Source organism: Peromyscus leucopus, unplaced genomic scaffold, assembly GCF_004664715.2.
Source record: "Peromyscus leucopus breed LL Stock unplaced genomic scaffold, UCI_PerLeu_2.1 scaffold_569, whole genome shotgun sequence".
Classification (NCBI taxonomy): domain Eukaryota; kingdom Metazoa; phylum Chordata; class Mammalia; order Rodentia; family Cricetidae; genus Peromyscus; species Peromyscus leucopus.
The window spans coordinates 89,261-233,439 of NW_023505474.1; the positions used below are offsets into that span (position 1 = coordinate 89,261).

At 43.4% G+C, this 144,179-nt stretch overlaps 1 protein-coding gene and 1 pseudogene across 1 annotated transcript; both read left to right on the forward strand.

The window, feature by feature from the left end:
* The first annotated feature begins 34,461 nt into the window (after positions 1-34,461).
* On the forward strand, positions 34,462-98,135 carry LOC114702706 (annotated as a pseudogene).
* A 9,674-nt stretch (positions 98,136-107,809) lies between these two features.
* On the forward strand, positions 107,810-129,475 carry LOC114702707 (BCL2/adenovirus E1B 19 kDa protein-interacting protein 3-like). The gene is given in 7 exon segments (XM_028883198.2): positions 107,810-107,870; positions 116,719-116,902; positions 122,413-122,485; positions 127,260-127,363; positions 127,485-127,552; positions 127,555-127,633; positions 129,028-129,475. Coding segments are annotated over 6 exon segments (537 nt in total). The 5' UTR covers positions 107,810-107,870; positions 116,719-116,738; the 3' UTR covers positions 129,077-129,475.
* The last annotated feature ends 14,704 nt before the right edge of the window (positions 129,476-144,179 follow it).

A 144,179-nucleotide genomic window follows, 5' to 3' on the forward strand; every position in this document is an offset into this window, starting at 1 on the left:
TTTATTTGAGCTTAACAGTTTCAGAGGGTGAGTCCATGCCCATCATGGTGGTGCAAGTGTGTGTTGATCATGGCAGAAGGCAGACATGGTGCTGGAGCAGTATCTGAGAGCCTACATCGTGAGGTACAACCACAGGGTAGAGAGAGAAAAAGAGTTAACTGTGATTGGCATGGGCTTTCGAAACCTCAAAGCCTGCTGCAGTGGCACACCGCTTCAACAAGTCTAATCTTCCAAAGAGTTCCACCAACAGGGCACCAAGTATTCAAATATAAGAGCCTATGGGGCCCATTTCATTCAAACCGTCACCCCTTTAATTATTTAATTTTTCACATTATATATTCTGCGTGTGTATGTGTGGGGGTGCTGCCCATAGTACAAATGTGGATGTCAGAGGACAACTTGTGGGAGTCAATTCTTTTCTATCAAGTGGATTCTGGGGCTAGGACTCAGTTTTCAGGCTTGGCAGCAACCATCTCTACCCACTGGACTATCTCATCAACCATTTTGTTTATTTGTTTGAGGCAGGGCTCATGTGTCCCAGGGAAGCTGCCTAGTCAGGGTTGATCTTGAACCTTCGATCCACCTGCCTCTACCTCCAAAATTCTGGGATGACAGTTTCTGCAGTGCTGGGGATGGAACCCAGGGCTTGGCATGCTAGGCAAGCACGATACCCACTGAGCTACATATCCCCACCCTGGTTTTATTTCTATTTTTTTAATTTATTTTTGAGGCAGGGTTTCTCTGTGTTGACCTGACTGTCCTGGAACTCCCTCTAAAGACCAGGCTGAGGTTTTTATCTTTGAAATCTTGAGAGTTTCCCTTCACCTCTTACTGTGTCCCTTGGTCCTCTTGAACTTCAGTTTGGGACCAAAAAGGTTTTTCAACTGTGCACTCAGGTGAACTTGAGATGAGGAACAGGGACTGCTGCCTAGCTGGGAGGGAAAGGAAGTCCCCTCTCCTGGAGCCCACATCCACAAAGGATTTGATTGCATCATGAGCAAACCAGATAAAATCTCACCTCTAAAACATATACACTCAGTGTATTACAAATACCTGTCTAGAACTGTTACGCTTTCCTGAGCTGCTGCTGTAGATGTTAAGATAAACAAGTGCTATGTGAGAGAGAGGTCAAGGCATGACTAGTAAATGTAAGTGTTAAAAGGTCCTCAGAGATAAGAGAGTACCGGCTTCACGTACTGGCCTCTAATCCCAACACTCAGGAAGCTGAGGCGTAAGGCCACGGATCAAGATTTGCAGCCAGAACGGCTGTGCAGCAAGACTTGTCTCAAACGTAAAGAAACAGAGCCGGGATGAGCTCAGTTGCAGAGTGCTTGTTCTACCAGGTGTAAAGCCTTGGGTTCCATCTCCCTCCCCAGGAAACCTGATACAGTGGTACTTGTCTGTGATCCCAGACTCTGGAGACGGAAGGAGAAGGATGAAGAGTTTAAGGCATCTTAAGTATGAATTTGAAGCAGCCTGGCTACATAAGGCCAATCTCAAAGAAGAAGAGGAGAAGGAAAAAGATAAACAAATGGGAAATGATATCCAGCACTCAGGAGACAGTGGTGGCGGATCTCTGTGAGTTCCAGGCCAGCATGGTCTATTAGAGCGAGTTCCAGGACAACCAGAGCTGTAACACAAAGAAAATTGTCTTGAAAACCAAATAAATAAATAGATGGGTGAATAAATAAATAATAAATTAGTAAATGAATGAATAAAGCAAGCCAAATTTCTGTGCTACAGGTGTAATCCAGAGGCCTGACACACTAAGCAAGCACTCATCATTTATCCATTCCCCTAGCCTTTGTAAATTGGGAGTTTTATTTTTGTTTTAGGTTTTTGTTTGTTTGTTGTTTGTTTTTGGTTTTTTTTTTTTTTTTTTTTTTTTTTTTTTTTTTTTTTTTGTTTTTTTTTTTTTTTTTTAAGAGATAAAGTCTACTTATGTAGGCCTGGCTGCCTGAAATTCTCAGTAAACTAGACTGCCTTGAACTCATGGGCAATCTTCCTGCCTCTGCTCTCAGGTGCTGGGAATTAGAGGGTGCCGTCATGCTCAGCTATAATTTTTTTTTTTTTTTTTTTTTTTTTGGGTTTTTGAGAACAGGGTTTCTCTGTGTAGCTTTGCGCCTTTCCTGGAACTCACTGGTAGACCAGGCTGGCTTGAACTCACAGAGATCCGCCTGGCTCTGCCTCCCGAGTGCTGGATTAAAGGTGTGCGCACCACTGCCGGCCTCAGCTATAATTTTTAACTAGAAACATTACTATTATATAATACTAAAGAAAAAATAACATTTAAAGACCCCTCCCCGCCTTGGGCTCGCTCCGCTTTTCTGCCCCCCACCCACCTCACGGTACGGGCCATTCCGGCCAGGAAACGCCATGGCACAGCCTTCGGCCTAACTCGAGTCTCGCTGCCTCCGGGAGTGCGTGCGCCGCAGCCGGGCCCAGGCCCCCGTAGCACCTGTGTCAAGGATTCCTCATGTCCGTAACATGTTGGCTGAGGCTTTGTAGCTCACCCCCACTCTTTGAGTGGTCAGTCTCCATTAATTGGACCCCGTGATTTCCACCCTCTGCTGTCTTGGACGTCATGAGCATTGCCATCCCTCTGGGAGTCACCACACCAGATACATCCTACTCAGATATGGCTGCTGGATCAGAAAAGGAAGTGGAAGCCCCTACCTTTCAAGACGAAGTGGCACTACACCAGGATGTGAAAGTCCAGCGAAAGAGACCCAAGGGGCCTAGGGGCAGCACACCCCCAGAAGCCAAGTCTATTCCAGGCAATACCAGGGATTAGGGTCTGGGATGGAAAAATCCTGGTGTTTTGAATATGTTCAGGTCCAGTTCAGACTCTTGATCCCACAGCCACTTCTTGAGTGAGGTGGGTGTTGCTCTAATTCCCGTTTCTCTTGCCATTTTCAGTTCCTGGGAATTCTTTCCCCTTCAGCAAAGCAAAGCAACTGTTTCAGAATTCTGGGTTGAATGGCATCCCTTGTTCATAGTGGTTTCCTTAAAACTGAGGATACTATTAAAGAGCATGTATATTTCTTTATAAAAAAAATAACATTTAAAACTAGTATATACGCTTACAGAAATAGCCACTTCGGACATCTGAAAGTAAGATTAGACATCAAATACATAAACAAATTGTCCTAATCAAAACAGACTGATAACAGTGCTTCATAAGCTATCCAGCCTGCTTTCTTTTTCTGTATATTTTATCTTTACATTTACTTATTTAGTGTGTGTGTGCAAATACTTGTTGTGTAAGTGTGGGCATGTATGGAGGCCAGAGGACAACTTTTAGGACTCCATTCACACCTTGCACTATATGGCTTCCCAGATTGAACTCAGGTTGTCAGGCTTGGTAGCAAGCAGTTCTACCCACTGGGCCACCTCGTCAGCACAACACAATAATTTTTTCAGTTTTTATTTATTTACTTATTTATTTATTTATTTATTTGAGACAAAGTCTCACTATGTAGATCTGGATGGCCTGGAACTCTCTATGCAGACCAGCCTGGCCTTGAACTCAACAGATTCTGCCTTCCAAGAGCTGGGATTAAAATTGTAACCATCACCACAAGAATACTTATTCAGGGGGCTGGAGAGATAGCTCAGTGGTTAAAAGACACTGACTGCTCTTCCAAAGGACCCAGGTTCAATTCCCAGCACCCATACGGCAGCTCACAACTGTCTGTAACTCCAGTTGCAGGGGATTGGACACCATCGTGTAGACATACGTGCAGGCAAAACACGATGTACACAAAATAAAAAAAAATAAATCATTTAAAAATGTTATTATATATTCAGAAACATATAATAACTCTATAATTACCTCCCCTTCATCAGTCTTTGTTCTCAGTGTAATGTCTGTGTAGTTGTAAGTACAAGTATCTTAAAATCTGCCTACTTCTCTGTCAACAGGAAGAAAAATCTGCTCAATTAGGACTCCATGGCATCTAAATTTTACTCCTGGCTCCTTGGATCTTTCTTCGAGTTTGTAAGAAGCACATACCTTTCTGGGCATGAAAACAACAGCCTATTCTGATGCTGGTAATTTTTCCACCAAACCACCCCTTGGGGAATACCCTCCTCCCATCAAACTTGACCACAGCAGGCTGTCTCTCGGAGGCAGCTAGGGAAACAAGGAGTTCCGGGGACCCAGGCACTCCACGGGACAGTCACGCCTATCAGAGAAGGAAAAGCCTGTCGCAGGTTGCCTTTGGGTTTAAGTTTTGCCCTTTAGGCACAAAAGGATCAAAATTCTGTGTGGACTCGTGCATGCCACAGGATGCATGTAGAGGTCAGAGGAAAGCTTGCCGGAGTCTTCTTGGGATTGACCTCTGGTCATCGGGCTCTGCAGCAGGTGCCTTTACCTGCTGAACACTCCCCACCCAACCCCATCCCCCCACTCCCAGCCTCAGCCCCGGGTTTTATCTTGGTTTGGTTTTTTCCAGTGCGTTTTTTTGTCCTCCTCACCAAGATATTCCTAATGTCACAGGTACCTGACGCTGTGACAGGCAGTCATCTGTAGACTAATTCAAGGCGATGAGTAATCTCTGACTCCGATGTTTCCCTCCCCAGCCTCTGGCTCTTAAATGCTACCCTGAGAAAACAAAGCCTTATTTCTCTGGGAAAGAAAATTCTTAGGGCTGTTCTCTTGGAATTTATCCCTATCCAGATCATGCTGACATAGAAGTGATAAACGGTTAAATTTAGAAAGTTCCTTCTCAAACCAAAGAATAACTCAAGCTGAGAGGAAAACAGAGAGCTCATGCTGGCCTGCTCCTTGGTCTCACAGCAAAGGAAAATAGAAGCCTGGGCGAGGTCAAACCGGGCTGTCAAGGCCACATGGGAAAACACGCTGCTTTCTTCACAACTGGCCAGTGAGTGTCTACGATGTGTCAGCACGTCCTGCACCAGGGTGTCAGCAAGAAAGGGCTCCAGCCAGAACGTGAGCTAGGCTTGAATTCAAGCCCTGGACTGTCCTTCCCACTCCATGCAAGTGTGTAAGAGTCTTTCTCTCTCTCTCTCTCTCTCTCTCTCTCTCTCTCTCTCTCTCTTCTCTCTCTTCAGGACCTCTGGCTAGTCTCTTCAGAGAATTAACATTCAGACTGAGAAAAATGAGAGAATTCTCTGGAAAGAGCCTTATTTATCCTTGTTCCTCTGGAGGGAGTGGAAGGACATTTGGGGGAAAGCCAAGGACGTGACTGGTGTCCCTTACTCTCCCAGTGATGATGCCCTGCCCTGTGCCTGTGGAAAATGGATCTTTAACTATGCGGACGGTCCCCCTGTAATCATGTACCAACTGGAGAATCAAGAAGATGCCAGGGGCCTGGACACTATGACCATAGAACAATACCACAAAATCCCAGAAAGACTTGGCCAGCCCACTCAAGGATCCTACTGAGATGTTTTTGTTTGTTGCTGCTGCAGGGAGAGAACCTAAGGAAAGAAGTCATTGCATTCATGCAGTCAGGCTTGGTGCCAAGTGCCTTTACCTCATGAGCAACCTCCCCAGTCTCTCTTTGGGGGCTTTTAAAACATGGCCTCATGCAGCCAAGGCTGGCTCAAACTCACTATGCAGCTAAAAACAGCCTTGAACTCCTGATCCTCCTGCGTCTGCCTCCTGACTGCTGTGATTAGCAGCGTGCCCCACCATCCCCAGCTTCTGTGTTTATTTTAGCTTCATGAACTCACAGGAACACTGTGAAGTCAAATGGCATGAGTCACAAAAACCTTCCTGAAGGAGAAAGACCAGAATGCCAGCCTTGACAGGGGAAAACAAAAACCTCAAAAACATGTAGCTCTGCAGCTGGGAGTGAGTACACATGCCTGTCATCCCAACCAGTACTCGGGGTGTTGAGGCTCGAGGGTCAGAAGTTCAAGTCCAGCTTCTACTGAATCATGAGTTTGAGGCCAGCCTAAGTGACACAAACCCCCACCTTAAAAGGAGGTGTGGGGGGGAGACAAATGGTAAGGAGACGGGTTTTTTTTTTTGTAATATTTTTCCAAAAATTTCCAGTTAATATATATGGGAAATGAGCCTCTATGATCCCCACCAAGGGGCCTCAAATTACATACAGTATGTAGAGCTCTGCTCCAGTGGCCGAAAGGAAAAGCACTGAAGATCTTGTGGGAGCAGCTTGTCTCAGAGTGGAGCAGTAAAGGAGTGACTAAGAACAGTACCTTGCCTCAAAATCAGGACGTCACAGTGTCAAAGGTCAACCTGAGAGAACCTGTTCTTTCCTCCCACTATATGGTTCCTCGGGACTGAGCTCAGGTGGTGAGGCAAGGTGGAAAGCGTGGTTACCTACTGGGCCATCCCACCAGCCCCTGGGCTGGCATATTGCCACCGACGAGGGTTTTAAAGCACCCACGTTCATGTCCAGATCTCGGCTCCCGTGTAAATAAAATCCTCCTGGTTCCTTTCCCCTGTGATAGCCCCCTCCATTCTGGTCTTGCAGTGGTGAGGCAAGAACCTCAAAGAAGGGTCTCAAACCCAAGGGTGGTCCATCCACACTTGAACTCTTCAGCACCGAGTAGGTGAGACAGAAGGGTGGAGAATGAGACAGCCAGTTCAAAGGCAGCCTGGGTTACACACCAACATCCAAATAAATGAAAAATAAAAACAAGGCTTTCACAAAGATGGCTCGGTGGGTGGGTCAAGACACCTGTTGCCAAGCGTGACAACCCGAGCCTGAGGCCTAGGACCTGCACGCTCGGAGGAAGGAGAGAACTGACTCCGCGAGTAGTCCTCTGACCTCCACAGCCCTCCACATCCCCATCTGCACAGGCACAAAAGAAATAAATACAATGTAACAAAAGATTGAAACAACAGCCACAAAAACAAGGCTGCTGCTGTGTGTCAGTGGTAAAAACAAACAAAACAAAACAAAACACCTTGCCTATTGTGTATGAAACCCTGAGTTCAATGCCTAGCATTAAAAAAAAAGAAAAGAAAAGAAAAAACAAAAAAAGAAAATTTAAAAGCCAACTAGAGCCTTGAACTAAATTTGTTGAAATCTTGTTTGGCGTGTAGTTTGACTTTTTGTTTTTGTTTTTGTTTTTCGAGACAGGGTTTCTCTGTGTAGCTTTGCGCCTTTTTCTGGAACTCACTTGGTAGCCCAGGCTGGCCTTGAACTCACAGAGATCCGCCTGGCTCTGCACCCGGGTGCTGGATTAAAGGCATGTGCCACCACCGCCTGGCCCCGCCTTTTTTTTTTTTTTTTTTTTTTTTTTTTTTTTGAGACAAGGTTTCCCTGTGCAGCCTGGCTGTCCTGGAACACTGTGTAGAGCAGGCTGGCCTTGAACTCACAAAAGTCCTCCTGCCTCTACCTCCCAAGTGCTGGGATTAAAGGTGTGCACCACCACCACCACCACCACCACACCACCACACCCCCACCCCCACCCCCGCCCCAGTTTCAAAATAATTTTATGCCCATATTATTAATCTTTACCATGACAAAGTAATCATGAGCTTTTTATAACTAATGTGTCAATAGGGCATTGGGATTTTTTTTAAATAAAAGACAAGTTTTTTTTTTTAACTTTTTAAAATACTGTTGTGAAAAATTCCGGACATAGCAGAATATTATAATGGGCCTTCATTTCCCACCAAAACATTATTTTAACTAGTTTAAGCTAAAGCTGATATATACTGAAATGCACAAATTTTATTTTCTTTTTCTATCTCTGTTTTTTTGTTGTTATTGTTTTGTTTTGTTTCAGTACTTGGAACTCATTCAAGTTAGGTAAGCATTCTACAACTGAGCTACATCCCAATTGACCTTTTTGGGGAGAGGACGTGTGGAGACAGTGTTGCTCTGTGCAGCTCTGGTGGTCCTGGAACTTGCTCTGTAGACCAGATTGGCCTCAAACTCACAGAGATCTGCCTGCTTCTGCTTCCTGGGTGTTTTTGTTGCCTTTTTTTCTTTCTTCTTTAACGTTTCTAAATTTCTAAATTTCCATCTTTGCAGCAGAAGGCTATTGATTTCTTCTTCCCTGATCTGCATCATGCTCCCCTGGATTCAGGGCTTGGCCAAGAGAACAGATGTGAGATCAATGTCTGAGTGCTGTGTCGCTGCTGGCCCACAAAGTACATCCTTGCATGCCACCGTCCAGGCCAGCTCTATTCCACTCCCAGACAGCCCTGAAGCCTCCACCCACATGTTTACTACTAGCTGGTTCATAGGGCCATCCTCCATGCCTTTAATATTACTTCATATAGTCCTACTAAGTGCCAGGAGCTGCCCACACTTGGCCTCTCCTCAGAGAGATCTGAATTTAAAAGACTCGCACTTCCCTTCTTAAGCTGGAAAAGAAAATGTAAGCTTGCCTCCCATCTCGTGGCAGGAGATGAATCAGCACAAAAGGAAATTGTCCTTGCACAAGCTCTCCTGATCCCCTGGGCTGGGTGTGTTCGGTATCGGGTGAGCGATGGGAAGGGAGTTGGTATCTTTTCTGGAACTGCTCTGAGAGGTGAACAATTTGCCGCGCATGCTGACTGGCCTGGGAGGTTAGAACTGTTGACACACACCTTGCCAATGAGAATTGTCACGACTTGTGGGGAAAGCTCGGCAGCTTCCAGATCAGGAACAGGGCAAATAAGGAAACGGCCCATGTCTAGGCGGTGTCAAATGCACAAGGTCAGAGGAGTGTCTAAGTGCAACACTCAAAATGCACTTGAGGGACATACCGGCTGGAACAGAGATCTCACCAGAGGTGGCTTTCAGGGAAGACCTTTGACTATCCCAGAAGCCCTGGCAGTACCAGGGTGTACCTGGGGGCCCAGAGAACCAACCGTGGCAGGTCCCTGACAACCAGGCCAAGCCCACTGAAGTCATCTCAGCTCTAGCCTGGGTGCTGTTCTTAGATAGCAGGATCCTAATCTCTGCAGACCCTCTGTCTTCTCCTCTCCGACAGGGAAGCACTAGACACCATGGGCTCTTCCCCTTCTGAGTCCAGCAGATGAACCACAGACCTCCGTTCTCCTTTTCTTCCATTACTTGCCTGAGACCACAGAGAAGAAAGCTGGTGGATAAATCAGTACTCTAAAATAGCCACCCCCTGGGAATTATGTAGGTGTGTGTGTGTGTGTGTGTGTGTGTGTGTGTGTGAGAGAGAGAGAGAGAGAGAGAGAGAGAGAGAGAGAGAGAGAGGTCTGTGTACTCGTGAACGTGCATGAGTGTGTTGCTGTTAGATGAGGCAAGGACTCTGTCTTTGGTGGGTAGAGAGAGGAAAACATTCAGCCTGCTCTTGATGTTTCTCAGCTTTGCAGGGAAAGAAAAAAAAAAATCCATCCAACCAAGAGAGAGGGGTGAGATTTTTGGATGAGAAGGCAGTGGGGAGGAGCGAAGGAGCCGAGCTCTCAGCACTGAATTAAAAAAGGATGAGGGTGCAGTTAAAAGGGAGGCTGAGAAGGAGCCAAGAAATAAAAATATGCTGGGGATTTTAAACTGGGTGTAGCCACAGCTGGGTAAATCCTACTCTTCCACTCAGACTGGCTTTTCACACTGGCCTGCCCTTCCCCTCCCCCTTCCCAGGCCCATTCTAAATTCTTTCCAGGCTCCCATCCTTTCCACCCCCTCTTCCTCTGAAGAGAAAATTATATAGGAGCCGGGGAGGAAGTGACACGTTCCTGCTTGAATGGAGCCAGCCAATGCAGCAGCCACTTGTCCTTCCTCGGCAATCTTGCTGCAGGAGCTGGGATCCCTGTGTAAGATTCTCCCCTGCCTGAGCTCTGGTGTCCAGCATGCCTTGGCAAGCTCCACGTGAGGCTTAGGGCGTGCTGCATGGCTCCAGTTCCCCCTCAAGTGCACCTTCCAGTCAGCAGTCAGTCATCAAATTCAGAGTATATATCATAGAGCTGGAGTCAGTCTGTTAGTCTGGCTTCTTTGCTCTATGTGTGTGCACTTCGTGTGTGTGTGTGTGTGTGTGTGTGTGTGTGTGTGTGTGTGTGTGTTTAGTTTAAATTATCTGGGAGTGGGGTCTCAGAGGCCAAAAAGAGGGTGTCAGATCATCTCCGGGAGCTGGAGTTTTGGAGTTACAGGCAGGTGTGAGCCATCTGATGTGGGTTCTGGGAGCGGAACTCTGGTCTTTGCAAAGCAACACACACTCATAACTGCTGAGCCATTGCTTCAGCCCCTTTGGTTTTTTAATAAAGACGCCAAGAGCCAGGAAATGCCAGGGTCGGCTAGAAAACAATGGGAACAACTTAATTAATTAATTTATTTATTATTGTCTTGTTTTTTGTTTTTTGAGACAGGGTTTCTCTGTGTAGCCCTGGCTGTCCTGGAACTCGCTCTGTAGCCCAGGCTGGCCTCGAACTCACAGAGATCCTCTTGCCTCTGCCTCCTGAGTGCTGGGATTAAAGGTGCGTGTCACCACCACTCCCCCCCCCCCCCGCTTGCTTTATTTATTTTTAATATTTATTATTTTAATTTTACATGTTTGGGTGCTTTGCCTACATGTATGTTTGTGTTGCACATGCATGCCTGGTGTCTGCGGAGGTCAGAAGAGAGCACTGGATCCCTGGAACTGGAGTCGAGGGGGTCTTGGCTGCCATGTGGGTCCTGTGCAAGAACAACAAGTTCTCTCTCCCCACCCCCTTTACCTAATTTTAATGCTGTGTGTTGTATGTCCTTCCATGACATTCAAATGCTGACATTTTTCCAGTCTGACTCTTCCTCCGTAGCCTTCAGAATCACTAGATGCAATGCTAACAAGATGATAAAACTTAGTGAAATAAAGAATAAGGTTCCGTGCACATGATCAGCACTGAGCAAGCCTGCAGTCCTCTGTTTTTTCTATCCTCTAGCCTGCTTATTGTGGTGTTTGGATTGTGATTATGTTTCTATCGTTTTTTCACTAGAATAGAAACCTTTTTTTTTTTTTAGGTTTATTGTGATTATTTTAGTTGTTTGTTTGTTTGCTTGTTTTTGAGACAGTGTCTCGCTCTGTAGCCCAGCCTTCCCTGGAACTCACTGGGTAGCCCAAGCTGGCCTCAAAAGTTATATCAGTTCCCCTGCCTTAAGCCTCCAGAGGGCTGGGGTTACAGATGGGAGACGCCATGTCTTACTAGAGGGTGGTGGTGGCGGTGGTGGTGGTGGTGGTGGTGGTGGTGCTGCTGCTGCTGCTGCTGCTGCTGCTGCTTCTGTTTCATCCTTTTCCTCTTCTTTTGAGACAGGCTTTCACTGTGTAGCCCTGGCTGTCCTGGAACTCACTATGTAGATCAGGCTGGCCTGGAACTCACAGAGATCCTTCTGCCACAGCCTCCTGAGTGCTAAGATTAAAGGGTTGAGCCATCACACCTGGAACTAGAAGCTTCTTGAAGGTAGATCCAATCCCTCCTTTCTATTTATATCTCCAGAATGTAGCTTCCTGATGTCTATTGAATTACTTGGACCAGTTACTGAACTAGTAAATGTTGGTCTCTTTTGGCCAATGATGGACTTAGTCCCTACAGGCAAAATACTGGGGGCCCGGGAGGCAGCTCATTAGGTAAAAGGCAAACTTTGCAAGCATGAGCATCTGAGTTCAGGTCCCAGCATCCAAGTGAAAGCTGGATATGATTCAGATATAGTTGCATGCTCTTTTAATCCCAACATTTAGGACACAGAGGTAGACAGAGGCAGGCAGATCTCTGTGAGTTTCAGGCCAGCCTGGTCAACCCAGTGAGTTTCAGGCCAGTACTGGGCAGCTGAGACACAAGGATGCCCAGGGTTCATTGGCCAAACAATCTAAACCAATCAGTGAGCTCCAGGTTCAACAGCGTGGGAGCATCACTGAATGTATTAGTCTCCAGACAGAGCTGCACATCCTGTCTCAAAACCAAACAATAGAAACAAACAGAATAAGAAACAATGGAGCTACGGAAATAGCTCAGCTTATAAAGGCTCTTTCTACCAAGCCTAACAACCAGGGTTCCATTCCCAGAACCCACATGGTGGAAGGAAGGAACTGATTCCTGCAAGATGTCCTCTGACCTCCACAAGAGTGACGATACAACATACACACATGCTTTGTTGCACACACACACACACACACACACACACACACACACACACACACGCAAATAAATATAATTTTAAAGAATTAAAATATGCTGGACAGTAGAAGTGCAAGCCTTTGCTCCTAGCACTCAGGAGGCAGAGGCAGAGGCAAGCAGATCTCTGAGTTCAATGCCAGCCTGATCTACAGAGCAAGTTCTAGGACAGCCAGGGCTACACAGAGAAACCCTGTCTTGGAAAAGAGAAAGGGGGAGGGATTAAAACTTTAGAAACAATAAGCCCAATTATATACTTAGTAGAGTTAGTTAGTGGGGAGGACCGGGTAGTTTAATTTTCTTTCTTTCTTTCATTTTGTTTTTCTAAGACAAGATTTCACTGTGTAGCCCTGGCTATTCCAGAACTAGCTATGTAGACCAGGCTGGCTTCGAAACTCACAGAGATCTTCTTGCCTCTGCCTCCGGAGTGCTGGGATTAAAGGCATGTGCTGCCACCGCCCGGACTTGTTGGGTCTTTATACTAGCGTGTTCAGCTATCTTTTGTTCTCTCTCTCTCTCTCTCTCTCTCTCTCTCTCTCTCTCTCTCTCTCTCTCTCTCTCTCTCTCTCTCTGTCCCCGTCCCCCCCGTCCCCCTCCCCTCTCTCTGACAAGTGTAGCCCAGTCTGGCCTTGAACTTGCTGCAAGTTGCTGCAAAGCTAAAGATGCCCTTGAATGTCTGATCCTTCTGCCCTTACCTCTCAGTGCTGGGATGTACAGACCCGAGCCACCACAGTTTAGGCTGTGCTAGGTCTCGTGTGTGCTAAGCAAGCCTTCTACCAACTGAGCTAGATCCAGACTGTTTCAGCCTGGGGTGTTTCACGGCACAGCAGCAATGTAAACAAACTGACAGCTTCGGCGTGCATGTGTCTGAGGCCTTCAGAAACAGGTCCAAGCCCTCTGAGACAGTGAGGTGCTCCATGGCTGTCATCCCTTGTGCTTTATTCACGTCACCACGTGACTTCTGGTGCCAGTGCAGCCAGACAAAATCAATAATGTGACTGAAAGGTCTCCCAGGATATTGTGCTGGGTGGCTGTAAAGGGTGCATGTAGTGGGTAGAGCTATTCCTTCATAATTTCACCAATAGGTGCATCCTTCCACACTACTCCAACAGGGTCCCGGAGAGAGGACTCTAGTGAGTCACTGGCAAAGCAAATGGTGCCCTTCAGCTGGAGAAGGTTCTGGATTTAACCACCAAGTGTTGAAATGCAAAGCTACAGTGGACCCATTTATCTGTTTTTAGGAACTTGCGTAACTGATGGCAGTAAGAGTTATTGTGAATTTGGTCAGAGATTCTATTTCTCTGGAAGGGCCAGATATTTACCACAAAGAACAAAGTCCTTAGAGATCCAGAGCTTCGCAACAAGCTGGGCACAGTAGCACAAGCTCACAGAGTCCCAACACTCCCAAGGCAGAAGCAGGAAGAGTATTACCAGTTTGAGGCCCTGCCTGATCTACACAGAGAGTTCCAGTGTATCCAGTGATGCACGTGTGGAGACTCTTATTTCAAACCCTCCGGAAACAAAGACCAGCCAAAGGAGTGAGGCTCATGCTTAGCATGGCGTTTACTGACGCGCTAATGAGGCAAGAAGAACATACTGTCCTGCAGCCTTTCAGACTTCTACAGAGAGACTCAGGAGGGTCACAAAGGCATGGACAAATCTTCTAAGTAAGCCAGGGTTTGAAGGGTTTGAAGTGATAATAGTGATACAAATTATTTGATAGTCAGTGAGCCTTTCTCTCATCTTGGTGAACTTAACCAGGGAGCTGGAATGATAACCAGGGAGTGATTAATGGCCACCAAGAGAGGTGACGTCTGGTCACTCATCCAGTCTGAGTGGTAACGGGCGACGTGTTTATGACTAGTTCATGATCCACCATGGGTCTTGCCCTTACTTCCTCCAAGGAGCCAACTCCTGTCCCAGTCCTGCTTTTCTTCAGAAGTACGTCTAGGGGGACGAGAAGACGGCTCAGTGGGTAAAGGCACTTGCAGACAAGCCTCACTACCTGCCTGAGTTCAATCCCCGGGACACACCTGATGGAAGGAGAAAAAAATTGTTGTCCTTGACCTCCACATGCTCACAGTGACATGCGTGCAGCTACACTAACACACATTAATTAATTAATTAATTAAATGTAATAAAAAAAAAACCACACAGTTTCTAGAGATGTGGGAATGAGGGGGTCCAGGAGGAGTTTTTTGGTGGGGAGTGAGAGTGGATACAACTGAAATACATTGTATACATATGTGATGTCCTCAGAAGATAAAGAAAAATTAAATATTATATTTAAGAGTTTCTTCCATGGGTGTTTTAAGAGAGAATGTGTGTTCTCAGCAGCAATTTTTAGTGAGCTGAACCCTTCTGTGAGCGAAAGAACCAAAGCTTGTGGCATTGCCCGACTCCAGTCCCCTCTACCATGTAACGGCCATGCTGTCACATTCAGTTATTTTTGACCTGAATTTCCCGCCCGCGGATAATTGGAAGGAGGATGGAAACTGATACTCAATGCCGTCGTCTTCGAGACATTCACTATTCCTTGGCCAGCCTGCCCCCTCTTTTCAGAGTGCTTAGTAGAAGATGAACCCTGGCATCAGAATGTCTGGGTTTGGATCTTAACTCTGATGCGCATTAGAGGAGAGAATTTGCTTGTAACATAAAGGTAACAGGCTGGGTGGCGGTGGCACACACCTTTAATCCCAGCACTCAGGTGGCAGAGCCAAGTGGATCTCTGTGAGTTCGAGGCCAGACTGGTCTACAGAGCGAGATCCAGAACAGGCACCAAAACTACAAGGAGAAACCCTGTCTCGAAAAACAAAAACAAACAAAAAAAACAAAAAAACCCATAGAGGTAACAGTGCATCTACCCAAGAGTTATTGAGAGAGAGGTATGAATGAGTTAATTCAGACGTGGACCACATGACGATTAAAACAGCTGCTAAGTTTCTATCACCTAGTGACAGTGGGGCCTTGACAATATTTGGGCATAACTCCTTACTCATCCAGGAGTTGTGCACTCTTATAATCCCAGCACTCAGGAGGCTGAGGCAGGAGGATCACCAACAGTATGAAACCAGACTGGGCTACATAGTGAGTTCTATGCGAGCCTGCACTACAGAGTGAGACCCTGTCCCAAACAATGAACACAATACCTTCCTCTCTTGTTTGTAGTGATGCAAGACTATTTCCTTGTGCCAATTGTACAGCTCGGGCCAGCAATATGGCTCAGAGTTTAAAAAAAAAAAAAAAAAAACTTGCTGTATATGCCTGATGACCTGAGTTTGATCCCCGGAACCTCCGTACATGTGTTGTGACACGGATGTGTCTGTATTCACACACACACACACACACACAACACACACACACACACACACACACACATAAATAAAAATAAACTTTATGCATCATAGCACATACAGTTACACATAGTATGTAATATTTGATGAGTTTATAAAGGACTATGTAACTGGTCTATTCCTTTGTTATATTTTATCTTTGTTTTAGAATGTACTCCTATTGTTAAACAAATAAAGACAGGGGCTGGAGAGATGGCTCAGAGGTTAAGAGCACTTGCTGCTCTTGCAGAAGATCGGAGTTCAATTCCCAGTACCCACATGGCACTCACAACCAGCTGTAACCACAGTTCTAGAGATCAAACAGGCACACACATGGGGCACACACATATATGCAGGCAAAACAGCCACACACATAAAGTAGAATAAGTATTTTTAAAGTGAATTATTTTTAAATTTAAATGACAGTAAAACAGTATGGCCTTATCCACCTTTCATGTTTACTACATCACTGTGAGCGCACATGTGTGTGTGTTACTGGGGATGGAGACTAGGTCTTCACACATGCTAATCTCTACCACTGAGCTATATCATCAGTCCCTTTTCATATTTTTCACTTTAAGATCAGGTCTCGCTCACTTGCCAAGGTCAGCCTTGAACCTACTCTATTAGCCTTAGGCTTTGAACATAAGATCCTCCTTGTCAGCACCCAGGTGGCTGGGATTACAGGCCTATACCGCCATACCTTGAGGCTGAATCTCTTGATTGCACCCAATCAATTGGTTGATCAGTATCATCGAGGCTTGTCTAAGTGCATTCTGCTATATTGATTGGAGCACAGAAGCACCTCACACTGCCCTTCTCAGAAAGCTCCCCATTATTAATTCACACTCAACTGTGCCTGTCCAGGGTTCAGCTCAGTGCCTGCACTATTAGTGAGTGCAAGGTGGGCGTTCACTGCTGTTAGTGTCGCTGCCGTCATCATGCCCTCCGAAAACCCTGACTCATTTAGCCTCAGAATAGAAACTGGCGAAGCTGGCAGATGCAAAACATCTATGGACAGAAAGGCCCCATGTCTTACAAAACCACGACAGCTCATTGCCAATGGCACTTGTTATGACTCACTTTGCCACTTCCGTGACAAATCCCTGACAGACATCATCTATGGGAGGAAAGTTTTACTTTGGTTCACAGTTTCAAAGGGATTTCAGTCCATCACGATGGGATAGATATGACATGGTGATGATGCTCACGTCAGCAACAGAAGTTTATGTGGGACTAGAAGAAGTGGTTACTTCCTCCACTTTGGCAAGGACCAAATTCCTAAAGTTTCCAAAAACTCCAAAATAGCACACAGTTGGGTGAGGTGGCATATGCCTTTCATCCCTGCAAGAGAAGCTTTGTGAGTTTCAGGCCAGCCAGGGCTATACAGTAAAACTTTGTCTCAGAAGCAAAACAAACAAGACCCAAGAGCACCACAAACTGGAGACTGATCATTCAAAATGTGAGCCTATAGGGCACATTTCCGGTTCAAATGACAAGAGACATTCCAGCTATGAGAACTGATCTCTCAAGGGACCTTACAAGGTCAGTACTATAAGTATATCAAATAAATCATCTCATATTATACCTTTCTTGCCTAAGATTTTGGGTTATGGACACGGACCCCCTTCAAAACTCAGGTGCATACCTTTTGCAGCCAGAAGTTTTCCTGTGTCTCGCAGCTGCTTGGTTCCAAATAAACACACAGAGGATTATTATTAATTACAAACTGTTTGGTCTTCAACTTGGAATAGATGACAGACTACATTTACACACACACACACACACACACACACACACACACACTCGTTGTATGTAATATATTTCACTGACCTCAATTTAAGATTCCCCTGCTTGTAGACATGAGAAAATTAAAAAAAGAAAGTTCTGGAACAGAAGCTTCTTTCCAAAATTCTTCGAGGCTTGTCTCCATGGTGACAGTTTCAAATGCCAAGTTCCAGGGCCACGTCTTCGTATGATGAACTTCGGGATCCAATTATTCTCATTATATTTTTAACTTCTCCTCCTGCAGTATTTCCCTGTCATGGCCCATATACTAGAATCACATGGAGGTTTTTCAAAACTCTCCAGGCCCCAACCACACCCTGATTGACTCTATGAGAATCTCTAGAGGGTGAGAGCAAGCCATCCTCATTTCAAACTATCCTTGGCATTTTGAGCTCCCCAAATGACTTGGACCCCTCTGCAGTTATTATTTTCTCATTGCTGAGACCAAGCACCTGAAAAAGAAGCAACTTCAGGGAGGGGGACGTTATTTTGGCTCATGGTTTGAAAGGGTATAGTCAGTGAGGAAAATTTGTAGGTGTTCACGTGAGATTGGATGAGACTACTCATGTCTTGGATGACCAGGAAACAGAGAACCCTGGCAGAAACCAGGCGGGGTTATTAACCTCTAATCCTTTCTCTTTGACTCTTTATGTACCAGCCAGATCTCTGTATTCATTACTTGTAAAATTGACAAAAGCAATTTAAGGAAGGGAGGGGCTGGAGCTGGAGACATGACTCAGTGGTTAAGAGCACTTAGTGCTTTTGCGAAGGACCTGGGTTCAGTCCCAGCACCCACAGAGTGGCCACAGCTACTTGTAACATTAGTTCTAGGAAAGCTGATGCTTCTTCTGTCCTCCACAGGTTCCTGCATGTATGTGGTGGACATACACTCATGGTGAACATACACTCAGGCACACACACACACACACACACACACACTTTCTCTCTCTCTCTCTTTCTCTCTCCCTCTCCCTCCCCCTCTCCCTCTCTTTCTCTCTCTTTCCAGACAGGGTTTCTCTGTGTAGCCCTGGCTGTCCTGGAACTCACTTTGCAGACCAGGCTGGTCTCGAACTCACAGAGATCAGCCTGACTGCCTCCCAAGTGCTGGGATTAAAGTGTGTGCCATCAACTGGGCGGTGGTGGCGCACACCTTTAATCCTAGCACTCTGGGGGCAGAGCCAGGCAGATATCTGTGAGTTCAAGGCCAGCCTGGTCTACAGAGTAGATCCAGGATAGGCACCAAAACTACACAGAGAAACCCTGTCTGGGGGGGGGGGAGTATGTGTCATCAAGCTCAGCATTTTTCAAAGATGATAATGAAGCCTCTACCTGGGCAATCCAGCCATTTACAATCCCCCATATTCCCTTTCTGACACTTTCCTGTGTGGGTATACCCTAGTCTTCTTTCAGTTAATAATTGGCTTTCACCTCCTGCTATTTACTATGTCGTGAAGAGTGTATTGCTCAACCAGCCCTTCAGAAAACCTTTAACTCAGAAGTTATGATGGAGAGGGACAGAAGCAGAAGCAGGCAGAAGTTATCTTCAGTTATTAAAACCTGTCCAACTGCATGGCTGTGCGATACCAGAAGAGAAAACAGGAGGAGGAAGAGACAGGAAGAAGAGGAGGAGGAGGAAGCAGGGGAGGAGGAGACAGGAGGAGGAGGCAGGAGGAGAAGGAGGAGGTGGAGGAGGAGGCAGGAGGGGGAGGAGGAAGGAGGAGGCAGGGGGAGAAGGAGAAGGAGGAGGCAGGGGGAGGAGGAGGCAGGAGGAGGCAGGGGGAGGAGGAGGCAGGAGGAGGCAGGGGGAGGAGGAAGCGAGGGAAAAGAGGGAGAAGGAGAGAGGGAAGGGAAGGAGCAGAGCAGCAGCTGCATGTTGACTTGGAGTAGTAGAGGACTCAATGAAATCTGCTCAGGAAAGAAGCCCAGAAGAGATCAGGCTGAACATCTAAGGGCAGATGCTCCCTTCTTGACTGGAGGAAGAAAATGAGAATAAAATTAAGAAGTTTTCTCCTGTGGCGACAGTTTCCCAGCTAGAGTAGACCACTGATTTGTCTCTGGTGACTTGTCATTCTTTTACAGGTGAGAAAGCCAGTTTGGTGAGGTCCCTGCTTGGGATCTTGGACCAGGCTTGGCTTAGTGTCTTTTTTTTTTTTCCCCTTTTACTTTTTTTTTCTCTTTTTCCGGAGCTAAGGACCGAACCCAGGGCCTTGCACTTGCTAGGCAAGTGCTCTACCACTGAGCTAAATCCCCAACCCAGCTTGGTGTCTTGAGTGTCCTCTCCCATCCATGTCATCTAAAGGCTTGTCTTTACCTTACTATTGCCAAGACTGGCCTTAAATGCCTTAATTTTTTTTCTGGTTCAACCACCTAGATGTTGGGATTACAGGCATAAGCCACTGTGGCTGGCTTTTCTAGCATCTGTAGGTGTTGTTCTTGTGTTTTCACGTTCAGAAATTTACTTCCGGGATCTTCTGAGGACAGAATGTCTCTTTCCGGGCTCCGAGATAGGGGCAATCCTATTTGAGTCTCTCCACATTGAATTCTTACTATAAATGTTTAGCTGGGAAGCTCCACCTTAGCCCCCTCCTCCCTCTCCAAACTCTGCCCCTAAGAAAGCCCGCCAAGCAGCGGCTCCTCCCCCAGAGCTCCCCAAGACTGTGCGGACAGGTATTTAAGCTCCGGTCTGTAGAACTACCACATGATTTCTCCTCCCCACCCCCCACCCCAAGGTCACCCGGGGGATGCTTTGCTCATTAAACCTGGACTTTTAATTCAACTTGATTTGGCCGAATCAAATACCCACTAACTGGGATTTCAAAATACTTGTCAATAAACTCTTGGGGCATTTTTATTTTATTTTTGAAACAGGGTCTCAATGCAGTCCAGGCTGACCTTGGACTCACTATGTAGCCTAAGATGGCCTTAGCCTTCTGATCCTCCCAATTCCAACTCCCAAGTGCAAGGATTAGAATCATGTGCTATCATGCCCCCAGTTTATGTGGTCCTGGGAAGTGAACCAAGGCTTCACACAAACACCACCAACTAAGCTACACCCCTAGCCCTAACTCTATTTCTACTCACAATCAGGACAAACTGAGAACAAGATACAAAGTTGGAAGACTGGGAGGCAGAGACAGGAGGACTGTAAATTGAAGGCCAGCTTGGGTTGTAGAGATAGATGTATGTAGAGAGACAGAGACAGCAAGAGAACAGGAGACAGTCAGGGTTACCCAAGCACTACTAAATGCATACACAGGATCAGGACTGATGGTTCACACCTTTAATCCCAACATTCAGGAGGCAGAGGCAGGTGGATCTCTGTAAATTCAACGTCAGCCTGGTCTACATGGAGAGTTCTAGGACAGCCAGAGTTACATAGAGAGACCCTGCAATCAAATGAAACAAATAAATAAAGTAAGTAAAATTTATAGACAGTTATCAGTATCCACTGTCCACTCAGCTGCTTCTGCCTTGTTTCAGACTTTCTACAGGCCAGTTGGTTAATCCAGTTATCTGAATTCCCAGAGGCTCACCAACGTGGGCACTTCTCTGTTGGTTGGTCGTTCTCTAAGGCTCTTGCTTATATCCTTTTATTCATACACGAGTCAGGACCTTGGACACAGTCCTCTCTCAAGCCTGTTGTCTTGATTTCTATGACTCTCCCAGGGCAAAGCCCGGGTTCCCCTGTGCGCTTGCTTGAGACCGTGAAGCCTGCGTTGACCAGGGAAGACGCGCCGTGGGGGTGGCACTTGTGCCTGAGCCAAATCCTAGGTTTGGAAAGAGCTCTGCCAGGGACTTCCGAGTGGAAACTTCACAAGCGTCCTCGTGTGACCCTCCAAAGAAGTCACACATTATACTTAGTAGGGGCTTCGACCTTTGATATGTGGAGGAGGTTAAATGGTGGAGGCGGTACTTCAAATAGCGTCTGCAGGTTGTGCCTTGTCTCATTCTCCTTGCTGAAAGCAATCTGAAGTTTCACTTTTTGTTGCAGGTTTATTGTCTTCCAAATTAGAAGTTAGTAATTTAATTTGTTATTGCAGCGCTACCAACATAAGCTGCCATGGCAGAGTTTTTACTTTTTGCTGGTCTATTAAACGTAAGCCGGATTTGACTCATTAAGCTTCTAACTTTCTCTACAGTCATTTTGAAATGTTTGTAGATATCACCTTTCCCCCATGTGACTGGGGAATCTGTTCTAAAGACGAGGCATGAGCCAGGTGGTGGTGGTGGTGGTGCACACCTTTAGTCCAGCACTCGGGAGCAAAGCCAGGTAGATCTCTGTGAGTTCAAAGCCAGCCTGGGCACAAAGTGAGTTCCAGGAAAGGCACAAAGTGATACACAGAAACCTTGTCTCAAAAAAACTAAAAAAAAAAAAAAAAAAAAGAGGCATATGGTAAAGCCATATACCAGGACATGTTTGTGGCTCATAAGTAAGTTTACATGTTTTATTCTCAAGGATCTTTTTTTTTTTTTTTTTTTTTTTGGTTTTTTTCGAGACAGGGTTTCTCTGTGTAGCTTTGCGCCTTTCCTGGAGCTCACTTGGTAGCCCAGGCTGGCCTCGAACTCACAGAGATCCGCCTGCCTCTGCCTCCTGAGTGCTGGGATTAAAGGTGTGCGCCACCACCGCCTGGCTCAAGGATTTTTTTTTTTTTTTTATCCTGGCAGTTATTGATGGATTGTTTTCTTCTTGGTAGTGCTGGAGATTGAATTTAGGGCCTTATGTGTTGCTAGATAAGGATGTACCACAGAGCTCTCTATCCACAGCTCCTTTATTTATTTACTCATGTACCTATTTATTGTTTGTTTGGAGATGGGGTTTCCAGGAACCCAGGTTTAGCCTTGAACTCCCAGTGTAGTTAAGGCTGAGGATGACCTGGAGCTTCTCATCCTCCTGCCTCCACCTCTGGAGTCCTGGGACACAGGTGAGTACCTCCACGTACAGTTTATCTGGTGCTGAATGGGATGCAGGGCTTCATGAATGCTGAGCAAGAACCAGTCCTTGTTTTTCTACCTTGAGACAGGGTCTTGCTAAATTGCCCAATAGTTTTGTTGTTGTTGTTGTTTTTTAATAAATAAAGTAGTTATTTATTTGTTGTAGGTGTGTGTATGTATGTGCACAAAAATGCAGATGCACATATATGGGGTCACTGGACAACTTGAGGGTGTTGGTTCTCTCTTTTTACTCTGTTCTGGAGAGCATCGAACTCAAGTGCCAGCCTTGGTAGCAAGCACCTCAACCATGGAGCCATTTTGCTGGCTCCCACTATTATTTTCAAAATGAGTTTAAGCATGTATCTCCTTGAAGTGCACTGGATCAGAGGGAATACAATGACAAATGCTACAGAAACACACAGCTTGGTAGAATAATAAAGGAAGCTATTGTTGTTGGGGGCCTTTTGCTCTTCTGGGGGGGGCACCACTCAACTCCCAAATAAATTACACACAGAGGCTTATTCTTAATTTTTTTTTTGTTTTCGAGACAGGGTTTTTTCTGTGTAGCTTGCACCTTTCCTGGAACTCACTTGGTAGCCCAGGCTGGCCTCGAACTCACAGAGATCTGCCTGCCTCTGCCTCCCAAGTGCTGGGATTAAAGGCGTGCGCCACCACCGCCCGGCTCTTATTCTTAATTATGAACTGACCAGCCTTAGCTTGGCTTGGTTCTAGACAGCTTTCCTTAGCTTCAATTATCCCAACTACCTTCTACCTCTGGGCTTTTCCTTTCCTTTTTTTTTTTTTTTTTTTTTTTTTTTGTTTGTTTGTTTGGTTGGTTGGTTGGTTTTTTGAGACAGGTTTCTCTGTATAGCTTTTGGAGCCTGTCCTGGAACTGCTCTGTAGCCCAGGCTGGCCTCGAAACTCACAGAGATCCGCCTGGCTCTGCCTCCCGAGTGCTGGGATTAAAGGTGTGCGCCAACACCGCCCCGCCCTTTTCTCTAACTTCTGTAAATATTAATCTTACTCCATGCTGTGTAACTGGGTGGTTGGGCCCCTGGAGCGGTCCTCTTTCTCTGGCTGTTAGATCTTAGATCTCTCCTCCCAGTTTTCTCCTTCTATGTATACTTTCCGCCTGCCAGCCCCGCCTATCTTTTCTCCTGCCTTGCTATTGGCCAGTACTTTATTAAACCATTCAGGCACAGTAACACAGCTTCACAGAGTTAAACAAATACAATATAAACAAAAGTAACACATCCTAAAAATATTCTACTACAGGATGTAGAGCGCTTGCCTAGCAAGCGCAAGGCCCTGGTTCGGTTCTCAGTTCTGGAAAAAAAAAAAAATTCTACTACAGGAAGCACTTGCCTGAGTGGATGGAGGGTCCCAAACAGGTCCTTGCTCAACTAACTAGCTTCTCCTCTAACTAGCTGGGTGACCTCCAGCAAGCTATCCTCACCATGCAACAAATGCCTTAATCTCCTCAGTTTGCTCCTTTCCTTTAGGAAGATTTTTAAGATAACATCCCTGACAAAGTTAATGAGCTATCCAAATGCAGAATATGCTAGCTGGTTTTGTTGTCTGAAATAATCTGATGATCCTTGAACCACGGATTGTGGTAAAAATGGAAATCAGCAGGCTTTGGTTCCCTTGAAATCTCAGAGAGTAGAGAAAGACTGTCTCCTGTACCCTGTGTTCTCTGAGCCAGTGCTAGGGCTCAGTATTGGACCCGGGTTTGTCTTCAGAAGTCCTATTGCTGAGAAATGCTTTGTGAAGTTGTAACCAGAGTCCATGAGCTCCTGGTGCCTGCCACCACAAAGGCTAAGGAGCAGTGAGACAGGACCTGAATCTTTAAAGCTGTGTGGTACTCAGAGAGCCAGTGATCTCAGAAGGCAGCCAATCAGTATCCTACTAAGCCCCCCAAACATGACCTTCCATTTCATCTCTAGTCAGCAAGCTTTGTAGGGAGTGTGGGTGAGGTGGGGACAAAGAGAGACAGTCATTCTGGGGCTCAGTCTTGCCCCTCTGGGCAGGTGGTGATGGTCAGCCACATTTCTGAGACTCAGCGATCAATGTCTTGTGTCTCTCTGGTTCTCATCCCTTGAGTTCTACTCTTATTCTGTGGATGTCTGGACTCAGGTGCTTCTTAAAATGCTGGGTCAAATTTGTTTCTGCCGGTATCTGTATAAGCTGATGACATGACCACCTCATGGTATGTTTAAGGGGATGCTTTTTATTGTAGATATGAGAGAACGGACAGCCAGAGGGCATCTATCTGGAAGAGTCCAGAGCAGAGAGAGGAAGCAGTTGACTGAACATAGCCAGCAGACTAGACCTGACCATGAGAGAAACAGGGACAGAGTCGAGAGATGGGGCAGAAAGAGAGAAAAGTGTGATCAAGCATAACCAAAATAGCAGTGTTATAAGGAGAAGGGGGGGTGCGCTGGAGGGAGTTTTAAGGGAGGGGAGGAGGTGAGAAAGAGCTGGGACTCTGAAGTATGTAGCAGGCACTTGTGATACAAAGAGAGCCTGGAGGCCAGCATGCACTTGTTGTGGTAATGGGCACCTCAGATAGTCATTTGTCCCTTCTGCTGTTTGGAATTTGTGGAAATGGAGTTTCCTTTGACCTGGCTATCAATCTTGTAATACTGAAAGCCACAGGCCACACTGGCTGGGAAGGGTGTTCCACTGAAACCTCCAGCTCACTCCTGCTTGATCTGGAAAAGCCCCATATCTCTCTCTCACCAAACCCTGCCCTCCCAGAGAATCTTCAAAAAAGAAAAGGTGCCCAAACAACCCAGTTCCACATTCTTGGCAGCTCTGGGAGCTTCTCCCCTGAAGATGCCAGTAACCCAAGATCCCGCCTAAAGTGGTCAGCTTTGGCCCATTACTTGGGCACAAACCCCAGCTGTGGAGGATACTGCATCATCCCCTCACCTACAGCATATATGAGCTCCCTGCTTTAGTTTGGCTGCATAGGCAGATGGAACATAGGGGCGGGCTGGAGGGCTCACCTGGGAGTTGACTTGCTCAAATATACCTGTTCTTTCACTTTTTCAAGTCGGCTAATCTGGCTTACTGCCTTGGCAGAGAAACCTATTATCGAGTTACAGAAACCTATTAAAGGGGTTAACTCAGAACAAATAAACCATGAATAACATGTACACATTTAGCTAGTATAAGATATACATGCAAATTCCCGCCAAATAATATGAAGTACAATTCTGTTTTTATAATACAGAGTACAAAGTGTTACCCCTCCTGTCTCCCACAAAAATGTGAGTCAATACCAGTGGCTATTTTCTATTTGAATAAATTGAAAAGCAAACTGTTTATCACTTCTAAACTTTTAGAGTGTAAAGGGACTAGAAGTCTCAAGGATATGGTAGACCAGGATGGAGTCATCAATGTTCAAAGGCTCTTGTCTGTTTGTTTTTATACTTTGAAGATTTGGGTTTTTATTGTGTTGTATCTATGTGGTGCCTGCATGTGTGTATGAGTGTATGTATACCACATGTGTATTGGCACACTCAGAGACCAAAGGTCCGTGGATCCCCGGAACTGGAGTTCCAGGTGGTTGTGAGCTGCCAGATATGGGTGCTGGGAACCAAACTGGGGTCTTCTGGGAAAGTGGTAAGTGCTCTCAACCACTGAACCAGTTCTTCAGCTCTTGTTTTTGTTTTTGTTTTTTTGTTGTTTGTTGCTTTTTTTCGGTTTTTCAAGTCAGGGTTTCTCTGTGTAGTTTTGATGCCTGTCCTGGAACTCCACTCTGTAGACCAGGCTGACCTTGAACTCACAGAAGATCCGCCTGCCTCTGCCTCCCGAGTGCTGGGATTAAAGGTGTGCGCCACCACTGCCTGGCAGCTTCTTGTTTTGTTTTGCATTTTTGAGAATGAGTCTCATGTACCCCAGGTTGGTCTCAAACTTGCTAGGTAGCCAAGGATGACTTTGAACTCCTGATTCTCCTTCCTTCACCTCCCAAGTCCTGCCTGGGATTCTGGTATGCACCAGTATACATGGTTTTATACAATGCTGGGGCTAGAACCCGGGGCTTTGTACATGCTAGGCAAGCACTCTACCAACTGTGGCCACATCCCCAGCCAGATTTTCTGAATTCTTGAGTCCAGAAGACCCAAAAGCTATTGTAAAACAGTTGTAAAAGAAAGTCTAGGAAAAAAAAGCATATCAAGGATCCAGTATTTAGGCTAAATGCCCCATGGCTATGAATGTGGAGAGATAATATCTTAGAACTCACAGAAATATTTTGCTTTGTGAGTGCTTGTCAATCAACCTAATGGGACTGTGAAGAATAAGGGAGGCACTCCAGGCACGGGGAGTTGTTTGCATGGATAGAAGCTACAGAATGCCCCCAAGCTAGATCTGAATGAAAATAGGACCAATGCAGTGAATGTCCAAAAATAGGTCAAACACACAAACAATAGTTAAGTAAGTCCTGCGATGCATTATCAAACACTGGAGCTGAACTGGAGAGTGCCTTTTGGGGAAGATGTGGCCAGCGAGGGCTGTCTCGCAGTCTACATGGAAATAACAAGCAGCAGCCTTCAGCGCATTTAAATTTCTCCTATCACACTCAAGAGATAACCTTTGTCAGGAGCACACCCCTTGTTTTCACGCTGGTTGGTAAAATATTTCCTATCTACTTGTATACTAGCTTGACATCAACAAATAAAAACGCCTCCTATCTAATGTAGAGGTCTACTTTAATACATATTCTAAAAGAGGACTTTTTGAAACTCATTATGTTAGAAAGTGGACACCATAATTGGAAGGTCAACAGAAATATTAGGACTATAAGAATAGGCTCCCTCTCTCTCTTTTTGAAGATCTATTTTTTTATTTTAAAATGTGTGTGTGTGTGTGTGTGTTGTGTGTGATGGTGGTGATGTGTGTTTGTGTGCATGATGTGTGTGTTGTGTGTGAGTGTATGTGTGTGCAGGTGTGTGTGTGCTCATGGTATGATACATGTATGGAGGTCAGTGGTTAACTCACAGGACTTACCTTCTTTTCCACCATGTGTGTCTGAGGGTAGAAGTTAGGTCATCAGGCTAGGTGGCAAGGACCTTTACTACAGGAACCATCTTGTTGTCCTAGAATGAACTTTAAAAATTAAGATCCTTTTTTTTCTCATTGATATATGTTAAATACACATTATTTAGAGAAACCCAACTGGCTAAGGAGGAAATGACCACCCACCATGTCCATGTCTAGAGACATTGTTGTGATCACCGTGGAGAAATTTACTTCCTGTATGGAATCTACAGATTTTTGAGTTGGTTATACATACTGGGGAGTCATGTTGTAGACGAATTCTGTATTCTGAGTCTCAGCAACTTCTTTTTTTAATTTTTTTTTTTTTGTTTTTGTTTTTTTTTTGTTTTTGGTTTTTCGAGGACAGGGTTTCTCTGTGTAGCTTTGCGCCTCTCCTGGAACTCACTTGGTAAGCCCAGGCTGGCCTCGAACTCACAGAGATCCACCTGGCTCTGCCTCCCAAGTGCTGGGATTAAAGGCGTGCGCCACCACCGCCCGGCTTGTTTTGGTATTTTTTTTAAACAAGTATTTGACTACATAATAATCCACCTGATAGATTCACTATTGTTTTTGTTAAACGCTTTTCTGTGTAGAATACCTGTGGTTTTAAAAAAAGTGAATTCTATGTTGGAATCCCTTGGCATGAATCACTGTTTACAGCGGAGACTTCCTAGCTTTGGGAGCTCACCTTCCAGGCCCAGTTTTGTTAGCAAAGACGTGAAAAGTTGATACTGTTTCCTGTAAAGACCTAGCAATTGTTTCAGGCCTTGAAAGCCTAAGTTTGGCTTGGCCAGCATTCTAAGCTTTGTTAATTTGTGCGCCTGTGGAGGGGAGAAGGAGGAGAGAAGGAAGGAAAGAGGAAGGAGGGAAGGAAGGAGGGAACCAGGGAGGGAGACACAATGGAGGCAGGTCAGCACTGAGTATCTTTCTCAGTTGTCCTGCTTTATTTATTTATTTTTTTCCGGAGCTGAGGACCGAACCCAGGGCCTTGTGCTTGCTAGGCAAGCGCTTTATCACTGAGCTAAATCCCCAACCCAACTCTGCTTTATTTTTTGAAGCAGGCTCTCTCACTGAACCTAGACTCACCAGTACAGCTAGACTGCTGCGCCAGTAAGCTTCCGTTTGTATCTAACCTCCCAGTGCCACAGTTAGAGATGCATGCCAGCTGTTGCCATGCCTGGCCTTTGCAAAGGTAGATGCTGGGGATGCTGACTCAGGGTCTCATGCTTGCTTGGCAAACACTTTATCCACTGCGCCGTCTCCCTGGCCCTGGTAATTTCTTCACTCCCCATCTTTTCCCCTTTTCTTTCTTTTCTTTTTATTTTTTGAGACAGGGTTCTCTGTGTAGCTTTGGAACCTGTCCTGGAACTCACTCTGTAGACCAGGCCGGACTCGAACTCACAAAGATTCACCTGGCTCTGCCTCCCATCCCCTTTTCTTTCTTCTCATCCTTCCCTCCCTACCTCTTCCCTATTATTCTTTTCTTTCCTTTACTTCCCTACCCTCTCTTTACATTCATTTTTCCACTAGACAGGATCTCATGTAGTCCAGCCTGTAGTCAAAGATGACTCGAACTTCTGATCTTCCTGCCTCCACCTACCAAGCATTAGGATTACAAGTATGCCCTGCTAGGTTTGGTTTAAAACAGATTAATGTCTTTATTTCCTATCAAAAGATGGAGTCTTCACTTGTTGCTTAGGCTGGTCTGGAGCTCAAGACCTGTTCTAGTAGTTGTCTGGATGTCTGCTCTTATCCTTACATTAATGGTCTTACTTGAAACACTTTATGTAACCTCTGGAGGACAGAGGATGCCAAAGGATACCATTTCTTCTTTGTTTTTTGATATTTCATTTATGTGCATTGGTGTTTTGCCTGCATGTATGTCTGTGTGATAGAGAGTTATGAGCTGCCATGTGGGTGCTGGGAATTGAACCAGGGTCTTCTGGAAGAGCAGCTAGTGCTCTAAATTCCCGAGCCCCACCCCCACTTTTTTTTTTTTTTAAAGAGGAAGGATTTGTATTAATCCCAATCCAAATCTGTTTCATCAGGTAAAGGAATAACTCTTAAATGATTCTCCTCTTGTCATGTGCGCTGTATAGTTTTATGTCAACTTGACACAAGCTAGAGTCATCAGTGAGAAGGGAACCTCAATTGAGAAAATGCTTCAAGGCATTTTCTTAATTAGTACTGATGGGGTGGGTCCAGCCCATTGTGGGCAGCGCCATCCCTGAGCTGGTGGTCCTGAGTCCTATAAGAAAGCAGGCTGAACAAGCCATATGGAGCAAGCTAGCAAGCAGCACCCCTCCATGCCCTCTTTATTAGCCCCTGCCTTCAGGATCCTGCCCTGCTTGGTGTTCTGACTTCCTTTGGTGATGAGCTGTGATGTGGGAAGCTTAAGCCAAATAAACTCTTTTCTCTCCAACTTGCTTTTGAGTCATGGTGTTTTATCACAGCAATTAAAACCCCAACTGAAACAAACTGGTACCAGCAGAGTGGGATATTACAGACCTGACAGTGTTTTGGGGAGGATTGTGGGAGGACTTTGGAACCTGGGGCTAAAAAGGCCATTGTATGTTGAGAGAGGAGCTTGGAAAATAAGAATGTTGAGAGATGTGCAAGATGATGGAGGTCTGACATCAAATTTCAAAGGGAAGCAAAGACTCTATTGGGCTATTTGTGTGAAGAATCTGTGGTTCCGGTTTTTTTGGGGCTGAACAATCAGCTGTGCTTAGCAAGATACAAGAACTACTAAAGCCGGGCGGTGGTGGCAGCACATGCCTTTAATCCCAGCACTCGGGAGGCAGAGGCAGGTGGATCTCTGTGAGTTCGAGGCCAGCCTGGGCTACCAAGTGAGTTCCAGGAAAGGCGCAAAGCTACACAGAGAAACCCTGTCTCGGAAAACAAACAAACAAACAAACAAACAAACAAAAACTACTAAAGTGAAATCTTTGTTTTGTTGGGATACTCTGCTTGTCAGCTGTAGCTGAGAAATTAGCCATGATTAAGTAGAGGCCACAGTCTCTTAAAGGTAGGCATGGTGGCGCATGCTTTTAATTCTAGTACTCCGGAGGCATAGGCAGGTGGATCTTGAGTTCCAGGCCAGCCAGGGCTGTTACACAGAGAAGCCCTGTCTCAAAAAAACAAAAACCAAAAACCAAAGTGAAAAAAAAAAAAAAGACGACGAAAGAAAGAAAAGAAAAGAAAAGACCAGACCAGACCAGCATCGTTCAGGTGAAGTCTTCTGGAAAGTGTTTCCTGAGAGTCAGCACACAGGAGCTTTGTTCTAGACATGGCCAAGATTGTACCTTGTGCTGGCAGCTGCATTTAGTAGTGTAAGAGTCACCCAGGTGATGCTGTTTTTAAAGGTGTGAAGGGTCACGGAGAGTGGCTGAGTGTGGCTCTGTGTGGCAGGGCTGGAGTCCCCGTAGAGAGCCCAGGAGAGGCCGTTGGTGAAAGTGCAGCCCAGTTGCAGCACAAGACCCCAGCGTTTTGGACATGCCAGTGCCATGGGAAGACCACCAGGAAGAGCAGCAGCAGTGGAGTGGAGCCTGCCCGAACTCAGAAGATAAGCTGTGTGTGCTGCAGAAGGCAGAGCTGGAGAGGTGACCCAAGCCCTTTGAGGAACCCAGAAGATTGTGGGTAAATTCTAGTCAGCCATAGAAACCCTAAGACATTATGTAATATATTTTTAAAAGCCACCTAACAGTCACCTAGGGTGAGACTTATTCAGTCAGCCCTAATATGCTCACAATTCTATAACTCTTGTAGTGTTTCTTGACTCAGACTTGAAGCAGAAAAATCCTAAGTTTTCTAGAATTTCACCAGAAAAACTGAGAGAGAGTTTTCCTCTTCTTTTACCCAAATGAGCTCAATTCTGCAAGGCCCTGTCATCATGTGTGTGACCATGTGATCAAGAGTTACATTGAGGCCAAAGGCTCACATGATAAAACGCCTGTAGCCAAGTGTGATCTGCTTGTAATCCTGGAATTTGGGAGGCAAAGGCAGATAGATCACCGAGTTCAAGGGCAGCCTTATCTACAGAGCTCTAGGTCAAGGCTACAGAGTGAGACACCTCACCCCATTTCAAAACAAAACAAAACTCAAAACCAAAACAAACAAAAATTCCAAGTTCATGTATAGATAAGGGAACATTATCCTATTGCACTATCTCGAGTGGTATGTAATCAGGTTTAAAGGTATGTGGGAAGTAGTTAGAGCAAATGCACAGGCAATTTACCTATTTACCAAACTGTTGTTTAGTAAATGTAGGTGAGCCGTGGTGGCGCACACCTTTGATCCCAGCACTCTGGGGGCAGAGCCAGGCAAATCTCTGTGAGTTTGAGGTCAGCCTGTCTACAGAGTGAGATCCAGGACAAGCACCACAACTACACGAAAAGCCTAAATCAATCAATCAATCAATCAATCAATCAATCAATCAAAATGCCTCTTCCTTCCAAAGTTAAGAGTGAGAGATAGCCAGCTGAGGAGCACTTGCTTAGCATTCATTAGACCCTGGGTTTGATTTGCTTCACCATGACAATCAATCAATCAATAATAAATAATAAATAAGCAAATAAATAAATAAAAAGAGTGAGAGTTAGCTCAGCAGTTACGAGTATTTGTTGCTCTTGCAGAGGAACAGGGTTCGATTCCCAGCATTCGCATGATAGTTCACAACTGTCTGTAACTCCAGTTGCAGGGGGTCTGACACTCTTCTGACTTCTGAGGGCACTAGGCATGCCCATGGTGCACAGGCACACATGCAGGCAGAACACGCACACACATAGGATAAAATTAAAACTTAAAAAATTAAAAAAAAAACTGACTGAGTGAAAACACTTAAATATAGTGACCTTAAGGGGCCAACATTGAAATGGTTTTTCTTCCCAAGTCAGAAAGACTTATTTATTCATCCATTAATCCCATGAATTATGTGGCTGGTGATAGGGAGGTGAGTAACATACTTCCTAGCCTCAAAGAATTCAGTGTAATAACAGACACCGACTGAGATCATTTTAATGTGGTTTAAAAAACAGAAAAGTGCCTTATACTTTATGAGACTATTTGTATAACTGACAACATGACCACTTCATAGTACGGTGAAGGGGAGGTTTTATTACAGAGGAGAGAGAGCAGCCAGAGGCATTTGGAAGAGTCCAGGGAAGAAAGAGAAAGAAGTTGACCGGGCATGGCCAGAGAAGGAAGATTGGCAGAGGATAGAGGTTAGAGAAGACACAGTGAGAACAACAGGGTTGTGAGGAGAAGGAGTAGCTGGGTGAGGAAAGCCTGAGAGCTGGAGGGGGTTGAGGGAAGGGGAGGGAGAAGGGCTGGGATGCCAGCATGGACTTTGAAATGTGTAACAGGTACTAGTGATACATACCAGCATGCGCTTTAATATGCTAATTGGCACCACAGGTCGCCATGTGTCCTTTCCACCACAGGTGAGGAAATGACTCTTTTTTTTTTTTATTTTTGGTAAAGGGAACTGACTTCACAAGTTCCTAAGGAATGGTGGGTTTTTGTTTTTTGTTTTTTAAATCTAACTGCTAGAAATCCTCCTATTGTCCAGGTTGAGCTCATTTCTGGATATCTGGACTGCCCTTTGGAGTTTGGGGAATTGGGAGTTTCCTTTGGAGCTGACAGTATTTCTGTGTGCCTTCCCCGCCCTGCCCCCCTCCCGTTCCCCTCTCCCCCTCCCCTCAGAACTAGCTCAGTAGACCAGGCTGGCCTCATACATACTCACAGAGATCTGCCTGCCTCTGCCTCCAGAGCTCTGTGATTAAAGGAGTGTGCCACCGCTATGAAACAAGGACATTCAATCTAGTTAAAGGAGACAAGCAAATGGGGGAAACTGGCAGGGAAGTCTGACTGCAAGAGGCTACATTTAAATAGATTCGGTTTAATTTTTGTGTGTGATGTGTGTATGTGCGGCAGGGTCTCATATAGATAGCCTCAAACTCAATATCTAGTTCAGCTATGCTTGAAATTTGGAGCCTCTTACATTACCTCACAAAGTGCTGTTGAGATTATAGGCGGGTGTCACCACAGCCAGCAGAACACAGCTTCTTATATTTTGGTTGTGAGCCTAGCCTTTCACGGCTGAGCCATCTCTCCAGCCCAGAACACAGCTTCTTAATCATTGATTTTACCACTTTTATTTGAACAGACTTCGGCCACTTTTTGTGCCATTCACAACACATTCAACTTTCTGTCGGGAGCCATTCTTTTTCTTTTTCTTCTTTCTTTCTTTCTTTCTTCTTTCTTTCTTTTCTTTCTTTCTTTCTTTCTTTTCTTCTCTCTCTCTCTCTCTCTCTCTCTCTCTCTCTTCTCTCTCTCTCTTTCTTTCCTTTCTTTCTTTTTTTTTTTTGAGACAGGGTTTCTCTGTGTAGTTTTGATACTTGTCCTGGATCTCGCTCTGTAGACGAGGCTGGCCTTGAACTCACAGAGATCCGCCTGGCTCTGCCTCCGAGTGCTGGGATTAAAGGCGTGTGCCACCGCCTGCCGGGCTATTCTTAAAACTGCTTGCAGTAAGTAGCCAAGAACTCTCATCCATGAGAAGGTAATCTAATTCACCCAGATGGAAGCAGCCCAGTTGTGTCCCTTGGGCTCCGTGAACTCTCACCTTGGCTAGGCAGCGAGTATGCATCACTGTGCCTTTATTTTGGTGTCCCTGGTTGCTCACCCCACAGTGTCATTGGAGCATCAAAAGGGGTGCTCTCCAGTAGACAGATGAGACCATCCAGAGTCCCGGCCCTGGGGCAAGGGCTTGGGACCGTGTGCGGCGCAGAGAGGCCAGCGCGCCCACTTGGGCACCGTGGGCCAACTTGCACAGCCCACAGCCAGAGCAGCTAACCACCGCCCCAGCGCAGCGCAGGGCACTCCGCAGGTCGCAGCGGCGGGGGCGGAGCCAGAGCGCGGCAGGAAGGAGGCGTGACCAGCACGGCGCAGCCCACCCAGGGGCGCTCCGCCCCCTAGAGTGACGTCACGGCCAGCCAGCGGGCGCCATTTTGAAAGTGGAGTCGCCTGCCCCTGCCGCCGCGGCCGCCGTCGCTGTCGTAGCCGCCGCCGCCGCCGCCACCGCCGCCGCTGCTGCCGCCGCCGCGCCGCAGGAGAAGGAGCACGAGAGGGGACGCCCCGAGTGAAAGCCACCATCCTGCCGTCCGCTTTGCCCGGGCCGCTTCCCTTCCGCCCCGGTCCCCGTCCCCTCCCCCCTCAGGTGCCATCCGCCTCCATCCGCGCCCTCGATCCCCTCATCCCCAGGTGAGGGGCTGAGCCCGGCCGCGGAGACCCCGAGGAGCCCGGCAGGGCCATTCATTTGCAGCGCGACATGGCAGGTAAAGGAGAAAACGGCCCTCGGCCGGCTGACAGGGTGCCCGCTTCCTCTAGGCGCTCTCCGTCACCCCCTAGCGACCGTGGCGGCGGGGCCTTGGCCTGGGGCGCTGGCCGAGTGCGGGGCGGGCGGGCGGGCGGGCCTGGCACTTGGGCTGGCTGGGATGGTGGGGCCTGGAGGCTGGGCCCCGGGCCTGGCACCGCACGAACACGGGCACGGGTGGGGTGGGGGCGGGGGACTGCGTGGGTGGGGCGGGTGCCGGAGTGCAGATGGATCTCCCCTCTGCACCCTGCTCCCTCTGCACATACTCATTCCGCTCTTCCCGGTCTGCCGCCCGCCTTCCTGTAGAGACACACTCTGCCCTGATGGAAGGAAGAGCGCTTTGCAAGTTAAAATACAATGGAGTCATATGCCTCTCCCCCTCCCCGCCCCCCCCCCCCCCCAGCAATGCACACACATTATGGGTAGGTCAGGTTTTTTGAGGGTGTAACCCTGAATTTCGTGACGATGGTGCTCCCTTCCGTGACTTCTTACTCGTTGTCACTCACGGTGCTAGGCCTTTAATAGAAGTTGTTAAAGATTGGTGTGTGTTTGTGTGTGTGTTGGAGGGGGGAGGAACAGGTAATATAAACTTTGCATTTTGCACAGGATCATTTGTGCAGATGTCCTTTTCCCAGAAGGGTTTCTCGGAGTTAAATAGTTGTGGAGTTCAGTGATATAAATAGCCAGAGAGAGAGAGAGAGAGAGATTTCATAAAAGCTTGCGGGGGTGAAAAAGCACGGAGAAAACCCGATTGGGAATAATTTAGCAAGGAATAGGTAAAGGAAAAGCGAGGGTTAATGGCCTTTGAGGGTCAGTTATCTCTGTACATTTTGGTCTTGAATCCCTTCAGCTAGTAGAGTAATTCTAGATTGAGATTCGGTTTCTTTTCCAGAAATCCAGGAGTCGTCCTCCCTCCAGCCCCATTTCCTCCTCAGTTCTGGGCAGTGTCTGAGATTAAACCAATTTTCCTTGTCTTTTTCAATGTTTGCATAGATAACAGGACTTTTAAGAAGTTACGTTGGCTGGTTTACAGTTTGCTATACAAACAAGCAGCCCTTTGACCTTGCTGTGAAATGATGATTGGAACTGTCTTGTAGGAGATGAGAAATTAGCAGAGTTGCTCTTTCCGGCCCTCTGGGTTCTCTGGTTAGGTGAAGGGAGGCAGAAGCAGCCTTGGACTATCTTGTCCCAAGCATTCATCGCCACCCCTTTTCCTGTGTCTGCAGCCAGTGATTTGCTCCTAATGAATGCAGTTGGGTGTTGTGTTTGCTGTGTCCATGCTTCGGTGGTAGAGTTCACATGAATCATCCCTCCTCTCGGGCAGTAATGTTCCCGAAGTTTTCTCTTCGTTCTATATTTCATGGTAGTTTAGCCTTATAACTCTTCTGTAGGCCTTTTGTACATTTAAGAAACTAACTTTTGCTATTTACTTTTTTTTCCTGGTAGGTCTTACTTGAAAGGCTCTGACTGTCTTCAAGGGAAGGGGAAGTGGAAATGAGGCTTTGAATATCTGTACGATGATAATGATTGATAGACTGTATGCCTTTGAATATTTCATACCTGCAGTTTTGTTTTGAATGCTCTACCAAGTATTGGAGCCTCATTTGGTTCCAAATCCATGGACTTAGTGGTGGCTGTGTATGTGGGGAGTGTCATGCTAGTCTCAGATACCATCTCCATGTTTATGCGAGTAAACAGAACAGAACTCAGTTTTAATTGCTGTGTTTTCTTCTTCTAGGAGCTGGAGGAGGGAATGATATTCAGTGGTGTTTTTCTCAGGTGAAAGGAGCAGTCGATGATGATGTAGCAGAAGGTAAGAAAGTTTAACAGTGACAACCGATAGTGTCGTGGAAGTCTTGGGTACTGAAGAAACATGAACTAAACTGAGCCTATTACACTTGGAGAGTGTTTTGTGTATGTTGTCCAAAAGTGTAACAATAGGTTTAAAAATCACCTTTCTGAAAAAGTCTTTATCTTTTTATGTCTTGTTTATTTTTTTCATTGAGTTAATGAAGTAAATGGTGAGCAGTAAGTGCTCTGGAGGTTTGTGTAATAAGGTTTCCTTGTTATATAAATTCTACATGCAAATAACTGGACTTTGATGTTTGTGTTTTGTCGTTAGATAATTAAGTAGCAATAGATGCCAGCAACACTTAGCTCAGAAATGTTCCTACAGCATCCTTTACTCTATGGGGAGACTGAGATTCTTTTGAACTTAACTACTTTGGAATTATAGTGTTGGTTAACATGTTTGTTGAAAAAAATGCTGGCTCCAATTCACTTTATCTTGCAGGGATTCATGTGTGGTTAAGATAGATAAGATATAAATCACTTTTCTAGGGGACTTTTCGAGATAGAAAGCTTGCTGATTTATTTCAGAACTTCTCTGAAGTTTTGGAATGTGAAGGTCTTGCACTCATTTTGAGATGATCTTTTGTGGTAGAGACAGATAATCTCTAAAAGGATGGTTACATTATTTCTTAGCTCAGAAATTTTTTTTTTTTGAGCTGAGGATCGAACTCAGGGCCTTGGGCTTGCTAGGCAAGCGCTCTACCACTGAGCTAAATCCCCAACCCGCTCAGAAAAATTTAGTTTGTGGGATTGGGGCGCGCGCGTGTGTGTGTGCACACACACACACACACACACACACAACAATATTCCTGGCTGGCCTTGACGTCAGAGATCTTCCTGCCTCTGTCTGAAAATGTATGACCCTTTCTCTAGCTTGTACCTTTCCCTGTGAGGTTGTGGTTGTCCGTCTGTGTCTCTCCCCCCCCCCCCAATGTGCTGTCCTTGGAGTGCTGTTGTGAGGATTTTTTTTCAGGTGGTGGTAGGGCAAAGACTGTTGACTGGCCAGATGTTTGTGTGGTGACATTTGTCACCGATGTGTACTAAGTGTGGTGAGTCCTATAGAAAGTCACTGGTGTAATTATCATATTTTACAGACACTCCCACCATTGTTTTTTGGTGGTTCTCATCCCTTCTTCAGATGAGAAACCAGAAACTTGGAAGAATTAAAGAATTTGAGAGGGTGACTCAGTGATGGTCACAAAATCAGTGTGTGCTGGTTTTCTCTTGAACTCATTTAAAGAAATAAATACTGTGTTCAAGGGAGGAGTCAAGTATTACTGATTTTGTAACTCTATTACCTGTTGAGTAGCAGGCACTCAGATATTGGATCTTTAGTTCTGTGTTGTGTAATACTCACCACATTATGAAAGTACTCTGTACTTGGAAAACATTCCTTGGTTGCTTTCTGTTTATTCCCCTTATCAAAGGTCTCCTGAATACTGAGAACTGGGGTGTGTGGTGTCCAGAAACATAAGCTGTCTACCCTTAAGAAACTCAGTTTGCTTGTTAATCATGGGGCAGAAGACTTCACTCAATCAGAAATTGATTTTCTAAGCTGAACATCAATCACTTACCTGAAACAAGTGATAGCTTGTGATTGCACACACAAAATATATATGATGGATCAGTTTAGTTCTTGTTTGTTAGTGAAATAGCTTCACTTTGCTCTTGATTCATTAAATAGCTTTCTAGATTACATACTATAGTGACAACACATTCTTTTTTTTCTCTTCTTCTTCGAGACAGGGTTTCTCTGTGTAGCTTTGCGCCTTTCCTGGGACTCGCTTTGTAGACCAGGCTGGCCTCGAACTCACAGAGATCCGCCTGCCTCTGCCTCCCGAGTGCTGGGATTAAAGGTGTGCGCCTCTGCCGCCCGCCTGACAACACATTCTTAACATCTTAAAATGTCAGGACTTGGAGTGTGTGCTTCAGGAAGAACAGGACTTGTTCTAGTATCATGTCTTCATAAGTACATAGATAGCATTGTTTTCAAGTTATTTCTGCTTTGATTGGCAGATTCTTGGAAAACTGTAGTTTGTATATCTTTGTCTATTATGTTCATCAAGGGGAAGTTTTGCTTTTTTTTCTAATGTGGAATATGATTATTATGCATGGCCTATAGATATAGATTACAGTCTTTAAATGGTTGCCTCTAGCTCCACCTTTAGATTGCCTGCTTTCTTTTAAGGATCCTTTGTAATTTCTTTGCTGTCAGTGGCTTGCGATGTGTGACTGTCTCCTTGAAGCCAGCCGGCCAGCCGGCCGCGCCAGGGCATGCTGATGTACTTGTGTAATGCTTTCAGCTTCTGTGCCTGCCTTCCCATTTGTCCACTTTTGATCCAATCTGCTGTCTGCATTGTAGGTTTTTTGTTTTGGCTTGGTTTTTGGTTTTTCAAGATAGGGTTTCTCTTGAGATCAGGTTGTCCTGAAGCTACCTCCATAGACCAGGCTGGCCTTGAACTCAAAGAGCTCCACCTGCTTCCTCACCAGTGCTGAGATTAAAGGTGTGGCTGCCACGCCCTGCTGTAGTTAACTTCTTAAATAAGTCCCATTTTTCTTTCTGTGTTTTACTTCTGAGTTAATTTTAAACAATCCTGATTGTCATTATTCTCGGAATCTTTTTTTTTTTTTTTTTTTTTTTTTTTTGACAGGGTTTCTCTGTAGTTTTGGTGCCTATCCTAGATCTTGCTGTATAGAGCAGGCTGTCTCGAACTCACAGATCATAGAGATCCACCTGGCTTTGCCTCCCTGGAGTGCTGGGATTAAAGGCATGTGCCACCACCGCCCAGCTTTCTTGGAAATCTTTAGTGGATCATTGGATCTATTGGATTAAAAAGCTAAATTTCAGCTGGCCAAGTTTGACATTTATTCAATATGGTTCCTCTTAAGCTAATGAGGCCAACTGAACTGTACAATCAAACCCTATGCACTGTACTTGTGATTTTTGAGGGGGGGAGGTTGAACCAGAGCCTTGTGCATGCTAGGCAATTGCTGTTCACTCAGGTACATCTCCAGCTTGCTGATCCCATACTGGTATGTCTGATATCCTCCTATAATTGTTCTCTTATCAGAATCCTGCTCATCCTCAGTCACACCTATAACCTTTTAATTACCTCTTGTGGAAATCATTTTTAAAATCTCTTTTACAGCACTTTATTAAATAGATACTATATTTAGTGCCTTGAACCTCTACTGTTACACTGTAAGCCTAGTGCCAGACTGATCTTTGTTTCTCTGCAAATGTTCTGTGTAAACTGCTCTGCCTAGAACAGAGCCTGGCACACAGTAGGCATCGAATATCTTGAGTAAAAGTCAGTGTTACTGTTGCTAGGTTTTTGAAAGGGGAAGAAAAGAGGTAGAAGGTAGGATAGTTGGGGTGAACTTCTGGCACTCACATTTGATTTACTTGGCAGCCTTTTATTTCTAGTTTTGCAGCTTTTTAACAGGGAAAGCAGGAGCCCTTGCTCCAACATAAATGAGAGGTTAAAGCCCTTCTGGGTTCCTGTACTTAGACATAAAAATGGCAAGAACTAGATGAAGTGATTTCTGCTGTTTCTTATTTTCTGTTCTTGTAGTTCCCAAAGATGTTAGAAGGAGGTAGCCCCATATTATTACTACGGATATGTTTTACGGTGCTGACTCAGTAGGGGCCTTAATTAATAATAAGTTGTAACTGGACTGACTTCTCAAGGCTCAGGAGTTTTAAGTACAGAAACAAGCTTGACACTTGGCCACAGGCTCTTGCTGTGTTTGGTCCTAAATGGGGCCGAGGTAGAACAACATCCATGCTGCGATACTGTTCTGTCTACATGGGTCTGCAGGCATGCAGCTTTTGTGCTTTACCTTTTGGAACAGCTTCTTGTTTGAGAGGAAGTTGAAGCACTGAAATTTGTCTTCTGATTTTCTCCTAGCATGGAGTTCTCAGAGTCTCTAAGGTCACTGTAACACTATTGCACTTGAAGTCTTGGATTTTCCTGGACTGGTAACACCACTGTGGTGTGGGGCCCATCAGTTCACCCATGCTTTTGCTCCATTGTAAAAGACTTGTTGTAAACCCTGACTTAGTGTTAGTTTGATGTTTAAATGAACTTTATACCTACAAAAACAGAAAGAACACTGTCTTGCTTATGAGAATAGGCAGAGTTGTTGTTTTGTTGTTGAGACATGGTCTCACATGTAGCTCTGGCTGACCTGGAACTTGCTTGCTGGCCTTGAACTCACAGAGATCCACCTCTACCTACCTCTGTCATACCTGGCCTGTTTTTTCAGACTGGGTCTCTTGTGGCCTGGTACTCTTATGTGGTGTAACCTATGCAGGCATGGAGCTCAAGATCTCCCCGCCTCAGTGCTGGTATTGCTGGTATTACAGGTGTACATGAGTGTGCCCTTCTTGAGAGCCTTGTAAAGATTTATTGTCACTTCAGTGCTTAGAGCAAGTAAGGGATAATTAGAGTGTGAGGAAACTGTGAGATTGTTTTACTATTTTATGTGTGTATGTTTTGCCTGCACATACATCTTTGTACTATGTGTGTGCCTTTAACCTATGGAGGTCAGATGATCTAGACTTGCAGTTGCAGACAGTTGTGAGCTGCCATGTGGGTGCTGGTATTTGGACTGAGGTTCTCTGGAAGAGTAGCCATTGTTCTTTTCTCCTGAGACATCTCTATAGCCCAGAGAGTATATATGGTCTTTAAAATAGCTACTAAAGCTTTGTTGGCCAAAGTGAAGGCATGGTAAATGTTATGTGTGGAACCTCAAACTCTGTACAGCTGTGGATGGCCTTAAACTTCTGATCCTCTTGCTTCCACCTCCCAAGTACTGGGGTTATCGGCCAGTGTCACTGTGCTTGGGCTTTTAAAGAATTCTGTAGTTAGTGTAATGACTTTATGACATCTTCCTGTGTATGTAACATTGTACTTTGCTCTTATTTGCTCCCTTCACTATACACATTCTTTACTTGCCCTAGCAAAGTCTAAACAAACAGATTATAGAGAAAAATATGAACCTAGTAAGATCACAAAAAGAAGCTATTAATTAGCATAAAAGCAGCCTCTCTAAGCAGATGGGAGGGAGTTCTCATGAGGTCAGGGTGCCTTAAGCAGGTTGGTATATAGATAGGTGTCTGTTATTTTTTATTGACTTGGACTTTTTTTTTTTTTTGGTTTCTCTGTGTAGTTTTGGTGCCTGTCCTGGATCTCACTCTGTAGAACAGGCTGGCCTCGAACTCACAGAGATCCGCCTAGCTCTGCCTCCTGAGTGCTGGAATTAAAGGTGTGCTGCACCACCACCACCACCACCACCACCACCCGGCTGACATTTTCTTTCTCTTTCTTTCTTTCTTTCTTTCTTTCTTTCTTTCTTTCTTTCTTTCTTTCTTTCTTTCTTTCTTTCTTTCTTTCTTTCTTTCTTTCTTTCTTTCTTTCTTTTCTTTCTTTCTTTCCTTCCTTCCTCCCTCCCTCCCTCCCTCCCTCCCTCCCTCCCTCCCTCCCTCCCTCCCTCCCTCCTTCCCTCCTTCCCTCCACCTTTCACTTTGTAGACCAGGCTGGCCTGGAACTCACAGAGATCCGCCTGGCTCTGCCTCCCGCCACCACCGCCCGGCTCTATTTTGACTTTTAAAATGTAGTGTGTTATTTGGGGAAGGTGGCATGTGCATATAGGTTTGTTTGTTTTTGAATCCAGTGCTCTGCTAATGGCTTTAGGTGAAATGTAGTACTGGCCTCGCTCTCTGGTCTGTGATCCTGAGATCAAGTGTTAACTCTTCTTGTAAAATAATAGATACCCATAGGAAAATGATATATCTGTATTAATTTTGTATGCTTCCAACTCAGTTCTTTCTTGTAGATGAAGACTAAGCTGTTTCCATTATGAGCCCCATCTCTTTGCCCTCAGTGCCATGTGAGTGCCATGATGCTGTAGCACATGTGTGGTTCATTTGGGAGTCTGCTTGCATAGTTAGCACCATGTTCGTGTTTACTATTGAACCAGTGGGGCTCCATGCTATCACTTGCTTCATTTTTCCTAATTATTGACTGTCCGTTTTTTTTTGTGTGTGTGTATCTGTCTGCATCTTTTTGCCACTTAAAATGGGATTACACAGGTTCTGAGCTTTACAGAAAGTGTGTGGAGTAGTATGATGAGCTTGTACCACCCAATGCATCAACAGAGGGCCACAAGCTGTCCCTTTTTTTTAGGGTATCTCTGTTGCCCTGACTGTTCTGGAACTCACTCCGTAGACCACGCTGGCCTTGAACTCAGAGATCCTCCTGTCTCTTCAGAGTAGTGGAATTGAAGGTGTGCACCACTACTGCCCCACTCACTGTCCCATTTTTATGCTCGCACCACTTCATCTTTTCCCATCTATTGTTTTTAAAGTATGAATTTAACAAGATAGAAAACAGTAAAACAACAGGGATTCTCCCTCCTTCCATTCACTCTTTGAGACAGGATCTCATGTAGCTCAGGCTGGCCTCAAAACTCCTTATATAGCACTCCTAAACTCAAACTCCCAAACTCACTGAGTATCAGAGAATCCTTTGGAATTTGTGATCCTTTGGCTTCAACCTCACAAATGGTAGGATGTCAGGAGTGCACTACTACACCCTGTTTTATTTAATTTTTTTAATATGATTTTCACTTTATATTTTTGCTGATTTGCATATTTGACAGTCTTAAGTTTTGTGTTATAAGAAATTATTTTAGGATAGGATTTTGGTACATAAAACTTGATTTTATGAAACCTGAATTAAAATGCATTGTATCTTTTCAGTTCTTTGCTTCCTGTTTTGGTAGGGTTTAGACTTGTGAACTGGTTCTTGGAAAATACTTCTTAAATGGAAATGGTCTAAATATGTTACCAAATAAGGACATAAAACTCTGGAGAAATAACCAGTCTTTAGGGTATACCAAATCATGTTTTAAAAATCTATTCTGTATGGTTAATGGTAGACTTTAATACAGTCTCTGTTCCTTATAGTAGTATATGTGTTTAAGTTTAGGCATGAAGGTAAGTTAGAAAAAAATGGTAGAAGCTTGTTTTGCAGGCTTTTAAAGCATTGATTGACCCATGGGCCATATTCTAAAACTAATAGCAATGGTCTTATTTAGTATTCTTTCTTTGACATGGGATACCTTTCAGCACTAGCTTTGCTACTGACGGATCGAGTCAATTCATGGCAAGGGCTGTCACTCAATGTATGTAAATTTGCCCAGTAAATAACCTTAATGGCAGTCTGTAGTATCAGACAATTTCTTGGTTATATTTTAAGGTAGTAAGTTTTTTTTTTTTTAAATACGTTTAGTGATAAAAACCTGTAAGAAATAATGATTATTAAAAGTGAGTTATCTGGCATTTGTCTCAAGTTTTGAAAATAAATTGGAAATTAAACATTATTTAATACTCTAATAGTAATTTTATAATCAATTTAAAATCAGTGAAGTCCTTGGGAATTGTGGAATAAGTTAAATTGTGAGAGATGAAAGATTGCTTGAATGAGTAGACAGGTTGCCTTATTTGCTGATGTGTGCTTGCCTGGTTCATCTTCAGGGTTGGTTAGTTGTAAGAAGAAAGATGACTGTGTAAGTTAGCTCTTTATGGGGAAATTGGAATATTGAAGATAGGTATTTGGCTAGTATTTTCAGTTGTGTTGTTTCCCTTGTCTTACCTGAGGTGAAGATAGAAATTATAATTAAGTCATTAAGGAGTTCCAAGTTGCTTCCTTAATAGAAGGAAATAAATAAAAACCTGGACACAGATTAGAGTTTTCTGTCTGGGCCAAGTGTGTAGAAGAGTTGTCTGGCTGTTACGTAATGACAGCTGCTAGCATTATTGAGCATTTATAGAATACACACTTTCATGTGGTGTGCTTTTTGTTTCATCTTATTGTTTATTTTTAAGATTGCATTTATGTATATATTGTGTGATGATGACCCACATGGTGGGAGATAGAGAACTTGGGATCAGTCAGTGTTCTGCTAATGTAAGTCCTTGGGGATTGAACACACATCATCCGTCAGAAGAGTCTTAACCACTGAGACATCTCACTGGTCTATCTTACTTTTTTGTATGTGGAGATGCTTTCTTACTCTATTGCACAGACTGGCCCAGAACTCACAGCAGTCTGCTTCCTGCCTCAACCTCCCAAAGTGCTGAGATGACTGGCCTGAATCGCTACTCCTAGACCATTGCTTTGTGTGTATTTGTTCACTAATCTCCATAAACCCTGTGAAGTAAGCAGACCTTGTTGAGAAGGTTAATGTATTAACTGTAATCTTGTGCAAGTGGAGCCACTAAGATGCTTATCTTGCCTTCATTTTCCTAATGCAATTTGATTTCAAATGCTGATCTCCAACCTGAGCTCTGTGGCTCTACCTGTAATCACAGCTTTCTGGAGGCTGAGGCAAGAGGACCATGAGTTTGAGGCCAGTGTGGGATATAGAGCAAGATACTGTTTCTCTTATTTTAATTCAGATAAAGGTATTTTGCAGTGTTTTTGTTTGTTTTGTTTAATTTTTGTTTAGCCAAGATAGAGGTGGACTTTGAAGTCCATTCTTGGGCGTCTACCTCCCAAGTACTAGGATTACATGCCACCATGACAACTGGTCTTTTTGCTTTATGTTTACAATATGCTTTATTTTAGGGGAAGCTAGTTCCGGTAATGGAACCTAGAACTGAGGACCTTGCATGTACGAGGCGAGCATTCTACTGCCCGTATTTTTTTTTTTTTTCCTATGGGTTGCGGTCTGATTGTTCTTTATTTTATGTCTAGAATCCACTTATGAGTGAGTAGGTATTTTGTTTTAATATTATTTCTGTTTGGAGATTTACTGATTTTTCTGCCAATGCCATTTTGAAACTGAGATATGAACTATATATAGATGGGTTAGAATGCTTTGTGATGCTTTTAATGTTTTGCAATTTTGCATTGTGTGTGTTTATACAAAGGCATTTTGCTTGTCAGAGTTTATAACCACTGAAAATAATTGTCACTTAGTCCCTTTGTTCTCAGTATATGATCTGGCAACCTGTGAACTCACTGAAATGTTTATGAATTCAAAGTTTTTTCATAATGATAGATACTACAATGAATTTGCCTTTTACACTGTGTTGCCATTTATAGCAATGGTGAGAAAGCCACATGGGTCAGCCCACAGGCATATTAATTGGTGCAATGGCACCGCATTGCTAATGGTCACAGTAATCCTCGAAAACACACACTAGCCGGTGAGAACAGTCCTCCTCCTTTTATTATTATTGAGACAGGGTCTCTTTATGTAGTCTTGGCTGTACTTGAAGTCTTGGCTGTACTTGAACTCACAGACCACAGAAGTCCACCTACCTCTGCCTCCCAGGTGCTAGGAGTAAAGGTGTGCACCACTATGCTAAGATAGAACTGACCAGTTCTACTTGAATACTCTTGACAGAGTAGTAACTACTGATACTTTGGCTTGAATACCTTTACCTCTCCCTCGCCCCTCCCCTCCCCTCTTCCCTCCCCTCCCCTCTTCCCTCCCCTCTCCCTCTCCCCTCCTTTCTTTATGAGACTGGTCATGAACTCGATCCTCTTGCCTCAAACTACCAAATATTGATATTACAGATATGTGCCACCACACCTTGTTTATGACATGCAGGGGATTGAACCCAGGGCTTCAAGCATGCTAGGCAGGCACTCTGCCAGCAGAGCCACATCCTCGGCCCTGTAGTCTCTCCATAACATCTTTGATACTATGTAGAGCTTATTACCACAAGAAAATACTTTAAAATGTAAAGCTTTTTTGGTCTCAGATACTGTCCTGTCCATAGAATATGCCTAGCATTTGCTTAGTCTCTGAAGGTGGAATATGTATAGTGTCTGAGTATATGCAGGAGCCTGCGCCTGTATGCCTAGAGGCCAGATGTTTTTTTTTCCTTTCTCATTCACTCTATACCTTGTTTTTTTTTTATCACTTATTTATTTTCTTATTTAGAGATAGGTCTTAACAATGTAATCCTGGCTGGCCTGGAACTCTAATTCAGGTCAGGTTGGCCTGCTAAGCAAGAGATCTGCCGGCCTCTTGTTGTCTTCCAAAAGATGGGCTTAAAGGTGTTCAAAACCAAGCCAGTCTCCACCTTACCTTTGGGACAGGGTCTCTCACTGAATTTGGAGCTTACTGTTTGACTACACATTTAAAACTGTCATGGGGCTAGGCTTAAACTCAGTACAAGTGCCTAGCAAACCTTAAGACCCAGTTTCACTCTCCAATACTGAACTTCTATAGATCAGGTTGGCCTCCAGTTCTTGATCCTCCTGTTTTTATACCTCTAAATTCTGGGATTACAGGCATGGACTTCCATTCCCAGATCATTATGGCATCTTCATTCATATGTGTATCATTAAACTTGATTGTCATTCTAAATTAAGACTTTAAAAATACTTGCTGTTATATTTATGAGTGTTTTGCATGCACAGCAAGACTATGTGTTGGTGCCTGTGGAGGTGAAAACAGGTTGTCAGATGCCCTGAAATTGGAGTTAGGGACAGTTGTGAGCTGCCATGTGGGTGCTGGGAACCTCTGCAAGAAGAGTTGAGTGCTCTTAATAGTTGGACTGTCATTCTAGCCCCTACTTGGTCAGTTTCTAAAGCATTGTTGAAAATGCTAAAATGTGTATACTTCTTGGGTGGCTGAGAATAAAGCTACATAAATTCATGCGACCCAGTAATATGATAGTCCTAAGTTTTTTGTATTTTGTTTTGTTTTCTTCTAGCTGAGGAGGCTAGAGAGATATTCTCAGGAGTTAAGAGCATTTGTTCTTGCAGAGGACCAGGGTTCAGTTCTCAGTACCCATGTGACTCACAACCATCTATAACTCAAATTTCAGGGGATCCAATGCCCTTATTTGACCTCCTTGTGCAGCAGCACACATGTGGTGCACATGTACAAAACAATAATACATGAAAGAAAATAAATCTTTTTAAAAACAATTTTTTTTCTTTTGTGATTTACTTATTTATTTTTTGGTTTTTCGAGACAGGGTTTCTCTGTAGTTTTGCACCTTTCCTGGAACTCACTCTAGCCCAGGCTGGCCTCGAACTCACAGAGATCCTCCTGCCTCTGCCTCCCGAGTGCTGGGATTAAAGGCGTGCGCCACCACTGCCCAGCCGTGATTTATTTAATTTTGAGGCAGCATGTTGAGAAGTAGAAGCAGAGGCAGGAGGATCTCATTAGGTTTGAGGTCAGCTTTCATAATGAGACCCTGACACAAAAAAATTGAAACAAAAGGAAAACAATCCCCTTTCTTCCATGTCATTTTGAGCACAGGTTGGTGGACTCAGGATCCTCTTCCCTTATCATGGAGAGTGCTGGAAATATAGGCATGTGTCACTTTGCCTAAGAAGAAAAATAATTTCCTAATTTATTTTTAATTTATTCTTCCCTCGTATATATTACATCCTGATTGAACTTTCCCCTCCCTTCACTCCTCCCAGCCCTCCAACCCCCCCTCCCCCATCTACTTCTGGTTCCCTTCAGAAAAGAGCAGGCCTCCTAGGGATGTCAACCCAACATGGCATACAAGTTACAATACTAGACACATACCTACATATCAAGGCTGGACAAGGCAACCTAGCAGGAGAAAAAGGGTTCCAAGAGCTGGCAAAAGAGTGTGAGACACCCCCACTCCCACTCTTAGGAGTCCCACAAGAACACTAAGCTGCACAACCATAACATATATACAGAGGACCTAGCTCAGACCCATACAGGGTCTGTGATTGTCACTTCAGTCTCTGTGAGTCATGTTCTCCTATAAGAATAAAATAGAACTAGCAAAGTGGGTTGATTAGTAAAGACTCTTATCACCAAGCCTGAAGACGTGAGTTCAATCCCTGGGACCCAGTAGAGGGAGAGAATAGATTCTTGAAGGTTGTCGTTTTACTGCCATTCATCTGTGGCACACAAGTGCCTCTGTGTGTGTGTGTGTGTGTGTGTGTGTGTGTGTGTGTGTGTGTGTGTAGTTTTTGGATAGGAAGAAAGGAAGGCAGTGATAGGGAACAAACACTTGGCCTTACTAGTCCAAGGAATGCCTAGTGTAGGCACGTGCTGAGCAATTAGGAAGTTCAGTTGCAGTTCCATCAGCAACATTAACAGACTACCATCAAACAGAACAATCTTCTAGTGGTTTGTTGTTTGTTAAGATTTTGTTTTTCATTTTATGAGTACTTTGTTTGCATGTTTGTCTTCTACCATGTGCCAGAAGAGGATGTCTGGTCTCTTGGAAGTGGAGTTACAGATAATTGTGCACCACTATGTGGGTGCTAGGACTTGAAACCTGGTCATTTGGAAGAGTCTACTGGGTCTTCTTTTTAGCTTCATAATAGGAGAATCTTAAGTCTTTCTACTCCTCAAATCAAGGTCACTTGGTTTTTTGACAATTTGGAGCTCATGGGGTGGTCAGGAAATGCTCTGATGAAATGAACATTGCTTGCTTTGGGTGGGTTAGGAGATGGGGAAAGCCAGGCCGAGAATGTTGGTTTATCACAGTTGAGGTTAGGCAGTGGAGTGAGTGGTCCTTTGGCGTTTGAGTAATTTAAAATTGTTTAGTAATGAAAGTTCATCTTCTTTTTCTTCTTTTCTCAGTCTCCTCTAGTGTTTGTTCTTTCCTGTCATGTATTCTCCATACCTCTGGCAGGAGTAATGGAATCGGGTGAGGATGGCGCCCACTTAGAACAGGCTAGGGTCAGTTGCTCACAGCAGCGGTTGAATGTGGGGAGTTGGGAGCACCTGAAGGCATGGTATTGACCCCACTTGTTTCAGCTTTAAAAAGCCTTGCCTGTAACTTCCCTTGCTACTCAAGAGAATAGTGTAAATGGCAAACGTTCTCTTTTCTTTCAGATGTTTTGTGCATATCTCAGGTCTTTTCTAGAACTTGCCTAGACAGGTGAATGTAGTCAATTTCCTTAGGAAATTCTATAGGTGTTTGAAGAGAGTGGAAAACAAATTATATTGCCAGTGAGTTAGCCTTCTTGCTTGCACGCTCCCTTCCTCCCTTCCTATTTAGAGCATGTTGATTTTTCTAGAGTCTTTAGCTTTATGTGGGTGTGCTGGGTAGGATCTTGGTAAGATTCAGCCTTTGATTCCTCATCTAGGTCAAGGATTGTGCAATTCTAACATTGCAGGGAGACTGCATTGTGATAGACAAGATGGCTCAGGGTGTTTTTTTTTTTTTTTAAGGGAAGGGGGCTCAAGTACGGAAATAACTCTTTACTTTGTTCCTGAGTGGATTCATTATGCCAAAAATTGTTCCATAAATAAATATTGCCAGGGAGCTCTGTGCTAGATGTTAAACACAAAATAAAAACATAAACAGACTTGGGGTGGGAGCTTTGTACTGGTCTTAGAAGAGCAGTGAGCATTAGATTGTGTATCCATTTCTAGATTAAACTCAAGTTTAGTTGAGGCTGGATCTTGCTGTTTGTTTTAGTTAAGTTTGCTTATGCTAGATTCTAGATTGTCTCCCAATGTTATGAGAATGAACTTAAGAAATAAAATCTTCTCTTCAGCCCTTTAATCTTACTTATCCTTTCACAATTTCATGAAGATAGATGAAGTATTTTTCCCATTATCTTCTCATCCCATTCTGTTCAATCCTTCCTTCCCAGGGAGTCCAGCTTTTTATTTTCATGTCTTTTTGTTTGTTTTTGTGACTCATTGAGTTTATAATTGGGGTTGCTTTTATGATCAGACATTGTTTGTTTAGTTAAGACTAAAGTGGTGGCGTCTCATGCCTTAAGTCCCAGTACTTGGGAGGCAGAGTCAGACCGATCTCTGAGTTCGAGGCCAGCCTGGTCTCCAAAGAGAGTTCCAGGACAACCAGATCTACACAGAGAAAACCCTGTCTGAAAAAACCAAAAAAAAAAAAGGAAAGACAGAATATCCCTATAGCACAGTATAGCCCAGAACTCACTAGCCCAGGTTGTCCTGGACCTTTTGACAGTCTTCCTTTCTCAGCCTCTTAGGTCCTAGAATTACAAGTGTAAGCCACAATGCCTGGCCTACATGCCTACTCTTTTATTTACATCTTGATGATTTTCTGTTACTTGTTCATTGGGAACCTTTTCTATCTCTGGTTTCTTTCTCAGATCATCTAAATTTAGATTTCGTTTGGTTGGTTTTCTTGGTGTACATAGTCTAGATGAACAATTTGGTTTTGACCTATCCTTCTCTGGAATGTCCTCAGACTTTTAAAGTGTTTGCTTCTGTTGTTTTCATATTTGTAAAGTATGTGTCATAATAGCTCTTTTTCACAATCAATCATCGTATTTTATCAAATAAAATAAGTACTTTTGACATTTTAAATTCATAGCAATCTTCCCTCGCTTACAGGCTATAATATTATTTCATGCATACTCAGACATTGGATTATTCTACCCACAAATACTTCATTCAGCAGGAACTACTGCTAATGGACTCTCATCCTATTAGCAGATTTAAGTTCAAAGTCAAATTCCTGATTGTTTCACATAATAAAAATATTTTTTTAATTAGGATTTAATAACATTCACACAACTATCCGAATCAGGAAGCAAACACCAAAGGAATTAATAGTCCTTACTAAAAATTGTTCTACATTCTCCCAAAATGTAGAACAGAAAAAGGGGAAGTGGGAGGAGGGGTCAGATCAGTACAGAGTCCCAACAGCCATGTCCAAGGGTCTCCAGAAAGAACAAATGGGCGAGAAAGGAGAAAAGAGATTACCTGACAGGATGAGAAGGTCCAGTGTGTACCACCATCTCAATAAATTACACAGAATAACATCCCCTCAGAAAGGAAGACATGAGCAATAGGATAGCACCGAGACCCTCTGCTCCTCAACTGCATAGCAGCAGCACGCAGACAGAAGCAGTATCCTCCAGAAGCTGAGCCTGGCTGCGCACCATGCTGACCTGGAAAAGCTAGCCAGGCGTGTCCAATCTGTAGCCCTCGGGGTGCAGTGGTTGTGAACGGGGGCTCCACCACAGACTGAGGTTTCTGTTGTGTGTTGTTGTCAAGTGGACTTTGTAGATGGCAACAGTTCTATTCCCTTTTCCCAGATCTCTAGATTTGTGTCAAGTTGACACAGCTCAACCAGCACAGCTGCATAGGAATTCATTATTCTCTGCTCTTCTTCCTACTTTTCCAGATAGTTGAAGTGCTCTTTAACACAAAAGTTAATAAAACGGCAGTTTATACTGACTCAGTTAGATCCAGCTCTACGTGGTTCTTCCTTTACCTTCCTAGTCTGTATTTATATCTTTCTCTCTATTATATAGAAATGCCTAGTCAGCTCTGTGCTGTCTTTTGTTAGAGTGTAAACAGAATCTGAATCTTTAATAACGTGAAACCAATGAAGTAGCCTGTATTTACTTTTTTTTTATGTGACGTAACAATCTTGGAGTAAAATGCATATAAGGTTTTGTTGTTTTTTTTTTTTGTTTGTTTTTCGAGACAGGGTTTCTCTGTGTAGCTTTGCGCCATTCCTGGAACTCACTTGGTAGCCCAGGCTGGCCTCGAACTCACAGAGATCCGCCTGCCTCTGCCTCCCGAGTGCTGGGATTAAAGGCGTGCGCCACCACCGCCCGGCTTGTTTTTGTTTTTTGGACAGGGTTTTACTGTGTAGCTCTGGCTGTCCTGGAACTTGCTTATGTAGACCAGGCTGGCCTCATAGACACCCACCTGCCTCCGCCTTCCAAGTGCTGGGATTGAAGACATGAGCTCCTATGCCTGGCTGTCTTCCTGTTCTTTTTAACAGTGTTGAAGTAGTCTGCTTCCTTGCACAAGCTCTTTCCCAAGTACTTAGTTTCTTTTTGTGCTGTTGTGAATGGAGTTGTTTTAATTTCCTTTTCCGGTTGTTCATTGTCAGACTGTAGTAACTAACATGCCAGATTTTTGTGTATTGATTTTGTATTCTTTAACTTCATGGAGCAGCACTGTTGCTGCTTAAGTGGGGTGTTAAAATACTTGAGAATCCTCTTTTAACCCTGGGGTTCTGGAGAGATGAAGCTAATTTCTTGGGCACTGTACTGTACAGGATAGCTGCTTGTGGAGTAGATCCTATGCAGCCATGTGATAGCTCTGTTCCAGCTTACTGTCTTTGTATTAGCATCCTCCTTAATGCTGTTTCCTAAATACCCACCGTCAGGAGACAAAGAATAGGCCATACGTTTTGTGCCTGTTGCCACTTGACCGGCTGACTTTCATACCCCCTCCCCCCACCTTCCTTTTGTTTGAAAAAGGGTCTCACTGTGGCTCTGGCTGTCCTGGAACTCACTCTGTAGACCAGGTTGGCCTTGAACTTACAGAAATCCACCTGCCTTTGCCTATGGAGTGCCAGGATCAAAGGTGTGCACTACCATACTTTGCCTCACCTTCCCTTCTTAATCTCCACTCTCAGAAGGTAGAATGTATATCTAAATTAGCTTTAGGATACTGAGGCCTGAGGTAGAGGCCTCAGTACTACAGGGAAGCTTTTCATTTATTAAACCCTAATTATTTTGTTTTGTGAACTAGAATACTATCGGAATGTAAGTTTGTCTCTGATTAAGTATTTGCACATTGTATAGCACTAGGAATCCCCATCACTGAGCATATTATTGCAAGGACTTATGTTCAGCAGTGGATGATTTATGTATCCTGCTGAGCAGTTATGTCTCTAGTTCCTTTTATGACTGTGGGTACACTGTTGAAGTGTGACTGAACTTACTGAGTTGTAACTCACAATTTTAGAATTCACTTTATGGGGACTAGAATGATGGCTCAGTGGTTACCCTGGACCGGCATTGGATCCCCACCCAGTATCAGTAGTTCAGCATTCAACAATCTGTAACTCCAGTCCCAGGGATCTGGTGCCCTCTTCTGGCCTCTGAGGGAACTGTATGCATGAGGTGTACAGACATACATGCAGGCAAAACACTCACACACACTATTATCATCATCATCATTTTTTTTTATCGGTACAGGGTTTTACTGTGTAGTCCTGGCTCACAATTATTTTTTTAATTAAAAAGAAACAATAAAACTCAGCACTCGCCGGGCGGTGGTGGCGCACGCCTTTAATCCCAGCACTCGGGAGGCAGAAGCAGGCGGATCTCTGTGAGTTCGAGGCCAGCCTGGGCTACCAAGTGAGCTCCAGGAAAGGCGCAAAGCTACGCAGAGAAACCCTGTCTCGAAAAACCAAAAAAAAAAAAAAAAAAAAAGAAGAAAACTCAGCACTCAAGAGGCCTAGACAGGATTGCTGCAAAGTTCAAGGCTACTGTTGGTTATATGGAAAGATAATGAGTACTAGGCCAGCCAGGGATACATTGTAAAACTCTGTCTTAGGAAAAAAATAAATAAATAAATAAACCAAGTTTAAATTGCTTTGCAGCTTTTTTTTTATTTGGTAGTTTTGTAGGCTACATAGTTTCTTTATGTACCTAGGCTGCCTGTGATTTGTAATTCTGCCTTAGACTATTGGGTACTAGAGTTATACCTGTGTGCTACCACATCTGGCCTAAATTAATGTTTTTAATTGAGTTTGGTGATGCTGAAGTTTTTGTTTTTTTTTCCCAGAATTCAGCAGTAGTTGTTCAAATTACCATAGAAGAAAATTTCCTGGAAATTGCTGATGTAGGTGAAAATATCATTGTTTAGTTCAACAGTAGAATTAGACTATCCAGGTAGGAAAACCAATACACGTTTTCTTTCATTTTTGAAAGAACGTGCAAAGTACCTTATTTAAGCAAATAGCTCTGTTGACTTGAGTGGTGAATGGTGATCTAAACTCCTGTGTTAAAACAAACACTCTGAAATGTCCCAACAAGCATAATGGGGAGAGTTCAGTGTCCTTGGAAACCCTGGAAGAGTGCCCTAACTAAGCTGTGAGAAGGAAGCCCTTGGCAGGAACCGGTACAGACCTGCAGGTACACACCAGCAGCCGAGAGGAGTGACATTGCTGACTGCCTTAGTGTTTGTTCACAGGATTGAGAGCCGGAGAGTAGAAGAAGGGCCGGTGTGAGTGGCTGGAGTAGAAATGACCGGTGGCCTCTAGGGCAGGTGGTTAGGTTAACTGGGTATTTTATTTTGTCTTTTGAAGCAGGGATTAAAAACCAAATAGCGCCGGGCGGTGGTGGCGCACGCCTTTAATCCCAGCACTCGGGAGGCAGAGCCAGGCGGATCTCTGTGAGTTCGAGGCCAGCCTGGGCTACCAAGTGAGTTCCAGGAAAGGAGCAAAGCTACACAGAGAAACCCTGTCTCGAAAAACAAAAAAAAAAAAACAAACAAACAAAAAAAACAAAAAACAAAAAACCAAATAGCTTGATATCTGGGGCTATAACTAAAGGGTAAAGTGCCTGTCTCACAGGTCCTGTGAGGTCCTGCAAGGCCCTGTGTTAGGTCTTCAGTACTGCAAACAACAGCAATGCATACACAAGCCTGCCCCCCTCCCCTACAGGCATGCCTGTATACACACACATATACACGCACACGCGGAGTGGGGCCTGCAGCGAGACAGCTAGGGCTGGAAAGAATCTTAACCTTGAAGCTTAGTTGAAATTATTCCAGGCTTCTCTCTTTGGCTTGCAGCATTGCCGCCTGGTTAGACGGTTCTTACTGCTTTTTCTGTGCTGACCAAGGAACTGTAGTGGGCAGCCCCCAAGATGGCTCCAGTGGAGACTGCCTGATGTTCTGGTCCTTGTGTAAGCCTCTTCCCTTGATATGATAGATTATTACCAAAAAGGTTTGGGCTGCTCTCTTTTGTTTTCTTTGTGGGGAAACCAGCTACCTTTATTGTGAACTTTTCTGGAATCCATGTGGCAAAAACTGGTTGGTATCTCAGGCCAGCATCCAGGAAAACTGATGCCTGACAGCAGTCATGGGAATGAGTCTGTGGCTGACACTTACATAGTTTTACCTTGGGAACATCCTCTCTCCTGACAACCAAAAGGTAAAGCCACAAGAAACAACGGTTTGTATTTTGAAGACACCACCAAACCTAAAGTTAATTCACAGCCATCACTGCCTTTCCAAAACCCTGTCTGCCTGGCTTCTGGAGAAACATCCCACCTTACCAGCAACCCCAGTCCCGTCATCTCATTCTTCCGTGGTTCCTGCTCAGCTGCCAGGGATAGGAGATCCTCAAGGCTCTAAGCCCACAACCCTGGTTTTCTTTGCCTACCCACAAAGAAGTTACCTTGAAATGTTACATGACTTTAAATGCATTCTGAAAACTCTTACTGCCAAATCATTCTAGTTGACTATATGACATTCTGCTCAAATGTCCAATCAAAGATGTGCAATGGACTCCAGCTCTTTTCTGTTTTTCTCTTGCTGGGTGTGTTTTCACAACCTTGGTACTGTCCTTTGGTCCATCCATCCATCCTGTTTCTGACAGTGCTTCCTGCCTTCAGAATGCATTCTTCTCTGGCTGCCAGCATGCTCTGATTCTTCTTATTACTTGCTTAGTAAGAACACATTCACACAGTTATCATCCCTTGAAAACATAACTTCCTTTTAGAAGTGTAATGAAGATAGGAATTGAATTTTAAATACAGCTTCAGACCAGGTCAGAAAATAGCTACCTGATGTTTTATCTACCAAAATTGAGAAGAAAGGGAGATTTTTTTTTTTTATTTTATTTTACAATACCATTCAGTTTTACATATCAGCCACGGGTTCCCCTATTCTCCCCCCCTCCCACCCCCTCCCCTTACCCCCAGTCTACCCCTCATTCCCACCTCCTCCAGGGCAAATCCTCCCCCCCAGGACTGCGATCAACCTGGTAGACTCAGTCCAGGCAGGTCCAGTCCCTTCCTCCCAGACTGAGCCAAGTGTCCCTGCATAAGCTCCAGGTTTCAAACAGCCAATTCATGCAATGAGCACAGGACTTGGTCCCACTGCTTAGTTGCCTCCCAAACTGATCAAGCCAATCAACTGTCTCACCTATTCAGAGGGCCTGATCCAACTGGGGGCCCCTCAGCCTTTGGTTCGTAGTTCATGTGTTTCCATTCATTTGGCTATTTTTTTTTTCAATAATTGAGTAAAACCAAAATTTATTATAAGCCACAGTCATCCTAGGGACCTCCATGCTATATGTATAGCCTCCATGGTTCTATGGGTTGTGGTCTGATTGTTCTTTATTTTATATCTAGAATCCACTTATGAGTGAGTAAATACCATGACTGTCTTTCTGGGTTTGGGTTACCTCACTCAGGATGATTTTTTTCTAGTTCCATCCATTTGCCTGCAATTTTCATGCTTTCATTGTTGTTCTCTGCTGAGTAGTACTCCATTGTGTATATGTAACACATTTTTTTCATCCATTCTTCCGTTGATGGGCATCTAGGTTGTTTCTAGGTTCTGGCTATTACAAATAGTGCTGCTATGAACATAGCTGAGCATGTATCTTTATGGTATGAATCAGCATTCCTTGGGTATATGCCCAAGAGTGGGATGGCTGGGTCTTGAGGTAGTTCGATTCCTAATTTTCTGAGAAACCGCCATACTGATTTCCACAGTGGTTGTACAAGTTTACATTCCCACCAACAGTGGAGGAGTGTCCCTTTGCTCCACATCCTCTCCAACATTGGTTGTCATTGGTGTTTTTGATCGTAGCCATTCTGACAGGTGTAAGGTGGTATCTCAGAGTCGTTTTTGATTTGCATTTCTCTGATGATTAAGGATGTTGAGCATTTCTTTAAATGTCTTTCAGCCATTTGTGATTCTTGTTTTGTGAATTTTCTGTTTAGCTCTTTAGCCCATTTTTTAATTGGACTGTTTAGTATTTTGATGTCTAGTTTCTTGAGTTCTTTATATACTGTGGAGATCAATCCTCTGTCAGATGTGGGGTTGGTGAAGATCTTTTCCCATTCTGTTGGCTGTCTTTTTGTCTTATTGACTGTGTCTTTTGCCCTGCAAAAGCTTCTCAGTTTCGAGAGGTCCATTTATTAATTGTTGTGCTCAGGGTCTGTGCTGTTGGTGTTTTATTTAGGAAATGGTCTCCGGTGCCAATGCGTTCAAGAGTGCTTCTTACTTTCTTTTCTATAAAGTTAATGTAACTGGATTTATGTTGAGGTCTTTGATCCACTTGGACTTGAGTTTTGTGCATGGTGACAGATATGGATCTATTTGTAATCTTTTACTTATTGACATCCAGTTATGCCAGCACCATTTGTTGAAGATATTTTCTTTTTTCCATTGTATAGTTTTGGCTCCTTTGTCAAAAACCAGGTGTTCATATGTGCATGGATTAATGTCAGGGTCTTCAATTCGATTCCATTGGTCCGTATGTTGGTTTTTATACCAGTACCAAGCTGTTTTTATTACTATAGCTCTAGAGTAGAGTTTGAGGTCAGGGGGGAGTTTTAAAAAAGATATAAGCAGAAAGAATTCACTTGAATGAAATTGCTATTTTTTTTCCTTTTGTTTGGCTCTTGGGTGTGTCAAACTGGCCTAGAACATTCTTTACGGGAAATTGAACTCCTGATCCCCTGCCTCCACCTCTCTAAGTATTGGGATTGTAGGTTGCCACCATGTTACTCTTCAATTGCTCTTCCTATAAAAGTATGTATGGTGTTCCTTTTAGTTAAGGGTTTTTGAGGAAATCAGTGGTGTAATCTTTTGGATTAGTTATCCAGTTGCTTTTTTTTTTTCCTTAAAAGTTTTCTCTGCCCTTTAGATGCTGTTAAATGAAGCTTGTGAGGTACATACTTGCCTATTAGTGATGAGGTCCATTGAGCCTGCAGGAAGACCTTGACATTTTTCTTGATGTTTATTTTTATTTTTTATATACGTTTGATTGAAGATTTGTTCATATCTGCCCTCTTGGCTTTAATTTTTTCATTTGTTAAGCCTGTGTATTAATGTAAACAAGTTTACATGTTTGTGGTAAGGATTAAATGCTAGTTCATTGCATGTGGCTTACAGCAGCACCAGTACTGCACTACACTGGCCCTGAGTCCAAGGTTGCTTACTAGGATTTCTGAAGCATATCTGCTTTGGTCTCCAGTTTTCCTATCTGCTCACCTTCCTGTTCAATCCCAATCTTCTGTGATGCAGTTTGAGTAATCCAGGGTGCACAGCTGACTGGGTTGTTTTTAGTTAACACTAAATGTGTTGTCTTGGAGCATCAGAATAAGGTCTGTAATACACCTAAAAATCTCCTTAGTTTTTTCTTTTAAATATTTTGTCTGTCTGTAACCTATAAGAAAGCAGATTTGAATTACAAATGACTGTTGCGACAAATGGACAGTGTAGTGTGTTCTGATTAGTTTGTAAAGCTTCTCTATAGACATCAATAGAAATCAATTCTGATTAAAAAAGAACTTACTTTGAAAACAATGTTGTGGTGCCCCCCACCCCGTTTTCTTTGTGTAGCCCTCTATGTTCTGGAACTCACTCTGTAGACCAGGCTGGCCATAAGCTCAGAGATCCGCCTACCTCTTCCTCCAGAGTGCTGGGATTAAAGGCGTATGCCACCACTACACCACCACCCATTGAAAAAATTTTTATGTGTATGCTTGAGTGTATGTATGTGTGTGCACCAACATGCTTTCAGGTGCCCATGGAAGTCAGGAGTGTTGGATCCCTTGGAACTGGAATTATGCATGTTTGTGGGTCCTCAGAGCCATCTTCAGCCTTAAAAGATTTTTTTTTTTTTAAATTTCAAATTTTAAACCTATGAGGTATGAGATATGGTGGCACATGGCTTTAATCCTGGCAGAGGCAGGAAGATTTCTTGTGTTCAATGCCAGTCTGATCTGTTTAGTGAGTTCCAGGACAGCCAGTACTATACAATGAGACCCTGTCTCAAAAGTGGCTGGTGGCTAAGATATCCATAGAGGTAGAGTGTGGTTTGTTTGCATAGACACCAGAATATCGACATCATCGATATTACTGATGATTTGAGACTGGGTCTCACTCAGTAGTCCTGGCAGGCGTGGAATTTGCTATGTAGACCAGGCTGGCTACAAATTTGCAGCACCCATTTTTGGTGCTGAGATTAAGGTATGAGCCATCACTCATGGTTTGCATTAGGCAACTGGAATAATGTAATGTGTGGAGCTAATTATGAACCAGTTCAAAGTTACTGGATATCTAGTAAAGATAGTATCTAACTTTAGGTTTAGAATGGTCATTTTATAGCTCTTTTAACTTACACAGCAATTTCACACTGAAGCTTACCTGTTAAAATCATACCTGGAGGCTAATGTATTAACAACTGTTTATCTCTCTTTGTTTCAGGAGGTTATGTAGTTGCATTCTGTTATTTGCTTTTTATTCTTCTGTTCTTTGGTGGCCTGCCACTCAGCTCCCAAATAAATCACATACGGAGGATTATTCTTACTTATAAATGCCTGGCCTTAGGTTGGCTTGTTTCTTGCCAACATTCCTTAACGTTAAATTATCCCGTCTATCTTTTGCCTCTGGGCTTTTCCCATTCTCTTACTTCTGTAAATCTTATTCTTACTCTGATTTGCTGTGTAGCTGAGTGGCTGGCCCCTGGAGTCTTTTTCCTTCTATATATTCTCTCTGTCTGCCAGCCCCGCCTATCTTTTCTCCTGACTTGCTATTTGCTGTTCAGTTCTTTATTAGATCGTCAGGTGTTTTAGATAGGCAAAGTATCACCGCTTCACAGAGTTAAGTAACAAAATAAACAAAAGTAACACACCTTAAAATAATATTCCCCAACAGCATTTTGTTCAGCCAAACATGATGCCAGATTTTATCCAGGAACAAGTTATAAAGGGAGACTGGTTCCAGATTGCATCTCTGGAAAACACATTCTGGACCCTAGTTTTCATGGGAACATTACAGTGTAGGTTTTCTGTGAGCATGGACAGGCAGTGGTTTTTGTTGAGCTTATAACAAAACAATCCTTTTTAATAAGTTGGATTGAGGAAAGTTCTGGACACTTTGTTCCGTGCAGATTTCTCCATTACCTAGTTGGAAATCACAGAGAACTTGGGGTATTTTAGCCAAAAGGCATTTGGAAACATGACCATGATCAGCTTGGTATAGCCCCAGGCTTCTGTATGTGTACAAAGAGGCAGCAGAGCAAGGCAGTTGAAATACTGTTACTTGCTTGGGCTTTAGACTTAGACTTCAGTCACCTAAAGTAGACCATTTGGAAAACATAGGTCACACTGTGTTGACCTTAACACCCAGGAACAGCTAATGTTTTGTTTTATTTTACTATTTTATAAAACGTCTCACTGTGTAACCTTGGCTGGGCTAGAACTCTAGGTAGAGCAAGCTGGCCTAGAACTCATGTCTTCCTGCCTTTGTCTTCTGCGTGCTGGGGTTAAAGAGTCTCTAAGAGGCTGTTACCACCTGTACGTCATACAGCTAATGGCAAAGTAGGAATTAGACAGTCTTAACTTTTGGGGCATTTCTTATGCCTGTTCCATATGAATGTGGCCCTGAAAAGGTGTCATAGATGAGGGTATCTCAACCATTGAGTCGTTTTCTGAGTAGGACCTAGGAAGACACAAGTAGCTACTATATCTTACACCAGCCATCTCATCCTGCTCATGCCCTGACATGAAGGCAATGGGAAATGCTGTTTCATGGGGGTCTGTGAGTAGGCCAAGCCTTTTTATTTTTGAGAGAAGAGTTTTTCAAAGGACAGTATTACGTTTAGTTTGCTCTGCAAGGTGTAGGAGACATTGCTCCAACAAACCGGATATGTGGAGGGTTTAATGGCCTACCTTGGGAAAATATTGAGGACTTTGAGCTCCCTCTAGAGGACAACAGTCAAAAAGGAGCCTCCTAAAGTTCTTTAGGGAAAGAACCTGAAGTTAGCCTTCCTTTTTAAGCAAGAAGTTACTGCTTTATGAATACATTATCCTTCTCTTCTGGTGTTAGGGATCACACAGGGCAAAAAGTCTCACATATGCTAACTTAACGTCATTCTAGTCTGAGTGTTTGTTTATATAAGGGAAAAAGGAGTCTTTCTGAAAAAATTTGGGTTAGTCATGACTAAATAGCTATGTGGAGCCAATGAAAAAACAGATGGTGAAAATGGATCATGCTTTTTAATTGGGATATAAGTATATAACAAGCAGATCAAGAATTGGACTTCTGTTTTAAATAGACCTAGTAAAACGAACAGAGAAACAGATAATCTGTTTGCCTGATGTACTCACCCCACCTCTCCAACATCTGGAAAGAACAAGTACTGGAAGATGAACAGGATGATGAGCAAGGTATAGGCTTATGTCTAATTGCCTAGCTGACTGCTGAGCTGTTTGCTCAAAGGACAATAGTGTTAGCAATGGTCAGGTGTTCTGAGGTGCATAGCTTTATAGCCTTTATTATAGTCCCCTTTTTATTCTTTGTCTACTCCTCTTTGCAGAACTGGTGTGGATTCATTTCTTTAAAAATGCAGCTATAAAATGAAACGTTAATTTTGTACTGATGGGTTGAATAAAAGTTTTTCTTTGTGTGTGTGTATGTGTGCTTAGGAAGGCCAATGATTGGGGTCAAGTGTGGTCTTCTGTTGCTTCCCACCTTAGTTTTTGAGGTAGTTTTCCACTGAACTTGAGCTTGCCAATTTGGACTGGCTGGCCAGTGAGTCCCAGAACCTTCCTGTCTCTACCTCCTAGTGCTGGGATTGCAGGTGTCTGCCATCATGTTCACTTTATGTGGTGCTGATGTCAAACCCAGGACGTATGGGCTGTCATCAGTAAATCATGCTAATAGGATTGGGTTAGTTCCCTTTCTGTTGATGTGATAAATGTCTGTGATAAGTGTCAAATGGCTGGGTCAGGAAGCTGAGAGAGCATCATATCCTCAACTTTAGATACTACCCCAGGTAGAGAGAATGAAGTGATGTGAGACTGAACTGTCAAATCCCACCCACAGTGACATACTTTGTCCTGCAAACAGTGCCACCAATTGGGGACCATATGTTCAAATACTTAAGCCTGTTAGGGACGTTTTCCACTCCGACCACAAGGAGGATATACCATAGTAACACTGTGACATAAATGGTCACTAGTATCTGTAATCTTCCTGCCAGAAACCCACAATTGTAGCATCACCATGAAAAAATAAAATGCATTTCAATTTCGGATTGAGAGGTATCCTGCTGTATACTGCCTAGGATGCTCAGAATTGTTAAGTTCATCAAAGACAAGGTAGTTTGGGAAACCCATAGGTCAGGGAAGCTAGGGAGACATGACACTGTAATGGTAACCTGGTGAGGTTTGGGAACTGAAGAGGCACAAGGGGGCAATTCTGAATAACAGCACTGTCAAGTTCATTTCAAATATGCCAAGCTGCTTCCTTATCTGTGACAAGTGTACCCTAGCAGTGCAAGGTGTAAACAATGGTGGAAACTAGGTAAGGTATATATAGGAACTCCCTGTATCATCTTTGAGACCTTCTGTAAATTTAAAACTAGAACAAGTTTCTGAAAGAGGCTTGGTCTTTGTCAACTTTATGCAGTTAGTATTTGTTAAATGTTTGAGAAGTGAATCACTTGTTAGAAGTCAGTATATTATTACTTACAGTTGAGCAACAGCAGGCTCTTCTGTAGCAAAGCGAGGGAAAGCCTGTGGTAGTTTGAATGTAGTTTGTCTTTCTGGGGTTCATGTTCTGGCTCCATGGTCCACAAATATAACCATGTGAAAAGTGAACCGTGGGATCTGGGTCCTTGTTGTCAACTCTTAGAAGAGGCTAACCAAGGTTGTGTGAGACCCTAAATCAGTGTAGTTGGACTCCAGGTTCTCCAGCAGAAGGCCATGGGTCTAGGGAAAACTAGGCAGTTGTGCAGATTTGTGGTTCTTTCGGGCCTTTAATTTTCTGCATTAGAAGCTGTCTAATGGCCAGGTGGTGGTGGCTTACCCCTTAATCCCAGCACTTGGGAAGCAGAGAGAGGCAGGTGGATCTCAGTGATTTCGAGGCCAGTTTGGTCTACAAAGTGAGTTCCAGGACTGTTACACAAGGGGCCATTGAGATTGGTGAAGGGAAGGAGGAAGCTTTCAGGACAGTGAGAAAGCCTAGTAGCCAAGGTTAGGACAGCTAGCTAGCTCTGGTTGTTGTAGCCCTTTAGGGAGGCAGATGATAATGAGCATTTGTATGTATTACTGAAAACATGAGTGATGTAAAGTTTTGAATGCCATGCAGTACTTGGGGAATGCTGTAATCCGTTAATGTACCCTTGAAGGCTTTAAATCCAGAAAGCTTGGTAACAAGTAAGTGAAAGGCCTGGTTAGGATTATAGAATGCCTGGGAAAAGATTCTAGTGTTTGGATTTTGCTACTTTCCTGTGACAAACTTGTTTTCACATGGTGAACTTAACCTTTTAGTTACACAGTACTTCAAGCTTTGAGAAAAACAGTCACAGTCACCATACACCAAGTAGTTGAGTCACTCCAAAAGCTCCAGGCCCTGTAGTATGTCTCCCATCCCTGACCCTAGCACTCAACTGCTGCTCTGTTGTTAGTTCAGCCTCTGCTGTGCCATTAGCATCTAGCTTTGTTCACTAGCCAGTGCATCCTGAGATGTATCCATGCTGTTACTTCTATCAGTAGTGCTTTCTTGCTGATTAGTGACATTTCATGTCTGGGTGTAAACCTACCCCGGCTAAGGTCATTGAGTTGTGTCCAGTTTTTCAGTGATCACAAAGCTCTGAGCACGGATGTCCCGGTTTTTTTAGTTTCATTTTGCTTGGATAAGTAAGTACCCAGTGCATGATAACAATTTTAACCTTAGGCATTTGTATTAGTTTTCTCATAGCTGACAAGCAATTTAGGGGTGATAAAGAGTTTGATTTGGCTCATGGTTTGAGGAGATATAGTCTCATGCTGGGGAAGGCAATGGTGGCTGTCCACACTCCACATTGCCCTTCCCCTGGTTTTATTCAGCGTGGGACCACAGTCCCTGAGATGATTGCCACCTGTGAGTTTTGCCTCCTCAGCTAAACTAATCTGAAAACACAGACATTGGGAGGTATGTTTCCTAGAGGTTTCCAAATTTGGTCAGGTTGACACTGCAGACTCACCATCACAGTGATGAAGAGATGCACCCCTGTGGGTTTGCAGTGTTGCGTTCCTGTGCAGTATGTAAGTGCTGACCGTTTGGTCATGGGAGTAGTGTGTAGAGGTATTCTGGCCTTTCTGTGGGAAAGGATACAGTAATAGTCTTCATATCTGTTACCTGCCTCCCTATCTAAGCTCTGGTCATTGGTTTCCAGTTTCCTGATTGTCTTTATTTTGTCCAAACAGCATCACACCTACTTTGTAACGTTTAGGAAATTGGTATTAAAAGCAGCTTTAGGATACATACTTGCCTTTTGGTACTGAGCTCGTGTAGTCACACAATATTCTTTGCTGAGATACTAAAGTAATAGTAGTTCTCTGAAGTAGGATTAAAATTTATCTTCCCTTGAATTTTATGACGTTTGAAAGTACATGTGTAGCATTTGGGAACATGGCTCAGCATGAGCTTGGCCTTTATTTTGTATTTTGAAGTACAGCTTGCCAGACCCTACAACCCAGATGGTTAGACACACTTCAGCAATTTATCCAAGATGAGTCGTCTTCCCCTTATTTGTCCGTCCTCCCTCCCTCTCCCCCCCCCCCTTCTTCGAGACAGGGTTTCTCTGTATAGCTTTGATGCCTTTCCTGGAACTCACTCTGTAGCCCAGGCTGGCCTCGAACTCACAGAGATCCACCTACCTCTGCCTCCCGAGTGCTGGGATTAAAGGCGTGCGCCGCCGCCGCCGCCACCGCCGCCGCCGCCGCCGCCACCACCACCACCACCTGGCTATTTATTTATTTATTTATTTATTTATTTTAATTTTTTCAAGACAGGGTTTTTCTCTGTAGCCCCGGCTGTTCTGGAACTTACTCTGTAGACCAGGCTGGCCTCAAACTCAGATCCACCTGGCTCTGCCTCCTGAGTGCTGGGATTAAGGCGTGTGCCATCACTGCCTGGCTTTTTGTACTTTTTACCTGTTGTTTCTGGAGTGAAACAGGCTCCTGGGTGCTAAGAATATTCTCTACCTCTGAGCTACCCTCAGTCCTGTATAAGTTTAAAATGAAGAGGCATCTCAACATATTTATTTGGTCTTTATGTGCTAGGATTAATTTTGTCTTTGATCTTTCTCCGTTGGCTTTCTTTATTACTTTTAATAGGGTAGCTGTGTAACTTTTGCTAGCCTAGAGCTCCCTATGGTAGACCAAGCTGATTTTAAACAGGACAGTCCTCCTGCTTTTTACCTTCTGAGGCCTGGTTATAAACTGTTCTGCTATGCGTGGCTGTGTGTGTGTGTGTGTGTGTGTGTGTGTGTGTGTGTGTGTGTGTGTGTGTACACGTGTACATGTATGTGGTGTGTGGCATGTATGTGGCATGTGCATGTGTAAGCCAGAGGTCAATGTTGATAGCCTTGTCACTCTGCCTTATTTTTGAGATGGGATTTTCTCACTGAACCTAGAGCTCATTTAGACAGGCATTTGACCCACTGAGCCATCCTTCTAACTCCTTGGTGTGGGGGTGTGTAGCTGGAGTTTTCTAAGTCCTGCCCAGCCCACGGACCCTACAACTGCTTATAAAAAAATAATCATTCAGAAGCTCATATTAATTAAACTGCTCGGTCATTAGCCTACCACTGTCTAGCTCTTACACTTAAACTCAGCCCATTTCTGTTAATCTATATGTCACCGTGTGTTCCGTGGCTTTACCTGCTGCCTTTACGTGCTGCTCTCTGGACGGCAGGCTGGCGTTTTCTCCTCTCAGCCTTTTACTTCCCAGACTTCTCTCTTTGTCCCGCCTATACTTCCTGCCTGGCTACTGGCCAATCAGTGTTTTATTTATCAATCAGTCATTCCCAGCAGGGGTGGTGCCTGCCTGCCTGCCTGCCTGCCCGTTTTTTCTTCCTTATGAATACATTCTTGTGTTCTCCTTTCTTGCAGAGGTGGAATTTAGAATGTGTAATCACTCAGTATCCTCAGTACTTGACTGTAGCAGGTGCTGCATTAAGTGCTTAGTTTATCACTTAGTCATTACTAAGGTCTGAAGTTGATTTGTTTGGTTCTAGGTGCTTTGGTGAATACAGGAGCTTTGGGGTGGGGGCAACAAACAAACTATAAATACTTAGACAGTATTCCTTTACATTTATTCCATGATTTACAGAATCCTGAACTGCTACTGTAACCATATGGCTGCTGAATTTGAATCCTGGCTTTGACACTTGATACTTACATGTAGCACCACTCCCTAACATACCTGATCTCTAGAGTTTCCCTTTGTTCTTCTAGACATGGAAAATGAGAACGATACAATAGTGCTATGAATAGGAAATGAACATCATTCAATGCTCACTTGGCACTTTGCAGTTCCATGTATCTGTGTCTGTTAATACGTTTTGGTGTTATTTTGTATAAATAAGTTGTGCTTGTTTTGTTAATGTTATTAAGTATCCAGTTCTTCTTATACAAGAACTAGAGTTGTCAGACATTCTCTGAAAATGGCTTGATGCTAAACAGCTTTAGATTTTAGTATTTAGTACTGGGCTCCGGTCATTAAATGTGCTTATAAAGACATTGGTGGGCCATAGTTTCCACCTGGACTAGAAGTGCCTTGAATCTCTTATTTATTGGGTATTTAAAATATGTGCAGCCTTCTCTCCGTTTCAGAAATCTTATGTCTGCAGTGGTTGATTTCCTTCCAATTACTTCTTTGCAAAGTCATTCTCATTTAAAATGATAAAACCAGCAAGTGACTGAATTGCTTCACAACTCAGAGCTGAAATATTTAAAAAATGATAAGGCTGAAAAATTTGGTTCCATTAATGTGCCGCAGTTGTCACTAATTTTACAGTTTACAGAAGCTATAGTGGATGTTTTCTTTGAGTGTAAAAACTTTTGAATTCTTGGCTGTCTGATCATCTTATCTGTTTATTATGTCACACAAGACCTTCTGGAAGTAAATGACACAACAAGAACTGGCCAGGTCAAAATAGGCCACTAATGCTCTGCTCTTAGTCCACCCACTGCATTCCACTCCCAAAGAAGTGCTCGTTCATTTGCAAAGGGCAAACCTGACGAGGAGTTGCTGTGTGCATAGAACTCCTCAGCTTGAGTTGATGTACAAACCAGTGATGCCTTTCAAGAATTCCTTTTGTTGAATAATTTGAAAATCTGTGTGCCTAAAGTTTGCTGTGTGTTAAGTTGATGAATGTTTGGAGGCTCCCTTTTAACTAGCATATTATAAGATTAGTAAGACAGTCTTTATTGTAAAATAACATTTTTATTGTCCTTAGAAAGACTCCTTTCCATTTAAAGAGTATTTTTGTCTTTACAATTTCTTATTTATGAGAACATAACAATATTTTGTACTGGACTATATATCACATTTAATATAGTGATTCTGACAGTGTTTTCATTTTTATGAAACATGGAATCGTTAGTTTAAAAATCTTAAAGGTATCCCCATGTTGTAGCTTTCATGAAATAATTCTTTGTCGTAATGGTGTGTATCTAATAAACATGTTTAATTTCTTTGTTTCAAGAGTGTGTTACTGATATTTGGGATACGATTTAGATTTATGGCTACTAGAATTCCATCTTAAATTATTTTACATCAAAATGCTCGCTCCCATAATATCTGTCTTAGAATTTTGTTGGTTTTTTGTTTGTTTTTGAGATGGGTCTCATGCAGTCAAGGTTGGTCTTGAAGTCCTGACTGACCCTGTTGCCTCTGACTCCCAATATTGGATTGCTGGCTTGCACTACCATATTGGCCTCTTTCTGCTTAATTTTGAAGGCTTTGGTTTGTATAAACAATTCTAGCAGCAGAGACGGGCACTTGCTTAGAGTACTTGAGTCTTGAGAGTTGATCCATAGTAAACCCCTCAACATAACAGAAGCAAAAATGTCATCGTGCTCCTCAGCAGTCTGAATAAAGCCACGTGTGGTGGCATTTGTCTGTAGTAACTCCAGTGCTCAAGAAGCTCGGAGTAGGATAGCAAGTGTGAGGCCAGCTTGAGCTACTCAGCTAATCTTGAAAAACCAAACCAACAACAGTATTTAAGTTAGAAATTCACAAAATGATCACTGTTCAATGGTGTTATCACCAAATACTTCAAGAAGTGCAGGAAGGAAAATAAGTTATCCTGCTGCAAGTGACTCTTTCCAAAAAACCCTCCTGAGCTTTCAAGATGGCTCAGTGGGAAAGTGCTCGTAGAGCAAGCCTGGACACCTAAATCCAGTTCCTGAATCTGTGTGCAGATGGAAGGAAGCCTGTGCACAGAGTTGTCTCTGAACACCACATGCACGCGTTGGCATGTTCATTCCCCTGCAAGTCACACATACTCGTGCGATATAAACCTGACAAACAAACAAGATCCCACAGATATGTGGTGGATTTCTCTGCATTCACAAATAAAGAGAAATATTTGCAATCTGGCATTATTATTATGTTCCTGATTGGTGGAATGTTTTGTTTTGGTTTATCTGGGGAATTCTCTCCCCCCCCCCCCGCCCAATGAAAGTGTTCACAAAAGGACCTCGAATCTCTTTGTTTCTGATGCCAGAGTGATGCCTAGATCTAGAGTGTTGTTAGGAACACCTAAGTGAATTGGGGAACAAAAACTGATGTCTTTTTGTTTCTGTTTCAATTATACAGCAGATATAATTTCTACAGTAGAGTTTAATCATTCTGGAGAATTACTAGCAACAGGAGATAAAGGTGGGAGAGTTGTCATCTTTCAACAAGAGCAGGAGGTAAGTGGTGAAAGTTGTGTTTTCCTTTTCAGTTGATATTGAAACTGAATTTGTGCTGTAGAAATCCCTCAGGGTGGTGAAGCTTTAAAACCCTGAGTAAATATTCTGTATGCAGATAACTCATGTTTCCTTAGCTTTTTGTGTGTGAATGTATGCCTTTGTTTTTTTATTTGAAAACCATTTTAATTGTACAACCTTTGTTAGAGAAGAGGGTAGGAATTAGTTGATTAATCCAAGATTTAACAGATTTGAAGCTTTACCTCAGTGATAAGTTGACTTCTCTCAAGGCTTAGCTGCTGTAATTGAGGTGAGGTTGACTGGGAGAAAATCAGCACGTTATTTTACTGTCAGTTTATACAAAAACTGTTGCTAGCCGTAGATGTCTGTGTTGCACTTGCACACGTGTGCATGGAATTAATGTATGACACAGTGCTAGCTTTTAAAATAAGTTGGATGCTGTTTCCTTCCTCTTTTATTGATTACATTTTTATACAAGTCTGTGGTTAAGTATATTCAGTTTTGTTTTTCTTACAACTTAAGCACACTTGTAAATCTGATTTGACAGATTTCTCATAAAAATTTGTATGGATGCAGTTTGTCATCCTGGCTATTTCCAAGCTTGCTGCAGTCATTTTAGGTCAAGGTGTAACTTAACTTCTAAGACAGTTAGTTGGCTTTGAGACATCTATCCCTGCTGTCTGTCTATAACATACTCAAAAGAAGTTAATATTGATAAATGTCTAAATCAAAACACAGGGTAGGTTTGAAAGGATTGTGAAATTCCTTAAATAAGCAAAGATCTAGTAATAATACTACTACTTTGCACTTCTATAGCGCCTTTGACCTGAGGATCTCAAAGTGCTTTAGAAACACTAATGAATTAATCCTCACAACACCCGTGAGGTAGGTAATTTAATTTTAAAAGAAATGATTAATAGTGTCTGAATAGAAGATGCACAAACACTAAATGTCTCCTTTATTTCTTTTAAATTTATCTCTTTTTTTTCCTTGGTTGGAGAAAGTAAAAAAGACTCCAGAACCTTTGCCTGACAGAGAGTGATCTTGGTGGAAGGGAGCTGAATCAGTTTTCTGTTTCTGGTTTTTTTGAGGCAGGTGTCAGGTAGCTCAGACTGGCCTTAAATTTATCAAGGACGGCTTTGAACTTCTGATAACCTTGCCTCCTCTTCGGGGTGCTGGATTATGGCCTATACCACATGCCCAGTTTTAGTTTTGCTGGTGAACCAGGACTTTATAATGCTAGGCAAGCAGTGTGCCAGCTGAACCACATCGCGCCCATTGTTCTAGTTTCAAATAGCTAAAAACTTGACCATAATTATCCTTAAATACTTAGAGGTGAAATGGACTTGCTTCTTTTTTTTACAAACAAAAATATCAAGTTAGAAACAGAATGGCCATAGTACTTCTGGTGTATCTTTTCAATTTCCCCCTTGCCTTTTTGTGTTAGATCATCCAAATGTTTACTTTTATTACTTAAGACTTTAGACATTCTCTGCTCTTAAAGCTTTGTTTGTTTGTTTGTTTGTTTGTTTGAGATAGTGTGTCATACAGCCTAGGCCAACAATGAATTGGCAGAGAATTTGACCTTGGGTCTTCTGCTCTACTTTCTAAGTCCTGGAATTTGGCTGTGTGCCACTATATTGGTTTAAAGAGAAACTTCAAAATCAGTTTCCAATTACTGTGTTTAATCTAGAAAGCAAAGGGTAATGCATATAGGCTTTTCAGTCTGGGGTTCAGGTTCCTCACTGAAGTCACCTGTCATTGCTATTTTAAAGTGGAAGTTGTCAGCAAAAAGCTAACTTGAATATTTTGCATGAGAATGAAATCATTTCCACCTTCTGTAAGTGTTAAATTGCTATTAAATCAGATGCAAAAAGGGTGGGAATATAGGCTAAATGGGTAAATGATTGCTTTTATGTGAGTTTGTTAGTTTTCAAAGTATTCTGAAATCTTTCTAAAAGACCCAGCAATAGTGATTGGTAATGAAAACCTGACATACTTAAGAGAAATGTTTAAATAATGTAAGTTTGTTAGAAATAGCCAATAATCCATATTAGAGAGTAGTTTCAGCCTTGTGAGACAGGTCAGTGGGTAGAGGTTCTTCAGCAAGCCTGATGACTGATAGTTTGAACCTTAGGACTCACGTGACAGGAGAAACACCTACAGTTTCCTCTAGCTTTTTATGTGGCATACTCCCCAGAAGAAAGAAATGAATAATGTTCTTTGTTTGTTTTCGAGACAGGGTTTCTCTGTGTAGCTTTGTGCCTTCCTGAACCCGTCTTTGTAAACCAGGCTGGCCTTGAACTCGCAGAGATTTGCTGGTTCTGCCTCCCGAGTGCTGGGATTAAAAGGCGTGCGCCACCACTGCCCAGCTAATGTTCTTTTAAAAAAGAATAGTTTCTTATTTTGTGAAATTTCTCTGAAGATTCTAAAGTGCTGTTTGAAATAAGTACTGTCCTACGAAGAAATAAGCAGAATGGCTAATTTTATAATGACCCTGATAAGAAAAGAATTTGTTTATATGCATTATTTTTAGAATTACTTAGTATAAAATGTGTTTTTAAGTATAGGTTAAGTAACAGTGATGATTTCCCCTCTGAAACTTTATCTTGTTGAATTAATCAAGGTACTTCTGCCAATTAATTTTGTATGCTTTTAGCTGTGTCTTAAGGGTAACTTTGGTCTGTGTGAGTGTTTATGAATGTGTGTGCAAGAGCTGAGGGATACACATTTATATTGGTAAAGTAAGATGATTTTTTCTAATTTTTAGGTTAAATTCCAAAAGTTCCATAACAAGGCTATATTGCTTATTTTAGTAGGAAATGAGGCACACAGTAAAAAGATTTCCCTGAGGATCACAGCCATGGTGTGTGTAAATAAATTCTTGGTGTATCCTGAAATAGATGACCCATCTTGCTATTTTGTTTTGACAACAAAGGAAATACTGAAAAGTTCCCTTTGTGATGATCACAGTACAGGTCTTCCAAGGTTGGTCAGCTGCCATTTGCTTTGTAATGAGTTTTGTTGTTTCTGTGGATGCTCAGGTGAGGTGGTAAATATTGAAATACCTGGTTTCGTGCTTTTTTTTTGAGACAGGGTCTTAACTGTCACCCTAACTGACCTAGCTGTAGACCAGGCTGTCCTTGAACTCACAAGATCCTTCTGCCTCTGCATCCCAAGTGCTGGATTAAATGTGTGCACACCTTGCTGCTTCCTTTTTTTAACCAGTATTTTTGTTTATTCCTTGAGAATTTCATTTTTGCATACATGTTTTTGAACATTGCTATCTTGCACTCCTCACTGAAGCTCCCTTTAACCCTCCCCGTCTCTTTCTCTTCTTTCTCCTCCTTCCCTTCTTGACATAGTCCAGCTAGTGTGTCCATATGTACACAAGGGTGTAGGGCCATCCACCAGACTCTGGGCAACCTACACTGCTGTATCTGAAAGAAAAATGACTCCTCCTTCCCCGTATTCACAGTTGCCAGTAGATCTTCAGCTAAGGATGGAGCATAAGTCCCCTCTCCCATCTCTGCTAAAATGCTGCTGACTGTTTAAATCTTGTGCTGGTAACCACTCTGCTGTGAATTTACTGGTACAACGGCCGGATCTTGTCCACAAAACAAACATTTTCTGGCATTCTTCCCCAACTTCTGGCTCTTAAATTCTTTGCATCATTTCTGGGATGTTACTGAGGCAAGGATAGGGGTGGGGAGTTAATATATTTAGGGTTGAAGCTTACAGTCGCTTTGATGATCAGTTACTAGTTGTAGTTGTTTGGTTTTGTTTTTTTACTCTTTTTTCTTTTTGGGGGGCCCCCGCCCCCAGCTCCCAAACACATGGAGTCACGCTTACTTAGGAATGCCTGGCCTTAGCTTGGTTTGTTTCTTGCCAGCTTTTCTAACTTTAATTATCCCATCTACCTTTTGCCTCTGGGCTTTTATCTTACACTATTTTCTGTATACTTATCTTCTTACTCCTTGGCTGGCTGTGTAGCTGGTGGCTGACCTCTTGAATCCTCCTTCTCTCACTCCTTCCTCTTTTTCAGATTTCTTCTCCCATTTATTCTCTGCCTGTCAGCCCCGCCTATCCTTTCTCCTGCCAAGCTATTGGCTATCCAGCTCTTTATTATACCAATCAGGTGTTATTACAGGTAGAGTAACACAGCTTCACAGAGTTAAACAAATGCAACAGAAAAGAATGCAACATGTCTTTGCATTATTAAACAAATGTAACACTAATATTCCACAACAGCTAGTCTCTGTATTATTAACTTCTGCCCACTGCTGAAAGAAGCTTCTCAGACCAAAGTTGAGAGTGTAACAAATCTATGAGCCTAAACACAACATTTAGAAGGCACTTTGACAGCATGGGCATTTAGCAAAGTAGCATAGTAGAACCCCCCCTTGACCTCCCACTCCTACCTTTAACCTGTGACCTTCTCTGACCAAGTTTACAGAACCAGACATGAATTACCTCCTGTGGCACAGACTTTAAATTCAACTACAAAGTAGTTAGTTACTTCTGTAACAGCCATGTCATTGTGGTAAGTGGGCACATCTTGCTTGTTCAGGTTGGTGTTGTAGCATGCAAGGCCCATGCTGGATATGAACACTGATGTCTTTTATTCCCCAGCTGCCTGTGTAGCACCTCTCCTGGATGAAAGCTAGCCAGCAGGGAAGTTTCTCTATCAGTTCCAGATCGTTTCTCTATCCTGTAATTAGTCTGTGGTGTTTTTGGCAATAGAATCTTTCCATCTAGTTATGGTGAATAGCCAAGAGCAATGACAATAGCCTGTGTTGTTTTTGCCTACCTGACCAATGACTTATAGGGAGATAACCTAGTCCGTGAACTGAGATTTTCATTTCAAAGCCTGTATCTTCTGAGAGCAGCATTGTTCATTTATGCATGGTAATGTCCTTCAAACTCATTCTTGATTAAAAATATTTTTAAATTAGCTTACAGAGTAGTTCTGGAAGGCTTTTTCATACGTCCTTGGTGTTAGCGATTGAGGGGATTGCTTCCCTGATTTCTTTCTCAGTATGTTTGTCATTGATGTATAGGAAGGATACTAATTGGTATATGTTAATTTAGTATCCTGTCACTTTGCACAGAGTATCAGATCAGAGAGTTCTGGGCAGTGTTTTTGCATTCTTAGATACAGAATCATATCAGCTGCAAATAGAGATACTTTGACTTTCCTGTCTTTTTTTTTTTTTTTTTTGAGACAGGGTTTCTCTGTGTAGCTTTGCGCCTTTTCCTGGCACTCACTTGGTAGTCCAGGCTGGCCTCGAACTCACAGAGATCCGCCTGGCTCTGCCTCCCGAGTGCTGGGATTAAAGGCGTGCGCCACCACCGCCGGCTCTTCCTGTCTTTTTATATTCCTTTATTTTCATTCTCTTCCCTTTTAACGCTTTTTTCTACATTTCTTTGAAGTTTATTCATTTATTTATGAGTTCTCTGTCTGCATGTACACCTGCACACCAGAAAGAGGCGTCAGATCCCATTATGGATGTTCTGAGCCATCATGTGGGTGCTGGGAAATTGAACTCAGGACCTGTGGAAGGACAGCTAGTGCTCTTAACCACTCTCCAGCCCCTCTCTTGTCTTTTCTTAAAGTTTATGTTTATGGGTAGTTTGCACATGTTTGTGCATCATGTGTATACCTGGTTCCTGTGGAGCTCAGAAGAAGGCATTAGATTTCCTGGATTTGGAGTTACAGAGCTGAGGGTTCGATGTGGGTCCTTTAGGAGAGCAGCCAGTGTTAACCACTGAGTCCCTGGTTCTGTTGTGTCTTATGTCCTAGCTAAGAATTCATTCCATCACTGTATATTGAATAGGAGTTTTCTTATTCCTGATTTTATTGTAAATGCTTTGAGGTTTTTCCCATTTAGTGGTTGGTTATAGGTGTGTATTATATAGCCTGTATTATGTTGAGATATATTCTTTCTATCTAGGACTTTTAGTATGAAGGGATGTTGAAGTTAGTCAAATGCCCTTTCTGTATCTATTTTGATGCCACATGATTTCTGTCCTTTAGTCCATTTGTCCAATTTATAACATTTACTGATTTACGTATGTTGAACCATCCACCTCTGCATCTCTGGAGTGAAACCAATTTCATGTGTGATCTGTTTGTGTTCCTGAGTTCAGGCAGCAAGATGTAGTTTTTCTTTGTTTTAGAATTTTGCTTCTAGTTCCTCAGGGTAGTTGGTCTGGGTTACAATTTTGTTGCATCTTTGTCTGGTCTTGGTGTCAAGGTGATACTAGCATAATAAAAAGACTAGGGTAACCTGCCTTCCTTCTCTATTTTATGGAAGAGCTGGAGAAGCATTGGTGTGCTTTGAATGTCTAGTAATGTTCTCCAATAAATCAATCCATCTGGCCCTGGACTTAGGTTGATCGGGAGACTTTTTTTTTTTTTTAAATACCTTAACAAAAAATAGGTATCACTATGTAGCCTGTCCATCTCTGCCTACTTGAAGGTATGTGCCAAAATTATAGTCTGTTTATATGTTTTTGGGTGTGTATGTATACATGCCATGTGCACTTATGGAGGTCAGGGGACAACTTGAGGGATTTTCTCCTAGTCCCTGGTTGGGCTTTTTTTTTTTTTTTTCCCTCCGTGTAGTTTTGGTGCTTGTCCTGGATCTCGTTTGTGTAGACCAGGCTGGCCTCAGACTCACAGAGATCCTTTTGGCTCTGTTTCCCAAGTGCTGGAATTAAAGACGTGCACCACTACTGCCAGCAGGTTGGGGGATTTTTAATTACTGCTTCAATCTCACTGCTCCTTGTAGATGTGTTTAAATTTATCTCATCTTGATTTGGTAGAACAGTTGTCTAAAAATTCATCCATTTTTTGCAACTTTCCTAAGTTATTGACTATGTGTTTTCTTAGGTAAGACTTAATAGGTTTCTGAATTTCATTGGTATCCACTGTAATGGATTCCTTTCATTTCTAATTTTATTGATTTGGATCTTCTCTCACTTTTGGTGAGTTTGGCTAGGGGTTTTTGTCTATCTTGTTTTCCTTCTCAAGAACTAGCTCTGTGGTTGATTGATTGTTGTTTGGTTTCCGTTTTGCTAATTTATACTCTTGTTCTTTTTTTTTTTTTTTTTGGTTTTTTCGAGACAGGGGTTTCTCTGTGTAGCTTTGCGCCTTTCCTGGAGCTCACTTGGTAGCCCAGGCTGCCTCGAACTCACAGAGATCCGCCTGGCTCTGCCTCCCGAGTGCTGGGATTAAAGGCGTGCACCACCACGCCCGGCTATACTCTGTTCTTTACCGTCTCTTCCCACCTGCTGATTTGTTTGTTGTTTGTTTTTTTCTTCTCCAGTGTGTTATTTGAGTGATTTCTCTAACTTGTTACTGCAGGTGCCTAGAGCTCTAAACTGCCCCCCCCCTGCCTTCATCATAACACATAGGATTGGATATGTTAATACTTTCATTTTTATTTGACCCTAGAAGTGTTTTTCTTTCCTTCTTGATTTTAGTGTGTTGTTTAATCTCCATGAGGTTGTGTATGCTCATGAGTTTATCTTGCTGTTAACTTTGTGTCTTACTCTATTGTGATCAAATAGAATGCAATGAATTGTTTTTGTTTTCCTGGGTTTAAGACATGCTTCCTGTCTGAAACAGATGTGATCAGTTTTCGGAGAAAGTTCCATGAGCTCCTAAGAAAGTGTATTCTATAGTGTTTGGATGGAAGGAATGCTTTGTAGGTGTCTATTAAGTTCATTTGACCTGTGATGTCATTTGATTTTTAAATCTTTCTCTATTTTCTTATCTGGTGACCTAAACTGGGGTATTGAAGTCACCCACTACTGTTGTACTGTGGCTAGTCTGTGACTTTATATCTAGTAGGGTTTGTTTTGTTTTTGGAGTTTTTTTTTTTTTTTTTTTTTTAGACAGTGTTTCTCTTGTGTAGCCCTGGCTGTCCTGGAACTCACTCTGTAGCCCAGGCTGGCCTCGAACTCACAGAGATCCACTGCCTGTGCCTCCTGATGTGGGATTAAAGATGTGCGCCCCCCACCCCCGCCCGGCTTATCTAGTAGTTTTTTATGAAATTGGGTGTGCAATTGTGTTTGGGACATACGATTTTAGAATCACACTGTCCGTTGATAGATTGTCTCCCCAGTCACTGTGACATGCCTTTTCTCTTTTCTCAGTAGCTGTGGTTTGAAGCCTGTTTTTTATCAGCTGTTCGTGGCACCTGCTTGCTTCTTATGTTAAGTGTTTGGAATACCTTTTTCCATTCTTTCACCTTAAGGGAGTTCTTTTTTGTGGTGAGTTGCATTTCTTGTGGTCAACAAATAGATGACACCTGTTTTTTGATCCAGTTGTAATCTGTGGCTTTGATTGGAGAATTGAGATAATTAATATTCAGGGTTGTTGTGGAAAGGTATGTATTTTGTTGATTTTTGTAGTGTTTGGTGTTTTTTCATCTTTTTTTTTTTTTTGGTTTTTTCGAGACAGGGTTTCTCTGTGTAGCTTTGCGCCTTTCCTGGAACTCACTTGGTAGCCCAGGCTGGCCTCGAACTCACAGAGATCCGCCTGCCTCTGCCTCCCGAGTGCTGGGATTAAAGGCGTGCGCCACCACGCCCGGCTTCATCTCATTTTTTTTTTATTTTTTATTTTTATTTTATTTTATTTTTTTTTGGAGACAGGGTTTCTCTGTGTAGCTTTGCGCCTTTCCTGGAACTCACTCTGTAGACCAGGCTGGCCTCGAACTCACAGAGATCCACCTGGCTCTGCCTCCTGAGTGCTAGGATTAAAGGCTGCGCCACCACGGCCTGGCTTCTTCATCTCATTTTAACTATTACTCTACTATTGTTTAGTCGTCTTGTGGCCTTGTAGATGGGTTTGCTTTTCTGTCCCTTTAGATATCTTCTGTAAAGCTGACCTCATGGTCATAAGTTGCTTAGTCTTTTTCTGTTTTTAGAAAAGATTTATCTATTATGTATTTTATTTATATAACTGCATACAGAAGAGAGTAACCATATCTCATTGTAGATGGTTGTGAGCCACTATGTGGTGCTGGGAATTAAGTGCAGGACCTCTAGAAGTGCTCTTAACCTCTGAGCCACCTCTCCAGCCCAACTTTTATTTTCATTGTGGGAAATTTTTGTTTTTTCCTTCTGTTATGTCAGATAGCTTGCTGGATGGCATTTGTTACTTTCAGAGCTGAGACCTTTTCTGGTTTTGCACAAGTTTCAGTTGCTGTTCTGCTCTTGCTGCTTTTGAGATTACTTTCTTTGTTTGTGTATTTGGTGTTTGAATGATGGTTTGATGAGGATGTTCTTTGATTGTCTGTGTCCTGAATGCCTCCTGTGCCACTTCTTTCTGAGAATTTCTCTGATCTTTTAAAAATATTTTCTGTGCCTTTAGAACAAGGTTCTTCTCTAAGTATGGCCTTCTTGGCTCTTTTCAGAGTGCCATGTGTGTCTTGTAATTCTCACTGGTACTTCATTATTTTATCCTTTTCATAGTTGGGATGTTCTGATTCTCCACCCTGTATTCAAGAAACTCAGATACCCTGTCTTCTTTGATCTGTTCTATTGCTGAGACTTCATGGGACTTTATTTCCCGAATTTGAGATTAGTTTTTCATCAGTGTTTCTCTTTGAATTCTTGGCTCCTATCCATTGCCTTCCTTATTTCATTCAACTGTTTGATTGTGCCTTTGAACACTATTTTGAATTCTTTGTCTGGGATTACATCTGATTTATTCTCATTAGGTGCCATTACAATGACTAAGTTTTGGAGGAGTTCTGCAAATGGGACTTGAATGTGGTAGAGTTGAGTGTGTTCACTCTAGGAGTTCGGGTGCCTGGTTTAAGAGCTGGGCTATTCCACAAGCAGGACTAACTGGGAGTTGAACCACAGCTTTATGGTGATAGTAATAATGGCCTCTTTTACTTTAATAGCTTTTGGAAGGTGAGTAATCAGGAATAGTGTGGATTAATTACACTTAGATTTTACTTAATAAGATTAGGAGTAATAGGGAGCAAGCATAAGAAATAAATATTAGATTGACTTTGAAGAAAAATGAAAGTTGGGATAATGTTAGGGTCTACAGATTTTAAAGATTATTAAATCTGTGGAAAGTTGCAATTAAGTAAAAAGATGGCATAAGGATGAAAGAAAGAAGTGATACAGGGATAAGAGAGGGAGTATATGAGAGGTGGCTGATATCTCTGTGTGTAATATATATTACTGCAGCACTGTTGCTGGTGCATTGAGGTTGAGAGACAAGCATAGTGTCACATACCTATCTCAGCACCTGGGAGACTTAACGTATTTAGTGAATTTTGGATATCATCTTGAGTAAACGGTTTTAAAAACTCCAGTAAGCTTTTGGGGCTGTCTTTTTTTTTTTTTTTTTTTAATGATTTATGGCTTTGTATACTTTATACAAGAACTCATCGTAAAGTACATTAGTTGACAGTGTGTCCCATGGTTTGGCTTTCCTTTTCTTTTTCTAGATGGTATATTTCTATAAACAGGTTATTAATATGAATTCAATTGGAAATACTTTTCTGCCACAAGATCCTGGATGATACTCCATGGTGACTTAGAGCTATATTGTTTAGTGTGTAGCCACTGGTCATGTGGCCATTTACAGTTCAGTTTATTAAAGAATAGATAAGCCAGCCGGGCGGTGGTGGCGCATGCCTTTAATCCCAGCACTTGGGAGGCAGAGGCAGGTGGATATTTGTGAGTTTGAGGCCAGCCTGGTCGACAGAGGGAGATCTGGGAAAGGCACAGAGCTACACAGAGAAACCCTGTCTTGTAAAACCAAAAAAAGAGAGAGAGAGAATAGATGAGCCAGCTCCCTGTAGTCGTGGTAAGGAAGTGAAGAGAAAATACCATACGATAGTTAGAGCTGTGGTAATGAGGCTGCTGATATTCCCAAGGCCTCTACCTGAGACTCTTGGCACTTTGCTCTCCTGCTACAATGGGATGCCATCTTCGAAATGCTGAAGTATGGAAGATGCAAAAAATGGATGGGTTGGACTTTTCAGTGGTGAGTTGTTCACGCAAGTAACTGATAAACCCATCTTAAAAGCTGGAAAATGAATGAACTAGCAAGACAGTAATCCCATCAAAGAAATTGTGGTGCATACCTGTAATCCAGCACAGGGAGGCTGATAGGGGAAAATCACAGGTCTGAAGCAATCCTGGTTTTATATAGCAAAACTGGAGTGAATGAAGGAGTGAGTGAATTTCCCTTTGATTATAGTAGCCATATTTTAGGTGTTCAGTGTGTGGCCAGTGCTTCACATGTGGCAGGTAGAAAACAGAGTGTCTTCAAATTATGGTTGCTCACTCACCTTTGTGTCTTGTAATGTGTTTTTTTGGCTTGAGATAGGGGCCTGGTTGCCAGTGGATGCTGCACAGCAAGGCTCTCATGGTCAGAATCCAAGCCTGGCCCCCTCTTGGCGTGTGTGCCTTGTTTGTGTCTCTCCTTGTCTCTGTTGAGTGTGGCTCTGCCTTCCTCACTGTACTCTGAGTCTTGTTAGGACAGGTGCTTCTTCTCTTGTCTTGTCTCTCTTCTGTTGTCACTCTTGGAATGTGCTGCGTGGAGTGAATCTAAGTAGGTCTTGGCGCTTCCCTCAGAAGCTCTTTCTCTGTGGCTCGTTGTGGCTTGTGCACTTCTGAGCCCCCTTTTCTGCCCCAAGCATCCCCTTTATTCATTCTTCTGGCTGCTACTGTTGAGGATAAACCACCTGTACATTTGTTACAGAAGATTTCACACAAATAGAGCATCTGATGAAGAATAGATTTCTTGTGATCAAAGGCAAACTAAGAAAAAGGGGATGTGAAAAGAAAGGCAATGGAAGAAAACCCAAGCATAATACATTTTAGAATGCATCATAATTCTCTGATATAGGGGAGCTGATGTTTGTTGTTGTTGCTGTTTTAGTGAAACCCAGAAAGCCTTTTTCTGACTTTGATCTATGTGAAGATGTAAGACTTGCTTATTTTTCGTACTTGTTCACTATCATTAGAGAATACTGCTGCCGTGGTCACTTAATCTAAGCACAGGTTCTTGTGTTGGAGGAAAGGTCAGGACTGGCTGCAAGCTCATTTCTGTAGTCTGAGATATCTTTTTGTTAGTAGTGCTAGGCCATTTTGCCTGTTAACCTTGTTCTTCACTGTTCTTCTGTAGTGTAGTGGTATGTGGCTTCTTTTAACTTTTAGATACAGTTTTCTCTGTGGGAAATTTTTTCCCTTGGAAAAGGTACTTACAGTCTGTAGCTACCAGACTCCTCCTTGATTTTGTTTTGGGAGCTTGTAATAGGTCATGTGTGAACCTTGTGTGATTCTTGAGGAGTCTGTAGGATGGTATTTTGGTTCTGTTTCTGAGAATTTGATTTCATGGGTTTTCATTTTTTATTAATAAATACAGTGTGTAGTTTCTCTTTATTCTATACACTGTACTTGAAGTGTGTATACTTGTGACACAGGATTCTGTTAACTATCCCTTTTAAGCCTTAGATAATCATAGTACTATATACAATTGTTCCTTTTTAAATAGGATATAAAAAAGGCTAAAACAGTATTCACTATAGTAATTATAGTTCCATTTATTATTTCATGTGAGGCTGGTTGGATAAATTTAGGTGGAAGTTTGACAGCATTCATTCTAACATGATACTTGAGTCCTTATGGAATTTGGCATATGAGTGTGGCAGTGGGACAAAGACAAAAATTGGCTTTCACATCAGCATACCCCCAAAATTGGGTATGTTATTGGTACGCTCTTCATTCTTAACATTGGCAGACCCGCTCACTGATAATTGGTGTGTCCAAGAATAACTGACAGTTATAACAGTCCTGGGGGACCCTGTTAGAAAAAACAAACCAAAGTGTATGTTTCCAAGATAGTTGAACAGTTTTCTTCTGATATGAATGGGAACAGGTTACAGCTGTAAACGTTTGAATTGATAACTCAGTTTTCATTAAAACGATTAGGTCTATCTGTAAAATTACATTTTTATTTAAACTATTTTCCCAAGTTTCCAATAGTTCTGTTTTGAATAAGATTTTTCAACAGTATTTTTCATGAAAGTGTTTCTGATTGTTTGATTATAGTTTGTACTTGCTGGGGTACTGGTGTTAACTGAAACCCTTCACAAGTACTGTTCATATTAATCCCTTCAGCTGAACCAGTATATTTCAGCAGACTGACACTAAGTGAACTAAGTAAGCATCAGTGTGCAAGGTTCCTGTGATCAGAATTCGGTAGAGTAAGCTGTGTAGCAGAGGTTCAGGCAGGCATCACCAGGGTGCTGATACATACTTGATTGGTAGCAGAGTTCTCTCTAATAGTGTTTTCAGGATGGGTCGTAAGAGTCACATGGTGGTGTTGGATTTATGAGAGCACCTTTCTTAAGGGGTTTTCAACAGTAAAATACAGAAAGGAGGCCTCAGAATAATACCAATCATCACTTAGATAACAAGGCAGAAAAAACGTGCTCCAGCCAGCTGTTTCTGAGCATTGTCTCCTTAACTTTTACATTTTAGATGTATCCATTTTGTGGGTGTTCAGATTTCTTAACGGTATAGCCATGCTATTTAGTATGCAAGTTAATCAAATTAGTCTGTATTTGGTCCACTGTTTGAAGTGTTTCTTGTTTATTCTTTGTAAAGCTTTCTTGCTCCTTGAAGGACTTTAAGTACAGGAAATGGTATAATAACATGTAAGATAGAGCTGCCTGATGGGCTCACCGACAATTCCAAAGTCTGTTGGAGTTGATTATGGTTAGATACATATTTCAACATAGTCCAAATATTTTCTTTTCTGTTGTAGAACAAAATCCAGTCTCATAGCAGAGGAGAATACAATGTTTACAGCACCTTCCAGAGCCATGAGCCAGAATTTGACTACTTGAAAAGCTTAGAAATAGAAGAGAAGATCAACAAAATTAGGTGGTTACCCCAGAAAAATGCTGCCCAGTTTTTATTGTCTACCAATGGTAAGTGTGCATCTTCTGTTCTTAGGCACCCACATGGGCACGTGTCCTGTAGAGGATACAGCCCCTTCCTTGTACAGAATGTAAAGTCTACTACTTTTGCTTCTTTTATTGTTGACTTGCAAGTCTCAGATTCTAGGGTACCAATTTCTATTTAGGCTGGTTTTATTCCTGCCTCCTTTCAGCCTTGTGGCCTTGGGCTGATCCAGAATACGGAGTTTGACTCTTTCTTTGCAGCAGACATGGAGACAGCAGTGTCTGTATTGCAGTACTGTTATGAATACATAGTAATGCGGTACCTTGGCATGCATGCAGAACCAGTGTTCAGAAAATGTTCATTTCCCTTCCTTTTCATTTCTAAACTGGGCAGAGGATGGTTTCTGTGCCAGAATGATCTCTAGGAGAGTATTTTTCTTTGACTTCCATTAGCATATCACTTTCTTCTCAATAAAGCCTCATGCTGGAAGAAGATTCTTCTTATACTAACTGTACTATGCATGGAAAGTTGTTATTGAGGCTTGAAGCTGTGTGAGATGGAGGTCAAAATTTGAAGTCCTGTATGACAAATTAGAGTTGAGTGATCTCTCCTCCCCACCCCCCCCAAGTCACTGGGACTTTGAGATTAAAGAGATGAGCGTGGTACTTAGAGATCTGGGTGGCATGGTCTAGAAAAGTTTAGATGAAAACTTTTTTGAGGCTGATACATGGTAGCAGAAATCTCATGTTTTCTCATCTAACTATTAATAGAAGCAGATCTTAGCACTTACACCTTTCTGTTTGCAGAGTGTAGACTCATGACTTCTTAGGGTGACAAACACAGTTGCAGATAACTAGAGCCCTCCTCATCCACTCTATACCCTGTAGTCTGTTGTATTGAATTTTGGGGTCTATATGCAGTCCATAAAATATTGCCACTCCTGATTTCATGAATTTGCCTTCTCAGGGCCCTATTTTTCTCCCAATTATATATTTTTTTTAACTCCCCATCTTCCTCTTTTTTTCATACAAATAGTACTTTGTAAATGTGAGGCAAGGGAGATAATGAGACAGTCTTACATTTTAGCCCAAACTAGCCTTAGATTACCCAGGCAGGCTGGGATTGCAAGCTTGGGCCATAAGACCTCATGGCAGTTCATATTTTTACTTTTTCTAAAGGGAGAGTACAGGTCTTCAAGAGTTTAAGTAGAGACAGTAGTGTAATGAGGGTCAATGGGTGCTCAAGTCTCCCTTCCCTTCCTCATTGCAAATAATTAGTTATCATTCACTTATGTATGTCCAGATGCAGCTTCTGTAGACTGCCTTGTCGTGCTCTTCTAGCAAAAGTCACCAAATAAGTGTTGCCTTTGTTTGGCTTTGAGATGGGTTTTATAGGTGTAAGTCACTGCCCAACTGTGATGAGCCTTAATTTAGGCACTGAGCACTTAGGGGCTGTTTGCGAGGTGAGGCTACTAGGAATTCCCATGACTAGGCCAGGGGTCTACAAGTCTGTAGTCTTTATCTGTAGACAGTAGATAATATCTCTCAATACTGGGTGCCTACATTTGAAAATATTGACTACTTCTACATATTATTTAAGGGCCTTGTCTTAGTTCTGCTATGATGCCAAGACCAAGGCAACTTTTACAAAAGAAAGCATTTAATTGGGCTTTGCTTACAGTTTCAGAGGGTTACCCTATTATGGTGGGAACCATGACGGCAGGTATGGTATGGTGCCAGAAAAGTATTTGAGAACTACATACCGATCTGCAAGCTGGGAGTTGGGGTGGGGGTGGGGGTGGAAGAGAAACTGAGAATGAGCATGGGATTTTGAAACCTCATAGCCTACCCCCAGTGACACACCTCTTCCAATGAGGCCTCACCTCCTAATCCTTTCAAACACTACCATTCCCTGGTGACTAAGCATTCAAATAAATGAGCCTATAAGGGCCATGATTATTCAAACCACTATAGGCCTGATAGAACAGATTGCAATTTTTTTGTTGTTATTGCTGATTTCTAAATAAGATAGGACTAAGTGATACCTCAGAAAGTTATGTGTATGTATTTGAAAATAGGGTTCAATATGACAGTATTAAAAAAAGGTCAGCATTTTATGGGCTGGAGAGATGGCTCTGTGGTTAAAAGCACTGACTGCTCTTCCAGAGGACCTGGGTTCAACTCCCAGCACCCACATGGCAGCTCACAACTATCTGCAACTCCAGTTCCAGGGGATCTGGTACCGTCACACAGACATGCAGAAAAAAAATGCACATAAAATAAAAAAATAAAGTTAAAAAAAAAGGTCAGCATAAACTGTTGTGTCTGAGTATGAAGTGGGGATAGAGGAGGTATAGGAAGAGTAGGACTTAAGCTATACACCCAACACTTTGAGGGAGAGAAAACATTTGGGAAATGTCAGCATCTATAGTATGGTTCTTTAACTGTGAGATACAGCATCATAGCCCTCCCCCAACATTGGTCTTTATACCAATAAAAAGATATTACTTGGGATAACTGCATCAAGTCTATATTCTTGAGTGTTCTTTAAAAACAAACAAAATCCTTGGGTCGGAAAGATGATTTACTGGTTAAGAGCCTCCAAGTTTGGTTTCTAGCACTCATACCATATCTTACTCCAGTCCCAGGGGATCCAACACCCTCTTCTGGAGTCTGTGGGGTACCAGAAATATACATGGTTCACATAATATGCATGTAGACAAAATCCATACACATAAAATTAAATGCAAATTTAAAGACAAAAAACCTGAGTCCTGGTAATTCTTCTACACCAGGACACTGAGCCCCTAGTAAATAGGTTGTTCTCACAGCTTTTGGCAAGAAGTTTTAAACACACATAAAGCTGTATTTCCATAAAACAAACTTGCCACATGGTTTTCCTTATTCTGACCCTCTGCTTGTAGCAGGAGAATTACAGAGACCTTTGGATTGGTGGAACACTTGAGTTATTTGTTGGCAGTTTAGGGAAATAGCAGAGTAGACATTTCAGAAAGAAGAGAGCTTGAGAAATGAATGGTCATTTCCAGCGAGGTATAAAATCACGCTCCATTGTGTGGTTCTGTGGAGTTGGTCATTCTCACATAATACCTGCTATGGAGCAGAAACAATAGGTAAAATGAATTTTCATGTGATGATGTATTTCCTGTCTGACTGCTCCCCAAAGCACTACACTGAGATCATGTAGCTGTCTAGTACTAGTACTTAAGTATTATGTATTTTATCACTGAAACAAAATTTGTTTTAATTCTTGAGCCACAAGCTTCACAGTTAAGAAGAAAATATGCCTAAAAAGAATATCCAAGTTTTTCAGGATGGTTTGTTTGCTTTAGAGGGCTTTTTTCTTGTTTTCTCTTGTAAATGTAAAAAACACCATTAACTAATTCATCCCATCTGAAACTTTGGTTAAGTATGTTGTGGTTTCCTATCTGGACTTTTTATATAGTTGATGAATTTCAGTAGGCTGAAGACAGCTGAGGTGGTGAGGCACCTATCATCCTCATTAACCTCGGAAGGAGATTTCTAAGCAGATGTTTACATCTTCTGAAGGCAAAAAAAAAAAAAATAGTCATATGGCTCGTATCTGAGCATGTATTTCTTAATCATCTGTTTATTAAACTAAGTAGTGCACAGGAAGCACATAACTCAGCTATACAAGAGAGAATTAACAAACAAGATCTACACTAGAGCTTAGAAGTGGATCATATAATCGACAACAGTAAACGCTAGCATTTTTAATGTTTAATTTCATCTTGTACAGTGTCGTACAGCAAGGCAGTTAGGCCTTACTGTCAATGGCTCACACTGCTCAGAGTTGTTTTGTTCCATCCATCTTGTAAAATGATATTCGAGCTAATCAGGTTAAAGGAATATTTTCTCGAGAGACTTTGAGTTCACTTGGTATTTAAATATGAACTACTATTTTTTTTAAGAAACATTAGAGAACTATTAGTAATAATCATATATGAACCATAGTAAAAAATTGAATTATAAATAATTAACATGGGTAGATTTTGATTTTATTTTCAAAAGAAGACATCATGTGAGCATGTGTAACAACTGGTGCAGTGAGAAGCCTGGCAGTCATCAGGCCACCAACCATAAGTTATGCTGACAGACAGAGTCTGTAAGCTCTTGTATAATAAGCTTAGAGATCACTTCACCATTGTGTTCTTCCAAACTCCAAAGAGTAACATTCAGAAACCCACTGCTCACAGCTGTCTAGATAAAAAACATGATCAAAGTCTGAGAGACAGATTCAAAGACTGAAGAGGTGATGGCTAAATGTGTTGTATTTTGGATCCTTGGGACAGAAAAGGGGCGTTAGTAGGAAACTTACTCAAATCTCAGGGATACCCTTAGTTTCGCCTAGTATTATACATGGTTTTGACAAGTATGTCATTGTTGCTTAAGATGTTTGACATTAGAGAACACTGGGTAAAATGTATATATGAGAATATACCTATCTTTGAATCTTTCTGTAAGTCTAAATTTATTCCAAGGTTTTTATATATATATATTTAAGTGGGCTATTGTATAATCCCTTATAGGGATTTTGTCTTGAAGGCGTTAAGAATTACTACACACACACACACAAACACACAAGCAGAGTTTCTCTGTGTAGCAGCTCTGGCTGTCCTGGAAACTGATTTGTAGACCAGATTGCTTGAACTCACAAAGAAGATAGCGCTCCTTGCTCTGCCTCCTAATGTGCATCTCGACATTACAGGCATGTGCCACCATCGCCCATTCAGCATTTACTTTTAATCACGGTTTTCGTCCTGTTTGTATTTAGGGAATCACTGATTCCAAGAGAGAATGGGCAAATTCAAAAATCATCCTAAATAGCATTCAAGGATTCTGGTCTTCCATAAAATATATTGGGATGGGGATCCAAGGAGCTGGGCCTTGCCAGTTGAACTCAGTAATAGGAAGTGCTGAATCCATTGCGGTATTTTTCTACCTTTAACATTGAATGCTGGGCAAGTATGCACACACATGCTTGTGCCATAGACATGTGTTTATACATATACAGTTTACTTTTGAAAGTTGGAAAACCGTAGTTAGACTTGATGATGAAAAGGCACATGAATTCTTTTTGTGTTGTTGTTAACCGGGGTGGGGGGTGGGGGGGACTCTTAACCAGCAAAGGGAAGCCTGGTTTACAGAGTGAAACCCCTGTGTACAAACAAAAAAAAAAAGCCTGCTATGATTGCCTATCCTTTAATCCCAGCATTTTGGAAGACAAAAGATAGGAAGATCTTTGTGAGTTTGAAGTCTGGTCGTGGTCTGTATTATAAAGTTCTAGGATATAGTCAAGGCTACCCACTGAAACCTTGTCAAAAGAGAGGGTGGGGAGTGAAGATTCTTTATGTGAAATATTATATGCGCATAAAAGGATTTTAAAGCTTTTTCTGATAGATTTATTTTTTTCCTGGCATATTTTTTAGACTTTCTTCATTCTTCCCCAGATAAAACAATAAAAATTATGGAAATCAGTGAAAGAGACAAAAGACCAGAAGGTTATAAACTTGAGAGAGAAGATGGTAAGGTATAGAGATCCTACTACAGCAGTACCACTACTTACGGTTAAAGCACTTAATAAAAAAACGACTCAGTTTCTAGCACAGCAGGGCAAAGGAAGGTAGGTCTGACTCTAATTTGAGGCCATCTCTGCTCTTCATAGTGCTGTGTTCCGGACAGTCAGGGCTAGAAACCTCCCGGCTTCAAAGAAAGAAAACTGCATTGGATTGGATTTTTTGTCAGTATTTGTGTAGCCTGGCTACCAAGCAGATGCCATTGGGGCTCTGTTTTTCCAGCCCCACGGGTGGACAGTTCTTTATGGTACTGTCTCTTTCTCATTGAAACAGAAAACATTCTATGGAGAAGTCTCAAACTGCTGCTGGGGACAGAGCTGGGCGGCACATAGACTGTTTCGTACTATTCTATCTCTGTTTTTGACTTCAAGATTTGGATCTTAGTCGTTAACAGTGTTGACTTCTTTGGAGCTCAGAAATGTAAATGGACAAATCTTACCTCAGTTTAATGCTAAAGATGCTAATATAGAAACTGGGTTTTCTTTTTTAGCTCTTTGTTAATTAACACAACTAACATGTACTAGTTTTATTACCAGAACTGATGATTTGTTAAGCTAGTAATTTTTCTTTCCTGAAGAAGAAGTAGTTGTAGATTCATTTTTCTTTTCTTCCCATTTTGGTGCTTAAACAGAACAACAACATCATGGCTTTAAAACAAACAAAACAAACAAATAAACAAAAAAACACCTCATTCTTAATTCTCCTATGTTTTGTATATCTCAGAAGTAGAGTAATGGTCTTGTGAATCTGCATTTTCATTTTTGTTGACAGGTGCAGTGTTTATGTTTCCATGGATCTAATAATGGTGGAGGCCAGTCCACGGAGAAATATTTGCAATGCTCATACCACCCATCAACTCAATTTATCAAAGTGATTACGAAAACCTTACTTATAATCAGCGGATGATTTTGCGGATTAATCTCTGGCATCTGGAAATTACACAGGAGTTTTAGTATCCATTTGATTTGTTTAATTAATGGTGTTTGGTAAAGAAATATTGTGTCATATTAGATTTATCTTCTCTTCCATGTATCTGAAGTCCTTTGCTTTGTAATGACTGCTTCTGTCTGTGTGGCACCTCCGCCACTAAGTAATTAAAACTGAGAAAAAGTTAGCATACTGAAGAAAATAAAAATAAGTATCATATGAGCTAATCCAAAATAAGAATCTATGGAGTTCTAGGCGAATTTCTTTTGTGCCTAAGAAAATGAAATCAAGTGTTTTCCTGTATTTTTAATATTATTTAAGATAGTAATTACAAAAATATTCTCATTAACGTTGGAACATGAAACTGGTTTAAAGATTTATTACTGCATGTGTGTACTAGTGCTGTCTTAACAATCCTAGCATTGAGTGGGTTGAGGCTGGATGAACAAGAGTTCCAGGCCAGCATAGGCTATTATATATGGTAAGACTCTCAATAAAAAAAGAAGAAGAAAACAGACACCGTTTAACATTTCTGGGTTTGGCTCATAAAGGGGGTAGATGTCATTAAGAAGAAATAGTATTTTGCCCTTTTCTGAGTGGAGATTTCCTTAATGAAATGCTGTCTAGATATTGTGGATATCAAGCCTGCCAATATGGAAGAGCTCACAGAGGTGATTACAGCAGCAGAATTCCATCCCAACAGCTGTAAACACATTCGTGTAGCAGCAGTAAAGGAATATTCGTTATGTGACATGAGGGCATCTGCGCTCTGTGACAGGCATTCTAAATGTAAGTCTGTTTCTGCCCTGTCTTAAAGTTGCTTCTACTCAGACTCAACCTGGCCTGTGTGCCTGTGGGTAACTGCCAACACCATCTGAGTCTTTGCTTACTCCACAGGAAGCACTGGGGTGGGAGTGTCTGGTGGGGATGGAGGTGTGGTTGAAGTCTTCTCTTCCTTTCTTATCCTTCCTTTCTTAACCTTTTGAACTTACTAAAGCCCCTGTCCCCCCCACAAAAAGATTCTCTTAATCCTTATAAAATATTGGGGAAACACTGGAATTAAAGTGAGTGAGGCTGGAGAGAAGGCTCATCAGTTTAAGAACATGGCAGCTCAAAACTATGAATGTGTGTGGCTCTAGTTCCAGGGAGTTTGAACACCTTTTTTGCCTGCTTAGACACTGCACTACACATAGTACACTACTCATACTGATAGCATAATAATATCATCATACATCTAAAATAAAGGATGAAGTTAAAAATTATTATTCCTCTTGCCTTTGGTTACATTAAAAAATTCAGATACATTCAGTTAACAAAATCCTTATATGGGGGTGGGCGGGGCGGATGGAGATTTGGATGGGTGAGACGGAGGAGTTTCCAGAGTACCAATAAGAGAGGCAGATTGTGAACTAATGTAAAAGTCCCATGTGAATCCTGTGCAAATCAGACCCTATATTTATCAGGGCTCTGTTATTTAGTCATCATTTTTCTGAAATTTTGTGAAGAAACGTGTTTTCCAAGGCTGCAAAATGTTTTATTCTTCTCTTCTGATTTTTTTTTAAGATCAAAGGATTTTTAAACTTTATTTTATGTGCATTGGTGTGAAGGTGTCAGATTTAACTGGATTACAGACAGCTTGTGAGCTGCATGTAGGCACTGGGAATTGAACCCAGGTCCTGCTGGAGAGCAGTCATTTGCTCTAAACAGCTGATCATCTCCTCCAGCCCAGTCTGCTCTGATTTTTTTCTCTCCCCCTCACTTAAATGGTTATTTTTTAGGAAATATTAAAACTTTTCTTCTTTGTTTTCAGTGTTTGAAGAGCCCGAAGATCCCAGCAAAGAGTTCATTTTTTTCTGAAATCACATCTCACTCTATTTCTGATGTAAAATATTCACAATAGTGGGTCGCTAATATATGATGATAGAGACTATTTCAGTCAAAATTTGGGACTTGAATATGGAAAACAGGCCTTGAGACATACAGAGGTATTTGCAGTGTGTTTCTTTTGAAGGGTGTATACTGTGGACAGTGTATAGAGGCTGCTTCTCCAGGGTGTTGGAATGATCCATTTCTCTCAGAGAGCCTGAATGTATTTACTGTTGTCTATAAAAGTGTATAGTTTGTCTGTTCAGCGATTGCAGGTAAACTTAATTTTTGTTAACTCATGGGGTTTAAATATCTGGCTAACTTGGTATGCTGCTTTGTACATGGAGTGAGAAGTGTGTGGCAACACACTCCCAGCAGATAGAAAGCAGTGAAATGAGAGTGAACCAGGCTTAAATCTAGACCGGCAATTGTTGACTCATCTACCTTTTCGGCTAATCGTTCTAGTTTAAAATGCCCGAGTTCTCAGCTGATGTTTAAGTTACCTCTCTCAGTATGCAGAATGTCTTCAGTATTCTCTCCATGTCAGATTAGCTACTATCCTTGAACCCAGTGAGACTGAGGTTCGCAGTGCAGCACAAGCCAGCCAAGCAGAGCTCGTGTGACCCGGGTGTGGGAAGCAGTGTTGTGGAGCAGACTTAGAAATGCACGGTACTTACAAAATTAGGACAACACACAGCCCTCAAGAATCTAAACTTTTCAGCTGGGCTGGTGCAGTGCACACCTTTAATCCCATCGTCCTCAAGGTCATCGATATTCTGTTGAATTTAAACTTTTCAAATTTCAAAATGTTATATTGAAAACAAAATTCAAAGAGTGAAATCAATAGTGTTTATGTTTCTCAAAGTGTTGCAATATCCAGCGAGAGCTACATCTTCTAGCTGTCTTCTTATGCATAACACTGAGACCCTACTAGCTTCATAGTCTGCTCTTGTGGGGAGAGGTCCTGCACCATTGTAAATGCTGGATTTGGTGCCTGCCTTAACATGTTACTTTGACTTGCTGTTTCCCTGTAGAATTGGATTATCTATTGAGGAAGATGCCACATTATGGCAGAGCATCTTGCTGTCCCTCTGTAGACTGGGAGGCATTTTCTGATGTCTGCTTTTCTTTTCCACCAATCCTGTTCCTAATTCTGTATCAGTTGCAATTTCTGAGTGTTAGAAATTTTTAACCTAAGTCTATAGACAATGCTGGAATCTATTGTATACATTACATCAAGTAAAAGTGAAATTTACATTGAGCTTGCATTGCACACATAAGTCCAAAACCCTGGAACAACATGAGGCAGGGGATTGTTATAGGTAGAAGTTTGAGACCCAACCTGGGCAGCATAAGTAAACAGACAAGTAGAAGGTGTTGTACCTGTGGCTGCCACTTTTTAGTTCTTATCAACAAAAAGGAAATGCGCTGACGACTGACACTCTCTTTTTCTCCAATCGTCAGCAAAACATCTGGTGTAGCCTAGAGTTTTTCTCTCTGGCCCCAAGCAGGCCCCTCCAGTAGCCCAATTATAAATAAACATACAGATGCTTATATTATGTACAAACTGTATGGCTGCAGCAGGCTTCTTGTTATCTAGTTCTTATATCTTAAATTAACCCATATCTATTAGTCTATAAGTTGCCGCATCTTTGTTGGCTAACAGTACCTTCTATCTAGCTTTTCATAGTGGCAGATGGCAGTGTCTCCCTGCCTCACCTTCCACTTCCCAGCCTCTCCTCTCTGTTTGTCCCGCTTATCCTATAATTTCCCTGCTGCCTACTGGCCAATCAGCGTTTTATTTATTCACAACATACAGAAACACATCCCATAGGAACTGGGAAATGCCTATAAGCACTGTCTGTGTGGAAATGTCCCATGCTTCTTTTAAAGAGTAGATTTACTTATTTTCTAGTTTATCCAACTTAATTTCCAAAATTACCCCCCTTTTTTTGAAATATTAGTAAATGTAGAATTACAACTCAAGAAGAGATACTTCTTTGTTGGCTTTTTTTATATATTGAATAAATAATAGGAAGCAACACTCAAATATTTTATTATACTTTGTATGTGAGTGTGGTATGTGCATGCGTAGCACACATTTGGGAGAATAACTTTCAGGATTCAGTTCTCTCTAATGTGCTTATCTTGGGAATGAAACTCAGGCTTGGTGGCAAGTATATTTACCACACCAAGCATTTCATAGCCCATTATTGAATTTTCAAATGATGTGGGTAAATGAGTGAGGAGATGGGGACAGACAGCTGAGAGAAATCAGTTTGTCACTAAGCCAAAGCCTTGCCATACTGTATATTTAATTTAAAATAATAGACCAAAGTTAAATTTGTGCTCAGAAAATGGTACTTAAAGGAAAGGAAGCAACATTCTTTTTTTGTTTGTTTTTTTGAGACAGGTTTTTCTGTGTAGTTTTGGAGCCTGTCCTGGAACTTGGCTCTGTAGACCAGGCTGGCCTCGAATTCACAAGAGATCCACCTGCTTCTGCTTCCTGAGTGCTGGGATTAAAGGCATGCGCTACCACCGCCCGGCTGCAACATTCTTATCAGCAGTAATGGACTGAGTGTGAAGTGAAATTTAAATTCTGTTGCAACATTCTTTTGTTAGTCTGTTATCTGCCATCTTCAATTACCTTCTGGCTTACATGTCTCAGTTCCTGTTTTATTTATGTGAAGAGATACCATGAGCAGGGCAATTTATAAAAGAAAACATGTAAGATGGGTGGTGGTGGTACAGGCCTTTAACTTGGGAGGCAGAGGCAGATGGATCTCTGAGTTTGAGGGCAGCCAGTGCTACACAGAGAAACCCTGTCTCTGGGAGGAAAGGTGGGGAGCATTTAAAGGGAGGCTTTCTTAAGAGTTTCATCATGGTGGGGAATGTGGGCGGCAGGCAGGCAGACATAGTGGTGGAAGAGTAGCCGAGAGCTTACATATGATTCACAGGCAGGAGGCAGAGGTAGACGGGGCTGCCTTGGGCTTTTTAAACCTCAAAGCCCACCCTAGTGACCACCTCTTCCAAAATGCACACTACCCAATCTTTCCTAAATTGACCACCAACTGTGGACCAAACATTGAGCTATATGAATCTATGGAGGGGTGTGCATTCTTATTTGAATAATCAGATGTTTTAGTTAGGCTTGTCACGGTACATCGAAATGCCCAGAAAGGTGGTTTTCCTCAGTTGTACCTAAAGGACTAGGAGAAGTAAGATTAGAGGGTGTGTGATTCTGGATATACACTCTTTAAATGGATTTTTGGTTATTTTCCTGATTTGAGAAGAAAATAAGCTGAAATAAACTGAGTATGTTTTTCTCCTCAGGTACATGAATACCTCAGAAGTAAACTTTGTTCGCTGTATGAAAATGACTGCATATTTGACAAATTTGAATGTTGTTGGAATGGGTCTGACAGGTAAGGAAAGAAACTTGCTATTTCATCCCTCTTGTCACACTAGGTAAAAATATGACTGATTTTTTTTTTTTTTTTCTTGACCAAAGTTAGGCGTCATTCATTTTTCTTCCAGGTACTTGTGAAATAAACCTAGTCATCACAGAGCTGTAGTGACAAAACCAAAGCACTGACTTTGGAAGTAAAAGCAAAGCCTAAGAGATCTATAACAATAAGTTATAGGTATTTAAATTACCATTTTAAAATCTTGCCCCCTCTTTTTATGAGTCACATTATAACATGGCTAGCCAAATACAGTATGTTTGCAGTTCACCTCCTTGGGCAGCTGCAGCAGGAGGAGTGTTGAGCTCAGGAGTCTGATGACAGCCTGAGTCGCACAGACCAGGTTTCCAGAAACATTGAAGACACCAGTCACACCTGATGTGCCAGCAGTTAGTTCACGTGGCGGGTTTGTCTGACTGTCTCTGCTGTTTGGAGAACTGTTTCCGGAGCGGGACTGACGCAGTGCTGTACTGGAGTGCTGTTAGCACTCCACTCATGCAGGCTGCAGTCAGAGCACTGGCTGCTCTTCCAGAGGACCTGGGCTCAATTCCCAGCACCCACATGGCAGCTCACAACTGTCTGTAACTCACATTCCAGGGCATCTTCACATGCACGTCCAAATAAAATAAACCAATCACTTCGCAGAAGCAATCATTTGTATGTTATTGTAAACACTTACTGCTTACTGTATTCTGATTAAAGCAAAGCATAGTTTTGAAGTTACTTCAGGCTATATCTAAAGCAGTTACAGGTACTTTAGTAGTAGTCGAATTTAAAAAGCTTGATATGATTCAGATTGCTTGGTGTTAGCCATTACAGAGAGCCCTGGAACTTGGATGCTTGTCTTTTAATCTGGCTTTTAAGTTATAATTACCTGAGTTTCACATGAGCCAATAAGGGGCTGATTACCTACTCAGATAGCTATAGTGGTAAGCGCCTATGATGTCATTACTAAATGTGAGGCAGGGAGGACAGATGTGAAGAGAACATAATGGTGTATAGGTGTGGCATCTGTACAGCCAGTTCCCATGGCTGGGAGCTGTGTGGTTAGCAGTCTCAGTTCCCTTCCATCATCAAGGAAGTGATTTCAAATTCAGAATACTTTCTGAGGGCAGGCAGGGTGAGGACACAGCAAAAAGGCTTCCAAGCCCAACAACCTGAGTTGGATTCCTCGAACCCACAGTAGAAGGAAAACCAAGCCCTGAAGGTTGTCTTCTGACCTCCACTTGTCTCTCTCTCACACACAATCACGAGAAAGATTCTGGAATAATTCCTTTTAAATTATATGTTGAAAATTATTTTCAAACTTTTGATTGTTATCTTAATTTTATGTGTATAAATGTTGCCTGCATATATGTGTAGCATGTTTGTGCTGTGCCTGTAGAGGCAAAAAAAGAGGAGTGGATCTTCTGGAACTGGAAGTAACAGATGTCATGAGCCACCGTGGGTTGCTGGAACAGAAACTGGGTCTTTGTAAAACAGAAGTGTTGTTAACACTAAACCCTCTCAGCCCCCACACACTTCCTAAAGACAGAGACCCATCTGCCCAGCTCCGCTTCAAAGCCGGCTTTGGTCTGTGCTGTCCAGAACTCAGTGAGCCACCAGTGGTCTCAGTCCCTTCATGCAGGAAGAACCCTGCTCATGTCCTAAAGTGACATGGTGTCATGATTTGTTTATTCTAAAAGAGTTCTTCAGTTCTTTCTTGTCTTTCATAACCTGAGAATTTCTGTTACAAATAAGTGTTTTATAGATGTTTCTCAGTGTGAGCATTGCATTCCTCATTGCATATAGGTTCTATACAAACTTTACAAAGCTGGATGGGGCACCACCAGCTTAATTTATGACATCGTTTTTTAAAGAACAGAGTTTGTTGTCAGATATGCACCGCCCTGAATTGATTGATATTAGTCAGTTTTCTTTGAGGACTGACATTCTGAATGCTCCGAATCCTTTGTGACACACCATATATAGCTGACCAGTCCCTAGTTTATCTTATGCACAGCATTATAGAGACTCTGTGACTCAAGTAGAAAGGTTTCAGATGTCAAAATTGCTTTCGAAGATATTTAGTGAAAGTTGAGCAAGTGACTAGTTAAGGTGTGTTTGGAAAATAGTCTCCTGCACACAACTCGAAACCACAGCATTTAGGACAAAAGTCATCTATACTACATAGTGACTTTTGAGACCTTATGGCTGCATGAGAATCAAAAAAAAAATTGTTTTGTGTTACAGGTACAATAATTTTTTTTGTTATGAAGATACTGTGTTATTTCCTTGAGTAAGGTCTATTGTAAGCTAATGTCATAATTTCATATGTAAGATAATGTCATAAAACATTATCTGAACTAGGGCTGGTAAATACATGCCTATAATCCCTGTACTAGGAATATTGACACAGGGGTTATGATCTGAGGCCAATCTGGGCTTATAATGAGACTTAATCTCCAAAAAAAAAAAAAAAAGATTATCTGGCAAGTAAAATAAGTCATAATTTACATCATGAAACATAGCAACAACCTTTTTTTTTTCCTCCCCATTTTAGAGGAGGTTAGAATGAACTCCATAGGTTGCTACTTCTAGAAGCTCCCTAGTTTGGTTGGTTACATGGCCTACAGTTGCAAAAATACTCAAATGAAGTAATTCATACCAAGAAGAGAAATGTTACTTGGGTGCTATCAGCTTTGTTCAGTTTTGTAAATTTGGGGTTTTTTTTTGGGGGGGGCGGATTCGAGTGTTTGGTTCGGTATCAATAGCCTCTATTCTTAATTCACATAAGCTTAAAAAGTTACTTCCTGCAGAGTGCTAGGCCAGGTTGTCACTGACTTGTTACAGTAAACAGTCTCTGGTTAACAGTTTGATTGGGTGTTCTACCTTACAGTGTTGTCATGACTGGATCCTACAATAATTTCTTCAGAATGTTCGACAGGAACACAAAGCGGGATATAACTCTAAAGCATCACGGAAAACAATAAGCCCCGCACGGTTTGAAGCACGTAAAGTCTGTGCAAGCGCAAGCGAAAGAAAGATGAAATAAGTGTTGACAGCCTAGACTTCAACAAGAAAATCCTTCATACAGCCTGGCACCCAAGGAGAACATCATTGCTGTAGCGACTACAAACAATCTGTACATATTTCAAGACAAAGTGAATTAGGCTGGCAATCCTAGCAGAGGAGCCACTTCCTGCTTAGTGAGATAGTTGAATCTAGCATTCATACCTATAGAGAGCGGTCCATTGTGCACCCCTTTCCAGTGTTGACAGTGTGCCATTCGACAACACATTGATAGCCACATGGAGAAAGCTGTGTGGATGCATCCCGGGCTGTTCTCCATGTCTGCTAGCCATTAGGGAAGGCAGGGCACTTTAATTTAATGACTTCTTGCACCATCTTGCCTGATGGACTGACTGACTGTGTCAGCATTGATGTACTCCACTTTTTATGCCTTCCATTGTGATGACGTCAAACACAGTGAACGCCTTCAGTCATGCTATGGATTGTGTATCCTCATTACTGTATCATTTGTGGTACACCCTCCTCTCTTTTTAAATTAAATACAGCTCATTCTTACTGTGCTTGTAGCATTCCTCCTCTCTGACCTCCTGGACTCTTCCCCCCATCTCTTACCCTTGCCCTTTCCACCTGGTCTCGTGTGCATATTAAAAATGGAAGAACGAAAGCACACAAAATGAGTCAGTTTGGTCAGTGGTAATGGGGGTATATGTTGCGAACAATGTTTTAATAACAGTGGCTGTAACACTCTTGCCATGTCTGGCACTGAAAATAGAAAAAAAAACCTACTACTGAATAAAAGTGACAAAGAATGGAGAATCTGTTTCTTTTCTTTTTCATCTACCTCTTTAAACCAATATTTTGTGTCATATTCTTGGGTGCAATGAAATGAAATGGTTCAATTGTCTCCTTGGTATTTTATGAACTATTTTACAAGTTTCTTTTCCATGGAGCCTCAGAGAGGTGTGGTTCTGTGCGCCATGCGTTAAACATATGTTATTGTTAAGGTTCACGGTCTAGAGATGCTAGAGGGCTCTGTGTTTTGTGTCTGTACTTAATTCATCTGTAATGAATTTGCTGTAAATGAGAACCACGTTGTAGAGCTTCACTCTGGAGTCTTCTTCCAGTGCTTAATTTCATTTTTGCCTTAGGAAATACCAAGTAGACGAGCTGACTTCTTGTTGTTCGAGCACAGCAGAGTGAATTCCATCTGGAAGTAACTTGGTAGATGAAACCCAGCTGCACTAAAGAGCTGTCTTGTTCTGATTGCTCTGGAATCAGGATGCATTGTACTTTGCCATAGAACATCTTTTCTTTGGCTTTCCAAAGGTACATTCTGGACAAGCTTTTAAAGGTACAGTGCTGCACGGACTGCAACAGCTGCATAAGCACCAGATGTGTGTTGACCACATTGTCCCAGTGCTGAGCCCTAGCCAAAGATGGAGAGTGCCCCAGTTAGCGTGGACTGACCTTGGTCAGTCCTGCAGGAAGCTTTATGGAGAGAGAACGGACTTTATTTTTAAAAGATGAATGAGCAGGCATTTATATGAGAATGGTAGTATATTTGGTTGAACAGGAATATAACAATGTTGAATTTAGAGACTCTGCGTGCTTATATATTTCCACTGCCTATTGTTCTTCAGCAATGAAAATGATTAAACAACACCACCACAATTCCCTCTACACTTACACAAATATGTCTTGTACTTAACATTTTTAGCACACAGGAAATTTTATGTAATAAAGTTACTGTATCTTTGGACTTGAATTTGTATTTAAACAATGATGATATGTCTGATTCTTAATGCACTTTTACTAATTTATTTGGGATCTTGGTGCATTCCTAGTCTGTTATTCTTTGCTTGCATAGTTGTCCATCCAGAAGGATCAGCTATTTTTGATTGGGTAACTTTCCAGACGGTGGATTCTTACAGTTTGCTTTGAAGCACCAAGCAGATCTTATAAATCATTTTTTTTTTAATTCAAATGGTAGTTTTAATGATTCACATTCATAACTATAAGGGTTAGTTTTATATAGTCAAAGGAAACCTACCTGCAAGCTTAAGATGCTTCTATCAGGATTTCTGTCATAAGCTATTGTAACATCTTAAGTGGTTTTTACATTTCTTTGGTGTAGCAAACTATAAGCCAGCCATTCATTTTATATCGTCAACTTTTATATAAAAATTATAGAATAAACTTAGTCTTGTCACTGATTGTATTTCCTAATCTCTTAAAATCAGTACATACATTTTATCCTTTTTCAATGTTTTGATGCTAGATGGAGAGCTCTCATTCTGTTAAATGTCAGTCTTCACTTGTGGCTGGGCAGTAAGAAGATAACAATTTATAAACGATAGTACGTTTATATAACAACTAATTTCCAGGTATTAATGGTATAACCCTCAGAATTGAAGTATCCATGAACTTTTTTCCTGTTAAAGGTTTTTTAACCACTAGATCTTTCTTATACATGAGACTTAGTCATGCTAGAGTTTTTTTGTTTTTAATTAATGTAGGTATGTGTGTGAGTGTCAATTTGGCACAGCATACATGTGGAGGTCAGAGAACAGCTTGCAGGAATTGCTCTCTTCCACTATGGATTCGTGGATCAAACTGCAGGTCATCAGGCTTGAACAGACATCCCACAAAGACTAGAGAAATGCAACAGTCGAATGTAACTTTATGATATTAATGTGTATTTTTAGACAATTGTGTGCATGTAGAGCTAATACTAGCAAAGCATTTTAGTGAAATTTAAACCATTTGTTATTTAGAAATAACACCTTTTCTACCTGACATGATTTCAAGTTATATGCACTATCTCCCAGCCCTAGAAAGGAAATGTCCTACTGGGCATGTCAGGATAGCTCAGTGGGTAAAGGCATTCAGAACCAAACCTGATTTGAGCTCAACCTCATCTGAGAACCTACATAACAGAAGTGACTCAGTTGTCCTGTGACCTTCACAGCTGCTTGTTCATTCTTTGACCCACATTAACTGTAAAAAACACATATTTGGGGTGTGGTGTGGTGCACCACACTTTCAGTTCCACTAGATGAGAGGCAGGCTAATCTCTTGAGTTCAAGGCCAGCCTAGTCTACATAGGTTCCAGAACTACATGTGGAGACCCTGGTTTTGTTTTGCTTTTTAATGAAGAATCTTCTTAGTTTTCTTCACTATTTGAGAACTTATTTGAGGTGTCAAGATGGTGAGTTGAAGCCAGGTAACAGTTTCTTACATCACATTCTTATTTTTTAAATTACACTCATGATATTCATTAATTACACTCATGATATTAATCACATTTGTGGTATTCATAGATTACATTTGCAGTATTCATCTTATATATTTATATATTATATTTATAATATATATATTATATATATAATTATTTTTTTTTAATTTTAAATTCCGAATGTCATTTCTTGAAGTGGGGAGGAGGTCTTAAATACAGGCTTACAGCACAATGGGAGGACCCTGAGGGCAGAAGTTCGCTACTGATGTTTGACAATCTTGCATCTAAGCTGTTAACGCCCATTATTCAGGATACACAGACAAGGAACTTCCCTTAAGCATTCAGGAGGGTGGAACCTGGCAGGGAATTAGCATAGGGAGGATATCAAGGTCAAGGTCCGCAAGCAAAGCAACAGTTACCCAATCTGGGGGCCAGGGCCCTACAGGTCCCCCTTTTATTAAAAAATGAGCTTCTGACTTGGGTTGCGTGGACGTCAGCAGGTCACCTTACCGGTCATGGAGACACCTGCCAGGCCACACAGGTGCTCTGTCTTAGGTTGGTGAGTGCCCCCAGGCATTACCCGTCTGAATACTCATCATACAGGCTCAATTGCTTACATTTCACTCTTAATCAACTCTTGGCAACTGCCTACTTCATTTGTATCTGTGTATGTGATTAGAAATGTTGCATCGAGCTGTTAGGTAAAGTGTCTAGTGACTCCATAGAGCCTGTCAGTGTTCTCACATGCTTAAGATACTGGTAATTTGAGTTGCAGTGTTTCTTATGGTGGTATTAGGCTGTGTGAGCCACTAACCCAGTGTTTGAATTAGACACTTTACAGACTTGAAGTTAACATAAAATGTCCTCCATAAACCTTGCTTCTCACATAGAAAACCACAAAGAATTATCCAAGCAGGAAGTTAATTAAACAGCTATAAAGACTTAAATGGGAACCGGGCAGTGGTGGCACACGCTTTAATCCAGCACTTGGGAGGCACAGCCAGGCGGATCTCTGAGTTTGAGGCCAGCCTGGTCTACAGAGTGAGTTCGAGGAAAGGCACAAAGCTACACAGAGAAACCCTGTCTCGAAAAAACCAAAACCAAAAAAAAAAAAAAAAGACTTAAATGGGGCCAGCAGCAGGTTATTTGGGTAATTTCCCACTAGGGGGCAGTAGTTAAATCTTGACCAGTCTTTGTGGTATTTTTTCTTAAACTACATAAACAGGAGAGTTAGGTTTCTGATCTGGGAGAGCCCCTTAAAACGCAAATCAGGCCACACACTGGTGGCACATGCCTTTAATCCCAGAGGCCGGCGGATTTCTGTGTGTTCAAGGCCCACCTGGGCTACAGAGTGAGTTCCAGGAAAGGCGCAAAGCTACACAGAGAAACCTTGTCTGGAGAAACCAAAAGGACAAAACAAAACAAAACAAAAAACCCAAATCAGATCAAATGAAGGGCAATTTTAAAACATGCTTGTGTCCAGGTTAGTCCCCTATTCAATGCCATCCTGCAGTGAGTGAAGACCAGTGATACTCGTGAGAGACAACCTAAAACCACCCCGTGTTTGGAATGTATCAAGCCTCACTGGGAAAGAGCTTACTTTGTCTCTTGCAAAGGCAGATCCTATGTACCCTGTTCCAAGGCCAGAACCTTCATGCACCTTTGTGCTGAGTTAATGGCAATGTGTGTAAATTTGACTCTTTGGACAATTAAAAAACACTTAAGCAGAGAGGGCCTTCACTCATGTTCTTTGGCTTTTTTTTTTTTTTTTTTTTTTTTTAATAGGGACTGGAATCATCCAGTATAATCGTAATGTCTTCCTATTTCTCCACCTGACCTCTTGAGCAGATTTGCATATTGAGGGTTTTGTTTTGAGACAGGGTGGTCTTGAGCTCATGATCTTGCTGCTTTGTCTTCTAAGTGCTGGGATTACAGGTGTGTGCCATCACGCCTGACTTTCAAGTATTTTCTATAAACAGAATTTTCTTGTCTGCATAGCCTCACTTGTATGCATTGCTCTATGGCCAGTTCCTTTTGATTGTTTCTGTTTTTATTTTGCAGGTAGAAATATTGGAATAATAAGCATGCCAGTTTCAGTGTTTAAACTATTAGGATACTGTACTAGAGACAGAATTAGTACCTTATAGGAAACAGCCATTTAAGATCTGGGACATGTTGGCAAAAATAATTTCCAAATATCAAAGACTTGGATCATAATTATTATATCACTGTGTTTTTCATATCCATTAACTGCACAAACACCTGTGTTTTCATTTTTATCAATTTGAAAAAATAAAATGGTGACCTAAATTGGGTGTAGTGGTGCACACCTGTAATCACAGCAGCCTTGGAAAGAGGAAGGATGATCAGGAGTTCAAAGTCATCCTCATCTTATATAGGTTCCAGGCCAGGCTGGACTACAGGAGACACTATCAGAAAAGGGTGGGGTGAGGGCTGGAGTGATGGCTCAGCTGTTAAGAGTATTTGTTGCTCTTCCAGAGGACTTGGTTCAGCTTCTGGCACCTACATAGTGTATCATAACATCTGTGATCCCAGTTCCAGAGGAATCCAATGCCCTCTTCTTGCCTTGGAGGGAGCAAAGCATACACATGCTATATATACATACATATAAGCAAAACACTTGTTCACAAAATCTTTCAAAGAAAGAAAGAAAACAATGTAACTCTCTTTGTGTATTCCCAGTGTCTGCAGTCTAGACGTAAGACCTTTATAGGGTGTGCTTCGTAAAGTACATTCTCTCAGTATGAGGCTTGTTTTTTTTTTTTTTTTAAAGAATTTATTTTTACTTTATGTGTTGGTGTTTTGTCCACATGTATGTCTGTGTGACAGCGTCAGATCCCTGGAACTGGAGTTACAGACAGTTGTGAGCTGCCATGTGGGTGCTGGGAATTGAACCCGGGTCCTCTGGAGAACAGCCAGTGCTCTTAACCACTGGGCCATCTCTCCACCAAGTCTTGTTTGTTTTTATTCCTAATGGGGTCTTTTGAAGAGTGGGCCTTGCCTTTAATCCAGCACTTGGGAGGCAGAGGCAGGCGGATCTCTGTGAGTTCGAAGCCAGCCTGGTCTACAAAGTGAGTTCCATGACAGCCAGGACTGTTACACAGAAAAACCCTACCTCGAAAAACCAAAACCAAAAAAAAAAAAAAAAAAGTAGGCCTTTATTCTAATTTATTACATTTATTTATTTGAGGGAAGCACATGCCTGTGGAGGTCAGAAAACAAGGTGAGGGTGGCTGTTCTGAAATATATGTTAAGTAAGTCTCAGATGCATACAAATTTTAAAACAAAATGAATTTGTCCACAACGAGAAAACCCAAAGGAATGTTTTTATACCGGAATAATTCTTTTATAAATATAACACTATCTAGAAAAGAGACCTTGGAGTTGATTTTTATTGCACTTTGTTTGTGTATGTGAACATCACAGTGGACATGTGGACATGTGGAGGACTAAGGATGCTGTGGGAGTGGGTTCTCTCCATTTACTATGTGGACCCTGGGGATTGCACTCGGTAATAAGTCTAGGTAGCAAGCATCTTTACCCTCCGAGCAGGGTTTGGTTTTGTTTTTAAATGCATGTAAGTGTTTGCAAGTATGTCTGTGCACCATGTGTGTGTCTCATGCCCGCAGAAGCCAGAAGCCAGCATTGAATCCCCTCTGAGCCATCCTGTGGGTGTTTTAAAAAAATTGAGTCCTCTGCTAGGGCATCTGTTGTGCTTAACTCCTGAGCCATCCCTCCAGGCCTGAAAGTAGTTCTTAAATTTCATGGTTTATATGCATTTTTTTCTTATGGACTGTGTTTTTTGCTGTCTTTTAATTTAAAAATTTGCCGAATTCAAAGCGGTAAAGACCAATTTTTAGTACTTTTTAGGTTTATATTTAGGTCTAGGACTCATTTGAGTTTTTTTTTTTTTTTTTTTTTTTGAGGTGTTGTATAAAACAAAAAGTTTGAGGAAAGTTGTAGAGAATAATTTTCTTCACAATGTTCTTGAAATTCAATTGACTATCTGCCTGTGAGTCTATTTTCTGAACTAATATATATTCTGAACTAATGTATATTCCATTAATATACAGGTCTTTGTTTTCCCAGCATTATATTGCCTTGATTACTATAGTAAATAAATCTGGAAATAAAGTAGTATATGTGAATAATTTTTTTAAAGTTGTTTTGCTAGTTTAGGCTCCTTTTTTTTCTTTGCAGAGTTGGGGGTTATTCATAGATTTTTTTTTTTTCTCATGAGGCTGGAGAGATGGTTCAGGAGTTAAGCACACTGGTTGCTCTTGTAGAGGATCCACATTCAGTTCTCAGCACCTAGGAGGGATGGCTTGCAACTGCTGTAATTCCAGATCCAAAGGTGCCTGATGCCTTCTGGCTTCCATGGGTACTGCCCTCACATGCACAAACCCATACTCAGACATGTATATATATTCATAATTTTTAAAAATAGTTTTCAGTAGATTTAGACACCAAAGAGAGGCACTCAGAAAAGTATATATCCAACTGTGTAAGTTTCTTTATATACCTTTATATAGTTTTTGAAAACGTATATTAGCATTATTTTGAGTTCTTTTCCACAATGCTGAGGAACAAACCTGGGGTTGTATGTTTGCCTTCATGCAAACATTTGTGTTTGCTTGTTTTGAGACAGGGTGTCACTATGTAGCTCTGGCTTTCCTGGAACTCACTATATTGATCAGGATGGCTTCAAACTCACAGACATCTACCTGCCTCTGCCTCCTGAGTTAGGGGTTTAAAGGCATGTGCCACCACACCTGGTGATATTTTGCTTTCTTATATAGATTGAATTGTAATGGAGTTATCTCAAATAGCGAAGAACTGAGTGTTTAGGGTAAGCCAGAGTGTCATATTCAGTCTTTTGTATCTAAGAGAGAGAAAAAGCTCACACATAGGAGGCTGAGGGAAAGTCGCCAGGCTGGAGATCAGACTGGACTTGGTAGTGCGTTCCAGACAGCGTGGGTTACAAAGTGAGACTGTCTCAAAAAGGCCAGTAAATGAAATACATCAGTAGATATATATCATTGGGTTGGTACAAAGTTGGAAAGAATCAAAGACAGTTTACAACATGAAAGTTAATTTTAGGAGAATTAAGGGAGCATCTAATGTGAAACTAAGCCTGAGAATTAGAGTTTTTACAATAAATTAATAATCTTTAAAAAGTTTATTATTAGTGGGCAGGAGAGATGGTTGAGCAGTTTAGAGCATGTGACTGCTCTTGCCAAGGACCTGAATTCGATTTTCAGCACCCATTTCGGGTTGGCTCACAACTTCCAAAAAGGAGCACTAGAGCGATCTGATACCTCTGGCCTGTAAAGGCACCTTGGCCCTAACACACACAGACACAGACACACAGAAACACACACACAGACACCACACGCGTTTAATTAAAAATAATCTTAAATTTTGTGTGTGTGTGTGTGTGTGTGTGAGAGAGAGAGAGAGAGAGAGAGAGAGAGAGAGAGAGAGAGAGAGAGAGAGATCTATCTATCTATAGGGGAAGGTGCATGCCACAGTGCATATGTGGAGGTCAGAGGACAACTTTGTGGTGTTAACTTTCCATCTAGCCTGAGTTCTGGGAACGAACTCAGTCACGAGGTCTGCACAGCAAGCACTTTTACCAGCTGAGGCCATCTCACTGGCTGGTCCTAGAATAATGGCTCGGTGTGTGGACACTCCCAGACATATGAAAAAAAAAAAAAAAAAAAAGGACAAGTACACGAACATCTTCAGCTTCTGCAGACTGAAACAAAAGACAAGTACCGTATCGAGAGACTTTCCCTATACAAAATCAGGTCAAGGAAACTTGGCAAAGATACGATGTAGGAGTATTTAGGAACATTAAGTAACAGAGTCAGAAGCACACAAGAGGTAGGTTCATTTCAAGAGATAGATAAGTGTCAAGGTTTGGGTAAATCGTTTTTTTGTTTTTTTGAAATTTGTCTTTGAAGGCAAAGGCTTGCTCTATAGCCTAGGATTCAGGGAACTCATCCTCCTGCGGGAGAGCTGGGATGACAGGTGTGCGCCACGCCCAGCCATTACTGATTCTTCTTCACTGGGATTGCATGTCACCTTTGCAATCAAAATTTCAGAAATTCCGACATGGTGATTAGCTCCAAGGTACCTCACACGGTGTCCTCACACGGATGGATGTTTCACCAAAGGGGAGGAACTGGGGTTTTTCTGCTTCTTTAAAGCCAGGGTTGAGTTCTTACGTGTACGATGCAGGGTGGGAGGGGCTCCGTTCACGCCCCGCGCTTCCGGGCTGCACTCTGGCTAGTGCGATTGACTCTCTGGAATTCGTTCCTGGCTCCCGAGTCAGAGCGCTGCTCTGACACCCGCACGTCCGGACCAGCCCTCGAATGCCACGCCCCAGCTCAGCCTGGGCACGCCCCTCTGCGTCAGACCCACCCCTGCCGCTGTGTTGTCATCACGTGGTTCGGGAGGGGCCTGATGTCACGCGGGGAGGGACTGCGCAGGCGCAGAAAGGGGGCGGGGGGACTCGACTTGTTGTGTTGCTGCCCGAGAGCCGGATACTGTCGTGCCGCGGCCGCGCCGCTCCAGTCTCCCGACCATGTCTCACTTAGTTGAGCCGCCGCCACCCTGCACAACAACAACAACAACTGCGAGGGGGAGCAGTCCCTGCCGCCGCCCGCCGGCCTCAACAGTGAGCGCGGGGCCGCCGGGCTCGGCGGAGGATGGGGGAGGTGGAGCCGTTCGGCCGCCGCCGCCGCCGCCGCCACTGTGCGGGCGGGGGGGGCGGGAGCAGACGGCAGCCCATTGGTCTGGGCCGAGGCTGCGCGTGTGACTGACAGCGGCGCGCTCCGGTCAGGAGCGGGCGCTCGGCGCTGGCTCGCGGCCTGCGCTCTGGGCGCCGAGGCTTAGGGTCGCGGCGGGCGTCGAGGCCGGCGGCGCGCGCAGCTGGGGGCGGCGGGCCGGAGCTGGCGGGCGGAGCGGGAGGGGAACGTGCGGCGGGGACGGGGATGGACGCGGGCGTCCGGGCGTGGCGGGTGGACGTGCAACAGCGCAGGTGTGCGGGGCTCGCCTGCTACCACATGCCAGTCCAGGATCACTGGAGTTTTGTGCTGGGGTGCTTGTTCCGCTCCTGGCATTTACCTACCTTTTTTTTTTTTTTTTTCTGAAAAATTTCCAAGTTCCTTAAGTGAGTTTTTCATTGCTGGTGTTAACCTTGAATTATTTTATTGTTCTACTTTTTCTTTTTTGAGACAGTCTCGTGTAGCCCACGCTGGCCTCGAACTTAGCTGATGATGCTCTGATCTTCCTGCCTTCCACCTCCCAAGTTCTGGGATGACAGGCGTAGGCCACCATACCCGGGGCTTTTCAAGTGCTGTTTCTTGTGTTAAATGGATCGAGTGCCCAGCACATCCCCTCACATCACACCCACCATCCAGTCTAGGCAGTAAACAACACAACAGATCCAGGGCACAGGCACTGGAAGTTGGAAGTTGATGGTCAGGTTAGAGTTGCAGTCAAATGTAGTGCACTCCTAACAGACATCATGTCCCCAGTGTCTGTCCCCTGTTGGGAGATCGACCGACATTCTTGCCCAACCTTTCTCTATGTACTTCGTGTCTTATGAAAGAGGTAGTGGGGGCAGTTGGCATATGGCGAGTCGAAGTTCTTTAAAGGCCATTTGGATGCCTTAAGGTCAGGCGGTGTCTTTCAGAAGGGGTGTGTGTGTGTGTGTGTGTGTGCTTCCAGCGTGGCCAGAACAGTTTGGTGAAGAGCTGTTGCCCAGCCTCCCGGATGGGAAGGGCATTTGGGTGTTTTAGCCCGTTGTGGTGGCACATACCTGTCATTCCCCAGCACTGTCGAAGTAGAGGCCAGCCTGGGCCCCAGAGTAAGACTGTCTCAGAAAACAACAAAAAAAAAATAAGTAAATAAAAAGAATTCAGATATTTTAAGGTGCTCTGCCTCTGCCCTATCTTTTGATAAGCCACGTTTCTAGACGCTGGTTTTTAAAAAGATTTAGTCAATATGTCCTTAAATGTTACTCATATCACATAATACGGAATTAAATTTTTTTTTTGTCCATCTTTAGCATACACTTTTAGAAATGATTAGACTAAAGAGATACCTGTTCTGTGTTATTTCTAGATGCGGTGGTTCTGCTTTGAGTTCCCATGGTGCTTTCAGGAGCCTTCTCTTGTGGTGGGCATGCTTATTTATGTGTGTACTTTCTGCCTGGTCCCTTCTGAGTCAATTGTGTTCAGAGTCTTCTTATACTTAAATGTCTGGTCAGTGTGGTGTGGGTATGTGGTTTCACAGAATACAAAGGGATTTTCACATTCCTTGGACTCTTTATCCCAAAGTCTGACAGATCTTCGAGGTGTTTGTCATGGGCCAGTCAACTTCTGCTTCATTTTTAGTGGCTCTTCCAGAAGCAGACAAACCTTCGGCCTACATGTGATACCAGATGTTGCTTTGGGACGTCTGCTAGATAGAAAGCATTGTACTTGGGCTAGGCTGCACTTGGAAAAGTCACCGAAAAGCTGTTAGATGATGCCAGGTTTAACTACTGGCCTTGCCTCTTACTTTGTTTGCTTTCTAAAGCTCTTCACACAGCCCTGAGTTGAACAAAACAAGCCTTATTGATTCCTCCAAGTGATTTTTTTTTTCCCACTGAGCAAAACAACTTATTCAGGCATCTAATACTATCTGAATTCCTGATAAGTCCAAGTACTTTGCTGGCTGCAGTTACACTGACTGGAAAACAGGAGCCGAAATGAATGCGGATTATCTCGGGCTTGAGATTTTTATATTTAGTTGAAGGATCATGGCAGAGAGGTTTGTGTATGTGTGTGCCTGCATGTATGTATGTACACTGTGTTCTTGCCTAGTGCCCACCGGGGCCAGAAGAGGGCATTAGATCCCCTGGAACTGGAGTTACAGGTGATTGTGAGCATCTCTGTCATGCTGGAATCAAACCCAGGTCCTCTGGAAGTTAAGACTCTGTGCTTAACTGTTGAGCCATCTCTCCAGCCCCACACCAGAGTTTTAATAGCAAAATTCTTAAAGATTATTAAATTAATATCTATATCTATCAGAATATGTTCACTTGAGTGCAGATACCCATAGAGGCCAGAAGAGGGCATTAGGTCCTTGAGACCTGGAATACAACCAAATAAGGGGGCTGGGAATCGAAGTTTCTCAAGAGATGAATAAGAAGCATAGGAGACTGCAGAAATGGCATAAGGAAGATCAGAGTATCGTAACTCTTGTGTAATTGGAGTTACTGCCTTTCCTTTTGACAGCTCTTCACAGACTGTGTGTGCCCTTGCTTTCCCCACTGGTAAGTGGTTCTGGCTGTGGCACACGAAATACCACTGCTTCGGAGTCACTAGTGTGTTGTGACCACTGTGCAGAAGGGTTCGAGGGACTGTTGCAGGGTGATCTGGGGTCCCAGCATTGCCCACAACTACATCCAGTACCTGTACATAAGCAGACAGAAAGACTCTGAGGATGGGAAGCCCTGAAAAGTTGGGAGGAAATAAGAAATGTTTCCTGTGACCTTTTAGAGGATTTCATTGTTGTGGAAGCTTAGGGTCTGTAAGCTGCAGAAGTGTGATCAGTTACGGCCGGAACTTGGATGCCCACCTGCCATTCCAGAAGATAAGTCACCGTGGCTTTGTACAAACTAGCACAAAGGAACAACTCCCACATGTAAACAGTCCTGACAGTAACAGCTTCAGCTCTTTCTTGAAAGCTTGCTTGTTAGGAAGAGAACGGACTTGGAGGTGGTTCTCCATGTGTTTCTGGTATGACATGAAATCTTTGCCGAGTTTCCTTTCCAAGTAAGAGGGGACTTTGTGAGGATTGGCAGAGTTAGCACATTAAGAGGACCCGAGACTGCAAATGAGTGATTTAGGTGGGGCGTTTGTCTGTTAAGACATAATTCTAGCACTGGGAAGGCTGAGGCAAGATGGTGGCCTGAGGTAACCTAGGTGGCATAATGAGTGAGGTCCAGGGCAGCCTAGGCTTGTAGTCATACTCAGGAGATAAAGTTCGTGTTTTAAAAAGTTTCTATTTCTCTTATCGACACCAGATTATTTAGTTTTGCTGTAAGACTTGGTCTCATTGTATGGCGCAGGATGACCGTGGGTTTGTAGCAGCCCTCCTGCCTCAGATTCCCACGGCCAAGATTACAGGTGTGAGCTACCACACCTGTCTGATGGGTTTCCTTGTAAGGATTGTTGCCTAGCTTTCCCTGTGGCACTGCATGCTTCCAAAGAGAATATTTCTGGGGTCGGGGAGATGGCGCCATCATTAAAATGCCTACAAAATGAGGATTTGAGTTTCCTGGGGTCTAGAAAAAGCCAGGCGCCATAGTCTACATTGGAATCCTGGCACTGGGGAAGCAGAGATGGGAGATCCCCAGGGCTCTCTGGCTAGCCACCATCATTACCAACTTCCAGGCCAATGAGACATCCTGTCACAGAAAATGAGGATGGCTCTTGAGGAACTACCTGAGGGTGACCTCTGACCTCCATACACACATGTAGTTACACAGATACACATGTACACATACTTAGATTATCTCGAAAAGACAGTTGCTGAGTTAAGGATATTTTTTTTTCCTCCGAGACAGGGTTTCACCGTGTAGTTTTGGTGCCTGTCCTGGATCTCACTCTGTAGACCAGGCTGGCCTTGAACTCACAGAGATCCACCTGGCTCTGCCTCCTGAGTGCTGGGATTAAAGGCGTGCACCACCACTTCCCAGCAATAATCTAACTTTTAAAGGCTCTTGTTACATATTGCCAGATAACCTTTCAGAGTGTTTACTGAAGCCCTCAGTGTAATAAAATATGGGGAATATAGTCTTCTGGGTAATTGCTAACCATTGTCATTGGATAATGGTTAAAGTGTGCTGTGTCCTTATAAAAAGTGAGGTTCCAGGTAGCTGGAGAGAGTATTCATTGGTTAAGAGCACTGACTGCTCTTAAAAGGTCTCAGGTTTTATTCCTAGCACCCACATGGCAGCTCATAACTGATAACTCCAGTTCCAGGCCTTCTGACCCTCTCTTCTGGCCTTCACAGGCATTGGGCATCCATGTGGTACACAGACATCATGCAGGCCAAACACTCATATGCATGAAGTTGTAAAATAAATTTTAAAAGTGAGATTCAGGGTATTCAAAAGAAAGCACATACTAGCACTGAAAGACATATCAGAGTTTTAGTTGAAAATCAGTACTTAGACTAGTGGTTCTCAACCTTCCTAATGCTGTGACCCTTTAACACAGTTCCTCATGTTGTGGTGACCCAGCCATAAAATTACTTCCTTGCTACTTCATAATTGTAATTTTGCTACTATTATGAATCATAATGCAAATATCTGATATGCAGGATATCTGATATGTGACCCCAATGGGGTATGACCACAGGTTGAGAATTGTGACTTAAAGAAATATATATATATAAAATACAGTTCCATTTCTTTATTTAAAAACTTGTCTTTCAGCTGGGCAACAGTGGCACATTCATTTAATCCAGCACTTAGGAGGCGGAGGCAGAGGCAGAGGCAGATGTAACACAAATTCTAAAAGATCTTTTGATAAAAACCCGGGGCCAGATATTGGGTAAATGCTGAAAGATCAGAGAGACAAAGGAACAAGCCACAGCCACCTCTTATCTCTAGGACTCCTCAGCCTGAAAAAGCTTCTGGTTCCTGTCTCCTCATGCCTTATATACCTTTCTTGGTGGGATTAAAGGTGTGGTTCCCAAATACTGGGGTTAAAGTTATCTGCCACCACTGCCTCACTCTGTTTCTCTTCTAGACTGAATCAATCTCATGTAGTCCAGAGTTGCTTTGAACTCACAGAGATCCAGATGGATCTCTGCTTCCCAAGTGCTAGGATTAAAGGCGTGTGCCACCACTGCCTGGCTTCTATGTTTAATCTGGTGGCTTGCTCTGTCTTCTGACCTTCAGGAAAATTTTACTAGGGTACACAATATGTCACCACAGGCAGGTGATTCTCTATGAGTTTCAGGCCAGCCTGATGTACAAATCGAGTTCCAGGATAGCCAGTACTGTTACACAGAGAAATCCTGTCTCAAAAAAAAAAAAAAAAAAAAAAAAATTTTTTTTTTCTTTTGAGGCCAGTCTGGTCTATAGAGTAAGTTCTAAGACAGCCAGGGGTACACAGAGAAGACCTGTCTAAAAAAAGATAAGAAAAATAAATAATTTTTCTTTATTTTTTTATTTTATGTACATTGGTGTTCTGCCTACATGTATGTTTGTGTGAGGGTGTTGGATCTCCTGGAACTGGGGTTACAGACACTACGAGCTGCCAGGTGGGTGCTGGGAATTGAACCCAGATCCTCTGAAAGAGCAGCCAGTGCTCTTAACCACTTGCTGAGCCATCTCTCCAGCTCTGAAAAAAATATTTCATAAGAAAAACAATAAACTTGGAGAAATTTCCATGTGAAACCATTTAAAGTGATTTCCTCTGGAAGTAGGAATGGGAACCAGGTGTAGTGGTGTGCATTCCTATAATCCCAGGTGTAGTGGTGTGCATTCCTATAATCCTAGGTGTAGTGGTGTACATTTCCTATAATCCTAGCACATAAAATGTTAAGATTCCGAGATACACCTGGGCTATAATGAAACAGTTTCCAGAAACTAAAAATCAAAGCTTTGGTTATACAGAGGTAGAGCACCTGCGTCCTAGGCCTGTTGTACCTGTGTTCAGTCCTCAGTCCCACAAAAACAAACAACAAAACTAAGCACTAGGATGGGAGGAGAGAAGAATTATTAGGACTTTGTTTTAAGATTTAAAAAAAAAAAAATTAAATGTGTAAGTGTTTTGCTTGCATGTGCCTAGTGTCCAAGGATTCCAGAAAGGAAGTAGGGGATCCTTTGAACTGAAGTAATAGATGGCTGTGAACCACCATGTGGGTGCTGGGAATTAAACCCTTGTCTTCTGCCAAGAGCAGCCAGTGCTTTTAACTGCTGAGCCATTTCTCTAGTCCTGATTCTTAGTTTTGTGTACTGACATTTCTCTATTCAAGGAACATACTTTTGCAATCCAATGATTTTGAAGACATATAGAATATACTTATCATAGTGACTGACCTGTATGTGGCATTTCTCTGTAATTTTCTGTGTGCTTTATTTTGCTCTCCTAATAATTCTGAAATAGATATGGCTATTATCCTGTTTACAGATAAGGAAACTGAGACACAGAGGTTAAGGCACCTGTCCTGGTATAAGCTGTGTTAGCACAGGGTAATGGTTTCAGTCTGTGCTGTTAACTGTGGTGCTGGTATATGCCATGTGAATACCTTCTACCTTAAGATGGGAATGGAGGCAGTGTGCTCCAGTCTGTTGAGGCCACAGCAGGGGTCATTTTTAAGCTTTTCTAGGTGTGTCTTCTCAAGTTCCTAATGTTAGGGTAGTGGCCATGTGTGTTTAATGCAGAAAATAGAGTTGACTGGTGGCTTAGAAGTCCCTTCAGTAAAGTGAAGAGCAGAACCCAGTTCTGTGGGCATTCTTTGATTAAATTCTCTGAGCACATGGTGATTGTCTCAAGACCTGTCTGGAGCCCTGGGTCCCTAGTACTCCTGCCAGAGCAGCCCTGGGCTTTGTTTAAAGCTTTTGTTTATTTTGCACATTGGGCTGTCTACAAGAACCAATCCCATTGGTTTTAACAGACATTTGAAAACCCTACAAGCAGTGGGAATAGGGAAAGATTGTTCTCTCGTCCTCCCTCTAGAATAGTTTACAGAGATCTAAATTTAGACGTGCTCTGGCACGTTTGTCCCACTCCACGGCACTCTGAATAGTTAATTAAACTAGATCTCTCTTAGCGATACTGGCTTTATTTGCTCCTCTTCCTGGGGTCTCATCCATGCCCATCTTCACATAGATGTAGAATGAGGCCAGGTGCTGTTGTGTTCCTGTCTTGTTTGGGATTCATTGGTGATTTCAGGACTGCTGGGGGATAGGCTTGCCTTTGATTGAGAGGACAGGCTAACTCTTTAGTAACAGATGCAAACTCCTTAGTGTGGAAGCTGTTTGCTGGTGTTGATGTCGCTGGTTAGTTCTGGCAGCTCTGGGAAGTAGGTCCCCTCTGCCACCAGCTCTGTTGAGATGGAGGACAGAAGGGGTTAAGTGCTGGAGTCCCATTCCTAGGCAGATGAGCTTCTCCCTTAGGGGAGCTCACCCTTATGCTGGATCTGGTGTCATTGCCTCATTTGGAGTGCATTTTAGGGTTTGAGGCATTCTTTGGGTGATTTGGTTTGATCTGCTAAAAATTTAGAGATTTGGCTCTGCTGACCTGATTGGTTACATTTTGGAGGTTGTAGGGTTTTAGTTTTGGGGAATTTTGTTTGTTTTTTCATTTTCTTTTGAGATAGGGCTTTACTCTGTAGTCCAAGCCAGGCTCAGACTCACTCTTGATCATCACTCATCCTGCCTCAGGCTCCCGAGTGCAGATGTGAGCACTCTATCTGGCTGTTGGTCACATTTCCTAAAGCGAAGTACTGTGCAGAAGGGAATGTAGATCATTTCTTTTTTGTGAAGTTGAATGATTGGCCACTGTTACTGATTCCTATTAAAATTTAAGCGCCTTAGTCATTCAGCTTATTGGGCCAATAAGAATTTTCAAGAACATGCAGATTACAAAGGCCAATCCCCTTTTCCTGTGGCCCCACCTCCTTTAACTATTTATCCAAACTTCTCTGCCTGTAGCCCATCTGCAGTGGCTTCTCCCTCCTGCATACAATCAGGACTTAATGAAAACCCTAGAAAGTAGAGGTCTTGGGAGAAAAGGGAAAGGAACCACCTGATAAGGTACGTTCAGTGTGGAAGAGAAAGACTTGAAAGTGTGGCAGAAGGAAAGGAGACACACATCGGTGGAACGGAGCCGATGCTCCCACATCCCTGTTTTTAATTTCATTTTGTTTATTAAGGACCAGCTGCTTTAATGCATGCTCTGGGTTTGGGAACAAATTGAGAGCTTTGTGATTACATTCAGATTTCTACTCCAGGAGCTTTTCAGTTTGTGTTAGTTAGGAGACAGCTGATACCCTGTTGAGATGAGCTGTGTGATGTCTCTAAGTCATGTGTTGGTTTAATTTGGTGCAGACCCCGTGGCACCGATGGCAGTATGTTTGTGTGTAACTGAAACGTTTGAAGGTAATGGCCTGTGTAGTAAAGGAAGAGGCCTACAGTGTTTGAAGAACAGCCTGAGTTTTCACTGAAGCATTGAGTGGACATAAATGAAGATTTAACCAGACAGGAAAGTGGCCGCAAGCACGTCTTCTTTAGTTTTAGATTTCTACCTTCCGAGTGGATTTAATGAATGAGTTCCTTTGGGAGCAGAAACAACATGGATTCGGATTTTCTGTGTGTTTATTTTCTTCAGAATACTTTGGCTTCAGTTTGAGCCAAGTCAGAATTCTTATCTGAACTCAGCATATGGCCATCTGTGTGCACAGGAGGGATTTCAGCCCCACTGTGGTTCTGACTTGTTATCTGACCCGTCCAACAGGTTCCTGGGTGGAGCTCCCCATGAACAGCAGCAATGGCAATGAGAATGGCAACGGCAAGAATGGGGGGCTGGAGCACGTCCCTTCCTCATCCTCAATCCACAATGGAGACATGGAGAAGATCCTTCTGGATGCACAGCATGAGTCAGGACAGAGCAGCTCAAGAGGCAGTTCTCACTGTGACAGGTATGTGAAGGCCCTGTGTGCTGTAAGTCAGGAGTTGAATAGTTATGAAGGTAATTCTCATTAGGAGAGGGCTCGTTTGCTTGAATAGTCATTAAGAGAATAGGCCTCCAGATTTATTGTAACATACATGTTTAAACTAGACAGCTAAGCAGGCATGGTGGTGCACACCTTTAATCTCAGCACTTGGGAGGCAGAGGCAGCCTGTGAGTTTGAGGCCAGCATGGTCTACATACATCTCGAGTTCCAGGCTAGTCGTGGCTTATGGTGAGATGGTGTCTCAAGAAAAATTAAAAACTGAAAAGCTAATGGATTGGCACCAGAGTGCTCGCTGTTGTCCCCTCCCCGCATTGTTATTTTTATTCTCAGACTGAATTATTTTCAGGTGTTTCAAATTGAGTAGCAGGCCAGCAAGCTGGTCAAGCTGATGAAGGCACTTGCTGCTAAGCTTTGTTGACCTGCAGTTCATCTTGGGTCCCACGTGGTGGAAGGAAAGAACGGATTTCCTCAAGTTTGTCCTCTGGCCTCCACATTGCACAGCCACACAATGTATAGGTGTCTACACACACAAACTAAATGCAATTTTAAAATGAAAATAAAATTTAGCACCATTGATGTAAACTTACAGAGTTAATGTGAGTTTTCTATTTTCCTTTTTTTTTTTTTTTTTTTTTTGCCTGTTATGAGTCACAGTAACATTCTATCTCTCTGGGCAGCCAGAGGCAGGGACCATGTGGCCTTTTTGCACCCTTCACAGTAACAGGCTGGCACACATGAGGCGTTCAGTAAATGCTCTGCTCACAGCACCTGCAAGTTTGATAGAGGTTCCAGCCATGTCTGTGTGGCACTCAATAAACAGTGTGCTGAAGGCCGTAGATCCTCTCAGAGGAACGGCTACTTCCATCTCACTGCATGACTGTTTCCTTCTGGAGAGCTGATTCCAGTCACTGTGGACTGTTAGGGTGAGGAGTAAACATACAGAAAGATGTGGGAAGGAGAGGAAAACAGGCGGTTACTTCATTTGCATCTGAGCCTTTTTTCCTTCCCTTCCAGAGAGACTAGGTATTAAATAACATTAACAGTTGTAAGCTGGATATAGGTAAGACATACGTATGGCTTCGTCACACAAGAGGCTGAGCAGGAGGATTGCCACAAGTTGAAGGTCTGCCCTGGGCTACATAACAGTACATAGTGATAACCCATCTCCAAAAGTGGGGAAAAGTTCCCAGCAGGATGTTAGCCTCATAGACTGCTGGATGCCTCGATGATCTGGTTCATTTGCAGCTAGTTGATGATTCACCACGTTGAAGATGCATGTGTGCAGGAAGGAGATTGAGGGGTATTTAAAAATGGGAGCAGCAGGGTAGTTGTGTCTGGAGGAGGAAATTTATCTAAAGCACATGGTTAATATTTGAGAAAAAGAGAAAGTTAAACTGCAGCTGACCTTCCTGCACGTCTTATGACCGAGTTCTGTCCCAAGGCAGCTGGAGGACAGGTTGGTTGGCTGTTTGGCACAGTGAGCACCCTGCCACCTTCGTGTTGTCTCTCTCTCCTGTCACAAGCAGAAGTGAACACATGGTTCTTTCTCAACACTTGCCATCAGTTCTGGAGGCTGCAGAACTGTCTTTCAGTGTTTTTGTTTGTTTTTGTGACAGGGTCTCTGCATAGCCCTGGCTGTCCTAGAACTCGATGTACACCAGGCTGCCCTTGAACTTACAGAGTTCTTGGGTGCTGGGATTAAAGGTGTGTGCCACCGTGCCTGGCCAGAATAAAGTTTTAGATCCAGGGACCTGCTGAAGGATTTCTAGAGCTTTCTGTTTTGGGTTTCTGATGGTTTTCGTCCTCTGTAGCCTATTTTTGTACGTGTGCCTGCATGAGCCTGATTGTTGGTACCATGTGTCCATGAGCCCATTGTTCACAAGGTGCAAAGAAGTCACTAGCTTGTTGGGCATCCTGTTTAGCTTATGATGGCAGTGATATGTGTGATGGACTGTGAACTCATTCTTCCTGAGTGAAGAAGAAGAAGAAGGGCAAAGGGGCTCCCTGGCCATCTGGTCTCATTGAGACAGTGGGTTCAGGTCCAGTTAGACACTGCCTCACAGTAAGCTAGAGAACAACAGAGGGCAGGAGCGAGAGTCCCTTTCAGCTTCCACAGGACATACACTTGCACCTGCACACACATGTGTACAGCAAACATGCACAGCACTGCACTGCAACAGAAAAGGTGCCTTCAAGATGCCTGTCATTTGACTTGAAGTTATCAGGAAGTGTTTTCTTGGAGGTGGAGGGGTTCTTAGGATTGTTGCATAGTAATCTCAGCTGATGTACATTTCTTCCTCTTCTCTTCCCTTTCTTGTCTTGGTACTGAGGACTGAACCTAGTACCTCTGGCATGCTGGGCAAGAGCTGCTCTGAATCCCTAGCCCTCTTGAGACTCTGATTTTGGAACTGTCCTGCTGAGTGGCACAGGCTGGGATTAAACTTGCTCTGTAGCCTGGGCAAGCATTGAACTTGAAAATTCCCTTCCCCAGAGTCTAGAATAGCTGTGATTTCAGGCCTACACCACCAGGCCTAGCCTGTTTTACAAATGTTTAGTTTAAAAGTTATCCCATGCCGGTGTGGAGGTACAAATCTTTAATCCCAGCATTCCAGAGACAGAGGCAGGTGGATCTTTGAGTCCGAGGACAGACACTGCAGTGGTGGTTAGAAGATGTCCCAGCATGCCTTGCCTTGTGCTCTGTTCTGCCATCCCAGGCAGTTTCTAAAAGCCAGTGTGGACCTATCCAGGAGCTCCTCCCTCGGCTATCAGTGCAGGACAAGTGCATCACAGTGTTTACAGGCTCCCAGTTGAGCCTGAGAGGAGCTGGCCTCCCAGCTTGATGGCATTCTGAATCGCCAGATGTGAACAGCTGACCAGTGAAGAAGGGAGCATTTCTCTAACAATATTAGTGTCAACAGCACAGAGTGCGGAGGGAAAGCAGCACTTCCGTGGGCTCATCGACCTGTCTCTTTGACCCCCGGGCCTGTTACAGGTATCTGGGGCTGGCCCTTGATGCCATAGTATTAGCAGCACAAAGACAGTAAACTGAAGACAGGAATTCCTTGTCCTGAGTGTTTTCTGTGCTACCGCTTCTGAAGCTGGACGTGCTTGTTCAAGATAAAAATTTTCTAAATTTACATAATGCTTGTTTGATGTGAACCTTTTCTATTCCCATTTAAGACTCCTTTTGAAAAAAATTGATTATATATATGCATATGTTTTTTTTCGAGCATACATGCTACAGTCTATTGTGTGTAGGTCAGAGGGCAACTTCTTGAATTTGGTTCTCTCCCTATACCTTTACATAAGTTCTAGGAATCAAGCTCAGGTTGCCGGGTAAGAAGTACCTTTCCCCACGGGAGCCATTTCAGCGATCCATACATAATTCTTTCTCCCATACATAATTCTTTCATGATGAAAAACAACTGTTTCCTATAACAAAATTTTGATTTGTTTTGTTTTTGGCGTTTTTTGTTTGCTTGTTTGTTTGAGATGGGGTTTTCATAATATTGGCTACCCTGGAACATTGATGTAGGCCAGGCTGGGCTCAAACACACAGAGATCTACCTGCCTCTGCCTCCCAGGTGCTGGGATTAAAGGTGTGTGTCACCATGCTCAGCTCCATCACCAAAAATGTTATGAATAATAGCAATTGTTTTACAATTTTGCAGATCTCTAATTTCTGGCTCAACAAGACATCTATATTCTCATCTACTTTTTCGTTCAATCTGGCGATATCACATACTGTCTTAAGGTTTCTGTGCTATGATGAACACCATGACCCAGAACAATTTGAGGAAAGGGTTTGTTTCATCTTACAGCTTATAGTCCATCATCTAGGGAAGTTAGGGCAAGGACTCTAGGCATGGACCAAAGCAGAGGCCAGGAGGTGCTGCTTACTGGCTTGCTCCTCCAGGCTTGTTCAGCCTATTTTCTTAGGCATCCAGGACCAGCAGCCCAGGGATGGCACTGCTCACAGTAAGCTGGGCCCTCCCACATTGATCATTAATCAGGAAAATTCACTATAGGCTTGTGCACAGGCCCCTCTTCAAAAATGACTCTTGCTGTGTCAAGTGACATGAAACTAGCCAACACGTGTGTCTTGTAGTCTTTAAAAGCTGTAGTGTAGCTCGCTCTCCATATTCCCTCTGTCCTCCATGTGGTCCCCCCCCTCCCCCCGTAATAAAAAGCTGTAGTGTATACTCACAAGAGGGTGGCAATGAAAAAGACAAATCCTGATCTGATAGGACCATGAAAGCAGGTCATGCCTTACAGAATTCTCTAAAGCAGTGGTTTTCAACTTTCCTAATGCTGCAACCCTTTAACACATTTCTTTGTGTTGTGGTGACCCCAACCATAGAATAGTTTTTATTCCACTTCATAACTGTAATTTTGCTATGTTATGATTTTTAATGTAAATATCTGATATGTAGGATATTTGATATGTGACCCTGTGAAGGGGCTGCAACCCACCAGATGTGAAACGCTGCTCTAAAGAGATTGAGAAATGTTGAAGAGTTGTGTATGCACAACAGTGTTGAGAGAAAGTGCTGTGAGGTAGTTCCATCAGACAACACATATAGACACTCTTAAAGCCGAATAGGAAGCTCGTATTGCCCGCCAGCAGCTGCACAGGGAGCCAGCCTAAATCATGCATCCCCAAGCTTCACCATTTGTCTTTTATGCACAAAACCCACATCCTGGTTGGCACACTTCAGTTAGCAAGAAGTGAAACTACAGGAGCCAAAAAGCAAGGTTAGTACATTTAGGGCTTTCTTGGTTCCTGGAATTATGGTTTGGGTTTTTGATGGATTAGGTCTTTGCTCCTGCTTTGGCAGGTGTTGGGGCCTGTGTGCTGGATTTTAAGGTCAGAATGGTGCCTCCTGCATGAAGTCAGTTGTGCGAAGGTCTGGGGGCGTGTTACAAAAGAACTCAGGCTGTTTGGATTTCGGAGGTGATTTTACCATTATTGGACAGTGGCACAACAAGAAAGCATGGTGCTTCTACATCTTCAGGCCATGTATTGTGGCTTGTCACTATGAAGACATTCATTACCCCGACAGAGTCTGAGCTCTCTGCAAGATCACCCCATTACATTTGCCACTTACTCTCAACATATGATTTGCTTCTTTGGTGTTAGATAGACTCTAAATTTGTTCCTGTTTCAAAGCTATCTTGCTGTGACTTTCATTTTCTGTTTTTCAGTAAAGTCTTAAGATATGACAGAACAAGAATTAAAACTACTGAATGAGGCTAGCCAGATGGCTCAGTTGATAAAGGTGATTGTTGCCAAGCCCAATGACCTGAGTTCTAGTTCCAGGAGCCCACATGTGGGAGGGGAGAATAGACTCCCAATTGTTGTCCACTGACTTTCACATGTGCACCAGGACATATTTGCAGCCACACATGTCCAGAAAAATAAGTAAAGTGTAAAAAATAAATACAAACTAATGACTGAGTGCTCTCTCTCCTAGCCCTTCACCACAAGAAGATGGACAGATCATGTTTGATGTTGAGATGCACACCAGCAGGGACCATAGCTCTCAGGTGGGTGTGTGTTCTACTTGGATTTGGAAAGCACACAAGAGTCTCTAAAGTTTGTTGACTGAAATATGGAGCTGGGCTCCAAGCCTGATTGCATTCTGAAGCCTCTGGAGTGTTTCTCTACCAGGATTGGTGCTTCTAGCCAGAGTACAGAGGGAAACAGCACCTCTGAGCTCATGGACCTGTCCCTTTGACTGTTGGGCCTGGTCCCAGTTGTATAAGGCTGACCCTTGATGCTACAGCAGGCATAAAGACAGTAAACTGAGGGCAGGGATTCCTTGTTTCTTGAACTTTCTATTGTGCTCAACTGAAAGTTACTGGTGGAACCTGAGGGAGGCCTGCAGATGTCTTATTTGTGGTGTTCTCTCACTGCACAAGCCCAGGCCCCTGTGCTAGAGCTGTGTGCCTAGTGCCATGGTTCTAGTCTTCTGCCAGAAGACGGCACAGCTTTCCACACCTCACTGCTCTACCTTTAGCTATTTTCTGAGGCTGGAAAATCCATGCACTCAGCAGTGGCTTACTTAAGCTCACTTTAGCTGCTCACATGCTGAAACTTGCAACACCAGTTTACTCTGTGATGTACTTTGTTGTATAAAGAAGCTTGGTAGTAATTGGCCGAAATAGTTAACTCTCTTTTGGCCATGTGCAGGATGTTGTAACTGGTGTGGAAAGAGCACATGAAGTTCATGGCAAAAAGAGACCCCTGGGCAGAAGAGGGAGGAGTGGTACTCTGCTACAATGTTCTTCAGTCTGATAGCTTTTGCTTAGACATTTTCCAAAAAGTGTCTTCAAGAGTAGTCCTCTGTGCGGAAGCTCCATAAACTCACTCAGAAGTCAAACAAGTGGCAGTCCTGCATCCTTGCCCCATGAGTTGTCTTGGGAGGCTGTGTGGAGCCCAGAGAAAGAAAGAAAGACACCAGCTGAAGCCAAGTCTTTCCCAAGCTCATTTGCCTTCAGAGCTCTGTCCTCCCGCCCCCAGCCCCCACCCTCCCTGGGCATTTCTGCTAGTTCAGTGAAACACTGATGTGTACAGCCCTGACTCACATGTGGCCACTGAGTTTAACTTCGATTTTAGGGCTGAATGCAGCCATCATAAAACTGGAAAGAAATCTGTTGTGTTTTTGTGTGTGTGTGTGTGTGTGTGTGTGTGTGTGTGTGTGTGTGTGTGTGTGAGAGAGAGAGAGAGAGAGAGAGAGAGAGAGAGAGAGAGAGAGAGAGAGAGAGAGAGAGAGCTTGTAAGATTCTGATAGGTTGTCAGTGAGATTGACCTTAAACGGGATAAGCCAAGCCATGGACTGGCCAGTGAGGACAAGCATGGGTTTTGGCAAGGTAGTGTAATGCTATAAAGACAGTGTTGGGTCTGTGGAGTAAGAATTTTAAAATAGGGGAGCGATATTAGTAGATGATGCTTTATATTGCATATAAAGCATTTATAGTTTTAAGATTAAAAAAAATAATTGAAAAATTAGTCACCAGGGATTAGGCAAATGATATTTCATGAATGAGAAAGTTTTTTTTCTAGAAAGTTAAGAACAGTTGACTAAGGCTGTTCATTTTCTTATGTGTGCCTGCGAGGACTAAATAAGATATCATGTTCCAGCTTTACCCAGAGAATGAGGAAAGACACCAGTGCTTACTGATGTGTTGTCCTGGTTGCTAAAATTCTTAGTCCAGTCGGGGGTTGGGGGGTAATGTTATTCTACTGGGGAAATGGGGAGAGAGACACTTTGTCTTCATGTGGTTATCACCTAAGATGACAAAGCAAGTCAGTGTTAGAACCAGGACTGAAAGCAAATCTAAGCCTGTGTTCCAGTCCTTCCACTGAAACTAACCTCTGAAGGGAGTCAGTCCCAGGAGACTAGGCATGCACATGAGCTGAGAGGTCTGCAGAACCCTGTGTGGGGATTCCTAAGCAGGCACAGCCAGGGCAAAGTGTTCCTCCTCTTACTGAAAGGATGATGGTATCGATGAGGCTCCATTGTGTAGCAAGAAATCTACTCAGTCTCATGCAGACTCACAGTCTCATGAAGGCATTGTGTTATTTTTTTAGGATGGTCCAGCATGGGGTTGCTGTCTTTGGAAATAGCCTCCTTTTTGGTCTTGTGAGACTGCTTTATCTATACGTGGATACAGGCATGAAGTTTAATATCCTTGTTTAGAGACCTTAAGAGAGCTGGAGGTGGGCCAGAGAATGCAGAATTAAATGAGTATGAAATAAGGACCAACCCTCCCACCAGGACGGTTTGAGGGGATGAGCAAAGAGCAAGTCCTGTGTGGTTAGATGAGGTGCCCTTTTGCCATATTCTTTAATTACAGGAAGATGATTCAAAACCTCAAAACATCATGGACCAAACATGATGTTAAGATCTGTATCGTAGTTTCTGAATTCAGAGCTGAGAATCATGAGGTCTGAAGGCTAGCCAAGGCTATAAGTAAGTTTGAGGCTAGCCTTGAGTGTTTGGTGAGGCTGTCTCACCCACCCTCTCTCTAAACCTGGGACTGGCAAGTTTAAGATTAATAAAGGAAATGCAGAGCTCTAGTAAACATTAAAGTAAGTTTAATGAGAGAAATATGTCTATGGATTAAAACAACTGTATGAGTCCAAAAGTAACTTTGTTTCATTCCCCTGGAGAAAATCCACAGCACAAATCTCACTTTGTTTTTTCTGAAAATGATAAAGTACTAATTTGTTCAAAAACTCCTAAACTAAACCAGCAAGCAGTTAGAATCCTGGGATGCCCGAGGAGGAACTGAGCAGAACAAACTGCTGTAAGGCTGGAGAGTAGTTACTGAGGTAAAGCCCTTGTTAGCATGCTGGAGGTCCTAGGCTGAAGTCTCCAGCATTGCTGAAATCAAACCAAAGTAAGAAGAGGGCCAGCGAGATGGCCTGACCACCTCAGTCCCACCCCACACTGGAGCCCCAGCCCCCACGTGGTGGAAGGAGGAAAGCAGCTTCTACACGTGTGTGCTCTAGCACAGGCACCACCCTCCTAACTAAACAGCACCACACAAGTCAAATCAGAACAGGCCGGAGACTCACAAATGATGAGCCCAGACTGCTCAGTGCTTGCATTGTGACTGCTGACTTGTTTTTGCCTGGGATGACTTCAGGGTTACTCCAGAGAGCCAGCTCATGATGCTGAGGAATCTCAGTGCCTACTGGACAAAGCTCCGTCCATCCGTCCATCCATCCATCCGTCCTAAATGCTGCATTGTGGTGTTATTCAGTGGAATCTGCCAGCTTCAGCAGGACTAGAGAAGGACAGAGCTGACAAAGGGGTGCAAACATCCCCTGCACTTTGGCCTGGATTTGGTGGTCAACTGGCGTTATGTGTAGAGCCAGGCTTAAGCTCCTTTCCCAGACTGCTGAGTCACTAGGAGCTGGAGCTGTGGACAGTGTATGTGAGTGGACCAGGTGGAGCTGTGGACAGTGTCTGTGAGTGGACCGGGTGGAGCTGTGGACAGTGTCTGAGTGGACCAGGGGGAGCTGTGGACAGTGTCTGTGAGTGGACCAGGGGGAGCTGTGGACAGTGTCTGAGTGGACCATGGGGAGCTGTGGACAGTGTCTGAGTGAACCAGGGGCAGCTGTGGACAGTGTCTGAGTGGACCAGGGGGAGCTGTGGACAGTGTCTGAGTGGACCAGGGGGAGCTGTGGACAGTGTCTGAGTGGACCAGGGGGAGCTGTGGACAGTGTCTGTGAGTGGACCGGGGGTGGAGCTGTGGACAGTGTCTGTGAGTGGACCGGGGGGAGAGCTGTGGACAGTGTCTGAGTGGACCAGGGGGAGCTGTGGACAGTGTCTGTGAGTGGACCGGGTGGAGCTGTGGACAGTGTCTGTGAGTGGACCGGGTGGAGCTGTGGACAGTGTCTGTGAGTGGACCAGGTGGAGCTGTGGACAGTGTCTGTGAGTGGACCGGTGGTTTCACCTGTTAGTCAAAATCAGAGTGTTCAGTAGTTTTAAGACTGCACTTTGCAGTCACAGCCTCACATTCCTTAAAACTGAGTCAATACAACTAATGTATCATTTTTAGTTTCTCATCCCCTTAGTTTCTGTTAAAGGAGAGCTTTCCAGGCATGGTAGCTCAAGTCTATAATCCCAGCACTTGGGAGGTGAAAGGCCATCCTGGACTACATAATGAATTACAGGTCAGCCTAGGCTACAGAACAAGATACTTTCTCAAAGAAATGAAAACAAGAAAAAGCTTGTGGAAATGTAAACATTTTTTTTTCCACATAAGCCCTGCCCTCCTCAGTAGAATGGAGTGCACAATTTCTGTTTGGGGGTTGACCAAGGTCAAGATTAGTGCATGTGAGCAGCTTAAGTAGATGTTGCCCTCTCTCAGGTGTTTGGCAGCATCGTGATTTACCACATCTCTGCCAACTTTCTCGTCGATTTATTTTGTTTCCACATCTTTTTTTTGGTGTGTTCTCTTTATTTTTTTCTAGTTCTGAAAAATTTAAATGCAATTGAAAATAAGATAGTGTGAACTCTACGTGTGCATCGTTAGGTTCAACAGCACCAGCTCCAGGGCGCCGTCAGCTCCCCTAATGAGGACTTTTGCAGGTCACGGTCTGTCCTTCAGTGCAGCCTCTGTCAGGCTCACTTGCTCTTCTGGTATGCTCTTAAGTCAGTTCGGAGCCCTTTCAGAAAACAGGTTGTTTCCTACATAAAAATGACTAATGCATAACTTTTTAGTTTGTTTTTGTATTTAAAGGAATTGGTCTTCCTTTTCTGTTTTTCTCTTGTTCCTCTCCTCTCACTATTTGAATTCCTTTTAGTCAGAAGAAGAAGTTGTTGAAGGAGAGAAAGAAGTTGAGGCTTTGAAGAAAAGTGCAGACTGGGTATCAGACTGGTCCAGTAGACCTGAAAACATCCCACCCAAGTAAGTCCTGCATGCGTCTTGGTGGTGTGTTTTATGTGCTTGTCTTTCGGGGCTGGTAGTCCCCAGGATATCTACAGCACTTGCGTTTTGAACCCAGTCTCTGTCTCACCTTCTTCCCCAGAGAGTTCCATTTCAGACACCCTAAGCGTGCTGTGTCTCTAAGCATGAGGAAGAGTGGAGCCATGAAGAAAGGGGCATTTTCTCTGCCGAGTTCCTAAAGGTCTTCATCCCGTCTCTCTTCCTCTCTCACGTGTTGGCTTTGGGGCTGGGGTAAGTACCCTGATGCCAGTGCAGTACTTTACTGGTAATGGGCAGTAAGGTGCTCAGATCAAAAGAGCCATCTGCGCTCCTTCCTTCCCTGGGTAGTACTGCCCCAGGGGGTTCTTCCATGATTACTTGTCTTTTTTGAGTTATTTAAAATTTAGCTAATTGTGAGTAATTTATGTTATTCAATATAAATGTAGGAGTAAATGCAAAATGGTTTTCCCCCCAGATGGTAAAACACACCATTGTGGAGGATGATTCTTGAATACACTGGTAGACTGCTGTAGGTACTGTCTTTTCTTTTAACTTTGTGGCATTTATTCAAAGGTCAGCCTCATGTTTACCTTAATTCATTAACTTGTGGCATGTTTTTTCAATTAATGGCTTTTGCTCTTGATTTGAATAGTTAAGAAAATATACTTCTGAAGGATTTCAATTTGTAAGCATTAGCTTAATTAATTTTCCAAGACCTACCTGCCGCACTGTGAGCATGCGCAGTGAGTCATTTTCTGTGTCTGATGCATGGAAAGTGGATCATTCCTGATCTTGCTCTGAGTGGCTCAGCATAGCAGAGGGAAGTGCCCGCTCTGGAGCCTGGGCACATGTGCATCTTTTACTGTCTCCTCGGTAGAGGATCTGCTGGTAAAGACAGACCAGTATTTACAGGCAGTGCCGTAGGAGCACTTGTGGAGGAAGCAGGGTGGGAGCACTGTGGAGCTTGGGAGGACTCTTACTAATACCTGCTTACTACCAACTGTTCAGTTCATTTACCTTAAAAAGCTTGGTTTTGAAGCCTGGCAGGATTTCTTGCTTTCATGTATCTTTAAGCTGTTTTGTTACTTTAATTAAGTTTAGCTCTTGCTACAGGTGAATGTTTTTAAGGGTCTTAAAAATTGCTGTTACTACGTTGAGGATTATGCCACTTGTTTCCTCGGCACTCTGCTTTTGCTGTGGAAGGGGTCGTTTTCTTGCTTGGTGTTGGAAACTCACACGTTAGGTCCCATCTTAAAAGCACTGTCTCTATGACCATCTCTCTAGATCTGAAATAGCAGTAGAACAGTTATCCAAACAGAAACACCGAGGGCTGGGGAAGACTGTTTTGGGTTTTGAAGGGGTCTCTCTTTTTCCTAGCTTGACCTGGTCCTAACATCACTGCCCTTGTGATTTCCAGTCCTGACTTAATGAGTAGACGGAACCCTGTAAAGCCGTCTGGGATGAGCTAGTCAGTGGGCTGTACCTCAGTGGGAGCATGCTTGGTTAACAGATAGAAGGAAGAAGAGGCGTGGAGGCTCAGGGAGTCTGGGAAGTGTTGGCTGAGGCTTTCAATAGAGATGACCTATGGGCCAGGCTGGTGGAATTGTGGGAATGGATGGGCCATGATACGCTCTGCTTCCTTTCAGCATCTATATTGGAAAACGACTGAGCACACCTTCTGCCAGCACCTACTGAGGGAAACGAAAAGCCTCTGGAAATGCGCGTGGCCTGTGAAGTGCTGTATTGTAGTTTGAATTTGAGACCTATTGTAAGCATGATCCCCAACCTACAACCCCATTTTTACATACCCAATTCCAGTAACTCTCAAATCCAGTATTTTCCTCAGGCTCTGTGAGGCATTTTACTAACCTTGTTCCCTTTTGGCCTGTCAGACACTTTAGAGATTCCTAACAGAGTTTACTGTCATTTAGAAATTTGCAAGGGCTTTTTTCAGCAATGCCACCAGCAGATGATAATCTTGTCAACAATACCATCGTCTCCTCTAGTACCACCAGAGTCACACCTGCGTCATCCATGCTAGAAACTGGATTCTAGCCATGCAACTACATCTCTTTCTAAATGAGTCAGGTTTGCAAACAATACTATAAAAGCTTTGTTTAGTTTTTGTTTTCCAGGACAAAAACAAGCTTCCCTAAGCTTGAATTTATAGTTATTAAAACAAAAGAAAACAAAACCAAAAAAAAAATAATAATAAAAGCAAGACACAAGGAAAAAATATCCTGGGCAATAAAAATGACTTCCAACCAGCTTTGGAGCCACTGTTTTCCTAGCCTCCTGGTCCGCCTGTAGGAGTGACTGATAGGAAAAGCAGGCTAGAACATACTGGCCGGTTCTAACATTAGTAGGTCGCAGTGCTATCTTTTCTATGATAGAGAGTCTTTATTTTTAAGGAATGCCTCAGGCCTAGACATACATGAAATTGCTTTTGAGATTTTTGTGCGTTTGGTATTTTCATGTGTTATCTGCATGTGAATTTCTCATGACTTTCTTTACTTGTTTTTCTAGTTTCTTTTTTCTCTCTCTCTTTTTTTTTCTAAGAAGAGACTTGGAACGAGTCTGATTCGTGGTGTTGCTAGAGGCTTCTTGTCTTAGGAAGCTTTGCTTACACCCTGAAGCCTTTGCACTCTGAAGAATAACTTCAGAGGTACTCCAAGCACTTGTGTAACTTCAGAAAGCAGACCTGGATTTTGGCAACAGTTGACAAAGTTCTGGAAAGATGCCATTCGTTCTCTGTGGCCCTTACTTCCTGTCGTTGGCTGCGGTCTTCTCAATGCGTCCCTAGGATCTCCCAGGCCCTGGTGACTTTCTCACAGAGTTGTCTTTTCAGTTCTGTCAAGCTCTAATGTTCTGCAGTACTCAGAAAATCCTTTGAATGCAGACTTTCTTCTGTCTGTTTCTAAAATGTGAAGCTTTAGGACCAAACTGTTAGCAGCATCAGGATCGCAGATGATCTCAAGTAGACGTTGTTGGATTTCAGAACACAGCATGACTCGGAAGGAGTCTGTTCTCTGTATACTTAATCACTGTCTATGATGGAGACTTGCTGTAGTTGCAGAACCTTTGTGAATTTCAAAGCTAGCAACCTACATGGTGCACCAGGTTGACTTGAATCAATATGGCAACCAGGTTTGCTAGCATGTAGAAACTAACTCCCCTTTCACATAAAGGGTTATAAGATTGGTGTGTTATATGGAAATGGAAAGAACACAGCTAGGAAGACATTTCTATCGTTTTTCAAGAACATAGCTGTTTTATCTTTAAGAAAGATAATATATCCAAATAGTTTTTGTGAGTTATTTTCTTTCTGCATTTAATGTCTAAAGGATTGTGGGCATCTTCTGCCCTTTTCCTGTCTTGCTCTTAAACCTGGTGACGCTTGATTTGCCTTCTCGCCTATTTATTTCAAGTGTTTGTATTTGAATTTCTTTAGGAAGAAAGTGCCTGTTTGTCTGTTTGTTTGTTTGTCTTTGAAAAGCCTGGATCAGATTGGCAGGGCTGCTGAAGCTAAACTGGCAGTGCTTGTCTGTGAGCAAGCGGCACAGTCGCTCAGGAGGTGATCTCACAGGCAGACGTCACCTTCTTCATGAGTGCAGTAGCAGTTTTCTCAGCAGTGCCATCGGACTGCGGGGACACTGAGGATTTTGTTTCAACATCACAGCAGAGTTTAGTTTTACCATGTGTGACAGTACCAGTAAGATCATGGAACACGTCACAGTACAATTGTCCACCAGTGAGCTTGTGTGGTGTTGGTTTGCAGCCCTGACGTACAGGATGTTTTTGTTCCTACACAGATTCTCATTGAGGGAAAACAGATGTCCTATTGCAAAGCAGAATTCAACCAGGAGTTGAAATTTAAGATAATGTTTGAAAAGCTTTATTCCTGTTTTACAATTTGGAATGAAAAGCAGGCTTCATTTTAAGTTTGATGAAAAACTGGCTCAGATGTTTGTAAGTCAAGAGGAAAGCGCACAGAGAACGGCGCAACAGAGTCCCTCGAATACAGTAAAGAGTGAGATGGAGACTCAGCGTGAGACGATCTCACGTGAACCAGTTGTTGGAACTCCTGGCGTTAACTGAGCCAGAGTGATGAGCATCCTTCGTCTGTCTCGTCAGCACTTGCGTCATTCCTTACAGTTTACAGAACACGTGTAACTTGTAGCTATAAACATTTGTGCCATTAAAGCTCTCACAAAACCTGCCTGTTGGTAGATCATTTTGACGTTACTCTCATTGCCTGAAATGCCTTTCTATGTGGAATTTCTACGTGAAACCCTTCCCATGGAGAACTCACTAGGACCAGAGTACCTGACTATGCAAGGAGTGGGGCTGTCCAAGCCTTCCTGGTGGGGATTTTGCATTTGATGATAGCAAGCCAAAATGGTAGTGGGTGATCATTTGGTTTTTGTAATATGATTGGGGCTGGCCCGACATTAAACTTGGACTGTGGAACCGGAGATGTAGCTCATTGGAGAGCATTTGCCGGTCCTGTAAAGTCCTGAATTCAACCCCAGCACTCCCTCACCCCACAGAAGCATGGGCCTGTGGCTAAACTTTGACCTGCAGTGTGGAGTTGCACAGAATTCAGTGAACAGTGCGGGGTGGAAGGAATCAGACTTTGTGTTGGTCAGCATCCCTGCACTGCCCCCGAGAGAAACCTGCCTGCTGGGGAGCTCCCTCCTGTGCACTGGAGCAGCTGTTAATTAGTAACAGGCATGTGGCTTCCCAGCTGAAGGACCTAGAGCAGGACTGGTTCATTAAGTCGGGATCACCAGTGGAGGATGGTAGAGGAGGGGCTCCCTTCCTGGCAGACAGGAAGGGACTGGGGATCGTGCTTCAGAGGCCGTCTCCCGGGGATCTGCTTGATCAGCCCGAACTTCTCCCCAGCCAGAGCGGTGCTGCCAGCTGGGGACCAGGCAGTCACCCCAGGAGCCTTGGGGGCCACTTGTATTCAAACTGTCGGACTCCTGTCACATCAGTCAGAGTTGAGATGGCAGCTGAAAGCAGAAGCTCTCTGGGCACCAGCCTCTCAAGAGCAAGCACTGTGAATCAGTTTTCCTGGGGTCACGTGACAGTGTCTGTGTCTGCTGGCTATTCATGACAACTCTTGGCAGCAGGACAGCTTTCCCTGCCAGTGTGCTCAGAGACTCCTGTTGTCAGCCTGCCCCTAGAGACCTCTGGCCACCAGCTCCACCCTAGACTACTCTGGTGGCCAGGCCTGACCCCTCAAAGTGAGCAGCCCAGCCCTGCCCTGAAGAGCTACAATGGCCAGGCCCTGCCTCCAGACTTCTCTGATGGTCGTTCCTACCCCCCCACACACACACTTGCCCTGAGGTGGGAGAGTGACCAGACCCTGCGCTACAGAAAAGAAGTCCCACCAATCTCTGAACTTGCCCAAGATTAGGCCACATAATCCCTCCAATTTCAGGCCACTCTGGAAAGTACTCCTCACTCCCCAGAAACCCTATATAAACCCTGTCTTCTGCTCAGTCCTCTGCTTCTTCTCACCCAAGCAAACCCAGCCACCCTCCTGGGTTTTTTTTCCCCCTCTCAGTACAATACATCTCTTATGTGAGGTTTGTTATGCAGTGGTGACTTTGTGGTATTCCTTGGCTCCGACTGCCAGGATACCTTTCCCTTTAGAGCTGCAACACTTACATTGCTGCTGTGACTTGGATGGGCTCTCCTGGAGTTTGTACACCCCCTTGGGGTCTGAGCTGCACCGGGACCCTATCCCTCATCTCCAGTCCACTGCAACAGAAAGTTGGCTCACCAATCACTCGACACCCAATCCACCAATGGCAATTAGGTAAGTTTCCACTTTGGTCAGTGTGAACATTTCCAAGGAGGTGACCAGTGAGCATACAGCATCCCTCTGGTACTCTTGGGGGCAGAGATACTCCCAGCCCAGCCAGATCTTGAAGGCGTTAATTGGCTGGTCCTCTTCACCTGACCCATCCCCCACCCTTGGAGCTGCAGTCTAGTTTCCTTAGCCTCACTGAGCTACTGCTCCCCTTCCTGCCTTTTCTGCCTTCCCTTCAGAGCTGCCACAATCCCCCAGCTCCTCCAGACCCTTAGGGCTTTTGCGACTCCATTCCCCAACCCTTTCCTGTGAATGGCACACACACGCCCTCCTAGAGCTTGGTTTTTGGCCAGGCCTTCTGTCCTCTACAGAGCCCTGGTACCAGGAGCTGAGTCTCTCCTCTGCTTAGCCAGCCTAAGCTCCTGACCCTGTTGATGTTGGTGACCCATGAACAACTTGGTTCTCCTTCAGTCTCCTTGAGTCCTGGGGAGACTGTGAGTGACTACAGGCTGCAGTGACATTTTTCTTTCCCCTTCTCATCCGTGGGAACGGTTCTCCATGCCCTCTCATTCCCCCTTGGGATGCTTTAGAAAACTTTCAGCCTCTCCATGTAGCACCCGATCTGAAGGGCTCTAAATTTGCTCATCTTTCCAGTCAAATTTGCCTCAGGACCCCTTAGACAATCAATCCAAATGGCCACCTAATGGCATGCTAGATCCTAGTGTTACTTGGACCTTTACAATACTGTGAACGGTGGGGAAATGGAAAGAGTCCCTTCCCTGTGTTTCCAGCTTCCTCTTAACCTCTTCACGTCCCCGCTCTGTTCTTCCTGTTCCACTAACTTCCCAGCTTGAAGCCCAAACCCGCTCTGGATTCAGCCTCCTTGCTGTTGCGTCAACCACAGCTCTTTCTCTCCGGCCCCTCCCTCTTCAGACAGGCCACCTAATCAATCTCCCTGGCCCCCACCTTCAGCCACTGGCAGCCCTTAGCCCTCCACCATGGACCCCCCCCCCCAATCTGCCTTTGTGGTGTTGATGGGGTGGACGACTTGGTCAGGGTACATACTCCTTTCTTATCTGGCGATCTCTCTCATCACTGTCATTAAAGAGTTCTAGTACATCTCCCAATCTGCGATTCTCACCAGTAACCTCCCCAAGGAGTGCGAGCGAGTCTGGACCAGGCTAGGGCACACGCAGCATGAAATCTGCCAAACTAGTGCTGCTGAGTGGTCCCAACCAGGACCGGGAGTGGAACGACAATACTGCTGAGGGCATTCAAGCTGCAGACCAATTTATAATTTGCCTCTGGCCAGTGCTTAATGTGCTAATTATGAAAAAAAAAATCTAAGAGGTCATCCAGGACAAACACGAAAAACGGATCCATTCCTAGACCGAGTTACAAAGGCCTCTTAATATATATCAAACTGAATCTCAAGACCCCGGATGGAAAGGAACTTCTCATGACCTGCTACTTCTCCCCGAGTTTCCCTGATATTAGGGCAAACCTAAATGTCTAAAGAAAGATCCCTCACTCCACAGGCAGAAGTCTTAGCAGTGGCTTTAAAGTTGTACCATGGGGAGATGAAAAAGCCCCCAAACAAAAATACCTGATGCTGGCAAAGGCCTTTTAATAGGCTATAGCAATGCCTAGGCTCCCTGGCTGCCCAAACCTGAGACCCTCCGGGTCCATGTTTCAAATGCAGTCAGAAGTGTCACAGATCCCAGGCCTGACCAAACCCCATTAACCACCTGAACCATGTCCAAGCTGACATCAGAAAGGCACTGGGTGTTGACTGCTCCATGTCCCTTGTGGTGTGAGGACATCAAGCCTAGATCGCCCTTTAGCCAACTTCCTGGTCTGGCATGGATGACGGGTCTGGGCCCAACTGCAGACATTTCTGACAGGACACTGGGCCACCTGCTTGTCCTGACAGTGTTTTAGGGATGCACCTCTCCTACTTGTTCCTCTATCGTCAGGTTAGCGGACAGCTTACCAACCTCACCAAAATCCTACCACTTAGTTTTGTATCTTTAGGGATTGGCACCTTACCCGCTCCTTCCTAGTAGTGCCAACCTGTCCTGTCCCCTTGCTGGAAAGGACCTCTCAGCCCAAATAGGAGCCTCTGTTTCTTTTACTCCCCCATTCCACTGGACCCAGGCTTGCCGACCTTGCCTCCTCCTCTTCCTCCAAATCACACAATCCAACACACCTTTTCCTTTGCTGCCTTCCCAGTGTATCCCCGAGTATGTGACCCCCACCCCACCCCCATGTAGAAAACAAAATCATCCAACTACAAAATCTTTTCACTCCATCCAGTGCAAAAGCAGACGCCACCCACCCACTTGGTCCTGGTGTTTGCAAAGTTTTTCCTGTCTGTCTGTGTGTGCAAATGAATCTGTGTTTTCTGGTGTGTCCATAAGTCTTGGAACAAATAGGGGGCAGAGATGCAAATGGATCAGGCTCAGCTAAATGTATGAGTGATGATGGATGGCCACTGCATGTTTTGCTTCTGACTGGTCTCCTGTGAGTGTGTAAGCTTTCTGTCTTCTGTATTTATTGTTTTTCTTTCTTTTTTTTCCCTCTGATGCTGCTAGCTGCCAGCCATCACTGCTAATGCCACTTGCCATGACTACTTTTAGGACAAGGGCTTAAAATTTACTTCTGGGCTTTCTGGCCACTAGATTCAGTTTCGCAGGGATTCAAATGCCTTTTGAGTGAGGGTGATATTAAAATTGTTCTGCCTTATTGGGAAGCTAGCTCTGGAGTTGGGTTATGACTCCCTCTCCTCTAGACCCAAGCATGTTTGTTTCAAGGTTTGCCGCACAATCTCGGTCCTGTGTCACGTGGGCCACCAGACTGACAGAAAAGAGGAGGACAGAAGGATCTGAAAGAACTTGCTTTGTCATGACTGTTCTCGGTGATAACTACTCCTGTCTGTGGTAAATGGTTGGATAGAGAGCATGAAAAGCAGAAATAAGCTCTGGGGGTCTAAGAAAAGGGTCACAAAGGTCTGGGAAGTGAACGCTGAAGTAAGCGATGGGAGACTACAGAAGTGTCCGAGGATGGAAAAGCTAGTGTTTTAAGGTATGTATGTTGTAAAGGTATAAGAAAGTGATCTAAGTTAATGAAAAATGTTTCAGATTTCTTTCACCCTCTATGCTATTGTTATATTAAAATTTCATAAATATATTTAATGGTTCAACCAGACAGCTTGTGTGGTGGGGTCTGGAGACTGCTCACCAGCAGGTTGCCAAAAGGAGATACTTGTCCCTGTAGCATCTACATCAACTTCTAAAACACCTGTCCCCTACGCTTGCTTTCTGTCTAGAGATTACTGTCAACATTGGCAGAGACTTGTGGAGGCTGTCCTTATTGGTCCTGTAGGAGACATGATGCATATTCAGGAAAGTATTCTACCATTTATGCAAAGTGAGGGATCTTTTATATCCTAATTAAGAACTCATGGCACCCCAGATGGGAGATGGGGATCGTTGGTAAACTTTACTATAGCATTTATCATGGCCTCCCATCAAGCACCATCAAAATAAAGGTGGTACATGCCCCACTCTCAAACCCCTGGGTATAGACACGGTAGAAGTGGTCCAAAGCTCCTCAATGGTCCTTACCTCCCTCATAGTACCCATTTTAGATGATATTGATACTACCTCCCATCACACCATCTCTTGTTTCAGCCTTTAACCTCCAAGCATTACCTATTGAGTAACACTCTGCCTGGTCACTTTGGAGAATGTTGGTTGTGTGTCCCTACAGGTCAAACACATAACCACCATTTGTGGCCTTGCTCATTGTCTTAGTAGACTCTCTTCTTGACACTTCATAATTGCTCTAAGCCAAATAGCACTACCATCCCTTATCTCTCCCACATCTCTCTCTTTGGTATCACAGACTGCTTTAACTCTTCACGAACACACTTCCGGGCACACTGGATTCTACAGACTGTAATAATACCATAACCCTTAGTACTACCACCAGACCCTATGCCCAGGCATGCACAATGCCTCGAATTCTCTATGGCACTCAATTTACCACTTCCTACCCCCTGGGTGATCTGGGACTTGTGCCCTGGTATTCCTTTTTCTAAAACTAGAGGTGGTACCTAGATATTAGGTGAGAACCCTTGCTGATTCCCATCACAGAGTTTTTGATAGTGTGGTGAGGAACTGGAGCCCCCAGCAGTTGGACCCAGCACAATGAACAGCAAAGGCCTGACACCAGGTTCCCAATGGAAAGCGTACCATGCCATTAGTGCAGGAGCAGACCATACAAAGTAGAGAGAGACAAATCCTAGAGATTGGATTCACTAACAACAGAGAGAGGTGGTCTTCATCTCTTCCTCAGGAGGGATGTTGCTTCTGTGTTAACCAGTCAGGTATAATAAAAGACAAGATCTGACATCTCCAGATGGATCTCAAAAACATAAGGAGCAGCTTGATGCCTCTGGCCAGTGGCTCGTTGCAGTCCAATATGGACTTGGACATACCCTTCTTAAACCCCATTCTCCTTTCCTTAATCCTACTAGTCTCACCCTGCCTCATAAACTTCCTGTCTGGATGTCTTCAACAGCACGTCCAAAAGATTTCTCTTTTCTTGCTTTTTTCTTTTTCTTTTTTCTTTCTTTTTTTTTCTTCTATGGTTTTTGGTTTTTGGAGACAGTTTGTGTGTGTGTGTGTGTGTGTGTGTGTGTGTGTGGTGTGTGTGTGTGTTTGTAACAGCCCACTGGAAGCTTTGTACCAGGCTGGGCAGACTTTTAAACACTTGCTATTACAGAGCCAGAGGCCTGTGCCCCCTGTGACACCGTGACGTTGAAGATCACGCCTGCCCGGGGACTTGGATGCCCCCATTCAACAGGAGGTAGTCTAATGATAGCATTGCCCCTCTTTCTGACCCCTGGCTGTTCATCAGTGAACAAAAAAGGGGGATGCTGGTTGTTCATGGGGTGGCTTTCCCTGCCCGTGGCCAGGCCTGACCCCTCAAAGCACATGAGCGGCCATCCCTACCCCACCTCCCACCCCACCCCCCCTCCCACCCCACCCCGTGCCTGTGTTTTACGGATGCTTCCTCAAGCAGTTTTCCCATCTCACAGAAAGGTCTTGGATCCATTTTTAAGTAATATTTGTACGCTGTGAGAGATGCAGACTTAGTTAGTTCCTTGTTTCTCGGGTGAATACCCAGCCTCCCAGCACCGTTTGTTGAAGAGCTCCCCGCCCCTTTGTTTTTGACTCCTTGCTAAAGGTTAAGTAGCTAAAGCTAGGGGGAGTTGTGTTGTTGAAACTTACTTTGCGGTCTGTTTTAGAATGTTCTGTAGGCTGTTTAGAGAATAGATATCCCATATCTGTTAGATGGGACATCTTGTGGATCTGTTAGTCCATGTGACCTATGGTGTAATTTAACTATGAGGTCTTTGTTGATTTTTACTGTGGATGACCTGCCCAGTAGGTGGACCTTGCTTTTCAATCCACTCAGTGTCTGTGTCTCTTGGCAAGTTGAGCCGTTTACACTTAAGGTTATTATTGAGAAATGTTTACTAGTTGCTTTAATTTTCTTGATTGTTTTCCTGGTTGGTTGGGTTTAGTTAGTTAGTTTGTTTTTCTTTCTCCCTGTTAGTATTAAGGGTTTGCTGATTTACTGTGTTAGACATGATGGATTCCTTACATAGTGCTCCTCTGTGTATATTGTTCCTTTATGTATCCTCTGAAGTGCAGACCTAGTGGCCGTGAACTGCCATAGTTTGTGCTTGCCTTGACATGTCCTTATTCTTCTGTCAGGTAAAAGCTAATTGCCTGGGCTGGAGAGATGGCTCAGAGGTTAAGAGCACTGGCTGTTCTTCCAGAGGTCTTGAGTTCAATTCCCAGCAACCACATAGTGGCTCGAAACCATCTGTAATGAGATCTGGTGCCCTCTTCTCATGTGCAGACAGAACACTGTATACATAATAAATAAATAGATATTTTTTTAAAAAAGAAAAAACAAAATTAAATTTAAAAAGTAAAAATATTAAAAAAAAAAAAAAAAATCATTGTCCTCTGGGCACAGCAAGCAGAGTGTCAGTCTCATGTCGTTGTAAGCAGTAGCTTTGCTGGACAGTCAGCCGTGGCTCATGGGTACTGACTTTCAAGGCTTGCACCACTGCTTCGTGCTTTCCTGATTTATATTATTGCTGATTAGAAATCTGAGATTATATTCTCTTTTGTCAGTGACATAGTGTTTTTCTCTTGCAGCTTTTAATATTGTTGGAGCAGGTTTCTGGACCCTCGAAACTGGGAGACTGCTAGTTAGATGGGCACGGAGGGCAGGAAGTTGTGTGGACGCTTGCCTTTTCAAGGTCTGTGGTGGTGCTGAGCCTGCGCTGGACCAGCATCTGATGGTTGCTAGAGCCGATTTCGCTGTGGTAGCTTCCCTTCTCATCAGTCTGTCCTGAACCTCTGGATCCTACTGCTGGGTTCCTAATGTCACAGCTGAAGGACTCTGTCAAGTTTTTTAGAGTGGGGGAGGTAGCTAGAATGTTGTAATGTGTACACATGGAGGACCTGACTTCCTGTATCCAAACCTCCTGAATATCGGCCTTCCTGCTAGAGGGGTCAGGCTCTACAGGTTAATCCTGCTGGCCTCGGGCTCAGGCTGTGAGCCTCAGGGCTCTTCTCAGTTGATGGAGTATGCTCCCAGGCCCTGAGATCAAGGCCACCTTTCCCTCTTCCTGGCCTGAGCTGAACTGCCTGCTGCGTGCACTTGTTGGCTTGTCGGTGTCTAGCCCTGCATTCTCCACACACCTGCCTCCCAGGGCTTTTGACCCAACCCCTAGGACAGGTTCGAGTCCATCTCCCTGACCTGTGGTGGTTCCTTGTTCCAGCCCCCAGGGTCCTCAGTTTTAAATAGTAGACTGCCTCTCAAGGTGGCCCCAGGCCATAGAATGGATTCCTCTTCACTTGTGGCTCCATTGGCCAGAGGGAATTTGGAATTGTCTCACCAAAACTCACATAGGCCCTGAGGTTTGTGGGGCTGGCTGTCCTGAGGGTGAACTACCAGCCTCTTCATCAGGGCTGCCTGGCTTTCCTCTTGGATGAGGCTTCTACTTCTCCCCTGCCAGGGAGCTGTGTCTGGAGTTGGGCTTGGCTTGCTCACTGTCCTTTGGTTCGCCCATCTTTTTCTTTGTACTTCTCAGCTGTTCGGGCGCCACCTTTGTGGTTTTTCCAAAGTCCCACCTCTTTTTGGAATGGTCTGTTTTTACTCATTGTGACTTTTCGTTGGGTCCTGTGGAGGCAGCTTCCAGTCCACTGTTTACCCAGATGCTCCAGGTTTTTATTATTACATTTATCTATGTGGTGTGTGTGTGTGTGTGTGTGTGTGTGTGTGTGTGTGTGTGTGTACAACTTGAGGGAGTCAGTTCGCTCCTTCTAACCATGTGGGTTCTGGGAATTGAACTTGGGTCAGCATGCCTGGTAGCAGGTACCTTTACCTGCTCAGCCATCTCACTAGCCAGGATGTGTTTTTAATAATAATTTTTAAAAAAGCAAAAATGTAAATGTTTTTGGTAACTACACAGCAGGAACCCCAGAGTGAAGTTAAATGTAACTTTGTAATTTGATTGTTAGGTATGTTTCCAGTGTCCATAGTGTTCTTTCTCTCTGTCTCTCTCCCTGACTCCCTCCTTCCTTCCCTCATTCGATTTCTTTCTTACCTCCTTTCCAGAGTGACCTGATGTCTACTAGCAAAGATGAACATGACAGGCTAGAGATATGGCTCAGGATAGTGCTTACCTAGCATGCACGAGGCTACATTTGATCCCTAAATCCACTGGGGCTGGGAGAAAAGAGCAGATTAAGATGGAAGAGAAAGATTAAAGATATTTATGGAAGGGAAAGGAATGGGAGAAAACGTGCAATAAGAGTAAATGCTGATTCCTCAGTACGAGCCTTAGAAAGATTCAACAGATGTACACACACACTAGACTTGTAGGAAGCATGGGGAGTTGGGCAGTGCATGCCTCTGGGCACTGCGGACCTAAAGTGCTCTTCACAGCTGCTGCTTGAATTCCTGCTGCTGCTGGAGTTGAGCAGTGAACATGGATGGATGGGGTGGTGTCCTGGGTGATGGGATGAGAAAGCCAAGTAGTCAGATGTCCAAGTCTGAGTTGGGCCTGGCCTTAGTACCTAGGGTTGGGGATCTGGCCTTCTCAGGCTGGATCTACAGTGAGACTGGAAGTTTCAACTGGTGATACTTCAGAATTACCTTTTTTTTTTTTTTTTTTTTTAAAAAAAGAATATTCTGGATTGAAGCTAGGGCCTCCTACATGCTTGGCAAACACTCACTTGTAACTCTACAGAGCCCTGTTAGGGATGCTTCACCATAAAAAAGGTTGTACTTAACAGCTGTAACAAAATGGACAGACTCCCTTGGTGCTGTGTCTCTCAGAGAAATAAAACCACAGAATCCACAAACTTGTATTAGCAAGTCCTTTGCATATAGTCTGTATCTGTCTGTCTGTCTGTCTTTCTTTTGATCATCTGTCTATCTGCCTCTTGTGTGTATGCCTGCATGCGTGCATGGGTTGCCTCTCAGTGTGTCCACAGGATTTAACATCCCAGGCAAAATCATATCCCTTGCTGTTTTTTGTTTGTTGGTTTTAATATAGGGTCTCTCCATATAACTCAGGCTAGCGTTGAACTTGATAAGTAGCCCTGGCTTGCCTGAACTCCAGATCCTCTTGCCTAAACCTGTATACTGTAATTACAGCCTGAGCTACCGCACTTAGCTAGGATTCCAGCGTTATTGACCTCGTGATGCTGGCCTGCATTCATGTAGGATCACAGCGGGAAGTGTTGGCTCTGGCTAAGCCCCATAACTGTGCACACAGTAGGGCCTGAAGGCGTAAAGTTGTCTGTTGGGTTTGGTGGCATGTTGACCTCACTGAGTCACTGGAGTGTTGAGGATGCCCTGATAAGTCAGTGCCTTGACTCAGCCTTTCCACATGTAAATAAGGACATTGGCTGTTGATCTTTCCTTGGGCAGGTGGCAGCGTAAAATAGCCCCTCCGAGTTGACACGAGGTTAGTGTAGGGCTGGAGTGTGTCTTTATTGTGTGGCTTTCGTGTAGTGTATGGGTGCGGATGACACGCATGCTCCACCCCCACCATAACCTGGGCCACTCGGGTTCTCCTGTGTGATTAACTCGAGCTGATGCGAAGCAAGGCCCGCGGTGAGAAGGTCGGGAGGGCTGTGTCAACGCGAGGATATACCAACTGAGACATCACGACACAGCTAAAGAGAGCACGTCGACACCGACAGCGGCGACATCGAGGACAATACTGTATCGTAACTTCTCCAGGAGAAGGAGAGGTTGAATTAATGGGTCTTTCCTAAGGGCCTTGGCCACTGGACCCCACGCAGTGATTACTCTGTGAAGACTTAGCCACAACACACGTACAATGTCCTCTTTTGGCTACCAGAGGGAGATGCATCCTAGGCGCGCTGGGTAGTCATAGGCAACTGGGTGATGCTTGTATTCAGGGATGCACTCAGAAGCATCCCAGTGATCACGGATAGGTCTGGTGAGTGGAAGCCCATTCAAGTAAGTGGTGCGACGATGTCATCAAACCAACAGGACATAACTTTAACGCCTTTCGGCCTCTACTGTGGTGCACAGTGCTTATGGGGCTGCCAAGCACACTTCCCGCTGTGATCCCTAAAACACTAGAAGATCGACTAGGGCCGGCAAAGACGCACTCACGTCTAGAGTGCAACTAAGACCGTCCATAGGATATGATTCTCTGACCCGCTCTCATTGCGGTAGGGCCCTATCGAGGCTTGTGGTGAATAAGACACACATTGTTATCACTCAGATGGGTGGTTGAGGGCAGGAGGATGCTGGAGGTTCAGCAAGCCAGGGCTATGTGATCTTAAGTTAGTTCGCTCTACGCTACGATTGAGTTATGCATAAAGGACGTAGGAACCCCCTTGCTAGTGTTTAAAGAAATCCTAGACGAGCATTGACCACAAAACCAGGCCAAGGTGATATGATTTTGCCTGAAGCGCAGGCTAGTGTCGAGAGTTTAGGTATCCATATGTTGAAAACCACGCACTGTGAGAGGTCCACCGGACCCACTGGTCGACGGTCACACTAGCAGTGGAGGGACACCACCATTTGGCGAACGATGAGCCGATTTGAACCTGAGAGCAAGTGGGCAAGAGAAGCTATCGGCTTTACACTCTGAAGATGAAGTAGAAAGACAGGAACGCGCAGAAGATCCGGAGGACAGCGTAGGGAAGTTTTAGAACACGGACGCATGTGGTAATGGGCCACCTCAAAGCGACTCTTGGAGATAGATAGTAGACTGGCAGTGGATGGGCTGACCTGGGTAGAGAATCGCTTAGTGGTTATTATTCTCTGACGGAGCGCTCGCGAGAGAACAAGGTGCCTCGAGTCATGCGTGTATAGTAGATCGTAATGAGGGCCTCAACCCACTGGTGAAGTAGACTGCGTCAGTTGAGAGGGTAGCCACCACCTGGTGAAGTAAGACGAGCAGTCGGAGCGTTCGCTCTATCCTGGTGAAGTAGACGGTCTGTTGGAGCGGTGGCCCAACACGCTCAGGTGAACGTCACGATACAAGATGGAGGGCTGCAGGTGAAGTTAGAGTAACAAGGCAGTGGGAGGGCTCACACCCTGGTGCAAAGTAGAAGCGGCAGTGGATGTGTCGCTACTGCCTGGTGAAGTAGCCGGCAGTGGAGGGCCTCACCCTTGGCCCTGCCAAAGGCCCGCTATTTGTGCCAGGCAGTGACAGTGTACTGTCTCTGCCCTCAGGTCCATCGACCTACGCTCCAGAGGGACCGTTCCACACTTCGCCGCACACAAATATTCTTTCTTTAAAAAAAAAAAAAAAAAAAGGGTAATTCTGGAAAGTATCAACAGGCTTGGAAACTTTACAGTCACTAACCCCTCGGAAAGATACCAGATGCAGTCTTT